A 144,179-nucleotide genomic window follows, 5' to 3' on the forward strand; every position below is an offset into this window, starting at 1 on the left:
TTGATATATCGACATTAAAACTTTGTTTGATTTGAAGGAAAGAAAATTACGGAAATCGATGGATGAATGGATGAATTTGGACTGAAAGAAAATAACGGAAATCGATGGATGAATTTGGACAAACTCTAATCCAAGTTTATCCATCGATTTCCGTAATTTTCTTTCCTTCTACTTTCTTTTCACTCAACCAAACGAACCCTAAAAAAGAAAGTAGCTGTTCAACGAACTTCAACCTTTAGATATAAAATTTAATATCATATTAATTGAGTTAAGTTCCGGAGAAGAAAAAAACTATATTTGCTATAAAGACAAAAAGGATTATGCGATTTTTTGGTACTTCAAAATGGTTATACTTATACATAGTTTAGAAATTGAGACCAGTGATTAGGTCATCGGTTATAAGTTAATTTATTAGTTATATCTTTTTTTTTTTTTTATATTAGTTTATTATGCAAAAAACTCATGATTTAGTTACTACATTAAACAATTTTATCTATTTAATGTGAGACTCATACTCAACTTGGGTGTCAATTTTCAAGCACTTGCACAAACAACATATCGTTAGCCGTTAGATCAAAATCAAACGCCATAAAAAATGATCAATAGTTAATTATTTTTTTAACTCTAAAATACCAAATTTAATTTTTTTTTTTTAATCTAATGGCAAATGTATATAAAAGCGTGACTTTGCAACAGCACCAACAATCCATCGTTTTTTAGTAAAAAAAAAACAACAACAATTCATCGTTTTGAACATCTTAATTCTTTAAGCAGTGTTTTTTTTCTTCCTTAACGGCAATTCTTTAAGCAATGTTATTGTTGATAAATGATAATGACCATTGTATAAACAATGATCTTATATTGGATTATATAAGGATGTTAAATAAGGATGTTTAAAGATATTGAGATTAAGTGATTAATAAGTTTTTCTTAGAACGAATCATTTAGGAGAACCGAATTTAATTCTTAGTGAGAATAATTTTTAGATGATTTTACTTACTTTGCGGTTTAACTATGAATTACTAGGATGATTTTCCTGGAAAACCAAAGAATGTAGTATAAAATAAAAAACAAAGATGTTCTATTATGTCAATGAGAATTGTCTTATTGTCTTTGCTTTACATATTGCTGAGATTTACGGGGTCCAAAAGTTGATCAACTCTTACAATTAAGACATAGATTGGGAGTTAAAGTGACATATTGGTATTGAATTGAATTATTAACTTCATATAATTATATATATATAACTAGGTTAGGTTGATTTGATTTTGCATTATTAAAAGCTAGTTTGAAGTTTGAAAAGTAAACCAATAAGATATCACGATCGAAGTTGTGTGACCATGCCATGAAATGGACATGGGGAACATATTTACTTGTTAAATCTAAAATTGCCATACTTTTGTATTATGTTGGCAGCATGAGTTTTAAGGGTCGCACACGTGTAGGGCAAGAAAATTATAAATCCCTTGATTGACAATTTGACATGAACGGCCAATATGTTAATCTGTGATAAAAGACTAATTTAAATTAATTTATTTTTGAGTTTATACAAAATATTTTATGCAAATAAATAAATTTTTATGTATTATTATAAGTTTGTCAAGATAATTTATAAAAAAAATAGTTTATAAAAACACAATTTCGTTGGAGAAAACTTATAAATTAACATAAAATCTTATTTATTTGCATAAACTCAAAAATAAATTAATTCAAACATGCTCATAATGCCCCTTGCTAGCAACATTTCCTCACTGTCGTAACTTAAGTAAGGTTTTAAGCCTTTAAAAGAGTAAAATAATTTACTAAGGAAAAAAAGTCTTTGACAAATCATAATTAGTCCATTAGTCCACAATAGGGAGAAAAAAAAAGGAGAAAAATATAAAGGTTCTAAGGAAAAAATAATAAAAATGAGATAATAACTTTACAATTTTTAAAAAATTCAAGCAAGTATTACTCTTAAATCTCTATGTATTGAAACTAGAATTAATAAAATTTTATCTTAAGATTAACAATGTCTCATAAAAAATATAATGTATTTGTTTTATTTTTTTTGAAAAAAACGTTAAATAAAATATATTATAAAATATATAAAAGATTTTGTTTCGGAAAATAAATACAAAATAATGTTGATAAATATTATTTTTAAACAAAAGACTCTCATTTTAGTATTGGACCGACCCTCCATTTACTGTGCTTGTAATCTTACTTATCCTGTGGAATTACTCTGTAAAAGTGATTATTCAATGCAAATCTTCTCTTAATGCTTTATAATTTTTGATCAACTTTATAATGATCTTAGGTTTTAATCACGTATGAGAATATTGATTGAAATACTGAACTGAATGCATTGAACACTTGAGTGTTTCCGGTCGAGAGATTGAAACATAGAGTGTAGCGAACGATCAACGCGTTTTCAAATACTTTGTAGTCGATAGCTTTCATCCGAGAGATCGGAGGAGTATCGACAACGGATAGAGTGAATTTGTCAAGAGATTGAGATTCACCATATTGTTGATCTAGTTGTAAACACTTGAGTGATTCCATATGATATGTTTGCTTGCATGTAATGACAATAGACTAGGTGATTCCGATGATTCTACCTCGCTTTTCTACCATTGAACTCGCACGTTTTTCTTACAATACCAAACTACTCAACCAAACTCCCAATATGTTTGTTAATTTCATTATGTTCATAGACACAATTTCCTCGTTATAATCGCACAATCCATGTGAATCGATAATCTTTTATTACTCAATTGACGGATTTGTACACTTGCAAATTACGCCAATCACTAGACTCTAAACACAAAACATGATAAAAACACTAAAATAGCGGGAGAAGTCATAAAATTGCCATAACACAGAGTGATTAAAAAGTGCACTAAAATGCACTGATCAAATTCCCCCACACTTAAGCTTTTGCTCTCCGTGCAAAACTCACAACGAAAAACTTAAAAATAATATTTTTAGAAATCACAAGCAGTCAACATATTCCAGGTTTCAAGCTTCAAACCTTGGGTTAAGATTTAAAGATTGGCACAATTCTTATCTATCAACTTTCAATAATAATCTTGCGTGTGTGTGTACTGTCTCCCACTGTCAACCAAAGTAATGTCAAGATCCCTCTCTGAAACTACCATTCTAAATGCTAAGCTGTCATTCTTTTCCTACAATTTTGGATTTAACCAGAATTTCAGTCTAGGGGGCTATTTCTTTTTAAGAGATCCAAAGCTTTTCATTTTCAATTCAGGGGCAACTACTTTCAAGCTTTATTATTGTTTATTGTTGTTTATTGTTTTTAAGCTTTAGGTACTACTCCACCTTTTCACCTGAAGGGATCTTACTTGTAATAAGTCCAACCTGTTACTCAGAGTAGAGCATCATACATAGCACTTGTTCCTCCAGTTTTGGGAACTTGTTCCTCCAGTTTCGGGCACATGAACTTATTATCATTATTTTTAGCTCTTAAGCAGTTTCCCTTTTTCTCAATTAATAGCAATGATCGATCTATCTTTTACTCTAGCCTTACCCCCACACTTAGTTCTAATCATACCCTCCATTATATTCAAATTTAGAGAACTTAGCCTAAAGAATAAGTATTTCAGAGATTTATCTAGACATTACTAAGTTTGACAGTGTTCAAGCAGTTGTGCATTAAGTTGCAAAGACTATCATGTCAAGTATCAAAACAAAAATTTCCAAAAATTTCACTGACCCTACAACTATTTTCCTTAGCCTTAGAACATGTGACTACTCATGACAATTTTTTTTTTTTTAACACAAAATGTAAATGTAAAATGTCCCTCCCCCACACTTAAACCAGACAGTGTCCGCAATGTAATAATAAAATAATGTGAGAGTAAAGGAAGGAACACACCCCGAGGGATACGATGTATGTAGCTGATGTGGTGTAGGAAGGCTCGTCCAAGGAGAGCTCTTCAACAGGTGCTCCATCAGGCATCGAACACTCATTCACATTCAGCCGCTGTCCATTTACCTTGAAGACTTTTCCAGTACCTATACTTTTTATTTTTATAGCACCAGAATCATATTCCACCTCGCTTAATTAATGAAGATATGGTAAGGAGTATGAACCTAGTGAGGTTAAGAGAAGATGGTAGACATGACTTAATGATTCAAAATCGTGTTTTTAATAATATCACTCTTCCTAACCGATGGCTAACGGATGTACGTGATTAAGCCTCCAAAAATTATCACTCCTCCCCGTCTTGTATTAACTTATGAAAGCATATGTGAAAATAAAAACGGGACGGTGTTAATTTTTATCTTTCTAATTGCGGCAAACATATAAAACATTTCCTTGGAGTTAACCTTGTTTAAATTGGCACGGCCAAAAATAGTACATGCCAATAAGTGGCGAAAATAGCGTAAGGCCGGATTATGGATAAATGAGGTCGTGTTTCCTTCATGACTATTAATTTGCTTATCGGTGATAGCTCTCCAAAAGTGGCTAAAAGTATTTTGCCACTGTTCATCGTCATGGACTTCACATTTTACTTCTTGTCCATGGGGAAAGTGCAAAAGGTCAGCCATATCATTGAAAGAAAATTAATACTCAGTATTAAACATTCGAAAATAAATTAAACAGCGCCATGAGAACTCCTAGTTTCAGGAACGGTGTTAACAATTAAGGAGCTAAGGAATTCTAGCGTTAGTTGAGTATAAACGGGATTTTGTTGAGATAGGAAATGTCGTAGATTTAAATTGTCTAGCAAATAATTTACGCTATCTAACAATTCTAATTTTCTTAAGGTAGAATCGTCGGCATACCTTGTAGCTTGTATTTTCCTTCTTCTCAAATCTTCATAAGTTTGGGATTGATTGGAATTTCTTCTAAAAAGTAACTCATAAGACATTTTGTGATTGGAAAAAGTTAGAGAGTTTATGCTTTTTAAAGAAAGTTGTAAAAATGGTGAGATTAGTTTGTGTTGGAAAGGCATGTATTTATAACCATGAAAAAAAAAGGAATCTCTTTATAAAACATATGGTCCTACCAATTTATTTTCATTGATTGTATTGTAAGGTAAAAAGGAAATTGGTAAGGGAATCAAAATGTGCATGCCATGAATTTCCAAAAACATTTTCCCTATGTAAGAGTGTGGGAAATTGAGTTTTGAAAATTCATGGCATGCACATTTTGATTCCCTTACCAATTTCCTTTTTACCTTACAATACAATCAATGAAAATAAATTGGTAGGACCATATGTTTTATAAAGAGATTCCTTTTTTTTTCTTCATGGTTATAAATACATGTCTTTCCAACACAAACTAATCTCACCATTTTTACAACTTTCTTTAAAAAGCATAAACTCTCTAGCTTTTTCCAATCACAAAATGGCTTATGAGTTAGTTTTTAAAAGAAATTTCAATAAATCCCAAACTTATGAAGATTTGAGAAGAAGGGAAATACAAGCTACAAGGTATGCTGACGATTCTACCTTAAGAAAATTAGGATTGTTAGATAGCATAAATTACTTGCTAGACAATTTAAATCTACGACATTTCCTACTTCAACAAAATCATGTTTATACTCAATTAACGCTAGAATTCCTTAGCTCCTTAATTGTTAACACCGTTCCTGAAACTAGGAGTTCTCATGGCGCTGTTTATTCTCGAATGTTTAATACTGAGTATTAATTTTCTTTCAATGATATGGCTGACCTTTTGCACTTCCCCCATGGACAAGAAGTAAAATGTATCCATGACGATGAACAGTGGCAAAATACTTTTAGCCACTTTTGGAGAGCTATCACCGATAAGCAAATTAATAGTCATGAAGGAAACACGGCCCCATCTATCTATAATCCGGCCTTACGCTATTTTCGCCACTTATTGGCATGTACTATTTTTGGCCGAGCCAATTTAAACAAGGTTAACTCCAAGGAAATGTTTTATAAGTTTGGTACTTCGTTGGGACGTCGATGAAGGATTTCTTGTTGGTCAGGTACATGTACTAATGCATTTGAGGAGGGTAGCGACATTTGAAATGTCGCCATTGCCTTTGGGTAGCGACGGTCAGAATGTCGCCATTGACCAAGGCATATTTTTTTTGTCTTTTTCCTGTCGGGTCTGCATGCGCATGGGAGGGAGAGAAAGAGAGAGTGTTTGATTTTTTTTATTTGATTTTATTTATTTGATGAAAAAAAATAAATTATATTTATTTGATGAACAAATATTTGATGAACAAATAAATTAATTTTTTTTTATTTGATGAAAAAAATTTTATTACAAGACGATGATATAAATAATTCATTACAGTAAAAACACTAAAATTCTCAATGTCTACGTCGTCCTCCGGTGCCACAAGGTGGAGGACCTGCTTTCCTCGGATGTCCTCGTCCATATAATTGCTCTTCCTCGTTGTCCTCGTTTGGATTTATTTCTTCCACGCCAAGCAAATTGCTAAGACGTTGAGACAACGAGGAACCTTCACCAACAACCCACGTTGAATTTAACATTTCGTCCGGTACAGCAGAACCCCAGGATAAATCTAGGGGGATTTGGGTTTGTTGGGGTTGTATAGAATCACCGGGGTAGTAAGCATTTTCTAAATTTTCATTGAAACGTTGAGTTCCCGGTGATTCAAATGGTTGGTCGTCGAAAAAATTCCGCGTAAGTGGCAATGGGGTAAAAAAATTGAATTGGCTAAAAGACATTGGATATTGTTGTTGGGTAAATGATTGTTGTTGTTGTTGGGTAAATGGTTGTTGTTGTGTGGGAGATGTATGTTGTTGTTGAGGGGTATAAGATGGTGGGTCTGGGATCTCGGTATGTTGTTGGCTATATGAGGGTGCGTCTGGTAAAATGGTATGTTGGGTAAATGTATGCTGCTACACATCGGGACGTGGGTGTGAATCAAATAAATAATTATCGGAATAAATGTATGGTATGTTGACCCTTGTATAAGTATTTAAGAACTAAGTTGAGTGCATAGGTACACCATCCACTTGATCTCCAACGAGGACATAATTATGGCGATTATTCCAATGTTGGACTTCGACCATAAATTTGGCTGCCCAATCATGAACTGCTGCTCGCATTGTTATTCTGTGGTAATGAGTCTTGACTTCTGGAACGTCATCAAATCCCGCATGTTGAAATCCAAATTGGAGATGGACTCTGTCGGTTTGATGAAACTCTACAACCTCAAAGTTAATGATAAATGTGGTTGCTGACCAACATACATCCTCTGGATACAAGCACTGACTGATGTTATAAGGAATCCAAGTAAACTGATATTTTTAAAAACAAATTAGAGATTTGTTAGTGTATGAATTTATTTAGTTTAAAAATAACAAAGAAATATTAATAGAATATATATTACCCCGTCTTCCGTTAAACGAACAAGCACGTTTGTAGCGCCCTGTACATCATGGTCCGGACCGCCAAAGTACTTTGTTCCGGAATATACATATTTATATCATAGTAAATATACATATTTATTATTAATAAATAATAGATTGATTCAAAAAAATAGTAGATACTTACTTTAGAGCTAATGGCCTGTTGAACGGTGGATTTCTACGTCCCTCATGATCAAATTCCCTTATTCGACAACGTGTCCATGCCTGCAGAAGTAAGGCACATCCGGAAAGGGTTTTGGTTGTTTGGCTTTGATATCGCACATGCCCCTAAACAACGTTGCCAAACAAGCTGAACCCCAACTATATCCTCTTATTGTGTGTGGATCTTCCAACTATGGGAGGTACATAGTATGCACACGGTCGGCAGTTGTGTTGGACAATAAATATTTTCCCAAAAAATATAGAATATATGCCCTTAGGTGCTGCAGGAGAATTTCGTATGTGGGATTTGCTGGCATTTGGTTAAGATATTCTTCTAGCCATGCTAGCCTAACAAAATATATTGATCGCCCGTTGGATGGAGGAACGACTCCCAATAGTCGTGTGGAAAATCTGTCTCTCATATGTTATTGGATGTTTCGGTAACAGCTCGTCCACAAATTTGTAGATCAAGCAACATTGACACGTCTTGGAGAGTTATTGTGGCCTCTCCAGACGGTAAACTAAATGTATATCTTTCCGGTCTCCATCTTTTTGCCAAAGATGTGACTAAGCCCTAGTCTAACCTACATTTTTGAAGGAGGACGACATTACCAAAACTACAATCTTCTAACAACGGTTGTAACAAAGGGTTTGATGCTTTAAATCGGCCCCCAGCTCGCGGTCTAATAGTTTCGGTTGCCTACACACAACAAATTATAAATTTGTTACCGTAAAAAATAATTATAAAAAATTTATAGTAACTTTTTTTACTTAATAAAGACAATTTCATTAGTAAAAAAATATGAAAAATAGGTTATAAACTAAGTGTTTGGGACATAAAAATAAGAAGTATAAAAAATTACATTACGTATAAAAAATTTACTATAATTTTTTTTTTGACATAAAAATAACTTATACATCTAGTTTTTGGGACAAATGTTTTTCACCAAACCATAAAGGATCCATTTTGTGAATGAGAGTATTAGTTTGTTTAGAAAAGGAGTAGTGAGTGAAAGAAAAAATTTACTATAATTTTTTTTTTGACATAAAAATAACTTATACATCTAGTTTTTGGGACAAATGTTTTTCACCAAACCATAAAGGATCCATTTTGTGAATGAGAGTATTAGTTTGTTTAGAAAAGGAGTAGTGAGTGAAAGAAGTAGTAATTGAGGGTAGTAGTAAGGGTGTGAATGAGTTGTAGTGTGAAGAATAAGTGTAGCGAAGTGATATATTTATAGTGTAGGCGAGTGAGGGTAGTGGTAGTAGTAAGTGTGTGAGTGAATGAGAGTATTAAGTTGTTTAGAAAGTATAGATGAGCGAAAGAAGTAGTAATTGAGGGTAGTAGTAAGGGTGTGAATGAGTTGTAGTGTGAAGAATAAGTATAGTGAAGTGGTATATATATAGTGTAGGTGAGTGAGGGTAGTAGTAAGTGTGTGAGTGAATGAGAGTATTAAGTTGTTTGGAAAGTGTAGGTGAGTGAAATAAGTAGTAATTGAGGGTAGTAGTAAGGGTGTGAATGAGTTGTAGTGTGAAGAATAAGTGTAGTGAAGTGGTATATTTATAGTGTGAGTGAGGGTATTAGTAAGTGTGTGAATGAATGAGTAAGGTGTGTGGTGAGTATTAAGTTTGATGATATGTATATCGCGTGTATGAGCATACCTTCGAAGTGGTTCAAGGCCAAATGTATTGGCCGAAATACGAAGGTCCGGAACTTTTTCCTCATCCCGATATGAAAAGGGTTAAGAAAGGTCGTCCAAAAAAGTCCCGCATTAGAACCGAAATGGACGAATTCGGCAAAAAAGAGCGCCTGTGTGGTTTATGTAGAATCCCGCATTAAAGTTACGACGAGGATCCCGCAACATTAGGACAATTATTCCTGTTATGATCCGACATTCTACATAAACCACATAGGCGCTCTTTTTTGCCGAATTCGTCCATTTCGGTTCTAATGCGGGACTTTTTTGGACGACCTTTCTTGACCCTTTTCATATCGGGATGGGGAAAAAGTTCTGGACCTTTGTATTTCTGCCAATACATTTGGCCTTTAACCACTTCGAAGGTATGCTCATACACGCGACATACATATCATCAAACTTAATACTCACCACACACCTTACTCATTCACTCACACACTTATTAATACCCTCACTCACCTACACTATAAATATACCACTTCACTACACTTATTCTTCACACTACAACTCATTCACACCCTTACTACTACTACCCTCAATTACTACTTATCTCATTCACACTTTCTAAACAACTTAATACTCTCATTCACTCACACACTTACTACTAACCTCACTCACGTACACTATACATATACCACTTCACTACACTTATTCTTCACACTACAACTCATTCACACCCTTACTACTACCCTCAATTACTACTTCTTTCACTCACCTACACTTTCTAAACAACTTAATACTCTCATTCACTCACACACTTACTACTATCTTCACTCGCCTACACTATAAATATACTACTTCACTACACTTATTCTTCACACTACAACTCATTCACACCCTTACTACTACCCTCAATTACTACTTCTTTCACTCACTACTCATTTTCTAAACAACCTAATACTCTCATTCACTCATTCACAAAATGGATCCTTTATGGCTTGGTGAAAATCATTTGTCCAAAAAACTAGATGTATAAGTTATTTTTATGTCAAAAAAAAATTATAGTAAATTTTTTATACGGAATGTAATTTTTTATACTTCTTATTTTTATGTCCCAAACACTTCGTTTATAACCTATTTTTCATATTTTTTTACTAATGAAATTGTCTTTATTAAGTATAAAAAAATTTATAATTTTTTATACTTATACTTAAATAAACTTAAAAAAAAACGGCTTCCATAATTGTTTTTTACGGTAACTAATTATATATTTGTTGTGTGTAGGCAACCGAAACTATTAGACTGCGAGCTGGGGCCCGATTTAAAGCACCAAACCCTTTGTTACAACCGCTGTTAGAAGAATGTGGTTTTGGTAACGTCGTCCTCCTTCAAAAATGTAGGTTGGATCGGGGCTTAGTCACAGCTTTGGCAAAAAGATGGAGACCGGAAAGACATACATTTAGTTTACCGTCTGGAGAGGCCACAATAACTCTCCAAGACGTGTCAATGTTGCTTGATCTACAAATTTGTGGACGAGCTGTTACCGGAACATCCAAAAACATATGGGAGACAGATTTTCCACGACTATTGGGAGTCCTTCCTCCATCCAACGGGCGATCAAGATATTCTGTTAGGTTAGCATGGCTAGAAGAATATCTTAACGAAATGCCAGCAAATTCCACATACGAAATTCTCCTGTAGCACCTAAGGGCATATATTCTATATTTTTTGGGAAATTTTTTATTGCCCAACACAACTGTCGACCGTGTGCATACTATGTACCTCCCACTGTTGGAAGATCCACACATAATAAGATGATATAGTTGGGGTTCAGCTTGTTTGGCAACGTTGTATAGGGGCATGTGCGATCTCGTAGATCAAAGCCAAACAACCAAAACCCTTTCCGGATGTGCCTTACTACTGTAGGCATGGGCACATTGTCGAATAAGGGAATTTGATCATGAGAGACATAGAAATCCACCGTTCAATAGGCCATTGGCTCTAAAGTAAGTATCTATTTTTTTTTTAATCAATTTATTATTTATTAATAATAAATATGTATGTTTACTATGATATTAATCGTATAGTGAAAATATTATTTTAGGTACGTTGCTTCCGAAACAAAGTACTTTGGCGGTCCGGACCACGATGTACAGGGCGCTACAAACGTGCTCGATCGTTTAACGGAAGACGAGGTAATATATATTCTATTAATATTTCTTTGTTATTTTTAAACTAAATAAATGCATACAATAACAAATCTCTAATTTGTATTTAAAAATATCAGTTTACTTGGACTCCTTATGACATCAGTCAGTGGGAATAATACATAAAAATTGTATAAATTCTTTGCATAAACTCAAAAATAAGTCAATCCAAACGGAACCCTAATCTAATACAGGTACAACCTTTATGAACTAATTAACTCATTTATCTATCCAAAATTTAATTTGTACTTATTTACAAAAATAAAAATAAAAATAGTGTATAGTATTAATTACTATCTAGCTAGTTTGCAAAAATATCATTTTTTTTCTTCTATCACCACGAGTTTCATTTGTTTCAGGGGTCAGTTATGACATCAAGTGGTTCCAACATTCTTCTGATCGCAGTTATGGAGATCGAATAGTTATTCTCCCTACCAAGTTCAGCGTCAATCACAACTAAATCAACTAACGATTGGTAAAAAATAATAGTATCATTTTTAAAATACCTCAACTCCATCTTATGTACCTTTATAGACCAAATTCATTAATTATGAACCTCAAAGTAATTTTTGCTTATAATTAAGGATGAAAGAAATATGTGACAATCTACGCTGGATAAGTGCGGGTACCGGTACTTAGTACTGATGTATGTGGTACGACACTTTTAAAAAAGTTAAGGTACGAGAACGTCGATATATATTTTGTATAATAACAATATAATTAAAATAATAAAATTCTATTGTTAAAACAAATAATTAATCATAAAAAATAACAAAGCAGTTATATTGTGGTTTACCGTAAATTAGGAGCAGTAGTAGTACAATCTTGCGGCTCTGCTTTATATAAGAAATAAAAATGGAAGGGAACCGAATTGGTTCTAATTCTAAAATAAAGTGAAGCAGCAGCAGCACTCAACGGCCAGAATCCATCCATCATACCGGCGGCTACGAACTGCATCTCGGAAGATCGCTCCATTGCCTTGCCAGGTTAGTGTCTGTTACTGTTGTAGTGTAGCTATCTCTCTCTCTCTGAGCGTTGTTGTTCCCTGTGCTGTGATTCTGATTCTAAGACATGTATGTTTGGTTATGCTTTTTTTTTTACCCCAAACGTTTAGGGTTTAGGGTTTATGCAATTAAGGTTTATTTATTTCGCTCTACTTTCTCTATTTTGTAAGTTCTTGTTGAAAAATGTATCTAGAACAGTGAGATAAGAATTGGAATGTGTATTCATGTTACTAGCTTAATTAGTAGTTCAATATGTTTTGAATAGAAAACTGAATTTAATTAGTCTAGGACAAATGGGGAAAACAATTACTGCCTCACTTTCAAATGAGGGAAGCAAGACTGGGTCTTGGATTGTGTGTGTATTCATGTGTAGAACAAACAATTGTGATGGATATTTTATGTTGATATTTAATTAATTGAACAAAATGAAAGAAGACTAAAGTGCGATCCAGTTACAAGAGTTACATTAAGAACAGCTCTATGAACTCGTGTCATAGGGTTGAGGGTGATTGGACATATCTTTGGTGTGTTCGTGCTCCACCCAAGACAAAACATTTGCTATGGCGAATTTGCTGCGGTTGTTTGCCTTCCCGGGTTCGATTACGTGAGTGTCATGTTCAATGTCCGGTGTCATGCCCACTGTGTTTAAGACATTGAGGAAGATGATTGGCATGTTTTCTTTGGGTGTGAAGAAAGTAGACAAGTGTGGAATGAAGTTGGCCTTGGGACTGTTATCAACTCATGAATTCAGTTTGCAAACACTGTGCAATTTGTGTTCTTTGGAATTTGCAGAGAAGAAAATGACAATGTTGCAGGAACAGTTGCGTGGATACTGTGGAATAAACGAAACAATTGGGTCTGGAACGGCGTTAAGGAGTTGGCAAAGGTGTTAGCTACGCGTGCCTTGCATATGGTGGGCGAATGGTGTGAGCTGAATGTGCTGCAGCAGCAAAACAGTGCCTCTGGTACTATTGTTACAGCGTCACAGTGGCAGAAACCGCGAGATGGGTGGTCGACATGCAATATAGACGCTAGTTTTTATGAAGATTTAGGCCTTACGGGAGGAGGTTGGTGTGTACGGAATGCACAAGGAAGGTTTGTTGCAGCTGGTACTAATTTGATTCGCCAAAAACTTGCAACAATTGAAGGTGAAGGCATGGCAATCCTAGACGCGTTACATGAAGCTATTGCGAGAGGTTGGACCAACATTGTGTTTGAAAGTGATTCCAAAATAGTGGTGGATGCTATTCATGCAAATCATAATGGAGTCTCTGAATTTAGTTCTATGATTTCCTATATCGAGTTGTTATTACAATGTAATTCGAGTTTTGAGGTAAAGTTCATCAAGCGACAAGCGAATATGGTAGCTCACACTTTAGCTAGGCCGGCCATTTCTTGGTCTAGTCACACTTTGTTTACATTATTCCTCGTTGTATTGAACCTATTGTTATTACTTATTAATGAAATATGTTGAATGTGTTTATACACACACATATATGAACACTTAGTTAGGCCATCTCTCAACCGATGTGAGACTCTTAACACACCCCCTCACGCCCAGCACTATTGGGCTTGGTGCGTGGATTTAAACGGTGGGTGGCCCGATAGCGGAAACCTGATAACAGGTGGCCCAACGGATCGTGGAGAGGCTCTGATACCATCTTAAATAACCAATTATCCCAAAACCTTAAGGTGTTAGGATAGAGCTATATCAATGGTTTTATATTATTTCTAACAAAAAGGAGAATGTTATCCGGGGTAATATTTAGATGTCTAATCTTCTTCTTATGTAGATGAGCGACAACCTCCATATAATCTTTTATTATGTTGATAATGTTTGGATGCAAGTACCGAGAATACCCGACTTCAAACTTTGTGTTGTCTTTTAAGAATTTCTTTGTTTTGGAATTCTCATGGTCGACAGGTTTGTGTCCAAGCGCCCATATAAACTCTTTGAGACTACACCCTGCTCTCTCTAAAACGATGTGGCTGTAACCTTCCTCCTCCATGGCACCAAAACACTGAAGTATTTTGGGCATTTGGCCCAAATCCATATAAGCATGTGTTTCGACAATTGCTTTGTCTTTAGACACATTTGGTATCCTCTTGATGGCGACTTCGCGTTTTCCCCAACCATCCGTTGTAGGATCTTCATAACTGCCTTCATATATTTTTATTGGGTCTTCATCATCACCAGCGATCACTGTATTTGAAACGGTAAACTTATGTTTCAACGCGTTCTTTATTTTATTGCCTTTTGAAAAATTCATTTGTCATGAAGCAAACTCTACTCGATTTGGGAACTAGGGTTTGAATCACGCGAGCTCTTCATTTCCGTTTTCACTTTTCCAGTTCGGTCCGGAAACGAAGAGCTCGCGTGATTCAAACCCTAGTTCCCAAATCGAGTAGAGTTTGCTTCATGACAAATGGATTTTTCAAAAGGCAATAAAATAAAGAAAACGTTGAAACATAAGTTTACCGTTTCAAATACGGTGATCGCTGGTGATGATGAAGACCCAATAAAAATATATGAAGGCAGTTATGAAGATCCTACAACGGATGGTTGGGGAAAACGCGAAGTCGCCATCAAGAGGATACCAAATGTGTCTAAAGACAAAGCAATTGTCGAAACACATGCTTATATGTTGGTCAGCAACCACATTTATTATTAACTTTGAGGTTGTAGAGTTTCATCAGACCGACAGAGTCCGTCTCCAATTTGGATTTCAACATGCGGGATTTGATGGCGTTCCAAAAGTCGTGACTCGTTACCACAAAATAACAATGCGAGCAGCAGTTCATGGTCGAAGTCCAACATTGGAATAATCACCATAATTATGTCCTCGTTGGAGATCAAGTGGATGGTGTACCTATGCACTCAACGGAGTTCTTAGATATTTATACAAGGGTCAACATGCCATATCTCTCTTCCGATCATTATTTATTTGATCCACGCCCACGTCCCGATGTGCAACAGCATACATTTACCCAACATACCATTTTACCAGACGCACCCTCATATAGCCAACAACATCAACATACCGAGATCCCAGACCCACCATCTTATACCCCTCAACAACAACATACATCTCCCACACAACAACAACCATTTACCCAACAACAACAATAATCATTTACCGAACAACAATATTCAATGTCTTTTAGCCAATCCAATTTTTTTACCTCATTGCCCCTTACGCGGAATTTTTTCGACTACCAACCATTTGAATCACCGGGAACTCAACGTTTCAATGAAAATTTAGAAAATGCTTACCGGTGATTCTATACAACCCAACAAACCCAAAAAATTCCCCTAGATTTATCCTGGGTTCTGCTGTACCGGACGAGATGTTAAATTCAACGTGGGTTGCTGGTGAAGGTTCCTCGTGGTCTCAACGTCTTAGCAATTTGCTTGGCGTGGAAGAAACAAATCCAAACGAGGACAACGAGGAAGAGCAATTATATGGACGAGGACATCCGAGGAATGCAGGTCCTCCACCTTGTGGCACCGGAGGACGACATAGACATTTAGAATTTCAGTGTTTTTATTGTGATAAATTATTTATATCATCGTCTTGTAATAATTTTTTTCATCAAATAAAAAAAATCAATTTATTTGTTCATCAAATATTTGTTCATCAAATAAATATCATTTATTTTTTTTCATCAAATAAAAAAAATTCAAACACTATCTCTTTCTCTCCCTCCGATGCCTGCGCATGCAACTGCGACCGCAAAAAACAATAAAAAATATTCCCAGTCAAAAGCGACGGTCAGAATGTCGCTACCCAAGAGGCAATGGCGACATTTGGAATGTCGCTACCCTTTCCCCCTGTTGCGTCGACAGACTTTGTCCCCTGAGAGGTGTATTACGGAAAATAATTTTGAGAAGGAGGTATTACGGGAAATAAGAGGGGGGTAGGGGTATATTTTGGAAAAAAAATCTGAAACTATCATATAAGATCATCTACCTTTGCAATTTTCTTATACTTTCATACAAATATTCATATTAGTCTTTCAAAATTGTTGTTTCATTAATAGTCTTTCGGAAGTATGCTATATACAATTATATTTTGATGCTCTAGAAGTATAGGTGTAACTCCCATATTTTTATACAAGTTTTAATAGAAGCAAAATGTAACCACTATTCTAATAGTTTTGAGTTAAAAATGGAGAGATATTTTCGGATTAAGTTTAATAAATAGACTTCTTGATTCTACCTATTAATTCTAGATGGTTAGGAATTGAATTTGTACACATGATTAAAATTTTGGGTTAAATATATTTTTGGTCCCCGTGATTTATCAAAATTTTCATTTTATTTCTGAAGATTTTTCCCTCAATGTTTTTAGTAGTAAACTTGATAGTAATATTTTTTGGGTTAAATAAGTAAATGATCCCTATAGTTTTTCAGAATTTCATTTTTAGTCCTAAACAAGTTTTTTACACTTTTTGGTGTGAGAATAAATTGAGAGACAAAATGGAGAGGATTTTGACTCGTTCATTCGAGGTGTAAGAGATCCCTCTTTCTTCCTGTTATTTTATTATTATTGTTATTATTATTATTATTTTTAAAGATGCAACCTCAAATTTATACTAGTAATTAGTGGACATGTTAAACAAAACATGGGGGCATTTTGCAGCAGTAGCATCAACAACAAAACATTATTTTTTAAGTTTATTAAAAAATTGATTATCTAATTAGTTTTTCAATAAGCCTAAAAATAGTGTTTATTGATTAAGCTTTGAAAAAATTTCAGCAATAACAACAAAAAAGTCAACAAAGTTGAAAATATAGTTGCTTTTACAATTCATGAAGCGTACCGTGCACTTCTTGATCTAAGCAGCAGCTGAACCCCACCCATATAAAACTGAAAACAGAAAGAAATATTAATTGATTGCATAAAGAATGAAAGGAATCAAAAAATTAGAATCCAATTGATGTGTAAGATGATGATACCTTTGTTTAATTGTTTTGAGGATTTGGTATGATTGAGGAGTGTATAAGGTTTTGAGAATGGCCAAAATTGAAAGTGAAGGATGAGAAGAAAGAAGAGAAGAGAATAGAAGCTGGAAAACAGATGGTGAGAGATTGAATGTGTGTTATGTGTGGTGATTTTGAATTTAAATTTGAACTTTGATTTTGTCTTCTTGTTACAAGTTACAACGGAAAAATTCTGAAAAGGATACATCCTTCGACCGTTTTTTTGCTTCTTCCAATACTAGTATGATCATGTTTTTTTTATTACCGTTACATATATTAACATTTTAATATATTTTTACTATATAAATCATGGGAATTTAAGTTATATGCACCGTTGGTGTAAAGTTATTTTGCACATACGTCTAATAATATACCGGCACATCATGTATAGTAATTAAAAACATGTGATGTGTCACATTCATTAAATGATGTGGCAACGCGTCATTGGATGTATGTGTAAAAAAAATTACACCGACGGTGCACAACAATTAAACTCAAATCATGGTCATTTAAAAATATTAGGCACAATTTTTATCTCGCAATTTCATCTCTTTAATTTTAATTCTTCTTTCATATTAATATTAATATTAATATTAATATTAATTAGAAATATTTAAACCAACAATTTCATCTCACAATTCTTCTTTTACTATATAACCAACCATGAGTTCGTAAGATATTATGCATAACAATATAGTGTCTCATAGGTCTCTAGATTTAGTATTTAAGAGTATTGATTTTGTCATTAAAAAAGGTTAGCATAGTTATTTGTTACTTGTTTGTCTTCCATTCAAGTGTAATTATCCGACGTATATATAATTAAAACTAATTAAAATAACTTATTATAGTAAATGTCTATAAAAGTTGTACAATAAGGTTTGGTCAATAATTTTAGTTTTTCTCGCAGTGTGTTAATTTGTACTCACTTATTTGTTAGAATGAGTGTTTTAGCAACGTGGACTTTAAAGTGTATATAATTACTTTTTAGTTATAATTTGTTAAAATATTCCTTCTAAAAAATAAATGTGTACATTTATTCATGCAATTATTTTTTTTAATTATAATTTATATAGTTAATGTTTTTTTGGGTAATCAGTTATTCATGTGATGAATGAAGTTTTGGACGTTTAGGGACTAAATTTGTAAGAATCATACACATCAAACAAATTTATTTATTCAACAACAATTTTTAATACCCGTAACTTTTGTCAAAGGTTCCTACAATAAGCGACATAGCGAGTATTTTTCTTCTATTTAAACTAAATTACACTAACATTCCTTTGGTTTACGAATGTAAACCATTATACTGCAATTGTAGAGAGTAATTTTTCGAGGTAACTGCATGCTCATCTCAACCATGTGCTCCACCTTCAATTTACTCAGCTCAGCTCGACCATGAGCTCCACCTAGGCATGGCAATAAAACTAATACCTGTGGGTACCCGCCTAAACTATACCCGCTTAGTAGGGGAAAACCCAAGTTGACTGAGTTTGGGTTCGGTTTCGGGTTTTCCCCAATTTCAAAATATGGGTTTTGGGTGGGTAATGAGGACATTGATACCCACCCCGAACCCGCCCCGCTTATACTAAAATTAGATTTTACCTATTTTACATTAGAAACCCTTAAACAATCTCTTAAATTACATTCATATGTTTATTTTTATTTTTAATTTGAGTATTAAACAAACCATTTTCTCTATTTGTTTTCGTTATTTAAAAAATATTGTTGAAACAAAATAATTTTCGACATTTAACTTCTTTTCTTGAAAAAAAAATACTAAAATACAATTCAAATTCACGTGGAGAGAGGCATAACGGGAATACCTGACCCGGTGAGTATGATTTAAGGCATGTTGATCTTGTTATCGCTAACTTCAGTGAACATTCTATAATCAACTTGAGGAGACTATTTGCTAACAAGGGATCAACATTTGAGGATTTATTTTTTCATTTCATTAGGTTTTTTTACATGGCAATTTAATGAAGACTCTTTATTTGTAACTTAATATTACCAAAGTTAATAATTATATTTTGCGATTTATGTTTTTTGACTATTGGCTTTCATGATTTAATGTTAGGATACTCGTTGAGTAAATTTGTAGAGTAATTTAATTTAGGCTTAAATATGAAAACGGTCCCTGCAATTACGGTTCGTTTTGATTTTGACCCTTGCAAAAAAAAAAAAGGTTTGATTTTAGTCATTGCAATATACCAAAACTTTTAAAAAGATCCTTAAGGTGAATTTTTGGCTGACTTGTCAAGTAATTGTTGATTTGGCAGATGTTGACTAGGATTTTTGATGATGTGGAATTAACATGTCATTTTTATTTAAAAATAGAAAAACAGAAAATAACATGTGAGATTTAAAAAAAAATTGAAATAGAAACTTAACATACTTACCAAAAAAATTAATATATTAGATTTTCTGTAAAAAAATAATATTAGATTTAAAAAAATAATAATAAATAAATTATCAAATAGAAGAACAAAATCACGCAAAGAAGAAAGAGACAAAAATTAGGGTTCCTGAATCAAAGCTGCGATTGAAGGACAATCACGCAAAAGAAGAAAGAAGATGTCGAGTAGCCAAAGGTGGTAGCAGAGGTGGTTCGTCGATCTTCTTCAGTTTTTGTTGTAGAAAAGTGTCTGGGTGTCAAATACCCATGGTGATGTACAAAGCCAAGACGAACATGAGTCAAGGAAGACTATTTCGAAACGAGTGATAGCAGTGGAAGAACTCACGAAGAAGAACTTTGTGATTTGAAGAAGATGAACAGAAAATGTGTTTTACTTCTTTTCGTGTTTTATTCTACGGTATTTGATAAAAAAATTTAATCTAATATATTTTTAAATCTAATATATTAATATTTTTTTAAAGTATATTATGTTTCTATTTCTAATTTTCAATTTTTTTTTTATTTTTTTTTTAAATCTGACATGTTATTTTTCATTTTTGTATTTTTAAATAAAAATGACATGTTAATTTCACGTCATAAAAAATTATAGTCAGCATCTGCCAAATCATCAATTACTTGACATGTCAGCCAAAAATTCACCTCAATGACCTTTTTCAAAGTTTTGGTATTTTGCATGAACTAAAATCAAACTTTATTTTTTGCAGGGGCTAAAATCAAAACAAGTCGTAATTGCAGGGACCGTTTTCATATTTAAACCTTTAATTTAATAGTTTTTAAATATTCATTTTGATGTTAAAAATAACATTTACTACAAAAAAAAATCAGGCAAATAATTGTAATTTAAAACAGCAAATTTAATTTAAATATAATTTAATTATTAAAGAATCCACACCATTCAACTCCGGTCTTCATCGTGTTTTTTTTGTTGGACTGGGAGAAAGCTTGTGTGGTGGAAGTGGAAATGTACTTTCATCAAATCTTACATGTAAAAATGCATTTAAGCCAATAAATTATAATAAAAACCATATTTTAACTATAAAAAAAATAAATAAAAAACTTTATAAACACTTTTTATTTGAACAATTATTAAAAATTATTCAACTGAATAATATATGATATAAATAATATATGACAATAATTTAAAGATTTAAACTAATTTTCTCTTGTAATATATTTGACAGACAAAATGTTATTTTTTGATTTTTTACGCAACTTATGCACAAAATAAGATCTTGTCTTGTGGTTTAGTGGAATAAAAAAAATTTTTGTCCAATTTCTATAAAAAAAAAAAATTTATCCAATATTTTAGCCCCAATTTGTTCATATAGGGTACTATTTTTAAATTAAACGAAGCTGGAATTGTATAATTTCTTGTTTTTTAGTCGATCAAAGATAGTCTAAAACACTTTAGCTATGAGACAAGTGAATCCGGTTGTTCAAACTTTAGCTAAGGCAGCCAATTCTTTAACTAGTTTTCATAAATTTAAAATTATTTCTTCGTTTATTGAACTTTTGATAATTAATGAAATAAATTAGGTTTGTTTGGAAAAAAAAAATAGTCTAAAACAATAAACACAATTTATTAAGCTACTAGGTTTGGTCTAGTAATGAGGGATTTGAGTAGTATGTTATAGGTACTGAGTTCGATCCACAACTCATTTTTTTTTTATTTAAAAAAAACAATTTATTTTAAGAATTAAAACCCTAAACACAAGTTGTTCAGGAAAAAATAATACAGAGCAAAAACAAACAAAAAAAAAGGGCAATACTTCACCGCTTCTCTCTCTCTGCACGAGCTACCACACGGTCCACACCACCACTCGCCAGAAAAGCTCACCGCACCACTTCCCACCCACCGGCTGTCCCCCCCTCCCTCTCTTTCTGCCTCAATCTCCCTCAATCTCCCTCACGACGAACTCGCCCCACTTCTAGTAGGTAACATATTTACTTAGTGTTCATCTCTTACCAATTGATGTAGAAAATACATGAATTTAATTTGTTGTTGGTGTTAATTTTGCTGAGACAAATTTCTATAATTTTTTTAGGTTTTGGGAAATTTTGATTTGTTTCATTGATTGAATAAATATAGATAATAGATATACACTCAATCCTTCTTATTGTTGTAAGGGAGCCATAATGCTGATGTTGTCATGTTATGTTAGAAAATTTTGGTGTTTTAACCTTAACTTAGAAAATTTGGTTCTACATTTCAATTCAATTGCCTAGATCTCTAAAGTGAGTTTGTGTGCATCGCCATTTTATAACTTATGTTAAGTTGTGCAAATAGTTATCACTTTATAACCATGTGGATGTATAATTTCCTATTTCTGCGTAATATTTATGAACTCATTTTCAATATTTGTTGAACGAAAATGTGGGTTTTTTTTGTTGCCAATTTTCAGTATTCACTTTGCTTTCTTGTTCCCTCAAAAAAATATGGGTTTTTATGTATTCTTTAACTTAAATGTATCTCTTATATCCCTAAATGTTTATGAAACCTTGTATCGGTGTTGTGAATCGCGAATTTGCGGTTAAAATTGTGCCCAGGCTCTCTTATCATCCTGGCTCCGCCACTGAACACAACAAAACTAAGATAAAGCTGCTAGCTATTGCTGCTGCTGCTTTACTCTTGGTGGTGTATCGTACTCAACTTCCCGGAAAACGCCACCGCATTTTAGTCTCCGGCCACCACAAACACTAACAAACTCTTCCAGGTTTTCCTTCCCTTTTCTATTTATTTTTTGCTTATTCCTTCCTCTTTCCATTACCACGCGCAAGGATTCGATTCCAGCGCGATTCCGCGGTTCCTCAAAATTGCGTCGCATCATAACAGACCACCGCTCCCCACCGCGATTCCACTATTGTGCGATAAATCGCCGTGATTCATAACATTGAATTATTTAATACAAATCAATATTTATTAGGAATTAGGGAAATTGATTGAAAAACTATGCCAAGGTTTTGATCGAATATAATGTAGGTTTTGTCTTTATTATTTTATTTATTTTCTCTCCAGGAATCAAGTTGCAGTGACTTTATTTTATTCACATGTTGTTATTTGAATTCTTCTATGATATTGTTGAATTTAAAATAAGTAGTTTGAGTTTGTTTTACAATACAATGAGTGAATGGAGTTTTATCGTGAGACGCAAGAATCACAAGCGTGAAACATGTTATAATATAGAGTAACTCAATTGGCAAAAATGCCAAAATTGTTAGGTCAGACGCCATGATCGGGGTTTGAACCTCAGTCCCTTCACTTTGTGTGTGTGAGTTTCCAATGACTTACGAAAAAAATAGAAGCTAGAGTAGTTAGGATTAAATAGTGTTGTTGGCTAGTTAAATGTGGTTACCGATATAAATTAGTAAATGTGATTACCGATATAAATTAGGAGAAATAAGAATAGAGAAAGGAGGCCTGTGATTCTAAACTTTGTTCTTGCTTACCCAATTAATTGATTTCTTCTCAACTCCTCCACACCAAAGAAACCTTTGTTGGGTTTGGACAATTTCGTTTAGGACAATCCAAAGGGATTTACAGAAAGAAAGATAGAACAACAGAAGGCTACCTAGTATCGAATTAATGACCACCACCCTTAATTCCTCCTATTGAAAAGGTGTCTTTTCCTCATATAATCCAACACCGGCTTCCACATTGATGATCTTCTTGGGTTTGCACCAACCAGTAAACCCGAGAGTCAAAATGGAACTTTATCAATGGTACAAAACAAGAAATTTGAGGTGGCTTCCACAAAAACCATCATCCAAAGTCACACCATAAAGCTTGCCTTGAAATTTTTTATCTTTAGTCCAGATACAAACTCAAAACTCCTCGATATTGTTTGAATTCTCCATATGTTTTCCTATGTTTCTTCTCCCAACAAAACTATGTCGTCCACAAACTGAACAATATTAAAATGCATATGCTCGATTATTTTGAATTCTTTGATCTCTACCGCCTTGTTTTCTACTTACTAGACCAGCCAAATCTTCTTCCGCAATCAAGAACAAAGAAGCTATCGGCTTGCCTTGACGAAATCCCTCACCCACCTTAAGTCTGCCGTTGACCAATACTAACTAACACAGTGATTGTAAAAACACATACCTTCATCCATCTAATCCAAATATCGGGAACCCCATCTTTCTACATATATCCAAGCTACTACTAGTTAGAATTAGAAAATTTGTGCTCACATTTCTTTTGAATATTTCTACTCATGTATTTCATCATCACCGTTATGCAACACAACTTCTCAACCACTTTAGATTGAGATAAAAACCTACCTCAATTTTTTTGTTATATGATAGTAGGTCCGGTCCAAGCAATTACTCTGTTCCAAAAAAAAGAAATAGAAAGCCCAGTCTCAGACCCCTTGAGCTTAGTATTAGAATAAAATATTTTAAGTTAATATTATTATGTTTTTTGTTATTTGTAGTCAAAAAATCATTCAATTTGTCTAAAACATATTTTCTCACTTTTGACCGCAAATAACACAAAACATATTTAATAGTATAAACTTAAACTATTTTATTGTAATACTTAGCTCAATATTATATATGTAGGAGTCGGGATTTGAACCCTAGACACTCCATTTACTCGCCGCCAGGCTATTTGACAAAAAAAAAAATCCCAGTCCCAATCAACTAGCACGTGGCTCAGAAAATAAAAAAAATAGCCATACCTGCGCATCACTCTTTTCTGTTCCCACTCACCGCCACCGCCACCGCGCCGCACCTCTACATCCCACCACCGGCGACTTTCTCCTCTTCTGTCCCTCTTTGTTTCTGTGCTTTTCCAGGACCAATTTGCCCCTACTTAGAGGTGAAAATTGCTCTTTCATTTTTGTTTCTTGTTGATTCTTCCTAATTGCATGTGAAGCTCTTGATTTTTCTTATTCCCTTAAGGTTTGGGGTTTATTTATGGATCATAAAAACTCTGAGATAAGATACAATTTAGGTTTTGTTTTTAGTTTTTATCTAATTGCAAGTTCATATGATCTGATTTTTTGTTTAAAATCTAGGGCCTGTTTCGATTGACTTATTTGGGCTATATGTTGGTAGAATTTTTCTGAGTATGTTTGGGAGAACTTTTGTAAACAACTTATGACAATTTTCACAAGTATTTTTTGGCTTATTTTCATAAGTTCTTCAATATAGCTTATGAAAACAACTCATGTCATATATAAAAACAATTTATTTTGATTTTATCTTCTACTATAGAAATAGCTTATGTAAGTTTATATACAAGCCCTTATGCTATAAGCTGCAAATAAGCTGTTTATCCAAACAGGCCCCTATTCAATTTTGGCCAGTCTCATGATACTGAATTGTGTTTTTGTTGTTTTCCTTTTTATACAATGAATTTTACGACTCAAGTCACTAAACTGTGTGAAAAAGCATGAAACCATGTCTATTATGCTTGCAATAGAAAAAAAAAAATTGATTGAGGAGTTTTTGAGAATTTAACGTGTTAAATTTGTTGCCTGTTATGTAAATCTGTGTTGAAACATGCTATCATATAGAGTAAACAGAAGCTAGAGTAATTAGCATTAAATAGTGTTGTTGGCAAGTTAGATGTAGTTAGGAGAAAGAAGAATAGAGAAAGGAGGCCTGTGCTTCTGATATTGTGAATGAAAAGAGAGGATTACACTCCATTTTCTTTCAGTTTTTCAATAATTCAATTTTTTTCTTTAAATTCAATTTCTTTGATTCCTTACAAACCATTAAAATTTGTTCCGGCACTGTTGCTTACCTGCTATTTGCCTCACAAGTGCGCTACTGTTTGTAATGTGTTGCTGTCAGTTGCTTTGGTTTTATGTGTATGTATTTTTGCGTATTCTGTTGACAGAGGGGTATGTTATTAGCTTTAGGTTTGTTACCTGTTTCTATGTTCTTTTGTAATCCTGTCTCCACAAACATGTCTTATATTTGTTGGAGTATTTCAATAAAACTTTGGCTGTTCCAAAAATAAAATGATAACTTAGGCAATTAAGGAACTCCAATACTCGGTGAATGGGTCCGAGACCAGCCATTTTCATGTTTTGATGAATCATCAAATGTTGATCATCGAGTTTAGGTGAAAGAAAGCTCCCTGTATGGAGAAAGTCTATAATACACGTTTTTCTTATGACTGACATTTTGTTTTTGTTTATTTTAGTATTTTATTTGTTTGTTTGATGTTGAATATATAACTCGATGTTTGCATGAGCTTCATCTTGTCTTATCACTTATGTATCTAACAATAAGAAGCTGTATTGAGCTCAATCAAAATCACTAGCATAACTTTTAGATGTTGTGTCTCCCCTATATCGAGTTAATTTATTTGTTGATTATACTGATTTGCAGTAACCCCTAAGCTATTGTAAAAAGGAGAGGAAAAAAAACTGAAAGAAGCTATTCACATATAGTCAACATAAAATGTGCAATTATACTAATCAGTTTGTGGATACTTTTCGCATATAGTCACATATTTGTGGATACTATTCACGTATGTTGATGATGATTATGTTTTTGTAGTATTGCTTCTATGAACAGGCTCAAAGCTTTTAAATCTTCAATTTGAGCTATTTGCTCTTCTGATTGTGTTTGTACTTTCAAAAAAAATTTAGTTTTGTGGAATTTTTCCCTTACATTGTCCCTCTTTCAATTTTTCTAGCAGCAATGGGAAAGATGTACAAGAAGAAACAAGATGAGAAACATGGACCGCGAAAAGAGCATACGAATAAACTGGATGACGAAATGGACATAAGGAAGATTATGAAAGATGTTGAAAACTTTAGTATGTTCTTTTCTTTAGAGTTTATTTTCCCTTGAATGTAGTTTATCTTCTAATCGAATCTGCTGTCTGTTTTGGTTGCACTTAGAATATAGGGAAAATTATTTTTAACTTCCTTTAGGTCTCTTTAAATGACACAAACACCCCCTCTAGTTTCAAACTAAACAAACACCTCCCTTGATTGTTAACAAACGACACACACCTCCCTCCTGCGCAAACGTCGTTAATGGAACGTTAACACCCCTCCAAACCCACACACAAGAAAACTGGAAAATAGAATCAGAAAAAGAAAAAAAGGGGAAGAGATATTCTCCAACTGTCAGGCTAAGCAACACCAACCTAAACCGTGCTTTGCTGTGGAGTTACATGTGTGTGGGCTTCTCAATTGGTCTCACCTGCGGTGGATTGCGGTTCTGGAGGAAAACATATCTCTCGCAGTGTGGAAGTTAAAGGTTAACAGTTTGGTGGGGTAAATAGGAACAAAGGAGATAATTCGTTCTGCTGGTGAGACTTTAGAGGGTTGATTATTGATGGTGGTTCTCATGAGTGCTATTGATTCGTACCACTTTTTTTACAGTGTTGCAAGTCTTCTTACTTTTCCTCTTCTTTATTGTTTGTTTCTTTCTATGTGGCTGAGTTTGCTGGTTATCATATAGTATCATTAACACATTTTTGTGAATTTGTGATTTAGCTCAAGTGCAAGGGGATTTGGGTGACGATGAATTTGTTGTTTGGTGAGAATTTACATGGCGATTTTTTGTTGTTGGATAGATGCAATGTTTTTTAACGGCAACTAAACAGAGTTAGTAGGCAGGGGAGGTTAGTGTTTATGTGAAAGTGGAGGGGGTGTTAGTGACATTTAACCAAAACTCGGGGGAGGTCAATGTAATTTACCGTAGAATATATAATCAATGATGTTGTTTTTTAAAATTATGCACTGCATTATGAAAAGGATTTGAATTGGATGTTTGAATGATAAGAAAAATATTTGTTCCTTTCATTATTTTAAATTAAGGGTGTTGGAGGTATATATATTATGGTAAGCATACTTAATTGACCTGGTTTGTTATCTTCATTCTTATAATGGCTACTTATTGCAATATGTCGTAGGCAACTCACATATGTCATGGAAAGAACGCAAAAAGATTGAAGATAGGAAGGTTGTCTCACTTGGTGGGAAGGTGGGATCTATTTGTTGATGGTCTATTTTCTATATCTAGCTCCATTTGCAAATATTATTCGTATTACCAAGATGCTCAGTGCACAGAATTCACCATGTTTCATTTGCTATATGCAGCCCCTCAAGAGTCAGAGATTACCTTTAAGTGTGGCACGGCCAATGATGAAGAAACAAAAGCAAAGAGAGGAAAAACTGCTCCAAGAGGTAACTTATTACTATCAATCCCATCTTTATTTGTTTGTATAACACTTGCCTTATTATTCCTTATATATGTACCGCTTGTGGCTTTTAGCGTATGATTCTAGGACGATTTGGGGGAAAGATTGGCGGTAGCAGTAGTAGCAGTAAAAAACCAGTTGGAAAACACAAACCTGAGGACAGGGGTTTGAAATTAAGTGAAGGCCGATTTAGAAATGGCATACTTGATGTGAAGCATTTGTTGAAGTCAACACCCACAAGAGGTCATGATACTGGAAAAAACATGTCCAATACCGGGAAAAGACAAGGAGGCAACTGGAAACATGATAAAAGGGGTGGTGGTAAGAAGCATGAAATGTTTTAAAAAATGCGACGCGTCATTTTTCTAGTAATTTATTATGTTGTTCAATTGTTGCATATTCCTTAAGGTTGCTTGCAACCTAGAGGTTACTAGTCAAATCTTGGAAACAACCTCTCTGCTTGCGGGGTGGTTGCATACATCGACCCTTCCCAAACCCTACCCTATCAGGTGAAAGCCTCATGCAATGAGCCGCCCTTTATTGTTGCCTTTATTGTTTTGTTTATATATTAGTACTTGAACTCGAAATGCACGGGATAGATGATATCTGTTAATTTCTTTTGAATATTTATTAACCAAATGAAAAGTTTTCATATTTTAAGAATTCAGCAATATTTTACTAACACTTCATATAAAATTCTATTATCATAAATATTATTTTTAACTTATTTTCTTAATATAATATTTTTTTGAGTGTTGAGAATACTCTTTTCAACCCCCATTCTTTCATTAAGCAAAATCAACATGGAAATGGATAACTTGCTAATATATTGTGATTAAATATCACTATATTACTAGCCAAGGAAGAGTAATAGGACAGATGAGTGTCTTAGTTCATTATTTAGGGGTATCATGAATTTGTCAATTTCTAAAACGAGAATTAAAATTCTGCAATTAGAAATAGGGTACCAAATTTTTTCATAATTCTTAATTCAATTGGAAAATGCCAAAATGGTTACATCGGATATGTGATGTCCTGAATTTGAATATGGAATCTCATTGTGTGTATTTTTAATAAAATAGTAGAATTACTTTTTAGTAGTTTTACTTTTAGTGAATATGTAAAGGTATTTAAACTAAGTGGGGGATTATTTAGACAACAACTTTGTTTTTTTAACATATTAGAAATCAAAAACTTCCAAGCAATTGTACAAATCAATTTTATTTTTTTAAAAAAATAATTTTCAATTAGTCTCTATATTGTTCAAAATACTTTTTTTTTTTATTTATCAAACGTTCAAAATATACTACTGAAATAGAACATTCGATAATAAATGAGAAGCATTCCGAACAATTTTTTTCTTCTTTGTTTTGGAAAATTGATCAAATTTGCAAGTTGGTTCCACAATATACATCTCTATGGAAGTCTATGCATACAATTATACGTCCCATTCTTTTCAATCTACTATATATTATCTCGATAACATTCAAAATATGTCAAAATCAATTTTGTATCTTCCAAAACTAAAAATAAAGTATAAGAAATCAGTCTCGTAAATACAATTCAACTGGTAATTGCAAAATGTTAATATCATGTTTTTGAGTTTGAACTCGAGATTTTTCGCTTCTAGTCACTATTAGCTCCTTTACACCCCGAAATTTTATTTTACAAGAAATAAACTATAAGGCATGTGTTGATCATATTTGCAAGGGAATATGAGTACATAATATAATTGATTCACTGCCGTTGAATAAGATCTCAATATTGACCGGTTCTGTCCTCAATCTTTTAGGTTAGAAATAAGTAACTGAGCACACATGTTAAAAGAAAGGACAGAAAAGGTAAAATATAACCAAAATGGAAAAAGTAAAGTCAGTTATTTTCAGTCAGACAAAGTCAAGCATTGGAAACTTTCATTTCCATATGACTAATGTACAACTTTAACAACACAATATATATATTTTCTCTAACCATATATTATATGTATGTGCATATCAATTCTTTCACTTTTTCTTTGTGATTAATATTCTAGCTTCTTCTTTTTCTTTTGGTTTATATAGTATTCATTATTAATTTTGAGTGTGGTTGAGTAAATTATAATTAAGGCCAATATGGGAAGGTCTCCATGTTGTGACAAATCAAAAGTGAAAAGAGGGTCATGGTCTCATGAAGAAGATGTTATCCTCAGAAACTACCTTAACAAACATGGCTTAGCTGGTAATTGGATAACTCTCCCTCAGAAAGCAGGTAATCTCTTAATTCATGAATACCTTTGGTACATATCTGTCATTATTTATGCTATATTGTTGTTATAAAACTTGAAAAATCATCACTTTTACTTCATTTTTTTTAGTTTAATTAAGTCGAAAATCTATGATGGTATTTGTAAAATTCGCGTTCTAGATGTCCAATTCAAATTCTAAGAAAAAAAGTTTCACTAGAGAGGTTAATATGTTTTGTGATGGTATCGTGTTCTGTTTCAGTTGTATTATTTGAACATCAAAATACATGCTATATTAATTTGTCTCATGAAAAAAAGTTAGACATTGTATTTGACATGATGTTCAAAATAGACTTCTCATTTTGTTTAATATATGGTTTTATCTTTTTAGGCCTAAATCGTTGCGGGAAGAGTTGTCGTCTTAGATGGTTAAACTATCTTAGGCCTCATATCAAGCTTGGAGGTTTCACTGAGGAAGAAGACAACATTATCTTCACTCTTTATAGCACCATTGGAAGCAGGCAAGTCTATTAATAACTTTCTATAGTTTCTTTTCTATAGATTATGTGTATGTCTTAGACATTCTACATGCAAAAACAAATAATAAGATATAATATGAAAATAGTACACTAGCTTTAGTATTACTTATTGTCAAAAAAAAAAAAAAAAGCTTTAGTCTTACTATCACATGAATTTGATATGAATATTTGTTAGTTAGTATTTTCTTTATTCGTTGTGTTGAATATGACTCATAGTTCACTGATAAGTAAGAAGATCGCTCAATTTATAGTTTTTAAGGATAATCTTGTAAATTGAACTGTATGACTAATTAAACACAAATTATAATCTGTAACTCTAAACTTCAATAGAAATACACTATAAGCACTCTGAATTTTGCAAAATTAGTTGAGTTTTATGACTAAATTTTGTGTGTTCTCTATTTGCATTTTTCGTATCTGTTTTTTTTTTTTAAAAAAAAAACAAATTAAGGTTCTATTCTAAATTATGTGTATGCATAAATTTCTTGCCATTAGGTGGTCCTTAATAGCAGCTCAGCTACCAGGAAGAACAGATAATGATGTGAAGAATCATTGGAACACTAAACTAAAGAAAAGGTTTTTGGCACAAAACTCATCCACAAGCAACAATATTTACACTTTTAGCAACACTACTAGTACTGCTACTACAAGTTCTGACCACTTTTCAAGTACTTTGACTTTTCAACCTCAAGTTGAACAAACCTTTGTCTTTGATCCAAAACAGAACACAACTTGTTTTGACTCCTACAATGTTCTTGATTTGGATCAAACAACAATTAATAATATTAATTTACCAATGAAAATGGAATCAGAACCTTTTTATACTGGAAACATCTTGAGTAGTAGCTGTAGTACTACACCAACCACCAAGGAAATTTCAAGTGCACCTTTCTTAGAAGAACAAAAGAACAATCATAATCAATGGTTTGGATATGATCATGATGATGCATTTCTACATGAATTTGTTCTTGATGATTATTTGAATCATGGACCCTCATCTGGCTAACTCAGGGAATCCCGCATTCACGAACTCGTGAAATTGGTGGTCATCTGTTATTGATTAGACGGTCCAAAAAAATATATAAATTTTATTTCGATCTTCTAACTAAGTGAATGCGAGGAATCCCTACAAATGAGCCGGACTCTTACCATAAACTCTCAAGCTCATCAACAATTTGAAGAAGAGAAAAATCAGTGGATGAAGGGAAAGGTATAGGAAAAAGGAATTAAAGGGATAGGAGTATTGATTAAGCTATTTACTAGTATTAGTAATTAACTACTTCTGATTAGTGTTTAAATTTGTGTTTTATTGTAGTTGGTTTGCTTTTGGAATTATGTGAGATTCTATATTAATTTCAAAGATAATGATGGTGGTAAATTTAGAAGTATATACATGTTAATCAAGAGTTTTTATTTTTATCGACGCTTAGATGAAATGACATGTCTCTTTTAGTTTAACCAATGACATGTCTTTTTGGGAGAGTTTGTTGTCCATTTGGGTTCTATAAAACTCAAAGATTAGTCTCTACAGTTGTCGTAAATGATACCGATTTATTTTTTTGGGTATTAATCCTTTGGTACTCATGGGAAGGGGGTCCCTTTTCCACCAGGAATCAAATTTAGATTTTTCTAAACGATTCGTCTTAAGGGAGTTCATTAACCACTTAATTCCGATGTATTGGATTTTGTTAATCAAAATTTTTAATTAGTGTCCTTTTTACATGTTAGAGGAATTGCAACTATGTCATGTTATTTATTTATGGATGGTATATAGTTTGTTTTATAAGTGGGCCCACAAATTCAGATAATGTAATGTGAAACGGTTTGCAAAATTTGTTGGTTTCTGTCAGTGGTCATCTAAAATGCAGATGAAATGCATGACTAAATTATAATCACACTATAATAGGGTTAAGTGAATATTTTTTAGATGAAATTCAGCTCTATTTTTCTACCTAAGGCAATCATGTTCAAAGCTAGGATATTGATTTGATTAAAAACATGTGTACCTCAGAATAAATCCTAAAAACAATTAAAGATTTATAATATTGTGAGGCCTATTCGTGAATAATCAAGACATTAGAGTTAAATGGTTAACATCTAATAAAATGTATCCAAAAAAAAAATTAATGTCTAATAAGCTCTCCTTAAAACGAATCATTCGAAAGAACTTAAATTCGACTTTTGATGATTACCGTGATCCCATTCTCCTATAAATCAAAAAGTTAACAAAATAAAAAAACGCATTGTGAATCAAATATTATATTAGACCTTATGTATTTTCAATGCGAAACTTGAATTTTTCTTCAAACCTTATAGATTGACTTATGTATTGACAATGACAGGAACTTCATCAAACACATGATTAAAGGTATGATCCTTTCTTCAATAGAATTACTAAGATGCTGCCAATTTCTAAAGATTCTATTTTTCTCACCAACTTTTGACTTCTTCATTTTATTTTTTTTTGCAATTAATTAAATGTCTTTTAAGGGAAAGAGTACATAAGATGTAAACAATAAGCATAAGACAAACTCATTTGGGTTGGTCAAATGGTATTGGCTCGGGACCTGTGAGTGTGCTCATCCTTAAGGTTTCAGATTCGATTCTCTTTGGTGCCAATTTGGGTGGATTAATTTAGTTTCTTAAAAAAAAAAAAAAAAGACAAAATAATGTATGCTGCTATTATTTGGTCAAGATGTATGCTGCTATTATATCATTCAAAATAATGCAAAATGATGCTATATAGGAACCAATTGTATCTTTATCATAATCTTAAATGGTTTGATTAAAATTTACAAATTGAAATGAATATACTTAATAGTGGCTCAATATACAGTATATTAATTACCTAGGGAAAGAATATGTCATAGATTCACTATCTATGGATTTAAATGCATCAGATGAACTATAAAATTCACTATAGATATGTCTTGGTGGCACAAATATTTCCCTTTCACTTGTAGACTCCAAATTAACACATTGTTTCAACTCAGATAACACAACACTCATTGTTGGTCTTTGAATTGAGGTTGATGCAGTGCATGAAATTGCTAATCCTAAAACTTTCCATCCTGAATTTACATCAAATTTTCCTTTGAGTCTTGGATCAATAATTGTATTCAAGTCACCTTTTTCAAGTAGTGGTCTTACAAACTCAAGTATGTGTATTGATGGCTTTCCTTTAATCACTGCAGAGAGACCTGTGATTAATTCCAATAGGACAACTCCATAGCTATATATGTCACTTTTTTCATTCAAGTTGTTTAATTTGTAGTACCTGTATAAATCACAATGTAGTTAGTTAATTTCACAAATTGACAAATCCATGATAAGATGAAACACTTTTTGTATACAGGTTTCAGATCGGACCATCCACCATTTATATCTACGCCCTAAGCCCAATAGCGCCCAGTTAAGTTGGTATAAAGTTTTGGTGCACCGGTTTTATGTTTTCAAACCAAACTAGAACTACTTTTACAAAAAGTAGAATCATAGCTTTTGAACTGAGTTGACTCTTTGTGAACCGAAATAAACCAACTTGCTATTTTAACTAATATTAAGATTGTTAAAAAAAAACTAAAACCAAAGAGAAGATTAGGGCTGTTTAAAAAAAACCGAACCATAAATAATTGAACTACGATGGGCAGTTCATGAACCGAACCATTAAGTTCAATTCTTTTAGGTTCAGTTTAACCCTTTGTTTTTATTTTAATATTCCTAATGACATGTCTATAGGTTTTTTTTAAGCAATAAGATTTTCAGAGTAACTGATGAATAAGTGCTTTAAAATAGTTTATGCAATAAGCACTTAATTCAAATGCATCCTCTAAATATAAAAACAGATTGTTAAGTAAGCAATTTTTGGTTGTGATTGTGATGCAGACAGTTCATGGCACAAGAATGTAAAAGAATCAAATGAGGACTCACTCTGGATCAAGGTATCCCATTGTTCCCATGATTGCAGATTTTTCATTACCATCATCAACAAGAATCATTGTAGATTCTGCATTTGGTTTATCACTATTCTTAAACACCTTAGAGAGTCCAAAATCTGCTATCTTAGCTTCTAAATCTTCACTTAGAAGAATGTTGGCAGATTTTACATCTCTGTGTATTATAGGTGGCTTGCATCCATGGTGTAGGTAGTCCAACCCTTCAATCCAAATTCATCAAAACATCACTAAAAATTACAAAAGAATATAGTTGCACAAAAAGATTCATGCATATATATAAAACACAAGGCAATTAGTTATTTTTCACATCATAGTAACTTAATCATATATGAAATGTTTTTGGAAAAAGCACTTGGACTAGTGTAAAGCAATTGGAGACGTTAAAAAAGAATCGGAGAAGGGACAAAAGTGTTATTTTAAAAATTAAGGGGCCAAAATTGCAAGTTTGTGAAAGTTAGGGGCCAAAAATTCAATTTAGCCTAAAATTATAGTTGCATTAATGACCATTTTACTAGTGTCTCAGAAGGAATTTTAACTCCGTCCTTTGAGGTTAGAAGGTTAAGCTCTTACCACTGAACTGAGACCTCGTGAACCATTTGGAGAGAATTTATCCAAAATAAGTATGAAAATAAGAAAATATCCAAATTTAAGAGAATTTAAAAGCAAAAGGTAAAAAAATTAATGCACAAGGACTAGTGACTTCTTGAAAAGTGAAGATATACTACTGACCTTCTGCAGCATCAATTGCTATTTGAAGTCTCCTTTCCCAACTCAAGCAATGTGAATGATTTTCTGCAATCATGATAAATATTAGTAAATCACAATGATATTATGTGATGTAAAAAAGGATGCAATAATTTAAGTACAATTTGAATCATGGAATATCTTACCTGAGAGACATTCTTTTAGGTTTCCATTAGCCATGTGCTCATATATGAGTGCCATCTTATCACCTTCATCACAATAGCCAATGAAGGATACCAAATTTTTGTGATGAACTGTCATCAATAGTTCAGCCTGCAATCCATGGATTTTGGTTATTGATGTTTTTGATATTTAATATAATTTTCATTGAATGTATATTTCCTAGCCTAACCAAGACATTGGATTCAAGTATTTAATGAGCTCCCCCTAGGACAAATCGTTCTGGAGAACCCGAGTTTGATTCCTGATGAAAACAATTCTTGGTCAGGCTTTACATACCTCACGGCTAAACTCAGGATTACCGCGGGCCCCTTCCCCTGGGAACCTGAGGGTTAATACCCCGTATATTGCCTAGACGAGTGGTTGAACATGATATAATTATTCTCAAATCGAGATTCAAACCGTGAATGGGAAGACCTTTTTCCCGAATAAAATGACAAAAGAAATCGTTGCTTATAGTAAGTTGACAAAAGAAGTAGTTGGCTACACTAAATTTAGTAGCGATTCATTGGAATGAATCGCGACTTATCATAGTGAATCGGGATTCAAGATGATATTCATGTCCAAATAGATACACACTAGAGACTTGTATCGGTTCAGTTTAATTTTTTATCAATCAAGCTATGACTCGCATGTATCGCAAGATACAGATAAATTTTCATGGTGCTAATTACCTCAGTTCGAAATTCCTTTGGACCCTGAGTTGAAGATGAAGAAAGCATTTTGACTGCAACTTTATTGCCATCTTTCATTTGACCACAATACACATTTCCAAATCCTCCCCTACCAATGACCAATTCAAAGTTGCTAGTGATTTCCATCACCTCAGCATAAGTGTACTGCAACTTCTTTGATACTACAGTACTTGACCCTTTGTTGATCATATTCATCTCCTCCTCTTAATTCAAAAACAAATACAATGAGTTTAAGCGTATCTTCGGATTCAATTGAGTATTGCGCACTAATTTATCTCAAAGAAACTCGATAAATACTTAGTACATGTTTGGAATGACAGTGAGTTTGACAGAATCCTAGTGTGGCAACTTGATTTTGACAAAATCTACACAAAATTGTGGCGTCAGCGTGATTTTGTAAAAATCAGTTGAGTCCTCCGTGATTTCAAACATGCACAAAATCAACTGAGTCCTTTACTTTGAAAAGTTAATCAAATATGGATTATATTTTTCTTCCTTCTCTAGTTACACGAAAATCGTATGGAAGAAGTTACATATTATTAAGACTTACCTGATGTTGCATTTCTTCTTCTAAGCTTCCAATAGAGAATTGCAATGATCAATAGAACTAAAACTGATGCTATTGGTGCAACAATGGGAGCAATCACCTTCTTTTTTTTACTTGAACCAGAGAGATTTTTATCATCCACCCTATAAAAATGTCGAAAACAAGATTATCTAGTTACAACTAAATATGTTTGATGATACTTCTACACATCTTTTTCATATGCTTCTTACTTGCACTTTGGATTTCTTTTCGATGATTCTATATAAATAAACTATACAGCACTGATATACTTCACGTTGAAGGCATGGCTGGTGTTCTACACGTGTTGGTGTCCAACGCGACACTAACACATGTGGTTACATTCAATTATCCAATTTTCTCAAATTATTACTGGTGTCAATGTGTCAATATATTGTCGTGTCCGATGTCTTTGCCTGTGTCATTGCTTCATACTAAATAAAACTAACATGACTTGTACTTAGCATGTGATTATCTACTACTATAGAAAGCCATACCTCAAAGTAAGCAATCCATTCTTTGATCTTTCTAGGAGATTGGTAGAGACAAAACCTGAAAGCTGATTGCCTCTTAAATTCCTACAAATAATTTGAGTTTATTTGCATAAGCCATTAACAATTTAGTAACAATATATAATTTCTATATAGTTTATGACCATCATAGAAAAGACTTACAAATATTTAAGGGACTTCAATTCTTCCAAAAATTGAGGCATTGATCCAGTTAAGCTATTGTTACATAAATCCCTGAATCAAAATATTGCAGTTTATGTCATACCAATATAAGATGAAGAAAACAATCTTATTTAGAATGGAAAAATATTCTACAATGTTTAGAGCATAATGAAAATTTATGTACTCACAAAGATTCCAAGAAAGTCAAATTGGAAATGGCAGGAGTTATTATTCCACTCAGACTGCTTCTGCTCAAATTCCTATAAAAAGAAAATGTTCACTTTTAAAACCGGCTCGCAATTAATGTGGGACTTCCCTTAACACATCCCCCCTCACACTCAACACTATTGGGCTTGGGGTACGGATATAAATGGTGGGTGGCCAGATTAGAAACCTGATAGCAGGTGGCCCAACAGATAATGAAAGAGGCTCTAATACCATCTTAGAATTGAGAATTTGGGTCTAACTCAACCCAACAAAACCGCCTTGTAATATGAGGATTGCCCTCACTTATAAACATATATTCAGACAATCTCACAACCGATGTGAGACTTCTTAACAATAAAGAAGAAAAATGATATATAAATAACTCACAATGATACAATTCTTGGAGGAAGTGAAGTGCTGTAGTTGCATTTTAAGCCCTCCCAAGTGTAGTTTTTTGGTTCACATGGATCACCAACCCAATTTCTTTGTATTCTATAACTTTCTTTTACATCACTTATAGCTTCAACTGTGATTAAATAGAACCAAATTCACTTAAAAGGTATTCAAATTGAAAACATTTCCAAGTAATACAATTGTTTGGTATGAGTGCACCGAACTTAGCACTAACACAGACACGAACACTGCATACGACATTGACACATAGATATCGTGTATTCTTAAAACGGAAGTGATTGAATATAATTACATGTGTTTGTGTCAGTATTAGTAGACACCAAACATGTCTTCGATCTGAAGTGTCAGTGCTACAATTTGTCAGGAAATATAATTTTGCACATGAAATTTTAGCAGAGAAAACAAATCATACCATCTTCTTCAAACGTTGAAACCGCGTCACGTTGTCTTACTACATAAATCTCCACTGCATTAAGAATAGGCGGAAGCGTCGAATCTTTGGTTCTATCTATCGAAATTCGATGTTCGTCTGCGACCAATGACTTAGAATTAATAACAGTAGTTGCATGCAGGTTACTTGGTACAAAAGATTCAATCAAAGGAGATCCATTCCAAGAAACATTAAATTTTCTCAGTTGAGTTTTGTTAAGTTTCTCCACTTCAGCAAAATACAAATAGACATAAAATTTCGAATTCGGTTCATCTGAAATCCAAGAAAATTCTAAACTATCATTCTCATTCTTTGGTGTAGCTGCATTACTAATAACTTCAAATGGTGCTTTATATCCATTACCACCAGTAAAATCAATTAGTGAAAAAGTGCTTATAGATTTCCATGAAGAAGAATTTAAAGGAAACCAAATTCTATCATAAACATCATCTTCATATCTACCACTTCCATTAATTGAACCAATATCAAATCTTTTGAAAAGTAAAAGTGAAGCAAAATCACCAAACTCAGTTTTATAAATAGAATCAATAATTGGTCTAAGTTCTAATAATGAGATAAAAGGAATTCCATTTCCTTTATTCACAAGACAAACATTTGTTTCATCTGATTCTGCCCTGTTGAGTATTTCCAACGTAACTTGTTCCGAAGCATTCTTAAATTTCACTGATGACCAGAAATTTACACCAACATAGAGATCAAATTCAGGTAGTTTGTTTTCGCCGTCATAGTTTCCATATAAGAAAGATGCTCTTATTAAATGTAAACTGTTTTTTCTTCCAGCGATTAATCGGTAACAGTTTCGGTTTCCATCAGGAAAACTTCTGAGATCGGAGAGTGGTAATGGTAGATTTGGATTGTTAGGATATGCATAGACAGAAGAAATGTTTCTGTTAAGTCCTGTTTGTATGTGTGATCCATCTGAGCTGTATTTTATTTTTGTTGAATCATCTGTGTACTCGAAATTCGTTGGACCGCCACAATCAATACTTATGAATCCTAAAACAGAATGACAAAATAGATTCAGAAAAAAATTCAATATTATTTATAGCTTTCTTACACTTCAAATTGCTGCAAGATTTAGTAATCCTACAAGCTTAATTTAGTTTAGCTTATAACAAAAATACTTATATTAATGATTGGATATACTTAGAAAATTAACTTATGACATGTATATTGTAATATCTCAGACTGCTTTATAAGTATCGTTGACTGTCCCCACAAACCAACTAACATGAGTCATTTCATCGTGTTGTGTAGGTTTGTGGGGACAGGAGGAAATCTTAAAAGTAGTCAAGGATGTTCATGTAGCATACGCAGTATAGAGACACAAACATGAATACCCTATATGAGATTTGCACCGATAGGTCAACACTAGCAATAATTTGATAAAATCAAAGTGATTAAATGTAACTATATTCGTTGGTGTCGTGTCAAACACTAGACACACCTTCAATTTTAAGTGTTTGTGCTACATGGGTTCATCAAAGTTGTTTTCATCTAATGTTTGATGAAAAAAAATTCAAAATAATAGGTATAAGCATTCTCTAGAGTAGTTTAGTAGATTAGTGACTGATCAATCTATTTACCAAAATGAGTGTTCTAAATAAAACTGAAATAGTTGCTTGAAACCATGATATGTTTACAAAGTTACTCTTTACAAGATTCCATGATATTCAAGGATGCATCTGTCTATGTTTGAAATCACGCTGACACTATGATTTTGTTAAAGCTCTAAAAGTCTAATTTTTGTCAAAATCAGGTGACTCAGCGTGATTTCATCGGACTCACTGCGAAATCAAATATATGAACTAAGATTATTGACTACCTTTTAAGGGAAGCTGCTAAAGTAGACCTTACAAAAAAAAATATTGTTGTAGAAAAATAAAAACTCTCTTATAAAAGCTGATGAAAAATGCTAACCTGTTTGTTGTTGTGCATGAACAAAAACTTTAACACCAAAATAGAAAACAAGAAAGAGAATGAATCCAATTGAATATGCCATGTTTTGACCAAAGAATAGGATCTTTTGTGAAATGAAATTTTAGAATGTTACAAATTTGATATGCATGTTGGAAACATTTTTCATTGGAAGAAGAAATTAGCTATAGTATATTTCATGAATGCAAAGATTTGAAAGCATGATAATAATGAGTCAAATGTCAACTATGACCCGGGTTGATGTTTTTGACAAAACCAGCTACCAAACACATCAATTTCTCGCATAGAAAAATAGCAACATGGAAAGCAATTTGTCATGTCTATATTATTTAATATTTACTCCCTAGTGCTATTGATAATTGATATTAGTAAATTTTTAGTAGTGCTTCCCTACCAAACAAAATTCAGTTTTCATTTCATCTGCATATATAGAGGATATACAAGAAGCTATTCAAGAGTACTTTTTGATCTAAACCAAGTCTGGAAGCTGCTTTATTTATGATGGTGAAGGAGGAGATGACATTGTTATATGTATGTTAAACATATCGTATTTTATATTTTCAATGACTGACATATCGTCGTATTAGATACGTATCATATACGATACATGTATCTGTGTCTATGCTTCATTGGCACGACCGTCATTTGGTGATGATTAATTTAGTTAGAGAATCCGTGAAATATATAAGGTGAGTTCTCCTATTTCAACCGTTTTTTTTTTTTTTTTATATAATAATCTATGATTATTGGTTCACAATGTTGTCAATGAGGATCAAACCTAGACTTAATGCATACTACTCAAACACATCACCATTAGACCAAACCTAATGGCTTTATAACAATCTATGATTGAAATTTCTATAACTCAAATATTTTTGCCATTGAACCAATTCATTGTTGATAAATATTTAATTTAATATTTATCATTATCATAAATGTAATGAAAAGATGATGAATTAAAGTGGTGCATATAGTATTAATTTTACAATTAGAAAAATATATTACGTATAAATTTGAAAGTGTCAAATAGATTAATTATTATAGAATAATATCATTTGTGATCACTCACCAACTCAGAAAATTAAATATGCATATACAATAATACAAGTGATTCAAAGTTTGAAACGAAGACTTAATTTCATTGGATTAAATTAAATGTGAAGAAAAAGTAATTAAGAAGGAAAATGTTAAAAAGTGCCCCGGGGCACTAGTTAAGGATATAAATATGGAAATTTCATCTCGTAAATTGTGCATTCAATGTTTTAACATGTAAAAAGTTATTCTCTCTCATCATTAATTTTTTCATTTGTTTCTTTTTTTAGTATGCTTAACTAGTGCCCCGGAGGCACTGTTTAGCATGACCCAATTAAGAAACCAAACAATTAGGAAAAAAGCCTTCAATAAGACCATGAATAAAATGATAAAATACTCCCAACTCATTCCGAACAAAAACTCATTTCTTAACTCATTTTTTACAAAGAATTGTCTCTTATATATAAACACATATTCAGATCATCTCGCAATTGATGTGTGATTTCTTATAAATACACCTCATTAGGCTCAACAATATTGGGATTGGTGCGTTGATATAATGGCGCCCGATAGCGAAAACCGAATAACAGGTAGCATAAACGAATCGTGCAGAGACTCTGATACTATCTTAAAATTGAGAGTTGTACTCAACCATATAAAATCGGTTTATAAGGTGAGATCCCCTCTTACCACTTGAGTTTGATATTTTAGTTTATATATAATTCTAAATCTTAATTAGCGACCATTAACGATGATAAAATTGAAAAGCTAGAAGTTAACTAGTTACGTAAAGCAATTATTTTATGAATTATTGAAAACGAATTATTGAAGAGCTAGAAGTTAACTAGAAATTTGGGACCTGATATTACGTATAGAATTCATTTGTTTATGATCAAGTGGGTTTAGAATATGGCACCTAGATCTATTATTTAAATTTTTATCACAAATATATGGATAAGTTGAAGCCATTAATAATTCCAAATTTTTAATTTTGACATTATTACACACATCTTAATTATATTTTATATGATGTTACATATATATGATATCACTTTTATTTATGTATCTAATCTAAGGATTGATAAGTAAAAGTTTGGTGATGACTTATCTCACCATTGACTCCGTACGATATTCATATGTTAAATTAGTCATGTATGATGAATGTGCATTTGGCAGTTAGCTCTTGTTTTTGCTCCAAAATATAAGAAATAATAAGATACATGTTCTTTAATTAGTACATTAGCACATTAGCATTAGCCTCTTAACAAAGAGTTGTCATCTCAATGTGTTCCGGTACACACACAAAATCTCTCATTGCTTGGGAATCGAGGAACTACGTAAGCTACGTGCCCCATAGCTAGCCTCTTAACTTTAACCGGAAAATATTGTTCACATTATTTAAAAATCGAATAGATGGTTTGTATAAAGAATAAAACTATAAGAGTTAACACAAATACCTAAAAACAGACAATAACTCAAAAATATAAAAAAAATTCTTTAGTGATTAAAGGGTGCACCTCTTATAAAGTTAGTACCATTTAATAATTCAACGACTATATTGATTAATTGTTTTTATTTTGTACCACATCACCTCACCTATGACCTATTACTAAATATGACCGATTAATATAAATAATCTTTATCTTATATGACCAGCTAATGCTATTTGATCTCATCTTTCTAGCTGTTTTACTGTTTCTAATATCACCTCAAGAAAATGGCTTAAAATTTAAAGAGGAATAATTGAGCACAAAAGTTGACATGGCACATCATACTTTTTATACCGTTGGAATACATTTTACATTTTTTTTTAGTATATTTTTAGCTCGTTCACATTTTTTGTGCATAGGATTTGAAAAACAAATGTTATGTTGGAGGAAGATATGGATGCAAATAGAATGAAAAATATAGCACGAATGGATGGAAGAGTCCAGCTGTATCTTGTGCATCCAATGACTGAGCCTGAGTTAATTGAAGCGATTGAATATGGGCCTATTGAGGGAGTAAATAAAAATGGGTCTGCTGAGAGAGTAAATGAAAATGGGTCTGTTGAGGGAGTAAATGAATATGGTCCAACTGATGACTTAAATGATAATGGGCCAAGTGAGGGAGTCAATGAAACTGGCCCAACTGGCCCTACTGAGGGAGATAAGGTTGGCCCAACTGCTGAAGTGATTAATCAGAAAGAGGGAGAACAAGTGACTGATAAAGGGAAAGGTATGAGAATTGATGATGATGTTATTGATGATTTATTAAATGAAGTTGAGTATGAGGAAGACAGTGAAGATAATGCCCTGGGAATACACTTTGATGATTCAGAAGAAGATTGTTTGCTTGAAGATAACTTTGAGACTGTTGTGGATGAGACTGTTGTGGATGAAAATGTTGTTGATGAACCTGTGACCAATGGAAAGGAAAAGAAAGGTAAGAAAGTGAGGCAAGAGTGTAATGTTAGCAAACCAACAAGCAAGAAGGGAAGACCAAAAAAGAAGAATAATAACTCCAATATATATAATACGTTTGTTATTAATACGTCTGTTCAAGGTGCACAACAAACTGCAAAAGGTGATGAGTTATTTGAACAACAAGATGTTGGGAATATTGACAAAAGTAAATATAAAGCCTTTGTTGGAGGATTGAGTGATATTGAGGATTATAATAGTGATGTGCTAGATAGTGGAACTGACAATGACAGTGAGAATGAAGTTGAGGATAGTGAGGATGAAGATGAGCATGACACAGAAAGGCCTAGTAATTACAAATTGCCAACCTTTAAGATGCCATCATCAATGAGAGATTATAAGTGGGAGTCTGGAATGTACTTTGCTTGTAAAGAAGAGTTTCAAGAAGTAATAAGATGTTATGCAATCTAGTCTCAAAGAGCTATTAAATATAAGAAGAATGACAAGAAGAGGATGAGGCTGATTTGTAAAAGTGGTTGTGTATGGTCTGCTTACTGTTCATATATTCCAGGGCAAGAAACTTGGCAATTGATGACTGTTAAAGATGAGCATAAGTGCAATAGGGAACCTAAGGTGCATTTACTTAGTGCCAAATGGTTGGGAAAAGATTACATAAGAAGGTTAAAGAGAATCCCAATTTGAAATTGATTGATATTAGGGAGAAAACACAACAAAAATGGAATTTAAAGATATCTAAGAGCAAAGCATCTAAAGCCAGGGTATTGCTTTTGATTTAGTAGATGGGTCATTTAGAGAACAATACACTAGATTTTATGACTACTCCCATGAATTACTAAGATCAAACTGTGGTTCAACAGTTATAGTCACTACTACACCATTTCAAGGTGATGAGGCTGACTTGGAACATCCTGAAAGGCCTTTGTGCCCACATTTCCAAAGGGCTTACATTTGTTTCAAGGGATGTAAGGAAAGTTTTTTAATCTATAGGCCAATAATTGGTTTAGATGGGGCATTTCTTAAAGGATATTATGGTGGCCAGATACTAGCTGCAATTGGAAGAGACCCTAATGACCAAATGCTACCCATTGCAATTGTTGTGGTTGAGGGTGAAACAAAAGAGACATGGAAATGGTTTTTGGAGCTGTTAACCAATGACTTAGGAGGCACAAGAGCTTGTTCTTTAATCACTTTCATAAGTGACCAACAAAAGGTAATTACATAAACTTTACTGTATTGATGTTATTTACTATAATGTTCCTATTTAAAACAATTGAACTGCTTTCTTGTTGTAGGGACTACTTCCAACAATGGATGAGTTACTTCCAGGTGTTGCTCACAGATTTTGTGTCAGACACTTGTACAACAATTTCAAAAAGAAATTTCCTGGAAAGAAATTAAAGGAATTGATGTGGAAGGCTGCAAATGCAACTTATGTTAATGCATGGCATATGGAGATGCAAGAGATCAAAACTATAAATGGTGAGGCATTCAAGCATTTAATCAAAATACCACCAAGACATTGGAGCAAATCATATTTCACACCTAAGGCAAAATGTGACACATTGGTCAACATGTCTGAAGCTTTCAACTCAGTGATTGTTGGTGCAAGAGCCAAGCCTATAGTGACAATGCTTGAAGAAATTAGAGTGTATATGATGGAGAGATGGGAAACCAATAGACAAAAAATTGGGAGATATGTTGAAAGCATTCTATCAAACATAAAAAAGAAGCTTGAAAGAGAGACATCATTCAACAACAATTGGATGGTCAGGTATAATTGTTGATGACTTATTTTCTCATCTAATGAATATTACCTAGGTCTATATATTGATGACTTATAGTTTACTAGGTCTAATTGATGATTACTTATAGTTTACTAGGTATAATTGTTGAGGACTTATATTTTACTTATCATTTTTTGGTTAGGCCTGCTGGTTATGAATTGTTTGAAGTTAGACACATTTCAGCTAGTGGTGACCAATTTTCTGTTAGTCTTGGAACAAGAGAATGCTCTTGCAGAAAATGGATGTTGACAGGCTTACCTTGTAGACATGCAATAGCTTGTATGAGAGAAATGGAAATTGATCCAGGTCAATATGTACCTGACTACTTCAGAAAAGAAACATATGAAGCTTGCTATCAACCAATGATCTACCCAACAAATGGTCAAAATGTATAGGTAAGAACTCGATTTACTGACCTTCAACCACCACCAATAACTACAAGAAAAACCTTTATTTTTGGCGGAATTATTCCCTCACTATGTGCATTATTCCCTCACTAACTGAGAATTTAGTGGCGGAACAGATCTGCCACTAAAACGCACGTCACTAAATTTTGTGGCGAACAAATCCGCCACTAAATGCGTTACAATGGTTGTGTCAATAAAGTGGCAATTTCCTTAAATTTAGTGGCCGAATAATCCGCCAGTAAGTGGGTGTCAGGAAAGTAGATTTAGTGGCGGAAATGTCTGCCACAAAATCTGCCAGTTGCTTTTTAATATTTTGTGGCGGAATAATCCGCCAGTACACTATCACGGTTGAAAAAATAAAAAACAAATAAAATATATGTTGTGGCTGAATATTCCGCCACTAAATGAGTGATTTTTTTTTTTTTTTACAGAAAATGAGTGGTTAATAATTACATTTTGTTTCTTTATAATAATTATATTTTTTTATCTCAATTTTTATAAATATATTAATTAAAAACAAAAAATTAAATTCAACATAAAAATAATTAAGAATTATTACCACATCAAATATAAATCAGATCCGACAAAATATAAAATTAAAATCTAATTTGTTTCACTACTCAAAACCAAGTATGTTACATAGTAGGTTACATAGCAGGAGCCAAGAAGTCAGGAACTAATACCAAACAATATAGTTCTCCAATTCAACATAAAACTACACCAACTTATAGGAAATACTAAGCTATGCTACCAGGATCCAAGCACAAAAGTTACAAGTTAGAAAATGCAATACTCAAAACAATAAGAGCTAGTGTATATATATATCAGACCAAGCTAATGACATCATGTGACCTTTCAAATTGAAGCACTCCCAAATTGAAGCACCAAGCCAACTCCACCCAATAATTAAGCTAAAAATCATCTCTGCAGAAACATTGAATATATCATCAAAACTAACACAGACATTGAATGGAAAGCTAGCAAAAACTATAACAACATCTCTAAAAAGATATACATTTTCCTTTTGCTCAATGAGATTAATTAGTATTGAAATTCTGGTACACAGTAGACAAGTGTTGTCCACGATGTGCCGACACTTGTCGCAACACTTGTCTTAGCAGTAAGAACAATAACACAGAGCATTAAAAACATATACTGAAAAGCATAAACGACACACATAATTGTTAACCCAGTTCAGCCTAACAGCCTAATCTGGGGGATACCAATCCAGGAGGAAATTCACTATCAGCAGTATTAATTCGGAGCTAAACTCCCCCGTTTACAACTCCTCACTTAATCCCTACCCAATGACACTTCTACCTAGGAACTCCTAGATATGAGACCCCGTCTCACTCCCCTCAACCTTACAACCAGTAAGGATTTCAATAACAACATAATGGAGACACTCTCCTTGACAAAGATGAAGACACACTTCAATAACATCACCACCTAGCCAACGACTAAGTTCACAATTTGGAGTTGCTTAAAAGCTTCCTCCAAATACAATACTCAACTCATTACCTACAGGTTTCTGAGTGAGGACATAGTGACCATCTCACAACCCGAGTGGTTCACTTTACACCAACTCTCCTAGAGAGTGGCTTAAAGACACGAAACCCTTAAAAGACTACATCTTTGATATTCTATTTTAGCTTCAAGTTTCGGTTAATAATAAGGGTTAGCAGCACCCTTTATATAGCACAGCCTCGTGGGCTTTTCACAATGCTTCAGCTCCAAGAAATCTTCTAGATGCAAAATATATATTTTTACCAAATCTTTCTTTGCATCAAATATTCCTCCCATAAATATATTTGTTGTAAATATATTTTAAAATTAAATCTTCTAATCTTCTTGAAGCACAAAGATTTATTTGAAATAAATCTTTTATATTTTCTGCAGCAATCTTCACAAGATATATTTTTGAAAATAATAGTTCTATTTTTTGAAACACAAAAATATATTTTCCAAAAATATAATTCCTTTGGAAAATAGAACTAGGGTTCAGCTGCCTTCTGAAACACATTGATCACGTGCGCCTTGTTGTATAAGAAACCACGAAATAATTCTTCAAACAGATCTTCAAAAGATTGAGTAGAAAATAATAACATCTAGCTGGCGCGCGCAGAACAGAGTCAGGTGTTGTTCCAAAGTGTAACAACATTTGTCACAACACTTGGGGTCAGCACATTTGTCTCAACACTTGGCTAAAATATGTTTTCGCAAAATGTAGCCAATATACAAAAACCCAACAATCTCCCCCTTTGGCAAATTTTGGCTAAAACAATATTAGACCAGTATATAGAGAGATACAGTATTACCTTTCCTTCAAGTCAACATGATCACACAACTAGGAAAGAAAGTAACACATAGTAAGACTACTTCCAAGAGAGGTAAGTAGCATCAGAGGCATGCAATAGCAGGAATAAACACATATAGCCTCACAGAGCAGATAGAGAGAAATAAACTCTCATAGTGGATTCAAAGATAGGAGAAATAAACTCCTATAATCAGAGTACATCCATTCAACAAAAGATCACCAGGGAAAAATAAATTCCCACAAACATAGAACTAGGAAAAATAAATTCCCAGCCACCAGAGAATAAAGCCAAGATGTCTCAGCATCTGACATCACACTTGTCACTTATTCATACTACCACTCCCCCTGAATTTGTGCATGATAGAGCACAAGCATACAATGTAGTCAACCATAGGAACTACAACATCCTTGTAATAGCAGAAGCATTCAATCAGAGTGATTAACGCTTAATGGTTGTTGTAGACACACATGTGTGCATTCATAAATAAGCATGTACAAGTTACCCATATTTCTATGAATGTAACTAACTAACCTAAATCACCCATATTTCTATGACTGTGATCCTAAGCATAAAAGTCATCCATATTTCTATGATTATGACTAAGCACGATGAATCATCCATATTTCTATGACTATGATTATGATCATGCCCTATGCTACAAATTTAAATGCTTTTTGGAATTCTTGCAACACATCACACAGAGCTGAAGGTAACATTTACTCCACTCAGACATAGGCCTAGAAGATTAACACATCGCAGAAAGAACCGCAACAACATACACACCAGATGTCAGCACATCTGTCCACACATCACGCAGATACCAGATGTCAGCACATCTGTCCACACAGATAGATCTTACATATCACAGATCACTACTCCCCCTTTTTAGCCACAAATTCTGACAAATAAAGTCAGTGTGCATTAAACAAAAGAATAGAGGCAAAGAGGTACCATAGTAGTATCAGAAGTGCAAGTTACATAACAGAGAGAACTAAACTCTCACAAAAGAACCACATAGGGAGAAATAAACTCCCACATACTGAGAAAAATAAATTCTCACACATCAGATCAGGATGTCTAGACATCAGACATGACATCACACATCAGGAACATAACACTCCCACAACCATTAAACACACTATCAGAGCATAAGCTAGCAGAACACATTATCAAGCTAGCTACACACTACTACTCCTCCTGAATAGCATTTCTCCCCCTCAACACATGCATATATATATATATAACTCACACTCCCCCTCAATACGAGCATAGAAGCATAAGAACATCAATACGAGCATAGAAGCATAAGAACATCAATACGAGCATAGAAGCATAAGAACAGCAACTTTACCAAATGTAAGAACATCAGTCCACACATTTGTCCACACACACACTACTCCTCCTTTTTAGTCATAATTTTGACAAACATCATACATATCAGAACACAGAGTAGCAAAAACAGAAATATCCAGAGAGCAGATATTCCAGACCATAGGCACATACAGGTGCTAGAAATCCATGGCCTAGCCCACAAAAGATACGGAGAACAAAAGTAGTGGAAAGAGAACATGCGCGCTTTCATCCACAATACCATGACCAAACTCCAACAGTATAGCATGAAGATCATAAGTAACAAGGCATAAACCTATAATATCTTCATCACATCAACCACATAGTGCACAGAGCTACTACAACCAAATATAACACCATGGGATACATAGTTCATCAGATATATATCAGAAGTGGAGGAACCATATCATATCCACCACATCAAACTCCATAGTCAACACTCATAAAATAGACATTTTCCCCTTGTTTCCACAACATGACAAGAGCATGAGAAAACATTGTTCTTGGAAACAACATGTACCAACCGGCAGAGAAAACAATGTTAGGAACATGTGGTCCGACAAAAGAAATCTATAGTCAGAAGTCAAAGACACTCCCTTTTTTTTTTTTTTTTTTTTTTGGCTTTGGAGTGCTTCTGATCTTTCAATCTCAAAGAGTTGTCTCATAATACTCTTAGAGATTACACCCATAAAGGTTATTGGTAGCTTCACCATAAACGTTGTAGCTTGCTTCATAGTTAAAAACATACTCACAAAAAAATCCAGCTTCTCATAACATTATCTTCCTGTCAAGTGACAATGATGCCCAGAACATCATCCTCAATATTTGGCTCATAGTCAACCACATTCTAGCATTTTGGTGGCAGATGTTGTACACAATGTTGGAACACTTGAGATAACACGATGTTGAGACAGATGTTACAACATCTCGTACCAGAACAGACAAGTTATTCAACACAGATGAGTATTATTCAGTGTCAATCTCAAGAGACATATACCAAAAGCATCTTCAACAATAGATATATTGTCATCACATAAGAACATCAAACTAGAGGTTTCAGAAACAGGTCTGAAACAATCACTTACCATAGTAGTAATCACCTTTGATCATCACATATCTGAGCATTATCGCATCTGATCATAACACATTTGAACACATATAATACTTCTCAGCAGAATGCACATCCAAACAATCGTACCATACTAGTTCTCTTTTAGTCACACTTTGAGCAACAACTTTGGTCAAGTGGAAGATCATCAAGATTAGTTTCTTCTACCACATTCAAAACCTTAATACTCCAAACCACCATTAGTTGATCTTCTACCTCATTAGATTGAGGACTCTCAGAACCATATCAGCATAAGTTTGGGGGATTGCAGAACAGGTTTCAACAACACTAACGGGTTGGTCCAGGATGTTTCAACATCCGATATGACATTAGACTTATGTGAGGTTCCTTTGGGGGACTCAACCACAACTTTAGTGAGGGATGACAAAGTGTCAGAACCAACAACCTTGGAAGATGACACATGCACATTTTCAACAACAGTGTCATCAACAACAGCAACATTCATACTAGATTGAAAGTTTCAGAGGTACATCTGACAGATGTTCCAACACTACCCACAACATTTGAACTGACAAAACCTTTAACATGAGTAACAACATTTGATTCGACATTAGGGGTTTTGATAGGTTCAAGATACAAACATGTCATAGTATGAGATTTATTGACAACAACAAAAGGATCACCATTCCTACCATCACTTTTGAGATTCATCTTTTCGTCTTTGTTCTCTATTAGCCAAGATGTAGCATTTACTCCCAAAGACATAGAAATAATTAACATTTGGTTTTCTCCCCTTCCAAAGCTCAGAGAGGGTAGATGAGAACTCATGACTAATTCCTTCAGAGGAGCAGAAGTTAGAGAATTTAGCATTTTCAAATTCCTTCCGATGGTCACTTCTGATCCTGACAATTACACCCTCATTCTCTCTTTGGAGGCGTTGACAAAGGTCTTCGAAGACATTAAAATAAAATTTACCCAAGTAAATCTGGAGGAATCATCAACAACTACAAAGACATACTTCTTTTGACCAAGGTTGTCAACTTGCATAGGTTCATCAAATCAGCAATCATCTCTTTTCTTGTCATGAAGCTAGAAGTTTTCGTGCCAGATGTTGCAACATTATGTGAGACATTTGTCCCTTCAACTAGTCTATAGTGCAATGTCAGAGGAGATTCCCTCTTACAGATAACATCAGAGCTGATCAAAATACTAGGATGCTGATCAAGAATAGTACTACAAAGCACATTGGAAATGTTGTTGGCATCTTCACATCCAAAGGCTTAGCATGCTTAGTAGTTTGAAAAATATAAGAGTCAAAATCCCATTTGGTCTTGGTACCAACAGTGTAGATAAAGTTACTCAAGCCTATAGCACTGTCAGAAAACTCTACCTCAGCTTCAGGTTCTTCACTCCTGCCCAAAAACTTATTAATCACATCAGGTGAAAATTCAACACATCTACCCATGTCAAAAACCTTCATGAATTCTTTGCTCAAAGGATCATCACAGTCTTCAGTTTCCTGAGAGCTCTACTAGACTCAATCAAGTCAGTTATCATTTGCTGCCTAGTGAGAGCACCAACTTTTGCTGGACAGATGTACCAACACCTGCTGCAACATTTGTCCCTGCAAGCAGCCTTTGCTCAATATTCAGCTTTCCTTTTCTTTTACAAGGGACATCAGTGTCCACAAGAATATTTGGATGTTGGTCAAGAACAATACCACACAGTAAAGTAGGAAATGCTATGGGTAGAGCAAAAGATTTAGCATGTTCCAAAGTGGCATAAAAGACATAAGCACCATAATCAAACCTGGCCTTAGTTCCAACAACATAAATGAACCTAGCCAATTCTTTGGCTACATTACTGGAATGAGTGGAAGGAACCCGATTAACAACAACAATCTTATTCAGAACTACATATAAAGGAGATAGTTGAGATGCAGAAAGTTTCATTTGACAAGGCCATTGCTTCAGCTTATTCCCAGTGATTGTTCTACAAATATTATCTGTGACTTCCAGCTCAGCTACTTCCTCATTACTTCTTCCCAAAAATTTGTTGATTATAGAGGGTGAGAAGTGAACACACCTTCCTCTCACAAAAACCTGCCTATACTCAGGGTTTTTAGGATCATCACAATTGTCACCAACATTCACTACAAACCCCCTTACCAGCTTATCAAAACAGTCACCTAGATCAGACACTGTTCTCATCAGACCTTCATTCCTTTCACACTTCTTCTGAATGTGTCACCAAATGTAGCTACACTTGTCTCCCTTTCAAAGTCTGATTTACTAGAAGGGGGTTCTTTCTTTTCAGACTCTTTTTCTTCTCCCAGTAACAGATAAATTATTACTCTTTGTCCTTGGTGGACAGTAAAAAGGTTTCTTCCCAACAAATCTTATCACCTTTCATGATTTAGATTTCTGGACAAGTGTATTGACAGTTGTCACATTTTTACCAGCCCTACTTCTGATTCTTCCTACAACATTAGCACTAGGTGTCTTATCTAGTGACTTGTTACCAGCCACTATATCATTCACAATGACAACATCAGGATCATCACCCACACTTTTGTCAACAGAAGGTTCTTTATCAGCAAACAAAGACCTAATACTCTCATCAGATTTATAGTTCACAACACAGTGATCAGCAGACTTATTACCAGTCATAATTACTTTTGTAGTATTCTCTTTCTCAGTAGTATTCATCTGGTAAGAAATATCTGAAACATTATGATCTATTATAGTTTCAGGTGCTGCAGATGTATCAAAATATGTGGCAGTTGCAGGTGCCACAAATGTACCTACACTTGGTACAACATTTGTCTCAGGGATAGTTTCCTTGAGAGTTTCACCAACACAATCACTTGTGGCCTTAGTGGAAACACCAAAGTCACAATTAACAACAGCAGGGGGACACAAGAGGATCAACCATCAGTAGTTGATTAACCTTCAATACCAGATCATCCACACATGTTTGAACAACACTCTAACCCTTTTACTTAACAAGGACACATCTTGGTCACTGTCCTTGCAGAACCACACTCTGTATCATGACCTTTTGAATAGGCAAGATGTCATGCTTAATAAGTGTGAAGTCACTCACAAACTCCAAAACTTCTTAGTTTGCTTAAAAGCTTGACTAAGATTCTGATTATCAGCCCTTTTCTCGAGTGATTTGCAGTAGATAACCAAAGACAATTATCAGACCTCAGTATCTGACAATATTTTACTAGTGGAATCAATAGTCATGCATTGCTAGAGCATACTATTAAAGAAAGATCAGAACCTCCACATTCTGATTCACATAGGCAGATAAGCTTCTTCTGACCATACAACTTGAGCACTCCTATGCATAATTCCAAGCACCTTTCATGCCCAACTGTCATCCAACACGATTCTGCATAATCTGCAGGTCAGATGTACCAACATCTGGGAGCACATCAATCCCCTTCTCAGGTACCATAATAATAGATCCTTTATCAAGCTTACACAGGAAAAACAAAACACACATCTGCACTACCACTTACTTGGATCAGAAATAAACTCACCCAAGAAGTCAACCATAAGTTTCTAGTGTCAAAATAAATCCAACAAGATTCTGCATACTGCTGGTCAGATGTAGCAACATCTGGGACGACATCAGTCCCCTTCTCAAGGAACACACCAAGAGATCCTTTATCAAAGCCACTGGAAGTTGGCTTTTAGGGTTAGAAGCAAAAATAAATTGCTCACAACTTCGTTCAGATCTCTCTTCAACAAACTCATATATGAGTGCCTTTATGAGTGGACTTGAGATCACCCTCAAGTATCGTTGGCATCTCCAACAAGTTAGTTGAACCTCACCAGAGGAGAACAGAGTGTAGCACACTCAAAACCACCAAGAGTTTTCCCATCATATATGTATGCAGCGGAATTCAAACCAGAAAACTCCTCAACAAACTTCAGGCACACCATAATGACCTTTGCACAGACTCCACACTTCAGGTGCAACAGGTTAACAAAGGTTTGAAAATAAATCAAACCATACAGAAGCTCAAACATCAAAGCTATACATCGTGCCATGAATAGTCCATCCTCCACTTCTAGGGACCATTCAAACAAATATGAACTTCTTCAAGTCCAAACAACTTTTCAGTATTCCTTACTTGTTCATAACCAGAAAGTATCTTCCCTAGGATCTCACCCAGATACAGAACAGGATGCCTGCTCTGATACCAATTGAAATTCTGGTACACAGTAGACAAGTGTTGTCCACGATGTGCCGACACTTGTCGCAACACTTGTCTTAGCAGTAAGAACAATAACACAGAGCATTAAAAACATATACTGAAAAGCATAAACGACACACATAATTGTTAACCCAGTTCAGCCTAACAGCCTAATCTGGGGGATACCAATCCAGGAGGAAATTCACTATCAGCAGTATTAATTCGGAGCTAAACTCCCCCGTTTACAACTCCTCACTTAATCCCTACCCAATGACACTTCTACCTAGGAACTCCTAGATATGAGACCCCGTCTCACTCCCCTCAACCTTACAACCAGTAAGGATTTCAATAACAACATAATGGAGACACTCTCCTTGACAAAGATGAAGACACACTTCAATAACATCACCACCTAGCCAACGACTAAGTTCACAATTTGGAGTTACTTAAAAGCTTCCTCCAAATACAATACTCAACTCATTACCTACAGGTTTCTGAGTGAGGACATAGTGACCATCTCACAACCCGAGTGGTTCACTTTACACCAACTCTCCTAGAGAGTGGCTTAAAGACACGAAACCCTTAAAAGACTACATCTTTGATATTCTATTTTAGCTTCAAGTTTCGGTTAATAATAAGGGTTAGCAGCACCCTTTATATAGCACAGCCTCGTGGGCTTTTCACAATGCTTCAGCTCCAAGAAATCTTCTAGATGCAAAATATATATTTTTACCAAATCTTTCTTTGCATCAAATATTCCTCCCATAAATATATTTGTTGTAAATATATTTTAAAATTAAATCTTCTAATCTTCTTGAAGCACAAAGATTTATTTGAAAATAAATCTTTTATATTTTCTGCAGCAATCTTCACAAGATATATTTTTGAAAATAATAGTTCTATTTTTTGAAACACAAAAATATATTTTCCAAAAATATAATTCCTTTGGAAAATAGAACTAGGGTTCAGCTGCCTTCTGAAACACATTGATCACGTGCGCCTTGTTGTATAAGAAACCACGAAATAATTCTTCAAACAGATCTTCAAAAGATTGAGTAGAAAATAATAACATCTAGCTGGCGCGCGCAGAACAGAGTCAGGTGTTGTTCCAAAGTGTAACAACATTTGTCACAACACTTGGGGTCAGCACATTTGTCTCAACACTTGGCTAAAATATGTTTTCGCAAAATGTAGCCAATATACAAAAACCCAACAAGTATCATTGGCAGAAGGAAGAATTAAATCACAGAAAGTGAAAGAAAGAAAAATGAGCAACGAAGCAAAATCGGAGGTGGTGGATTCCGATCAAAGATTGATCATGTTCTTTATAGCAGCGATAAGAAGCATGTTTTCGCTGGCTTAGTTCTCATCACTGCCATTTTTTCTGTTCCTTGGTTTCTTATGAATAAAGGATCAAAACACCAATCTCATCAAGATTGAAGGTGTGAAAACACAAGAAGGGGGGGTTGAATTGTGTTTTAGCTAAGTTAAAACTTTTTCAAGTTCTTAACTCTGAAGGTGTGAAAACACAAGAAGGGGGGGTTGAATTGTGTTTTAGTCAAGTTTAAAACTTTTTCAAGTTCTTAACTTAACTACAACGGCAGCGGATAAATAACACAATAAACACGATAAGAGAGAGAGAGAGATCACACAAGCAATTTATACTGGTTCCTCTCACAAAACGAGAGTAGTCCAGTCCCCTTGCACTTCCAAGGGAGTTCACTATAATCACACAAGATTACACCTGCTCAAGCACACAAGCAAGAGACTTCTCAACAATGCTCAAGCACACAAGCTTAAGACTTCACACTTAAGCACACAAGCTTAAGTTTCTCAAGTAATAGTAAAGTATATAACAATATACAAATGCTCTTAACAGAACCTAATGAGAGCCAATACAAAGAGTACAGAGTATTAGACTAAAGTGCAAAAACACTTAACAGAGGTTCAGAGCTTGTATATCTCAGAGTTCAGAGTTTGTTCAGCGCACGTTCAATTCTTGATAATTCTTAATATATGTATGTAGTTGTAGCTGAATCTTCTAGTATATATACCACTAGAAAAGAGTCGTTGCAAAAAGAACCGTTGGGGTTGATAATCTTTTGTCTTCAAGCAGTCTGTCTTGATGCAGTTTGGTTGTATCCAAAACTAAGAAAGAGTTTCAGTTACTTTGACTACTGCAGAGTGGACTTTCCTTATTCAGCTAACAAAACTGAAGACCCACGTTCTCAAAAGAGGACAGACAAAACAAGAGTAGATGGACTGATCAGGCTTGAAAGGTCCTTTTCTTCATTGGTAGAAGAGTTGACTTGCAAAGGGAATCTTCACAGATATCCAAAAGATCTTCAGAGGTTGATGAAGCTTGTAATCAGTCAAGAAGTTCTGAAGACTTCATCCTCTGAATGTTGTAACTTCTGAAGTCTAACATCTTCTGAGCGCTTATGAACTTCTGAATTCACATCCTCTGAACTTCACTCAGAGCTTATATGATGCTTATATCTGCGCACTTAAAATAAATTTTTAGTCCTTCCAATTGTTTATTAATACTTTGTTATCATCAAAACCTTTATAGATTTAGGGGCAAACATTTTTAAATCAATTTTGTTCCAACAATCTCCCCCTTTTTGATGATGACAAACATCAGTATTAATTGACAATTGTTGTTAAATTAACTTATCATGTTTCTCTTAGGTTTATGAGGTTTGCAAGCTCCCCCTAAGATTGATACTCCATAAAGTCTGAACTTTATGTTTTATCCATGATATTTTAATTTAGTATAAGATTAAGATGGTTTGAAATAAAACAAGTTTCATATCTTTCTTCAGAGTGAGAGGTTTGCAAGCTCTCCCCCTAAGTCTCATAAGGCTAAGTTAAAATTGCACTCTTAACTTATCCTTACTTATGAAATTTATTTTAGTTTCAACTAACTTAGTCTCCGCATTGAAATACGTAAAACAACTTAAAAGTAACAACTTTTAATTTAACGGATAAAAGCGAGATAAAAGGCGTGGTTTCAGTTTTGAAACTTATCACTTATCAATTAATGCGTAACTACTCCCCCTTTTGTCATTATCAAAAAGTAAAAAAAATATTTATAAAACCAAGACAGTCAAAGAAGAAGAGTGGTTGTTACAAAGGTGAATTTATTTCAAAGACAGAAAACAACGCGCTTAAAAGGTTATAAAAAGGTGAACGAGTTAACATGCCTTCTTCAAGTAAAAACAAGAATAAACAAGTGAAACAAGAGAGATTAGGAATAATGAAAAGATTTAGTTTACGCATCGCAGAGTTTAAGAGAAAGAAAGAAGACGAACAACGCGAAAAAGATGAGAAAGATAAAGAAGACAACAAGAAACCACAAGATGCTGAGATAATAATCATCTCATCAGATTCTGAAGCTGAAGAGAATGAAGATGATGCTGACTATGTTGAGTTCTTGGCTAGCTATGTTCCAGAAGAGGAACAAGAAGGAGAAGAAGAAGAGCAAAACCCAGATCCCATAGAAATATCATCAGATGATGCTGAGGAGAAATCAGAGATTTCTTCTGAGTTTTATCCATCTGATTAGGATTAGGTTGTCTTTTTCTTTTTCTGTTTACCAATGTACTCAACATTGTTAGAGCATTAATAAAAATTTTCGTTTAAAAGCATCTGGTGTTCTTATGTTCTTATTTATCAAAGAAAATTATCATACGCAAACACAAGAAATATAACAAAAATATCACAGACCACATAATCAAGAAAAACAAACATAGCATAAAAGAAAATTGTTCAGAAGATAATAAGAAAATAAAAAAAACTTAAAACAAAACATCTTAAAATAAGTGCATAGAATCCTAGGGTTTCTTAAGGAAGGCTAAGAGTTGGTCAAATTTGTCGTTCAAGGATCCCACATTGGAAACTAAACCATCCACCTTGGTTTCCAATGTTTGGTGAGCAGCTCTTTGCCTTTCCAGACCTTCTTGTTGCTCCCTCAGAGCTTCTTGAAAGATCTGCAACTGATCAATAACCATAGGAGCTTGATCTTGAACCAAAGGCACTTGTTCTTCAACCAAAGGTGCCTTGCCTTTATCAGAGGGTTCACCTTCCTCTGGATAGTCAATCATCAGCACATCCTCTTGATTCTGAGAAGCCAGCACATCATCCTCTGAAATATCCTCTGGTTGCAACTCATTTGCCAACTGGGCAACTCTTGCAGCAGCTTCTTCTAACCTTTCAGACTCACACCTCTGAGTTTCAAGACTCTGAAACAGCTTGGAGTCTATCCAGATGACTTTGAAAGCGTTCAGACGTTGTTCAGCAGCAGCAAGTGCATCCAGCTTAGCACGTTCAGACTCAGCATGATTAAAAGTTGTAATCCTCTTCAACTCAGCCCTAGCCAGACTTTTCCTCATGAAGTTTATAACATCCAGATCTCTCTTACCAACTACAGCCTTAATCTCTTCAGCAGCACCATCCAAAGCATTGCAAATCCTTGCCTTAATGCTTGAAATTTCCAAATCCACATCAGAAGGACAAACTAGAAACCTGTCCTTTAACAGAGATAATCTAACCAAGTCATCATGAAACTGAGTGGATAGATTACTAAAAGGGTTAGATGATGAGGGTGAAGGATTGGGAATGGTAGAGATATTGGTTGATTCATTAGCAGGATTGTCAATAATGACAACTTCTGCCTCTGAAGGCTTGGGGGCACAAGTATGAATACGCTCAGGAGAAGCATATTCAGCACTTGGTTGAGGTTCAGGAATTGTTTCAGGAATGGGATTATCTGTTGGTTCAGGGTTAAATGATTCAGGAGTTTGATGTTGTGGGGATGCAGATGCAGGTGACAGAATTGGAGATGGTTGTTTAGTGGGAAAAGCTTGTTCAGGGTTAGGAATAAGTGATTCAGGTTCAGATGGTGATATGAGAGGTGTTTCTTTTTGGGGTGGAGGTTGAGGTGATTTAGGTTTAGGAGGTGATGAAGGTTTCTGGGTGAAGGTTTGGTTATTCAGAGGGTCTGGACTAAGATGTTTCTCGAGTTCAGACAAAGGGTTATCAGAGGTTGGAATATCAGAGGTTGGTAAAACAGTTCTGAGAGGTTTGGTGTAACCTATTCCAATCTCATTTTCATTAAAGATGAACTTAGTAGACTTACATTTACCTTGAGGAGTAGGAGCAGGTCTTTTCCTCAAACGTGCAGCCAGAGTCTCTTCATCAGATTCAGTCTCATCTTCTGACTCAGATTCTGCAGATGAACTGTCTACTTCAACAACAACAGGCTCTTTTGAAGCTTCTTCAGTAGCCTTGGTAGCAGATTCTTCATGCTTTCTCTTAGTCCTTTGCTCAGCCATAGATTGTTCAACTTTAACTTTCTTTTGAGCCAAAAGATCTGGCTTAGGTAGATCATCTTGAGTTTCAGCCTTTCTCTTTTGCTTCCTAGAAGGGTTATACTGGTTTGCAGGAGCCTTTGGAACCATACTCCTATCAACAACAAAACCTTCTTTTCTGAGCACTTCTAAGTAGTCCTGAATTACATGCTCAGCATCAGCTTCAGATATAACTGGATAGCCTTCTATGTACAGACGATCTTCAAGCCTAACAGAGAACTCTTGAGGAGGAGCAACAGGCTTAGATGCAATCAAACGCATCTTGGATAGAAAACTAGCATTCAGAATCTCTGGATAAAACTTCTTCTGAACCAATTCTGGGTGGAACTTCTGCAAGTTCTGAACCACGTGACCTTGATATAGAAGATCTGACAACAACCTGGGATAAACTATAGTAGTTTTCCTCTGAGACTTACTTGCAAAAATTGCTTCACAAATCCGTTCAAAAAAGTAATCTCCAAGATTAACTCTCTTCCTTGTCAGAAGGAAATATAACAAATGACGATGCGTCCAGGAGATTGTATCAGTCCCTCCAACTCTTGGACTGATAGAAGCAAGGATTATCTTGAACAAAACTCTGCACTCGTCAGTCAATCCTTTGACTTTCCCTTTCAGCTTGAAGTTAGTGCAGATGAGATGCAGAAGATCATCTCTATATCTGGTATCCTTTTCAAAAGCATCTAACTCTATCCCAGAGTTAGGTAGACCAAGGAGAGCATTGAAATGAATTGGTGAGAAAGCCATATTCATCCCACAGATGTTAGACCTAATCTGAACACCTGTAATGTATTCTGCTTCTGCTGTAGACAAAGCTATAGTAGTTTGTCTCTTACTAGCCCAGGAGATAAGGTTTTCACCAACAAATTGACAATTGCCACTTGTGGATTTTCTTTCAATTTTATCTCCAGCATAGTCAGCATCACAGAATCCATTTAGCACATAATCATTGGATTTCTTATAGAGAAGTCCAAGATTAGTTGTTCCTTTCAGATACCTAAAGATTCTCTTTACAGCAGTAAGATGAGATTCTCTTGGATCTGACTGGAATCTTGCACATAAGCATACACTGAATAAAATATCTGGTCTAGAGGCTGTCAGATAGAGTAAGGAACCAATCATACCTCTGTAGACCTTTTGATCTACTTTTCCTTCATCATCTGACTTGCTCATGTTGGTAGTTGAGTGCATGGGAGTGTTCATTATCTTGCAGTCATCTAGATTGAATTTCTTCAGAAGTTCCTTGGTGTACTTTGATTGATGAACATAAGTTCCTTCCTTCTTCTGATTGATTTGAATTCCAAGAAAGAATTTCAATTCTCCCATCATGCTCATTTCAAATTCATCCTGCATTATCTTAGAAAAATTCTTGCACAAGGAAGCATTAGTTGAACCAAAAATAATATCATCAACATAAATTTGAATGATTAAAATGTCTTCTTTAGTTGTTTTTCTAAAGAGTGTGCAGTCAACCTTCCCTTTTTCAAAACCCTTTTCAAGAAGGAAATTACTGAGTCTATCATACCAAGCTCTTGGAGCTTGTTTCAGACCATACAGTGATTTCTTCAATTTAAAAACATGTTCTGGGTTTGAGACATCTTCAAAACCAGGAGGTTGCTTAACATAAACTTCTTCAGAAATAAAACCATTTAAGAAGGCACTTTTAACATCCATCTGATACAAGGTTATTCCATGATTAACTGCATAAGATAGAAGTAACCTGATTGCTTCAAGTCTAGCAACTGGTGCAAAGGTTTCAGTATAGTCAATCCCCTCTTGTTGACTATAACCTTGTGCAACCAATCTAGCCTTGTTTCTTACCACTTCACCTTGTTCATTCAGCTTGTTTCTGAATACCCATTTTGTTCCAATAATGTTCTTGTGTGAAGGTTTAGGCACTAGAGTCCACACATCATTCCTTTGAAATTGATTCAGCTCTTCTTGCATTGCTACAATCCAAGCATCATCTTTCAGAGCTTCATCAATCTTTGAAGGTTCCATCATTGAGATAAGACCAACTAAAGATTCCTCATTTCTCAGTTGAGATCTTGTCTTCCTTGGACTATCCTTGTTGCCTAATATCAGTTCCTCTGGATGTGATGATTTGTATTTGAAGGTATTTCTTGGGGGCTCATCATCTTCAGACTCATCAGGTTCAGCAGTTGCTTCAGTTCTTTGTTGTTCAGAGTCTGTAGGAACTGTTGTATTCAGAGGTTCTTCAGAAAATGGATGTTCTGAGTAGTTTGGAATATCTGAATATTGATCCTCTGATACCTGAAATCTAGATAAACCTTCCACAAGCTCTGACACTTGGTCAGGCTCTTTGTCATCAAATTTGACATGCATACTTTCTTCCACAGTGTGTGTTTCAGAAATATACAGTCTGTATGCTTTTGAGTGTTCAGAGTATCCTATAAAAATACCCTTATAACCTCTAGCATCAAATTTCTTTAGATGGACTTTGTTATTTAAGATGTAACACGTACATCCAAACTGATGAAAATAAGAAATATCAGGTTTTCTTCCTTTGAACAATTCATAAGCAGTTTTGTTCAACTTAGATCTGATATAGATTCTATTTTGAACATAACATGCTGTGTTTACAGCTTCTGCCCATAAAAACTTTGCTACATTTGTTTCATGCATCATGGTTCTGGCCATTTCTTGCAGAGTTCTATTCTTCCTTTCTACAACCCCATTTTGTTGAGGTGTTCTAGGAGAAGAGAATTCATGCAAAATGCCATATTTTTCACAAAAGTTTTCAAAAGGTTCATTTTCAAATTCTCCACCATGATCACTTCTAACTTTTAAAATAGTGTAGCCTTTTTCATTTTGAATTTGTTTGCAGAAGATGCTAAACTCATCATAAGCTTCATCTTTTGTTCTTAGGAATTTTACCCAAGTCCATCTACTGTAATCATCAACAATTACTAATCCATACTTCTTTCCATTGATAGAGGCAGTGTGAACTGGCCCAAAAAGATCAATGTGAAGAAGTTCCAATGGTCTTGAGGTAGAGACAATGTTCTTAGGTTTAAAAGATGATTTTGTAATCTTTCCTTTTTGACATGAACCACAAAGTGTGTTTGAGTGATATTTGATTTTAGGTAAACCTCTGACAAGGTCAAGCTTACTAAGCTTAGAGATTAACCTCCAGTTAGCATGGCCTAACCTCTTATGCCAGATCCATTTTTCTTCACTCAAGGTCAAAAGACACATCACTTTTTGTTCATTCAAATCAGAAAGATTAATTTTATAAACATTGTTCTTTCTCAGACCTTTGAATATCATGGAGTTATCAGATTGTTTAGACACAGTACATGATTCCTTATTAAAGACAACTACATAACCATTGTCGCAAAATTGACTTATGCTCAATAGGTTATGTTTGAGTCCATCAACTAACCAAACATCATTAATAGATAGGGAAGAATTACCTACTGTACCTGTACCTATTATCTTTCCTTTTTGATTTCCTCCAAAGCCAACAGATCCTCCTTCTTTCATAATCAGCTTAGAAAATAGTTGTTTGTCACCAGTCATATGCCTTGAACATCCACTATCCAGATACCATGAGTGTTTCATGATATTTCTTTGAGTGGCAGGCTGTATGAGAAACAACTTTAATCATTGCGATAGAACTCTTCATCAAGGTTAATGATAAAGTCATCCCAGTATTCTTCCTCTTCATTTATCAAGTTCTGATTGTTAACTTGAGAATTTGTCAGCCATTGGTCTAGGACATACACTACAAGAAAACTGCTTTGGAGCGTCCGCCTAAAATAGACGCTAAATACCAAAAAACGGACGCTACAAGGGTTTAGCGTCTACCTAGAGTCTGTGTCGTGGCGGACACTTAATTGCCTGAAGCTAGCAGTTGCGTCCAGCAGACGCTACTTTAGCGTCTGTCTTTTTAAACGCAAAGCTGAAGCTAGTGACTTGAATATACGGCGGACGCTATTGGCTAATATTAGCGTCTGCTTTTGTTAGATGCTATGAATTAGTTTTTGAATAATATAGTGTCAACTAAAAGCAGACGCTAGCAGACGCTAATCTTAGCGTCTGCTTGTTTTAGATGCTATAAATTAATTTTTGAATAATATAGTGTCAACTCAAAGCAGACGCAAACATTTTTATTTTTTTTTTCAAATATAGCATTGTAGCTGATGGAAAATCAACAAACAATTAATATTAATGCAACTAAATTATAAATTAAATAGTTTTTTACTGGACCTTCTATTTATACCATATAACCATATATAATGTCAACAAAAAAGGTCTACATCCATGAAAATATAATCCACTAATAAATAATCCACCAAAATATCCCACAAACACTAGTGCAGAAAGGAGATACAACTACTGGCCAAACAGACTTTTCACTACTGGCCGCGGCCAGTAGTAAACGCGGTCGACGTTGTAAGTACACACTTTCCACGTCGGGTCTTTTTATACCCGTCGTGGTATCCTAATTTCTTCTGTAATTATTATTTAAAATTATGGGGATTCCACGTCGGTTTTTATAAATACCTGTCCATAATCAGCAACTATAAGAGAATTTCCAGGAGCAGCAATGAATGCTTGACGGATTTTGTATCGGTCTTTTTCCAAAGCTGGTTGATTCTAATGTATGAATTATACAAGTTAGATTAAATCTGAATTCATTTTAAATCCAATGATTAATCACATAAATTTATAATGCAGTAGAACTAACTGTAAGCTCAAATAATTGTAAAATATTGAGATAATCAAATATACATTTGAAAAGAAAATAGATACTTCTATTTGAAAGTTCAAAGTATAAATTTATGCATATCCCTCATCCAAATCCAAAATTAAAATAGTATGTGTTGAAAGTTCAAAGTATAAATTTATGTATATCCCTCATCCTCATCCAAAAGAAAATAGATACTTCTATTTGAAAGTTCAAAGTATAAAATCAAGCTGGAAGAACCTGCAAACTTGGTCTTCTTGCTGACAAGCGTCCAGTCTCTGTGTTGATATTTATGGAGCAATGAACACGCTGATCCTTTCCAGATATATTATGTCCCTGTCATTGAGACATATTAAGCTACCATAGTGCAGACATAAACAACATCACTATTCCAAACTTAAAATATACAAACAAACTTGTACCTGCACAGTGCCAACAACCTGCACAACAGACTTGTACCGAGCAACCTTACAAGAAAACATCGCAAAAATCAACTCGATGCAATGATAACAAAAACATAAAAATATACAAAAAAGAGAATAAAACATAAAGGTTGGAACAATTATGTTCCTATAATTAACAAAATTTTAAAACGATATCTGAAATTGAATATACTCAATCACATTAGCCCTTACAGAACAATTTTAGGGACTAAATTGATCGACCCAAAAGACTAACGTGGTCAAGAATTTCAATTTCAGTGATCATTTTGAAATTCCATTCTTAAACATGACTGTACCTCTCTGTGTTTAAGGTCCAAAGTACACCAACCTTGGTAGCTTCTTTGATCATAAGGTACTGAATTAATTACCTAGAGAAAGCCAGCACACAAGATGAGTGAGTAGTAATCAATTATTAGGCATAGCATACTCCAAAATAAGCAAGAATAAACATATGGTGATAATGATGATGATGATGATGAGAAGACAAATTTTTAAGTTAGCACACAAGACACTCTCTTCAAAACGACAGGAGACAAAGGGATCAGTGTAGACAAATAGTGAGTAAGAGATTTAGTGAGAAGATAGCTAGAAATTGTAAGCCTTATTTTGTATTGTAGTAACAATCTGCAAACACATTACCAAAATATTTCAAAAAAATTGATAAAACCAAACCTTAACCAAATATGCCAGCTACAGTCTCAGAACTCATTTTCTCATGCTCAAACTGCAATAATAGACAAAGGTCACATACTAGGCCTCATCCAGAAGAGAAATAACACAACCAGGTTTCTAAAGCTTACTTGAGAAGGTCATTACCAACCATGCCAGTTGCTACAATTTACTTGTAGTGTGCTGAGTAGCCAATGCAACTGATTGTTTCTGTCACCACTTAATGATCTCCTCAAGATAAAGTCCTTCAAAATAAAAAAAGAAACATTAAAGTGAATCAAGTTATTGATCAATTGTTTCCGGAATTCCGGTATATATTCAGTCCACATGATGACAGCCAATTCTAATCAAATTCAGAATATGGTTATTCTAATTATAATCAGCCAATTCACATAAAACACACAAAAGTACATTTACAAAAACCTAAAAGCATAGAAATCAAGCAAAACAAACATTAGTTTTCATTCTTCCCCATCCAGTCCTGATATTTTACTTATACTAAAAAGATTCCTTTTCAGAAAGAAGACAAAAAACTAAAATAAAAAATGCAATTGAAGTCAAGAACTTGTTTTGTGTTCCATGTGAACAGAGACTGTAAACTAATTTTGAAGTAATTTGATGACTTCTAATAGATAACTACATTAGATGGCTAAGAACCATTGTCATTCCCAATATGAACTTGTCCATTTCTTTCGTGAATATCAATGAGGGTTGGTGATGACAAAATTAGCAAGTGTACTAACTTATCGTTAAGTAATAATATTTATAAAGTTCGTATCCGCAGGGATTGTTCAATCTCGACAAAACAATTGAATCGTATTTAGGACGTAAATATAAGGGGGTATGCTTGGCATATATTTGGTTTATAAGACAATTATAATAAAGATTGCAATAAATTGACAAAGACTTTTTAATGGAGCGGAGCGATTAGGGATTGTTTCGAATCCTCTCTGTATCCCTATTTGGTACTCTAGGTTCTAATTCTCAACAACCAAACTCTAATAGTTACGATAATTTAACAAAATAGATTAAGTCCAATTCCTTGGCTCATGATCCCTTTTATCTAATAAAGTACCCTAATTCCTTAGGCGAAACTAATATTATCAAAAGCGTTATTGAACGTTAAATTCTCAATCATACCAACTAATTCTTTATTCCTAAAGCAATTACGATTGGCAAACAATTAATTTAGTTCTAGTAATAAAACCTAGGGTCAGTAATGAATTATTTCTTGAAATCAATTCGATATTGGCCAAATAAAGAAAAGCATTAAACACGAAATTAACTGAATAACTATTAGTTTTGATTGCATAAATAAGAACACGTAGTTACATGGTTCAAATAGTTCTATAGAGAATCATCTAAAATCCCTAATCTGATAAGATTAGTTACTCATAATAATAATTGACATAACAATTAAATAATAATAAATCAATGATAAAGCACCTTGAAATAAGACTAAGAATTCTTCTCTCCTTTTGGTCAAAGCCGTAATCCTTTTTTTCTTCCCGTGATGCCTCTGCGTGAATCTCCTCTTTAGGTTGGGAAAAGCTGCTATTTATATCCTTTGAGAGGAGTACAAATCACGTGCTATAATTCTGCCAAGTCGCGTCCGTATACTATACTTTCAAGGCATTTATTTTCTTTTTTTATGACGTGTCAACGCAAGATATGCATGTGCAGCATAATTCTCGTGGACAGGCAAGTGACAAATCGCGCCACTACATAGTTCTCATGGGGACGCGAAGAAAACAGAGAGTGTTTTAACTCCAAAACATTGAAATTTTTCTCCTTTTGATCTTTTGGTTTTTAGTCTTCAAATTCTTTTATATGTCAATTTCTTCAAATATTCTTCTCTTTGACCATGAATTACTACTAAAAACTAATTAAAAAAAACTAAAATTGGAATTAAAATTAGCAAATAAGTGACTGTCATCACAACCCCAAACTTGAACTGTTACTTGTCCTCAAGTGACATGTCTGTCAAAACAAAACTATCAGGGAATTAACAAATTAATTTGAATGATAAAAATCTCACAAACTTTTTTCTCTTCATCCGGCAATAGAACCACCGGTGTTAACTTCAGTGATCCTGCTCAATCAACATTTTGGCTTCCAAGACTTGAATCAAATTTGGTCCAATGACCGTTCCACACAATGTACAAAGTTCAACCTTATCTCTCACTGACTAATTCACTCAATTTTTGACAGGGTATTCACTCCATCAACATGCAAATGCTATTTTACCATAAGCTTGAAAAAATTCTGAACGTCAATCAAAGTAAATACATCGCACACATTTTTGAGGTCTTGAGGGTTATAACTTGGCTTAGGTAAATGATGAGATAATTTTGGGAAAAGTAGGCTAATTTGGAGTTAGGTATCCACTACTATTTCTTGTTGAAAAATTACCATTATTGGGACTCAAATCATTGTTAATTAGGTACTTAGAGAACTTATCCTTCAATTTTTTTTTTTCTTTTTGAAGATGCCAATATTTTTCATGTTTAATGGCTCTTTATTTTTTTTTTCTAAGAAACTCCATTATTTTTGTGTCTTTATTATTCTCTTTTTTTTTTTTTTTTTTTCAAGTTCTCTAGTACATCTACCCCAAACTTAAGATGTTGCTAATTCCAGAAGCAACCCCAAACTTAAAATGATGCCATGACAAGAAAATTTAAAGCTTCTACCTAACTCCAAGGAGGGCAAACAGATAAAAAATTTCAGGTCTAAAAGGCTTATAATTTGGTATGTCACCGAAAGAAAAGGGATTTTTTTTTTTAGGCTCAAAATGGTTTAGCAACGGATAAATAATAAACAGGGTAGCTTGAAAAAGGCTCAGAGTACCAAACAAATGTGCCTCTATGTGTGTAAATGCAAAACCAAACAACAGTAGAGAATAGTTGCAAGTTCTAGAAAATATACAAAGCATGGATACACTCATAAGATGTGAAAGAAAAAGTATACCGTGGAATTTATTTGGCTCAATATGCTCACCAGCTGAGGTATCTGAAGGTTGAACTAGTACACCATGCAAAACTCCATCTTTCATATTCATCTTTTTGTCTCTTTAACCATCGCACTTTCATGAGCAGTCACACATAAGTTATTCTTTTATCTGCAAGTCTGAGAGATTCACATCATGCAAATTCAGGTATTAACACACTGACAATTCTGAAAAGACATAAAAACATTCAACTTGATAATAAACAAAGTAACATAAGGCTGAAACACAAGGGATTGTTAGCAGACGACATCATTGATAGTCTCTCTTTTTTGTTTTTTTTTTTGTTTTACCTTTTTTTTTTCCTTTTTTTTTTGACTAAAAATAAAGACTAAAATAAAACATACCAGATGGGTTGCCTCCCATCAAGCGCTTCTTTACCGTCATTAGCTTGACACATCAACCACTGTCAGGGTGGCCTGAATGATAGCAGGAACACATCATCCTTCCTCTTCCTCTTGTTTGGTAAGAATTCCTTGAATTTCACATAGAGAATTAAGTGTTTCCATCTTCCAGCAACTAAGCTTTCAGAACAAGCACTCTCCCATCTTGGAGAAGAATGAGACTTCTTTTGCAAGGGGTTTTTCTCTTCAAACTCCATTGGTTGAAACTCAAATGTAACATAGAGATCAAAATGATTCACTCTTCTCATGACATTCTTATTGGTTTTCAATTTTTCTTCTTCTCCAATAGCATGATGTTTCATCTCCATCTCAACCAACTTCTCACACTTATTTGCCTTTTCAACAAGATTACCACATTCAACTTCAAATCCATCAAATGAACCTTGATTTGACCTCAAAAATTCAACCAAAATATTTTCGAGTTGAGAGTTGAAATCAATCTTAATCCCTTGATGTTCTTCTTCCTTTAAGCAAGACTCCTCACAATAGTCATTGTGATGATTCACCCCGCAAAAATCACTTCTCACCTTCAATCTTGAAATCTTTGCATCCAACCTCTCTTGCTCATAAGATAGTAAACATAGTTGATAACAAATGATAGCTATTTCTTCGGAATCAACCAATCTATTATCAGTCAATTTCATTGCTACAAAACTTGGAGAAATTTTTTAGTAGCAAAGCAAACTAAAGAAGACATAAAGAGAAAATTTTATATATACAAGAATAAAATGAAAATAACAAGAAAAATAAAATAAAAATCCTAAGTAAAATAAATTGTCTTGTCAAAATTAATCAACAATCCCCGGCAACGGCGCCAAAAACTTGATGACAAAATTAGCAAGTGTACTAACTTATCGTTAAGTAATAATATTTATAAAGTTCGTATCCGCAGGGATTGTTCAATCTCGACAAAACAATTGAATCGTATTTAGGACGTAAATATAAGGGGGTATGCTTGGCATATATTTGGTTTATAAGACAATTATAATAAAGATTGCAATAAATTGACAAAGACTTTTTAATGGAGCGGAGCGATTAGGGATTGTTTCGAATCCTCTCTGTATCCCTATTTGGTACTCTAGGTTCTAATTCTCAACAACCAAACTCTAATAGTTACGATAATTTAACAAAATAGATTAAGTCCAATTCCTTGGCTCATGATCCCTTTTATCTAATAAAGTACCCTAATTCCTTAGGCGAAACTAATATTATCAAAAGCGTTATTGAACGTTAAATTCTCAATCATACCAACTAATTCTTTATTCCTAAAGCAATTACGATTGGCAAACAATTAATTTAGTTCTAGTAATAAAACCTAGGGTCAGTAATGAATTATTTCTTGAAATCAATTCGATATTGGCCAAATAAAGAAAAGCATTAAACACGAAATTAACTGAATAACTATTAGTTTTGATTGCATAAATAAGAACACGTAGTTACATGGTTCAAATAGTTCTATAGAGAATCATCTAAAATCCCTAATCTGATAAGATTAGTTACTCATAATAATAATTGACATAACAATTAAATAATAATAAATCAATGATAAAGCACCTTGAAATAAGACTAAGAATTCTTCTCTCCTTTTGGTCAAAGCCGTAATCCTTTTTTTCTTCCCGTGATGCCTCTGCGTGAATCTCCTCTTTAGGTTGGGAAAAGCTGCTATTTATATCCTTTGAGAGGAGTACAAATCACGTGCTATAATTCTGCCAAGTCGCGTCCGTATACTATACTTTCAAGGCATTTATTTTCTTTTTTTATGACGTGTCAACGCAAGATATGCATGTGCAGCATAATTCTCGTGGACAGGCAAGTGACAAATCGCGCCACTACATAGTTCTCATGGGGACGCGAAGAAAACAGAGAGTGTTTTAACTCCAAAACATTGAAATTTTTCTCCTTTTGATCTTTTGGTTTTTAGTCTTCAAATTCTTTTATATGTCAATTTCTTCAAATATTCTTCTCTTTGACCATGAATTACTACTAAAAACTAATTAAAAAAAACTAAAATTGGAATTAAAATTAGCAAATAAGTGACTGTCATCAGTTGGCTTAACTCTATGATGTTATTGTTAATAGCGGCGCTATAGGCGCTATGCAGACCCCCTCCCCTCATCCTAAAAAATCAACCAGGTTAAAATATAGTACTTAAATTACCCTAACACAAAGTAATCAATTAAAATGAAAAAGAAACATTGAATATTACATGAATCGAAAAAGCATTAAACAGATAAAATTCAGTTTGATTTGGTTTCTGATACAAAAATTGAAACAACAAATAGGTACCTTAAGGCCAAGTAATTTAATAAATTCGCTGGCCAAGTATGATGAATTCAGTATCAGCTGCTTCCACTATAGCCTATAATCACCCAAACATCAAAGAAGACCTAATTCATTATGATTCAGTGAAATCCAAATGCTAAAACAATTCAATTACACTTTAGAACACTAACATAAGTAAAATTAGGAAGGGATCAATTCGAATACACAGAGATGGAAACATATTTCACTTTACCTTTTAACATATGCAAAGGAATCAAACTGAAACCTAACAAAAGAAGTAAAATTAGAGCAAAAGAAGTCAAAATAGGAAAAATCAGAAAGGAACAAATCGAAACTGAAAGAGGTGAAATCCGAACAAATCGAACCTGAAAGTGTGCAATACGGAACAAATCGAAACTGAAAGCGTGAAATCCGAACAAATAAGAAAGTCAAATTAGGTCACGCAATAGCAATAGCTAGAACCCTATTAAGATACATTCACATGAAAGTGAATAAATTTAAGTGTAAAAATCACATTTAGAGACAAAATCACATGTAGAATCAATTCTAATCACTATTAGAAACACTAAACACATCAAAATCAATTTTAAGTCTTAAAGAATCATCTTTTGGCTCTCCTAACAAATTGAATGGACTTAAGTATGGTTGCTAAGATAGAGGTATATGAAATAGAGTAAATTAAGCATGTGATCACCGGCACAAAGATAGACAATTGACAAATCAAAATCAAAAGAAGAAACATAGGAGTATATGATAAACGACCGATGCAAATATGTATTCATATTTTCCCAGCTTGACAAGAGATCTATGAAAGAAATTTACAACTTTTGCCAAGGTCTTGGAACAAATGCAATTCAAACAAAAAGTGAACAGATAGAACTTAAACAAGAGGGATTACAATACAACCAATTTTACCATTAAGCTAACAACTTAACAAGCTTGTTATATGTTGACTTTTTTGTGTCCATGATTTCAAAATTATATGCTAATATGTTATGTTAAGTAAGATTATACTGAGATAAAGAGGTTTAAAGGATTCAATGAATAATCAATTAGTATAGTATTGCTAAGATAAAGAGGTCCAAAACTAAGATTATGATTCTTCTTATCAAAATCTCATGTGAAAAAACCTAGAACCTCCTATCAAAATCTCATATCTCAAACCAACAGCGACATGATTCTTTCAACAGTAGTAAGTAGCAAATTTTACTTCTTAATAGAATTTATCATACCCTGGTTAGGAATAGATATCATAGCATCGGTAAAGAAAAATGCAAAGATAATTACCACCATCATCCGATCCATCCCTGTGTTGAACAAGAGACGTTAACCATATGATGCAAAATTAAGATAAGAGATAAATATTGTATTAGTGCAGGGTAAACTTTCATCTAGAGTCAGTATAAATTAAATGGACTTAATTATGGTTGCTCAAATTGAACATGAGCAGAAAGTTTGATTTTCATCTAGAGTCTTACTGTTGATGCTTATCTTATTATTATCATCATTGTTATGGTGAACCCAGTATTCAATAAACCCACACAGACACACAATAACACACTTATCACACAATAATACAACACCAAAATACTTAACATTAGAAAGGCACCACAAACACAAAAGAACAGCAATAGTACGCAAAAACTGCAAAAAAAATGAAGAGATGAAGTTACTTAACAGACAGTAATACAACACCAACACACTTAACATTAGAAAGGCACTTAATCGTTGGTAGTGTCACTTTGAGAGCTGAAGAGATGAAGTTACTAACCTTGTAACCACGAGAACGATGGATAATAACGGCGGAGTGATTGAGGTTGTTCTTCACAGATTAGGGTTGATGGAAGGGTTTTCTTCTTCCACAGCGGATTGTTCTTCGACGGGGACGAATTCGGAGGATTACGGTTGTTGAGACGAATTTGGTTCACCCATTCTGACGAATTCAATTCCGTTTACCCATTGTTGGAGGATTAGGGTTGTTTTCTTCTTTTTCTGTATTTTTTTGTCACTTCTTTTTGTGTATTTGAGAAAGAAAAGCAAAAATATATCAAATGATATATTATTGTTCATTGCTGAAATAGGGAATGAAAAGAAAAAAGTGGGAAAATGAAAAATTGGGAAAAAAAATTGGCTCTTAACAAAAAGTTTTTTTATATTTAATTTATGGGTCATGTTAACTTGTGCCCTAAGGGCACATGTTAAGCTACCTAAAAATAGAAATATAGCATTTAATGATACAAAGAATTTAATGTTTAGATAATTGAATACACCACAAATTTAATAAATTTTTTCCATATTTATCTTCTTAACATGTGCCCTTAAGGGCACAAGTTAACATTCTCCTTAATTTATTATTTATTAGAGTCCGCTCCAGTAGACTCTAAGATGAATTTTATTTTATTTTTTATTAGTGTCTCAATCGTGTCTATCAAAGCGGACGCTATCTATAATTATTTAATTAAAATAAAGATTTACAATAAAAAGACAGTAGCGTCAGTCATACAGACTCTAAATAGACGCTAATAGCGTCCGCGTCGGGGCAGACGCTAATATTTTTGAAGCTAAAATGCAATTTTGTTGTAGTGATAAGCCCTTCTTCCTTTGCATAAGACTTGTTTCCACACTCTAGGTAGGACATATCCTTTCCTAGTTGGTAAATCTGAATGGTACATAATTTCAGCTTTTGGTACCCATCTTCTGGGTCCACGCTTGTTAGTCCACAAATGCTTATTATGTTGTCTAGTGTTGGAGAAAGATCTTGGTTTGAAATAATAACCTTTTTGAAACCTTTTCTTTTGAAATCTGTTATTATTCCAGGATTTGGATTGTTTATGATTCCAGGGTTTGTATTTATCACCAATCCCATGTCTTGATTGATTATATCTACTGACTCTAGAATCATAAATAATCTGAGTCCTGTACTCCATCTGAGATTTAGAATTTTTTCTTTTAAGAACTTCTGATCCTTTAGATTGACTAGCTTCAGATACTGAAGTTCCTTTGGATCCAGAATTTGAAGTTTCAGATGTTGAAGCTTTCAGAACTTCTGAACTAATGTTCTCAGGTTCTGAACAACTTCTATCTTCTGAACTTTTCTTTCCAGATCCTGAGGGACTTGGTTCCTCTGAGCTGTCAGCTTCTAAATCACTCAGATCATCATTTTCATTTTCAACCATACCAGGATTCTTTCCCTCTTCACTTTGTGGAACAACATAATAAACCCAAGATTTTCCAACCTTTTTGGCAGAGGTCTTCAGCTTTGAATATGTTCTACCATATTCATAGCCAAGTCCCTCTCCTCTATGTCTCATGACATTATAAACAAGATTAGCAGCTTTGCTCTTACCAAGGTTGAGATGCACAAACTGTTGAAGAGCTATTTCCTGCTCATCAATAGGTTTGTGACAAACAGCACAACCCTTTTCAAAGTCATTTACTCTATTCAGAGTTTCTTGATACAGACCTTGAAAATGTTCTGCTTGTTCAGTCAGAGTGTTAAGCTTTTCTTGTAAAACTTTTTGTTTACTTAACACTCTGAGATGTTTCTCAATGACCTTGTTAAGTGCAGTTATAAGTTGAGATTTAGAGCAGTCAGAAAATACCTCATCAGTTACTTCAGAATCTGATTCTGATTCTGATTCATCGTCTGAGTCTGCATCTGAGTCAGCTGAAGCCATCAGGGCTAGATTTGCCTCTTCTTCTTCCTCAACTTCTTCCTCAGATGATAGCTCTTCAAAAGTAGCCATCAGACTCTTTTTCAATTTGCTCTTGAATTGTTGCTTCTTTGAGCTGTATCTTTTGCTTTTGTCTTTAGCAGACATTTCTGGACAATCAGTAATAAAGTGTCCTGGCTTCTTACAGTTGAAGCAGTTCTTCTGATCATCCTTTTTGCTGACAAAATTTCTGGAGCTGTTACCTCTGAAATTTCTTTTGTTAAATCTGTTCCATTGCTGAAACTTGGTGAATAAAGCAAACTCATCCTCATTCATCTCATCCTCTTGACCATCAGCAGAAGATTCTTCTTCAATATCAAGAAGCTGAGTCTTAAGAGCCTTAGAAGTAGTCCTAGTTGACTGTAAAGCCACTGACTTGGACTTCTTCTTAGTTTCTGAGTCAGCATCCAGAACCATCTCATGGCTTCTGAGATTGCTTATCAGAGCTTCAAGACTCAGAGTCTTGAGATTTTGAGCTTCCTCTATTGCAGTGACCTTGGGTCTCCAAGCAATAGGAAGACTTCTCAGAATCTTCTGAACATGGTCATAGGTGGAATAACTTCTCTTAAGAGCTTTAAGACCAGATACAAGGATCTGAAACCTTGTAAACATAGTCTCAACGTTTTCATCTTGTTGCATAGTGAATAGTTCATATTGCCTTATCAAAAGACTAGCTTTAGCCTCTTGAACCTTTTCATTACCATCATAGGTAGCACACATAGAATCAAAGATAGATTTAGCAGTAGACTTGTTCTCTATTCTGACATAATCCTCATGTCTAATAGCACCAACAACAATGTCCTTTACTCTATGATGCTTAGTGTAGATTTTTAAGTTAGCTGGTGTGAGTAACTTTCTATGCTCAATGGACAATCTTCCATGTTCATTTAAGTTTTCAAAAGTTACTCCCAACTCAACCAAATCCCACAACTCATGATCAATAGCAGTAATATTGCTATACAATCTCTCTTTCCACCACTCAAATAATGAAGCATCACCATTGAATATAGGGGCTTTTCTGTTGCCACTATGTTCATGTGATTCATTACTTAAGTAGTCAAAACCAAAAGCATTTCTAGGACCACCACCAGCACCACTGGCCTCACCGGCTTCACCGGTTGTTCTAGTACTACTATCATCTCCTCCAGACATAGTGTTCTCACAAGATCTTTACTGTCTCACTGTTAAGTGAAAGTAACAGACCAGGTGCTCTGATGCCAATTGAAGGTGTGAAAACACAAGAAGGGGGGGTTGAATTGTGTTTTAGTCAAGTTTAAAACTTTTTCAAGTTCTTAACTTAACTACAACGGCAGCGGATAAATAACACAATAAACACGATAAGAGAGAGAGAGAGAGATCACACAAGCAATTTATACTGGTTCCTCTCACAAAACGAGAGTAGTCCAGTCCCCTTGCACTTCCAAGGGAGTTCACTATAATCACACAAGATTACACCTGCTCAAGCACACAAGCAAGAGACTTCTCAACAATGCTCAAGCACACAAGCTTAAGACTTCACACTTAAGCACACAAGCTTAAGTTTCTCAAGTAATAGTAAAGTATATAACAATATACAAATGCTCTTAACAGAACCTAATGAGAGCCAATACAAAGAGTACAGAGTATTAGACTAAAGTGCAAAAACACTTAACAGAGGTTCAGAGCTTGTATATCTCAGAGTTCAGAGTTTGTTCAGCGCACGTTCAATTCTTGATAATTCTTAATATATGTATGTAGTTGTAGCTGAATCTTCTAGTATATATACCACTAGAAAAGAGTCGTTGCAAAAAGAACCGTTGGGGTTGATAATCTTTTGTCTTCAAGCAGTCTGTCTTGATGCAGTTTGGTTGTATCCAAAACTAAGAAAGAGTTTCAGTTACTTTGACTACTGCAGAGTGGACTTTCCTTATTCAGCTAACAAAACTGAAGACCCACGTTCTCAAAAGAGGACAGACAAAACAAGAGTAGCTGGACTGATCAGGCTTGAAAGGTCCTTTTCTTCATTGGTAGAAGAGTTGACTTGCAAAGGGAATCTTCACAGATATCCAAAAGATCTTCAGAGGTTGATGAAGCTTGTAATCAGTCAAGAAGTTCTGAAGACTTCATCCTCTGAATGTTGTAACTTCTGAAGTCTAACATCTTCTGAGCGCTTATGAACTTCTGAATTCACATCCTCTGAACTTCACTCAGAGCTTATATGATGCTTATATCTGCGCACTTAAAATAAATTTTTAGTCCTTCCAATTGTTTATTAATACTTTGTTATCATCAAAACCTTTATAGATTTAGGGGCAAACATTTTTAAATCAATTTTGTTCCAACAAACTCAACTACGTTAGCAGCGGATAAATAACACAAATAATAACAAGAGAGAGAGAGAGAGAGAAATCACACAAGCAATTTATACTGGTTCCTCTCACGAAACGAGAGTAGTCCAGTCCCCTTGCACTTCCAAGGGATTTCACTATAATCACACAAGATTACACCTGCTCAAGCACACAAGCAAGAGACTTCTCAACAATGCTCAAGCACACAAGCTTAAGACTTCACACTTAAGCACACAAGCTTAAGTTTCCTCAAGTAATAGAAAAGTATATAACAATATACAAATGCTCTTAGATGAACCTAAAGAGAGCAAATACAAAGAGTACAGAGTATTTGGCTAATAGTGCAAAAACACTTGATAAGAGGTTCAGAGCTTGTATACACAGAATTCAGAGTTTGTTCAGCCCACGTTCAATTCTTGATTAATGTTTTTTTTGTAGCTGAATCTTCTAGTATATATACCACTAGAAAAGAGTCGTTGCAAAAGGAGCCGTTGGAGTTGATAATCTTTTGTCTTCAAGCAGTCTGTCTTGATGCAGTTTGGTTGTATCCAAAACTAAGAAAGAGTTTCAGTTACTTTGACTACTGCAGAGTGGACTTTCCTTATTCAGCTAACAAAACTGAAGACCCACGTTCTCAAAAGAGGACAGACAAAACGAGAGTAGCTGAACTGATCAGGCTTGAAAGGTCCTTTTCTTCATTGGTAGAAGAGTTGACTAGCAAAGGGAATCTTCACAGCTTTCAAAGAGATCTTCAGACTTTGATGAAGCTAGTAGTCAGTCAAGAAGTTCTGAAGACTTCATCCTCTGAACGTTGTAACTTCTGAAGTCTAACATCTTCTGAGCGCTTATGAACTTCTGAATTCACATCCTCTGAACTTCACTTCAGAGCTTATCTGGTGCTTATATCTGCGCACTTAAAATAAATTTTTAGTCCTTCCAATTGTTTATTAATACTTTGTTATCATCAAAACCTTTATAGATTTAGGGGCAAACATTTTTAAATCAATTTTGTTCCAACAATCTCCCCCTTTTTGATGATGACAAACATAAGTATTAATTGACAATTGTTGTTAAATTAACTTATCATGTTTCTCTTAGGTTTATGAGGTTTGCAAGCTCCCCTAAGATTGATATTCCTTAAAGCCAAAACTTTAGGTTATATCCATGATATTTTAATTTAGTATAAGATTAAGATAATTTGAAATAAAACAAGTTTCATATCTTTCTTCAGAGTGAGAGGTTTGCAAGCTCTCCCCCTAAGTCTCATAAGGCTAAGTTAAAATTGCACTCTTAACTTATCCTTACTTATGAAATTTATTTTAGTTTCAACTAACTTAGTCTCCGCATTAAAATTCGTAAAACAACTTAAAAGTAACAACTTTTAATTTAACGGATAAAAGCGAGATAAAAGGCGTGGTTTCAGTTTTGAAGCTTATCACATATCAATTAATGCGTAACTACTCCCCCTTTTGTCATTATCAAAAAGTAAGAAAAAATTTATATAACCAAGACAGTCAAAGAAAGAAGAGTGGTTGTTACAAAGGTGAATTAATTTCAAAGACAGAAAACAACGCGCTTAAAAGGTTATAAAAGGTAAACGAGTGAACATGCCTTCTTCAAGTAAAAACAAGAGAAAACGAGTAAATCAAGAGAGACTAGGAAGAATGAAAAGATTTAGTTTACGCATCGCAGAGTTTAAGAGAAAGAAGGACGAAGAGAAACGCGAAAACGATGAGAAAGATAAAGAAGACAACAAGAAACCACAAGATGCTGAGATTATAATCATCTCATCAGATTCTGAAGCTGAAGAGAATGAAGATGATGCTGACTATGTTGAGTTTTTGGCTAGCTATGTTCCAGAAGAGGAACAAGAAGAAGAAGAAGAAGAGCAAAACCCGGATCCCATAGAAATTTCATCAGAGGATGCTGAGGAGAAATCTGAGATTTCTTCTGAGTATTATCCATCTGATTAGGATTAGGTTGTCTTTTTCTTTTTCTTTTTACCAATGTACTCAACATGGTTAAAGCATTAATAAAAATTTTCGTTTTAAAAGCATCTTGTGTTCTTATGGTCTTATTTAACAGAGAAAGTTGGCACAAAAAATAATACCAAAACACATACCTAACAAAAGAAATTGTTTAGACAAGATATGAATAACAAGTTCAGAAAACAAACATCACAAAAAAAATAAGCAAAACATAAAAACATAAAGAAAATGTGCATAGAATCCTAGGGTTTCTTAAGGAAGGCTAAGAGTTGGTCAAATTTGTCGTTCAAAGATCCCACATTGGAAACTAAACCATCCACTTTGGTTTCCAATGTTTGGTGAGCAGCTCTTTGCCTTTCCAAACCTTCTTGTTGCTCCCTCAGAGCTTCTTGAAAGATCTGCAACTGATCAATAACCATAGGAGCTTGATCTTGAACCAAAGGCACTTGTTCTTCAACCAAAGGTGCCTTGCCTTTATCAGAGGGTTCACCTTCCTCTGGATAGTCAATCATCAGCACATCCTCTTGATTCTGAGAAGCCAGCACATCATCCTCTGAAAAGTCCTCGGGATGCAACTCATTTGCCAACTGGGCAACTCTTGCAGCAGCTTCTTCTAACCTTTCAGACTCAGACCTCTGATCTTCAAGACTCTGAAACAGCTTGGAGTCTATCCAGATGACTTTGAAAGCGTTCAGACGTTGTTCAGCAGCAGCAAGTGCTTCCAGCTTAGCACGTTCAGATTCAGCATGATTAAAAGTGGTTAACCTTTTCAATTCAGCCCTAGCCAGACTTTCCCTCATGAAGCTTATCACATCCAAGTCTCTTCTTCCAATCACAGCCTTAATTCCCTCAGCAGCACCATCCAAAGCATTGCAAATCCTTGCCTTAATGCTTGAAACTTCCAAATCCACATCAGAAGGACAAACTAGAAACCTGTCCTTTAGCAGAGATAATCTAACCAAGTCATCATGAAACTGAGTGGATAGATTACTAAAAGGGTTAGATGATGAGGGTGAAGGATTGGGAATGGTAGAGAAGTTTGGTGTTTCAGTAGCAGGGTTGTCAATAATAACAACTTCTGCCTCTGAATGCTTGGGGGCACAAGTATATTCAGCACTTGGTTGAGGTTGAGGTTCAGGGGTTGATTCAGATGATGAGATGTCAGAGGTTGATTCAGGATAAATGTGTTCAGGGGATGGTTCAGGAGATTTGTGGTCAGCTGTTGGTTCAGGGTTAGATTGTTCAGGAGATTTAAGTTGGGATGATGGTTCAGCAAGTTTAATTGGAGATGGTTGTTTTGTGGTTGAAGCTTGTTCAGGGTTAGGAATAAGTGATTTAGGTTCAGATGGTGATATGATAGGTGTTTCTTTTTGTGGTTGAGGTTGAGGTGATTTAGGTTTAGGAGGTGATGAAGGTTTCTGGGTGAAGGTTTGGTTATTCAGAGGATCTGGACTAAGATGTTTCTCTAGTTCAGACAAAGGGTTGTCAGAGGTTGGAATATCAGAGGTTGGTAAAACAGTTCTGAGAGGTTTGGTGTAACCTATTCCAATCTCATTTTCATTAAAGATGTACTTAGTAGACTTACCTTTACCTTTAGGAGTAGAAGCAGGTCTTTTCCTCAACCTTGCAGCCAGAGTCTCTTCATCAGATTCAGTCTCATCTTCTGACTCAGTCTCTTCAGATGAACTGTCTACCTCAACAACAGTAGGCTTTTTGGAAGCTCCTTCAGCAGCCTTGTTTGCAGTTTCTTCATGCTTCTTCTTTGTTCTCTGTTCAGCATCAGCTTGCTCCACCTTAATCCTTTTCTGAGCCAAAAGGTCTGGCTTAGGTAGATCATCTTGAGCTTCAGCCTTTCTCTTTTGCTTCCTAGAAGGGTTATACTGGTTTGCAGGAGCCTTTGGAACCATACTCCTATCAACAACAAAACCTTCTTTTCTGAGCACTTCTAAGTAGTCCTGAATCACATGCTCAGCATCAGCTTCAGATATAACTGGGTAGCCTTCTATGTACAGACGATCTTCAAGCCTAACAGAGAACTCTTGTGGAGGAGCAACAGGCTTAGATGCAATCAAACGCATCTTGGACAGAAAACTAGCATTCAGAATCTCTGGATAAAACTTCTTCTGAACCAGTTCTGGGTGGAATTTCTGCAAGTTCTGAACCACGTGACCTTGATATAGAAGATCTGACAGCAACCTGGGATAAACTATAGTAGTTTTCCTCTGAGACTTACTTGCAAAAATTGCTTCACAAATCCGTTCAAAAAAGTAATCTCCAAGATTAACTCTCTTCCTTGTCAGAAGGAAATATAACAAATGACGATGCGTCCAGGAGATTGTATCAGTCCCTCCAACTCTTGGACTGATGGAAGCAAGGATTATCTTGAACAAAACTCTGCACTCGTCAGTCAATCCTTTGACTTTCCCTTTCAGCTTGAAGTCAGTGCAGATGAGATGCAGAAGATCATCTCTATATCTGGTATCCTTTTCAAAAGCATCTAACTCTATCCCAGAGTTAGGTAGACCAAGAAGGGCATTGAAATGAATTGGTGAGAAAGCCATATTCATCCCACAGATGTTAGACCTAATCTGAACACCTGTAAATTCCAGCAAGCCCATTTCCTTCCTAGTTTTACCCTTCAGACTAGGATTCCTCTCAATAGCAGCAATCTCTTCCTTCTTTGCTTCATGTTTATCAAACACTCTTGCTTTCATCCAAAATTTCTTAAGCAAGTCTGGGTAGATAGGACCGTTAAGCATGTCGAAGTACTTATCCCATCTTTGTGATGTAAAGTACTGCTTAACTTCAAAGCCGTTTGCAGAAAGACTATCAAAGTCCACAATCTTCTCAGACAGAAAGCAGAGTTCAGATTCAGGAAATTCCATCTCGTTCCCAACAATCTGAAGGTTCTTGAACATAAACGGTGGAATCTTTGTTGAAGAAGATGACGAAGGTCCGGCCATTGTTGGAGATTAGGGTAGGGTTTGGAAACTAACGAGAGAGAGAGAAAGTGTGTTGGAGGTTTAGAGAGAATATGAAAGTGTAGGTTGTGAAAGTGAATAGTGTGCAAGTGTATTGTGTAAGTTTATTTAAATGAGTACAGTTAACACAGAAATGGCAAATTTAGGAAGTTACGCTAATTGACAGAAAGTTGAATACCAAAAATCATCATTAACCACCCACTACCTGACACACGTAGACCACGTGCAAAAATTTACTCGGTAACTGCTATTTTAATGGACAACTGTTCAGCAGTGAATACTAAACGTTTCCCACTTAAATAGTTCAGAGCCTCTGAGATATTTAAAATTCTCTATCAGAGTTAAGTACTTCAGAGCTTGTGTTTCAGATGTTCTGAATCATAAGTTCTGATATACATAACCTCTTACACTTTAATCGCCAAAAACAATTTTTCATTCAGAGATTGAAAACATGTTCAGATGTTTCTTTATAAAATCAAATCTTTCAACAGATAAAGCTTTAGTAAATATATCAGCCCATTGATTTTCAGTATCAACAAACTTAATATCTATAATGCCTCTCTGAACATAATCTCTGATAAAATGGTGTTTAATTTCAATATGTTTGGCTCTAGAGTGTAGAATAGGATTTTTAGATAAATGAATGGCTGCAGTATTATCACAATATAAAGGAATATTGTTACTGCTTACCTGATAATCTTCTAACTGATATTTTAACCAGAGTAGTTGTGTGCAACACTTAGCTGCTGAAATGTATTCTGCTTCTGCTGTAGACAAAGCTATAGTAGTTTGTCTTTTACTAGCCCAGGAGATAAGGTTTTCACCAACAAATTGACAATTGCCACTTGTGGATTTTCTTTCAATTTTATCTCCAGCATAGTCAGCATCACAGAATCCATTTAGCACATAATCATTGGATTTCTTATAGAGAAGTCCAAGATTAGTTGTTCCTTTCAGATACCTAAAGATTCTCTTTACAGCAGTAAGATGAGATTCTCTGGGATCTGACTGAAATCTTGCACATAAGCAAACACTGAATAAAATATCTGGTCTAGAGGCTGTCAGATAGAGTAAGGAACCAATCATACCTCTGTAGACCTTTTGATCTACCTTTCCTTCATCATCTGACTTGCTCATGTTGGTAGTTGGATGCATAGGAGTGTTCATTATCTTGCAGTCATCTAGATTGAATTTCTTCAGAAGTTCTTTAGTGTATTTTGATTGATGAACATAAGTTCCTTCCTTCTTCTGATTGATTTGAATTCCAAGAAAGAACTTCAACTCTCCCATCATGCTCATTTCAAATTCATCCTGCATTATCTTAGAGAAATTCTTGCACAAAGCAGCATTAGTTGAACCAAAAATAATATCATCAACATAAATTTGAATGATTAAAATGTCTTCTTTGGTTGTTTTTCTAAAGAGTGTGCAATCAACCTTTCCTTTCTCAAAACCCTTTTCCAGAAGAAAATTACTGAGTCTATCATACCAAGCTCTTGGAGCTTGTTTCAGACCATACAGTGATTTCTTTAGTTTAAAAACATGTTATGGGTTTGAGACATCTTCAAAACCAGGAGGTTGCTTAACATATACCTCTTCAGAAATGAAACCATTTAAGAAGGCACTCTTAACATCCATCTGATATAAGGTTATTCCATGATTAACAGCATAAGATAGAAGTAACCTTATTGCTTCAAGTCTAGCAACTGGTGCAAAGGTTTCAGTATAGTCAATCCCCTCTTGTTGACTATAACCTTGTGCAACCAATCTAGCCTTGTTTCTTACCACTTCACCTTGTTCATTCAGCTTGTTTCTGAATACCCATTTTGTTCCAATAATGTTCTTGTGTGAAGGTTTAGGCACTAGAGTCCATACATCATTCCTTTGAAATTGATTCAGCTCTTCTTGCATTGCTACAATCCAAGCATCATCTTTCAGAGCTTCATCAATCTTTGAAGGTTCCATCATTGAGATAAGACCAACTAAAGATTCCTCATTTCTCAGTTGAGATCTTGTCTTCCTTGGACTGTCCTTGTTGCCTAATATCAGTTCCTCTGGATGTGATGATTTGTATTTGAAAGTATTTCTTGGGGGCTCATCATCTTCAGACTCATCAACATCAGGTTCAGCAGTTGCTTCAGTTATTTGTTGTTCAGAGTCTGTAGGAACTGTTGTGTTCAGAGGTTCTTCAGAGAATGGATGTTCTGAGTAGTTTGGAATATCTGAATATTGATCCTCTGATACCTGAAATCTAGACAAACCTTCCACAAGCTCTGACACTTGGTCAGGCTCTTTGTCATCAAATTTGACATGCATACTTTCTTCCACAGTGTGTGTTTCAGAAATATACAGTCTGTATGCTTTTGAGCGTTCAGAGTATCCTATAAAGATACCCTTGTAACCTCTAGCATCAAATTTCTTTAGATGGACTTTGTTATTTAAGATGTAACACGTACATCCAAACTGATGAAAATAAGAAATATCAGGTTTTCTTCCTTTGAACAATTCATAAGCAGTTTTGTTCAACTTAGATCTGATATAGATTCTATTTTGAACATAACATGCTGTGTTTACAGCTTCTGCCCATAAAAACTTTGCTACATTAGTTTCATGCATCATGGTTCTGGCCATTTCTTGCAGAGTTCTATTCTTCCTTTCAACAACCCCATTTTGTTGAGGTGTTCTAGGAGAAGAGAATTCATGCAGAATACCATATTTTTCACAAAAGTTTTCAAAAGGTTCATTTTCAAATTCTCCACCATGATCACTTCTAACTTTTAAAATAGTGTAGCCTTTTTCATTTTGAATTTGTTTGCAGAAGATGCTAAACTCATCATAAGCTTCATCTTTTGTTCTTAGGAATTTTACCCAAGTCCATCTACTGTAATCATCAACAATTACCAACCCATACTTCTTTCCATTGATAGAGGCAGTGTGAACTGGCCCAAAAAGATCAATGTGAAGAAGTTCCAATGGTCTTGAGGTAGAGACAATGTTTTTAGGTTTAAAAGATGATTTTGTAATCTTTCCTTTTTGACATGAACCACAAAGTGTGTTTGAGTGATATTTGATTTTAGGTAATCCTCTGACAAGGTCAAGCTTACTAAGCTTAGAGATTAACCTCCAGTTAGCATGGCCTAACCTCTTGTGCCAGATCCATTTTTCTTCACTCAAGGTCAAAAGACACATCACTTTTTGTTCATTCAAATCAGAAAGATTAATTTTATAAACATTGTTCTTTCTCAGACCTTTGAATATCATGGAGTTATCAGATTGTTTAGACACAGTACATGATTCCTTATTAAAGACAACTACATAACCATTGTCGCAAAATTGACTTATGCTCAATAGGTTATGTTTGAGTCCATCTACTAACCAAACATCATTAATAGATAGGGAAGAATTACCTACTGTACCTGTACCTATTATCTTTCCTTTTTGATTGCCTCCAAAGCCAACAGATCCTCCTTCTTTCATAGTCAGCTTAGAAAATAGTTGTTTGTCACCAGTCATATGCCTTGAACATCCACTATCCAGATACCATGAGTGTTTCATGATATTTCTTTGAGTGGCAGGCTGTATGAGAAACAACTTTAATCATTGCGATAGAACTCTTCATCAAGGTTAATGATAAAGTCATCCCAGTATTCTTCCTCTTCATTTTTCAAGTTCTGATTGTTAACTTGAGAACTTGTCAGCCATTGGTCTAGGACATAAGCCCTTCTTCCTTTGCATAGGACTTGTTTCCACACTCTAGGTAGGACATATCCTTTCCTAGTTGGTAAATCTGAATGATACATTATTTCAGCTTTTGGTACCCATCTTCTGGGTCCACGCTTGTTAGTCCACAAATGCTTATTATGTTGTCTAGTGTTGGAGAAAGATCTTGGTTTGGAATAATAACCTTTTTGAAACCTTTTCTTTTGAAATCTGTTATTATTCCAGGATTTGGATTGTTTATGATTCCAGGGTTTGTATCTATCACCAATCCCATGTTCTGATTGATTATATCTACTGACTCTAGAATCATAAATAATCTGAGTCATGTACTCCATCTGAGATTTAGAATTTTTTCTTTTAAAAACTTCTGATCTTTTAGATTGACTAGCTTCAGGTACTGAAGCTCCTTTGGATCCAGAATTTGAAGTTTCAGATGTTGAAGCTTTCAGAACTACTGAACTGATGTTCTCAGGTTCTGAACAACTTCTATCTTCTGAACATCTTTCTCCAGATCCTGAGGAACTGGGTTCCTCTGAGCTGTCAGCTTCTAAATCACTCAGATCATCTTTGTCATTTTCAACACTACCAGGATTCTTTCCCTCTTCACTTTGTGGAACAACATAATAAACCCAAGATTTTCCAACCTTTTTGGCAGAGGTCTTCAGCTTTGAATATGTTCTACCATATTCATAGCCAAGTCCCTCTCCTCTATGTCTCATGACATTATAAACAAGATTAGCAGTTTTGCTCTTACCAAGATTGAGATGCACAAACTGTTGAAGAGTTATTTCCTGCTCATCAATAGGTTTGTGACAAACAGCACAACCCTTTTCAAAGTCATTTACTCTATTCAGAGTTTCTTGATACAGACCTTGAAAATGTTCTGCTTGTTCAGTCAGAGTGTTAAGCTTTTCTTGTAAAACTTTTTGTTTACTTAACACTCTGAGATGTTTCTCAATGACCTTGTTAAGTGCAGTTATAAGTTGAGATTTAGAGCAGTCAGAAAATACCTCATCAGTTACTTCAGAATCTGATTCTGATTCTGATTCTGATTCATCGTCTGAGTCTGCATCTGAGTCAGCTGAAGCCATCAGGGCTAGATTTGCCTCTTCTTCTTCCTCAACTTCTTCCTCAGATGATAGCTCTTCAAAAGTAGCCATCAGACTCTTTTTCAATTTGCTCTTGAATTGTTGCTTCTTTGAGCTGTATCTTTTGCTTTTGTCTTTAGCAGACATTTCTGGACAATCAGCAATAAAGTGTCCTGGCTTCTTACAGTTGAAGCAGTTCTTCTGATCATCCTTTTTGCTGACAAAATTTCTGGAGCTGTTACCTCTGAAATTTCTTTTGTTAAATCTGTTCCATTGCTGAAACTTGGTGAATAAAGCAAACTCATCCTCATTCATCTCATCCTCTTGACCATCAGCAGAAGATTCTTCTTCAATGTCAAGAAGCTGAGTCTTAAGAGCCTTAGAAGTAGTCCTAGTTGACTGTAAAGCCACTGACTTGGACTTCTTCTTAGTTTCTGAGTCAGCATCCAGAACCATCTCATGGCTTCTGAGATTGCTTATCAGAGCTTCAAGACTCAGAGTCTTGAGATTTTGAGCTTCCTCTATTGCAGTGACCTTGGGTCTCCAAGCAATAGGAAGACTTCTCAGAATCTTCTGAACATGGTCATAGGTGGAATAACTTCTCTTAAGAGCTTTAAGACCAGATACAAGGATTTGAAACCTTGTAAACATAGTCTCAATGTTTTCATCTTGTTGCATAGTGAATAGTTCATATTGCCTTATCAAAAGACTAGCTTTAGCCTCTTGAACCTTTTCATTACCATCATAGGTAGCACACATAGAATCAAAGATAGATTTAGCAGTAGACTTGTTCTCTATTCTGACATAATCCTCATGTCTAATAGCACCAACAACAATGTCCTTTACTCTATGATGCTTGGTGTAGGTTTTTAAGTTAGCTGGTGTGAGTAACTTTCTATGCTCAATGGACAACCTTCCATGTTCATTTAAGTTTTCAAAAGTTACTCCCAGCTCAACCAAATCCCACAACTCATGATCAATAGCAGTAATATTGCTATACAGTCTTTCCTTCCACCACTCAAATAATGATGCATCACCATTGAATATAGGGGCTTTTCTGTTGCCACTATGTTCATGTGATTCATTACTCAAGTAGTCAAAACCAAAGGCATTTCTAGGACCACCACCAGCTCCACTGGCCTCACCGGCTTCACCGGTTGTTCTAGTACTACTATCGTCTCCTCCAGACATAGTGTTCTCACAAGATCTTTACTGTCTCACTGTTAAGTGAAAGTAACAGACCAGAGCTCTAGATACCAATTGAAGGTGTGAAAACACAAGAAGGGGGGGTTGAATTGTGTTTTAGCTAAGTTAAAACTTTTTCAAGTTCTTAACTCAACTACGTTAGCAGCGGATAAATAACACAAATAATAACAAGAGAGAGAGAGAGAGAAATCACACAAGCAATTTATACTGGTTCCTCTCACAAAACGAGAGTAGTCCAGTCCCCTTGCACTTCCAAGGGATTTCACTATAATCACACAAGATTACACCTGCTCAAGCACACAAGCAAGAGACTTCTCAACAATGCTCAAGCACACAAGCTTAAGACTTCACACTTAAGCACACAAGCTTAAGTTTCCTCAAGTAATAGAAAAGTATATAACAATATACAAATGCTCTTAGATGAACCTAAAGAGAGCAAATACAAAGAGTACAGAGTATTTGGCTAATAGTGCAAAAACACTTGATAAGAGGTTCAGAGCTTGTATACACAGAATTCAGAGTTTGTTCAGCCCACGTTCAATTCTTGATTAATGTTTTTTTTGTAGCTGAATCTTCTAGTATATATACCACTAGAAAAGAGTCGTTGCAAAAGGAGCCGTTGGAGTTGATAATCTTTTGTCTTCAAGCAGTCTGTCTTGATGCAGTTTGGTTGTATCCAAAACTAAGAAAGAGTTTCAGTTACTTTGACTACTGCAGAGTGGACTTTCCTTATTCAGCTAACAAAACTGAAGACCCACGTTCTCAAAAGAGGACAGACAAAACGAGAGTAGCTGAACTGATCAGGCTTGAAAGGTCCTTTTCTTCATTGGTAGAAGAGTTGACTAGCAAAGGGAATCTTCACAGCTTTCAAAGAGATCTTCAGACTTTGATGAAGCTAGTAGTCAGTCAAGAAGTTCTGAAGACTTCATCCTCTGAACGTTGTAACTTCTGAAGTCTAACATCTTCTGAGCGCTTATGAACTTCTGAATTCACATCCTCTGAACTTCACTTCAGAGCTTATCTGGTGCTTATATCTGCGCACTTAAAATAAATTTTTAGTCCTTCCAATTGTTTATTAATACTTTGTTATCATCAAAACCTTTATAGATTTAGGGGCAAACATTTTTAAATCAATTTTGTTCCAACAAAGATTACTTGGAAAAAGCTGAAAAAACTGATAAAGCAAGGAGCCAAAGACTCTCAGCCAGTCCTGCTTCTACCAAATCTTGAAAAGCATTCTATTAAAGATCACACAGTTTTAAGTAACTCTAGATTTAAAAGCCATTAGATATGTTTATAAGATGTCCTTTTCTCTCTCGTTTTGTCATTGGGATGGAGGTCCATTTTCATATTGCCATTGTACTTTTCTGCTAAGTCAATCTTTTAATAAAAAAACTAAGGATGTTAGATAATTTTGATGTAGTAAATTTCTCCTATATATAATTAAATTTGTTGCATAAAAAAAATAAAAATTAGTATCATATATAATAGAGGTCAAAAGCACCCAAATCACAAACATACATGGAGTTTCTTACTAAACTGTCAAAAGAATCTATATCTCAAATTTTGGAGAATTGGCACTTGTGTCTAAGGTGAAGCAGTTTGAAAAAAAAAAACTCAATATTATCTCTCAAAACAATCAGAACCACTACTATATGTCACACTAACATGAAAACGAAACACTGCTACTACTCTTAAGTCCAATTAGTCAAACAACAAACTCCACTTGTTAATCTTAAATTCATCATATTTAGCTTCCCAAATTCCAATTAACCAAACCAAATAAGGCAACAAAAACACAATGAGCTAACAAAACCAAATGGGATTCACTATATTGATTATTGAAACTGGTTAACCCATCACAAGGAATGCAAGGGAAAACCAAAAGTAATTACAAACTGGAGACATTATGATGAATTTAAGCACCTAATTTATTTTTTTTAAAAAAGCCAAAGATGTGTTATAAATAACCCATAAGCACAATGAGTACTTAGAGGTTTTAGAGAATAGATACAGAGGGCAATACAAAGTCCACGCAACCATGAAGGCCACCTAAAACAATAACAAATTAAAGTCCACACAAACAAGCATTCCACACTAAAATAATTTGAACCCAACCCAACAAAACAAATCACTTTAACTCGACAAAATCAAAACAAAATCACTTCAACTCAGGAAAATCAGACCAATACAAGAACTATGTTGAAACAAGAACACAACAAAGGTCTAGTGGAAAGTGATAACTACCAACAAAATAGATCAAATTAAACTTCCTAAAAACTACGCATATCCCATAAGACTAGGATTTATTATAACAGAAACATTATATCAAACTAAAAACGAGTTACCTGAGTTAGGAATTTTGAGAAGCTAAACTGCAGAAGCCAAACTGAAATGAAGTTGTGGTGGGCGATTAAGGGTTTTAGAGATGGTGGTGGTGCGATTTAGGGATGCTCATCGTGGTGTGGTGAGATTTGTGGTGGTGATTTGCGGTCGTGGTGAGATTTGTGGTCGTGGTGAGAAGAGAGAAGAGAAGTGCAAGAGATTTGTTGAGAGAATACGTGATTTAGGGAAGAGAGAATACGTGATTTAGGGATTGAAAATTTTTTTTTTTTAAGGATTTTTTAAATTTTGGTAAATAAAGATATATTTTCATATTGCCGCTTAAATATTTTTCAACTAGCGCTCAATTTTTCATTTGGAGCTTAATGGTACATTCAAAATACATTCATAATGGGACTAAGCAAAAAAATGACTTTTTTTTGACAAAAAAAAACATTTAAAATTAATATTAATTAATTGCCAGATAGACAACATAGTGGCGGAAATATCTGCCACAAAGTAGTAACCGTTTGATTTCGAATTAGTGGCGGAATATTCTGCCACAATGTTTGTCCCGAGATTCCGTCCATAAACTTAGTGACGGAATATTCTGCCTCTAAGTTTTATTTTCTTTTTTTAAAATCTTGGTAAATGTACTGGCGGAATTTATGTTTTACTGGCGGAATTTTCTGCCACTAACTTATTGAGGGAAATATTCCGTCACTAACGGATTTTAAATTCTGTTTGTAAAACATGGTTTTCTTGTAATGTAAAAAGGCAACCTGGCAGACCTAAAAAAAAGAGGAACAAGGAAGCTGATGAATTGAAAAAGGATGATGGAGATATGAAGAGAGCTTTTCATGGAATTGTTTGTGGTAATTGTAAAAGACCTGGTCACAACAAACAAACTTGCCAACAACCACCACCACCACCTGATGCATCACAACCTAGTACATCACAAGCACCACCTGCTACAACACAACCTAGTACATCACAAGCACCTTCTGCTACAGCACAACTTGCTGCTTCTGCTTCTGCACAACCTCCTGATTCTGCAAGACAACCTACTGCTTCTGCTTCTGCAAGACAACTTGCTGCTTCTGCTTCTGCTTTTGCTAGACAACCTGCTGCTTCTGCTTCTGCTTCTGCAAGACAACCTGCTGCTTCTGCTTTCTGCAAGACAACCCGCCTCAACACAAGCTTCTACATCAGCCCATGGCAAGACTGCTTCAAAAAAAAGGAAGAACCAACAAGACAAGCCTGCAGCTCCTTCTTCAACAAAAAGGAAGAAGAAAGAACAATCCAGGCCTGCAACAACCCAGCCACAAGTCACAACCAACAACAGACAGAAATTGCCTTTTAAGAGACGAGACCAAACTTCAACACAACCAACATGGAGAATTTGAAGTTTATGATGTTTTGTATCTGTTATATTTTGTTAGCTGATATGATGTAATTGAGAACCTAGTATATATGGTCTCGATCTTTTGTTTATATGCCCTCAATCTTAGTATATATTTAGTCAGCTGATATGATGTAATTGAGAACCTAGTATATATGGTCTCGATCTTTTGTTTAATGGCTATCATGTATCTAAGAACCTTATTATATATGGTCTCAATCTTTTGATTAATTGTTATGATGTATTTGAGAAACCAAATTAATGTAATTGAAAGTCTTTGGTCTCAATATTTTGCTCTCAATCTTTGGTCTCAATATTTTATGTACATTTGGTTACAGGCCAACAATGTTCATTTAAAGCAAAAGTAGTAACCATGCCAAATTAAATTGTGCATAAAGCAAAACAAATCCATATATAACATCAATTAACTAAACACAACAATTTTTCATCGAATCAATAACATTGAAAGATTAGGAGGCATATAACTACATTAATTGTTATGACATAAACTACCTCAAATACATAAACCCCATTACATTATGCATAAATTACTTCATAAATTACACAAACTCCATTCATTACATAATGACATAAGCTACCTCAAATACATAGATGGGTTGAAAATGAATCTACCACTATACAAGATAATGGTCACTAAGACCAAGATAATTCCAAAACATAAACACCCAAAACCAGTTGAAATCTTTAGCCATTTTTGAGTTATGACCAATTCATTTTTGAGCACATAAACTTCATTCTTCAACTTTCCATTTTTCTTCTTTTGCCTTGCAATCTTCAAATCACGTTCATCAACAATATCATCATCAAACCACTTAAAGAAGCTGCAACCTGCATTTCCATCATGTCTCCAATTTCTACATCCCCAAAACTTTTTCCCAAAATTACGACTTGAAATGTCTTTAACAGTTCGTAATATAGCAACTTCATCACATTTAAATTTGCAGTGTTGTGGTTGTCTCCTAATGACCGAACTTATAGATCCAGTGTTCCCAATTGAACTTCTTCCACTTGTTTCAACCTTCCTGCGCTGTGCAAACGAGCTATCACCGGTGCTTGCCATTTTTTGTGGGTAACAAGACAAGTGTTTCGATGAGAGAAGAAGAAGAGGATTGGAATGTAGAAGATGATTGAATAATAATGAGAGAATGGATGAAGATGAAGATGAAGAACCATAATTTTTTTTTTTTATTAAAATCAACAAGGCAAGTTAAATACACAATCACCTATTTTTTTGCCTAGTCATTGTATGCCACGTAAGCACTCAGTTTGTCACCTATAAAAATTAACAGTTTTCTGACGGAAAGGACCAAAATGTTTAACGGCAAAGTCTTTAAGGGACCAATTTGGGCCTTTTTTTCTTTAAGGGACCAATTTAAAACCAAAAATGTCTTTAAGGGACCAATTTAATAATTAAGCCCTTTAATAATTAATATTTTAATTGTATAATAGTAAAAATTATAAAAATGTGATATTTCGAAAATATTCATCGAAATGAATCCAACAACATCTTATATGCTAATATTTATTTTTATTTATTATTAAAAAAATAAGATCAAAACAAGAAATTTGAATAGTGCATACAGTCATAATGACTCAATGGTACCGAGGGAGTACTAGCTAGGTAGTTTCTTCTTCCAATGAAAAATATTTCCAACAACCATATCAAGTTTGTTACATTATTATAGAATTTCATTTCACAAAGCTCCTCTTCTTTGGTCAAAAGATGGCCAATTCAATTGGATTCATTCTGTTTCTGGTTTTCTGTTTTGGTGTTAAAGTTTTAGTTCATGCACATCGACAAACAGGTTAGCATTTTCCATCAGCTTCTATAAGAGAGTTTTTATTTTTCTACAACAATTATTCATTCGTGATTATGATGATATACAATTTTTTTTATAAGTTCATATTTGATTTGACAGCGAGTTTGATAAAATCAAGGCGAGGCTTCTTAATTTTGACAAAACCAGACTTTGGAGCTTCAATAAAATGATAGTGCTGCCCTGATTTCGTCGACCTCACCGTGATTCCATAGACACCTTTTAATATCATGGAATCCAGTAAAAAGTAACTTTGAAAGCATCATGGTTTCAAGCAACTCATATCTTAGTTTTATTTAGAATTAGAATACTCATTTGGGTAAATAGCTTGATTAATCTATAATATAATCAACTACTCTAGGGAATGCTTATTCATAAATTATTATGATTTTTATGTGTGTAAAAAAGATGAAAAGTGGTAGGATGTAGTACCAAAGCTTTAGGTCAACATATGATTGGTTTCTAACACGGATATACATGGTTACACTGATACATATGTTTGGTGTCGACTTGTGAGTGTCTTCTTGTCTCGGGATTTGGATTTGCTACAGGAATTCACACATTCAGACATTCACACATTCAAGGACGTCCGTGGTTGTTGGATCTAGATCGAAAAATTCAGATTTCACACACGGTACTTGAATTTATTTATTTTCAAATATAAAAATATGTATTGAAATTTGGACCATCCAATCTCAATCCATCAGTCACTGACGTTCCTAACTACATGAATGCGTGATTCCTGACTGCAGTAAATCCAAATCACATGTCTGGTATCCATGTCTGCCTATGTGCTTCATAGACGTATGCATCAAAAGTTATTTTAGGGAATCCAAACATTAATATAAGTATTTTTGTTATGAGCTATGTTGTGAATTGGAACCGAAACCACACCAATAATACTTTAGTGTGTGAGACAAATGAATTGAAGCAACCAAATCAAAACGAAATGAGCAATTTAAACACAAAAGCTAAAACCATGTAAAAGCGATAAAGAACGTGATGAAATTGTTTACCCAGTTCGGTTGAAACCAACCTACTCTGGGGGAGAGAGACTCTCCAATCCACTATCAATGAAAAACTTGATTACAAAGATTCAAATACAAAGAGTTACCAAATTTAGAGTTTTCCTAAATATACCCTTTTCCCAAAGAGATTCAATCAATAAATGTTTCTAAGGTGTTACAATCACTTTCCCAACCCTACAGATTACCCAAGAGAAACCCTCTAACACTCTAGCCTTCATGTTGGAAGCAAAACCCTAAAATCTCACATTTTATCTTCTTGCGGCTGCACAACAACACAACAGCACATATATACAGCAACCTGTGCATGGGGCGCAGGAACTGGCGCATCATGCGCAAGTTCCAGCAACCTGCCCCCATTCTGCGCCTCATGCCCCAATAGCTGCGCATGGTGCGCAAATTCCAGCAGCACCAACAATTTTGATCATTGTTTCTTGGAATGGATCTCCTTTGATTGAATCTGTTGTACCAATATACTTGGAAGCGACCACTGTTTTTAGTTTTAAGTTGTTGGTCATAGACGAACATCGAATTTCAATACATAGAACCGAAGATTCGACGCTTCCGCCTATTCTTAATGCGGTGGAGATTTATGTAGTAAGACAACGTGATGCGCTCCCAACATTTGAAGAAGATGGTATGATCTCTTTTCTCTGCTAAAATATCATGTGCAAAATTACATTTTCTGACAAATTGTGTCACTGACACTTCAGATTGAAGACGTTTTGGTGTCTAATACAGACACAACAATGTTCGGGTCTGTGTTTACCAAACAATTGTATTACATGGAAATGCTTTCAGTTTGAATGATTATTTATACCTTGTAATCACAGTTGAAGCTATAAGTGATGTAAAAGAAAGTTATAGAGTACAAAGAAATTGGGTTGGTGATCCATGTGAACCTAAAAACTACAGTTGGGTGGGCTTAAAATGCAACTACAGCACTTCACTTCCTCCAAGAATTGTATCATTGTGAGTGATTTTTATATACTTATTCTTCTTTATAAAATGAAAAGTGTATCACTTTGGACTATATATGATTTCATACTACGATATTCAATTTTAAAAGTGAACATTTTCTTTTCATAGGAATCTGAGCAGAAGCAATCTGAGTGGAATAATAACTCCTGCCATTTCCAATTTGGCTTTCTTGGAATCTTTGTGAGTACATATATTGTCATTATGCTCTAAACATTTTAGAATATTTTTCCATTCTAAATAAGATTGTTTTCTTCATCTTATATTGATTCAGGGATTTATCTAACAATAACTTAACTGGATCAATGCCTCAGTTTTTGGAAGAATTGAAGTCCCTTAAATATTTGTAAGTCTTTTTTATGATGGTCACAAACTATATAGAAATTATATATTGGTACTAAATTGGTAATGGCTTATGCAAATAAACTCAAATTATTTGTAGGAATTTAAGAGGCAATCAGCTTTCAGGTTTTGTCTCTACCAATCTACAAGAAAGATCGAAGAATGGATTACTTTCTTTGAGGTATGGCTTTCTACTAATAGAAGTCTTAGAAGATAAGTATTGTCACAGACACAACATCAAACATGACATTGACATTGACACATTGAAACCAATAATAATTTGAGAAAATTGATTAATTGAATGTAACCACATGTATCAGTGTCAAGTCGGACACCAACACGTGTCAAACACCAGACATGCCTTCAACGTGAAGGTTTGAAACATATCAAGATGTGTAGAAGTGTCACCAAACATCTTTATGAGTAATTATGACCAGAAAGTATTGTTTTCAACATTTTTTATAGGGTGGATGATAAAAATCTCTCTGGTTCAAGTAACAAAAAGAAAGTGATTGCTCCCATTATTGCATCACTAACATCGGTTTTAGTTCTATTAGTCATTGCCATTCTCTATTGGAAGCATAGAAGAAGAAATGAAACATCAAGTAAGTCTTAATAATATGTAACTTCTTCCATACGATTTTCGCGTAACTAGAAAAAGGAAGAAAAATATAATCCATATTTGATTAACTTTTCAAAGTAAAGGACTCAGTTGATTTTGTGCATGTTTGAAATCATGGAGGACTCTACTGATTTTTACAAAATCAGGCTGACACCATGATTTTGTTGAAACACTAAAGTGTAGATTTTGTCAAAATCAAGTTGGCACACTATGATTCTGTCAAACTCACCGTCATTCCAACCATGTACTAAGTATTTATCGAGTTTCTTTGAGATAAATTAGTGTGCAGTACTCAATTGAAATCCGAAGATACGCTTAAACTCGTTGTATTTGTTTTTGAATTAAGAGGAGGAGATGAATATGATCAACATAGGATCAGGTACTGTAGTATCAAAGAAGTTGCAATACACTTATGCTGAGGTGATGGACATCACTAGCAACTTTGAACTGGTCATTGGGAGGGGAGGATTTGGAAGTGTGTATTGTGGTCAAATGAAAGATGGCAATAAAGTTGCAGTCAAGATGCTTTCTTCATCTTCAACTCAGGGTCCAAAGGAATTTCGAACTGAGGTAATTAGCACCATATACACGTGAGTAGTATAATTAAACTGAACTGATACAAATCTCCAGTGTTTATCTATTTGGACATGAACCTCATCTTGAATCCCGGTTCACTATGATAAGTCTCGATTCATTGGTTCATTCCAATGAATCGCTAGTAAACTTAGTGTAGCCAACTTCTTTTGTCAACTTTGTAAAACCAATGACTTCTTTTGTCATTTGATTCGGAGAAATTGTCTTCTCATTCACGCTTTGAATCTCGATTTGAGAGGAATGATACCGTGTTCAACCACTCGGCTAAACAATATGCATTCAATGAAAGTTCTATTCAATAATCAATAAACATGGATTGCAGGCTGAACTATTGATGACAGTTCATCACAAAAATTTGGTATCCTTCATTGGCTATTGTGATGAAGGTGATAAGATGGCACTCATATATGAGCACATGGCTAATGGAAACCTAAAAGAATGTCTCTCAGGTAGGATCTTCCATGATTCAGATTGTACTTAAATTATTGCATCCTTTTTTACATCACATAATATCATTGTGATTTACTAATATTTATCATGATTGCAGAAAATCATTCACATTGCTTGAGTTGGGAAAGGAGACTTCTAATAGCAATTGATGCTGCAGAAGGTCAGTAGTATATCTTCACTTTTCAAGAAGTCACTAGTCCTTGTGTATTAATTTTTTTACCTTTTGCTTTTAAATTCTCTTAAATTTGGGTATTTTCTTATTTTCATACTTATTTTGGATAAAATCTCTCCAAATGGTTCACGAGGTCTCAGTTCAGTGGTAAGAGCTTAACCTTCTAACCTCAAAGGACGGAGTTAAAATTCCTTTTGAGACACTAGTAAAATGGTCATTAATGCAACTATAATTTTAGGCTAAATTGAATTTTTGGCCCCCTAACTTTCACAAACTTGCGATTTTGGCCCCTTAATTTTTAAAATAGCACTTTTGTCCCTTCTCCGATTCTTTTTTAACGTCTCCAATTGCTTTAAACTAGTCCAAGTGCTTTTTCCAAAAATATTTCATATATGATTAAGTTACTATGATGTGAAAAATAACTAATTGCCTTGTATTTTATATGCATGAATCTTTTTGTGCAACTATATTCTTTTGTAATTTTTAGTGATGTTTTGATGAATTTGGATTGAAGGATTGGATTACCTACACCATGGATGCAAGCCACCTATAATACACAGAGATGTAAAATCAGCCAACATTCTTCTAAGTGAAGATTTAGAAGCTAAGATAGCAGATTTTGGACTCTCTAAGGTTTTTAAGAATAGTGATAATCAAAATGCAGATTCACAACAAAAAATTTCTTACTTAACAATCTATTTTATATTAGAATATGCATTTAAATTAAGAGCTTAAAGCATAAACATAAACTGTTTAAATTTTAAAAGCACTTATTTGTAAGTTATTCTGAAAAGTATTTGCTTAAAATAACCTATTGACATGTCATTAGGACTATAAAGACAACCGAACCGTTAAACTGAACCTAAAAGAATCGAATTGATTAGTTCATTTCGTGAACTGCCCATCATAGTTCAATTATTTATGGTTTGGTATTTTTGGTTTTTCTAAACAGCCCTAATCTTCTATTCGGATTTTTTTTTAACAATCTTAATATATGTTAATAATAGCCATTTGGTTTGGTTCGAAAACACAGAACCGGTGCAGATAAATTTTATACCAGTTAAGTTCGTTCAGGATGAAATATTAATAGTTTCGTTCAATTTTACCATAAACTTGTTGTAGCAGTTCGGTTTGATTCAGTTCAATTTTCTTCCTGAACTGAACTATAAATAGTCCAACATGTCATAAGTTATTTTTATAAGTGCATATATCATGAGTAAACTCCAAATAAATTATTTAAGACATCCCCTACACATTTTTCTAGTACATGAAAACCATATACAAAGAGTTTCATATTATCATGGATTTGCCAATTAACTACATTGTGATTTATACAGGTACTACAAATTAAATAAGTTGAATGAAAAAAGTGACATATATAGCTATGGAGTTGTACTATTGGAATTAATCACAGGTCTCCCTGCTGTGATTAAAGGCAACCCATCAACAATTATTGAGTTAGTGAGACCACTACTTGAAAAAGGTGACTTGAATACAATTATTGATCCAAGACTCAAAGGAAAATTTGATGTAAATTTAGGATGGAAAGTTTTAGGATTAGCAATTTCATGCACTGCATCAACCTCAATTCAAAGACCAACAATGAGTGTTGTGTTAACTGAGTTGAAACAATGTGTTAATTTGGAGTCTACTAGTACTAGTGAAAGGGACATATTTGTGCCACCAAGACATATCTATAGTGCTCTCATTGATCCTGACACAAAACAGTGGAACCGACAGTTAGTGGTTCAAACTTTCTACCCTGATGAAGCCAAGCAAATTCTTAGTATCCCAATTTCACAAAGGCTTCCGGCTGATAAAATAATTTGGCATTATGAAAGAGATGGTGAATTCTTTGTGAGATCGGCACACCACTTGTTGAAACAACATAATTCTAGAGATGTTGCAGCATCTTCTGGCCAACAAATGAACAATCTCTGGAGAGAAATATGGAAAGCCCCTGTTCCTAATAGAGTGAGAAACTTTCTGTGGAGGCTTGGAAAGAACATTCTCCCCACCCGTGCAAATTTAGTAAGAAAAGGTGTTCAAATTGAAAACCTTTGTCCTCAATGTCACAGCGCACCCGAAACAATTGATCACCTCTTCCTTCACTGTCATTTGACACAACTCACATGGTTTGCCTCTCAATTGGGTGCTCGTGTCCCTCAATCTATGCCCGTCCATATATGGTTACTGCAGGGTCTGACCTGTGATGATACAAGGGGTGCACAATTATTCTGTGTGTTAATGTGGAAAATTTGGAATGCAAGAAACAATTTGGTTTTTAATAATAAACTTGTGGATCCAATTGCTATAGCACATGAGGCTATGTATTTTATGCAGGAATTGTCTCCCTCTCCCCATGAAAACAATGCTACTCTTATGCAAGATGCTGTTTTGGCTGCACAGCCAATGCCTTCTGCCCCACATGTATTTTATGTTGATGGTGGCTGTTTTTCAGGTAATGCAACTGGATGGGGAATGGTTATTTATAACCAATCAGGCCATGTTGTTCTCTCAGCCTGCAGGAAAGAATTAATTGATGTTGAGCCTGTCTTGGCCGAGGCAATTGGTGTGAGATGGTGTCTTCAAAAAGCTATTGAATTAAATATGACAGACATTGTTATTGTATCTGATGCTGCCACTGTAGTAAGTTGTATTAACTCAAACAAGCCTGTTGCTGTGATAGATTTAGTGATTCAAGATTGTAATTTACTTATTGAACAATTAGATAGTGTAGTTGTGACACATGTTAGGCGTCACCTAAATGTTGTTGCTCATTGATTAGCAGGTTTTTCAAATGTTGTTGGTACTAAATTGTGGATGGGAGTAGTTCCAAACTCCATATCTGCAGCACTTTGTAACACAGCTGATGTATCAGCAGTTTTTAGTTAATTGGAAGTTTGTTTAACCTCAAAAAAAAAATAGTGAATTTTATAGTTCATCTGATGCATTTAAAATCCGTAGATAGGGAATCTATGACATATTCTTTCCCAAGGTAATATAGTGTATATTTGAGCCACTATTAAGTATTGAAATATGATTGGTTAGTTATTATAGTTAGTGGTAGTTACTAGGTAGTTAATCTATAAATAGGTTTTAGGCAATAATTGTACCTAACTTTTCTCATCTTGTAATATCTTAGTTTGATCGATAAAAGAGTTTGAAACTTTTCTCTTCTTTTTTTCTTCTATGAATGCCATGTTTCATAAATATTCGTTTCAATTCGTAAATTTTAATGAAACCATATAAGATAGGCTAAATTGTAGTTTTGGTCCCTCACGTTTCCTAATTATGCGATTTTGGTCCCCGTAGTTTGAAACGAGTGATTTTGGTCCCCCACGTTTCATAATTGTGCAATTTTTGTCCCCCTAGTTTCAAACGAGCGATTTTAGTCCCTCACATTTGCCCTTTTTTGCATTGATTGGGTCTGCAATTCTCAACTCCGATACCCAAAACCATGATTACCTTCATCCAACATGTTGGTGAGTCTTGCCTGTAACTGCTATGGATTCTCACACTCGTGGAATCTCAATGATTGGTATTTGGTGATACAATTGGTTCCAACATTTAGCATCATTCTACATTATTTTGAGCGGTATAATAATAGCATACATTATTTTGTCTTATATATATATATATATATATATATATATATATATATATATATATATATTCTCTAGTTCCTAGAGAAAGACTCTGGTAATCCGGGGTTCGGCTACGAGATTAGGAAAGTTTGGCCAAAAAATTATTCCACCCAAAATCGAACTCGGATTCTCTCGAAGTATCAATCCTTTGATGAAACTTGTTAACCACTTGAGGCTTGATTTTTTGTCTTATACTCATTAATTGCAAATTTAGCATTTCAAGATTAAGTAGTATTATTCTTTTGCCAAATCACTCAAAAATAAAGAATAAAGAAACAATAAACACAGTCCCCGTAAACATAATTCAGTTGGCAGGTTTGAGTTTTAACAAGAAGAAAATTAGCATAACAATTAACGGCTAACAATTTGTCGTTTAGAAGAAATTTGAAAGTAATAACTTAAGTTGAAAAAGAGAAGAAAAAGAGAAGAATTAATACATCAATTGTGTTATAAGAAATTAGAAAACACTAAATTATTCTGGAATGATATGAAACACATATCTATCTAAATCATCAATTGTGTAATAGTAATAATTTTAGCTATTACACTATATTTGGCTAGTATGTTATGCACCGTCAACATTGTAAAAAGAAAAAAAAACTTAAACTATATTTTCATTTGTTTAAATGTATGAAATCTTTGAAAGTTTTTATATAATTTTTGTGTCTTAATATTAAAATCTCTATTGCTTTTTAAAATTAAATTAAAAAGAGGGAAAGGGAAGATAATAGTAGCAAGTGCGGAATTGATGAAAGCATTTTCCCGCTAAAAGCAGAGAATCGCGATTCTAGAATCTTCCACCACACTCCTCCCGCTGCCGTAGCAATGGTAATCAGCTTCCTCTCTTTCGATTATTTCGCAACGCGCGTTTAGATTAAAGTTGAATCGCTTTAGTTTAATCAATTTCTTCATTTGCATCTGATTAGTCCCATTAATTAGGAATTATTTGGATTCGCTGCAAAAATTAACCTAATTAGTCCAATGCTTCTGTAAGTTGCGTCTCCATGAATTGCAATTTGGTTAATTGCCGTTTTCGTCACAAATTTTAACTCTATTGTTTGAAATTTGATTTATGTGTTTTTGCCTTTTTGTTGCTGTTTTCATCACAAATTCGAACTCTATCGTTTGAATCCTAAACTTCAATAGTTGACACTTTAATTTTATTCAATTTGTTCATTTTCAGATGATTAAATAGCATTAATTAGGAATTATTTGGATTGACTACAGAAATTAACCTAATTGAGATCCAAATAGGTCTATGGCTTCTGCAAATTGTGTCTCCATGTATTTCAATTTGATCTATGTGTTTTTGTTTTGATACAGTCAAAGAAAAGAGGTCTTCATGAATTGAAATTTGAACTATATCGTTTAAATTGCTGGATTCATTTTTTTTAATTTGTTCAGTTTCATCTGATTAAATTGCATAAACTATGCATTATTAGGATTGATTACGACTAATGGAGTTCCAAATCGGTCCATGGCTTTTGTAAATTGTGTATCCATGAAGTGAAATTCGATTAATGTGTTTTTGTTTTGGTGCAGTCGAAGAAAAGAGGTCTTTCGTTGGAAGAGAAGAGAGAGAAGATGCTGCAAATCTTTTACGAATCTCAAGACTTCTATCTGGTTGGTTACCACCTTCAACATTTACCATTTTGTTATTAATTTTTAGATGAACGTTGTCTGTATTTATTTAAATCTTCATATAATTTATTAGCTGATTTATATGATTTTTTATTTTTTTTGCTATTGTTGTTTTTGTTGTTTCCAGCTTAAGGAGCTTGAGAAGATGGGTCCCAAAAAAGGTGTTATAACCCAGTCTGTGAAAGATGTTGTTCAAAGCTTGGTGGATGATGACCTTGTTTCCAAAGATAAGATAGGAACTTCTGTAAGTTAGCATCTCAACCAGTGATGCTTGTTTGTTGTTTTATTATTATCGTCTCTGCCTGGAATGTATGAGTTTACTATGAGTTACTAGTAGAGTGCATGTTTTGTTTTTCCTTGTCACATGTTATGAATTTTGGCCCTGTTTTGATAAATAACTTCGTTAACCGCTTTATAGCATAAGTGTTTATTGTGTATTAGTTATTTCTATAATAAAAGATCAAATAAAGTCAAACTGTTTTTGTATAACCTTATTGTTTTCATAACCTATCATAGAGATCCTATTGATATAAGTTGCAAACAACTTATGGACATGTTATAAGCCATTTCCACAAGCTCTCTCATATAGTCTCACATGTGTTTATGTGAGTAGATAAGTTCAAATAAACTAATTCAAACAGACCTTTGTCAAAGTCATAGTTTTGAAAAAATGCTAAGGTTTTTCTGGTTGAGTTGAGTTTCTTCCTCTAGTTGATTAATTGATTAATGCTCCTAGATTTGGTTCTCAGGTATACTTCTGGAGCCTTCCTAGCTGTGCTGGAAATCAGGTGAAGATCTATTGTAAAAGTTACTAAAGTTTGCTATTGTATCATCTTTATGTTGATATGTTGGTCACCGACTCACTTGTCCAGTACAATTTCCCTCTATTGTATCTCAATGTAGCCTAATTACAACATTGTAAACACGATGTGCAGCTTAGGAACGTGCATCAAAAACTTGATTCTGAACTGCAAAGCAGTGGGAAACGGCACGCCCAACTCGTTGAACAATGTGAGGAACTAAAGAAGGGGCGTGAAGAATCTGTGAGTTAAATTCCTCCCTTACCATATGCCATTTTTCTTGATTTTGTAGGAATCGAATGGCTAGTCATCATATATCCTAACATTGCATTTTTTTTTCTTCTAGGATGAACGAGAAGCAGCCCTAGAAGATTTAAAAGCCATTCAGTCGAAGCATAAAGAACTGAAGGTTGGCTTACTGATGAATTGTTAGTAATGTATTATGTATGATCTTCATTGCGCGAGTTTTTTAACAGTCAAATAATATTTGATATTTGCAGAGTGAGTTGGAAAAATATAGAGATAATGATCCTGCTGCCTTTGAAGCAATGAGTTAAGACATGTTTCTTTTACCCATTTTATCTATATGCTTATTTGATGATTTAGAAAGTTAAGCTGAATACCTTGTCATTGGGAATCATGACACTGATGTACTGGCATTATTATTGGCAGAGGAAGCAATTGAAGTTGCTCATACATCAGCTAACAGATGGACAGGTTCTACTTTCTATGTTTTCATGTTCATTTGTATCTAGGAGGGGAGAATGGAGTATCTGGTATTTTGAATTTTCTCATTTTCATACAATGATAGCGATGCTTAATATTATCTTTTTGCTGTGGCTAAAAAATGGTGCAGACAATATTTTCACTCTGAAGCAATGGTGTTCAAACAACTTCCCTCAGGCTAAGGAACAACTTCAAAACATGTACCAGGAGGTCAGTCATTTTAGTTTAATACCTCAATCTGCAACCCCTGTGTTTAATTTGTAGCTAATTATTAGGCTTCTTTTGGTTCTGAAATAGTTTCATTACATAATGGAATGAATTTTTTGTTATTGGCCTTCAATGGAATCATATAACTTCGTAATCTTATCAATCTTACCACATTACATGTCCTTTTATTAATTTTACCAGCTAAAACATATCTATCTGTGATATCAGTCTAGTTGTCTACTATCGTATGTCTTGGTTTCTGATGTCGGTCATGTGTCTTTCGCTTTGTGTCTCCATGCAGATTGGTATAACAGATGATTTTGACTATTTGGAGATGGCACCTCTTCCATCCAAAGCGTTAGCTGATTAAAATTACTTTGCCTGTCTGGAGGCCCAATCCTCTGGTTGCCGTGATTCTCGCAAACACTGACAGCTAAAAGGCAAACTTAATGATATCCTGTTTTGTAGGGAAATGACTTGTATTTGTCACTTCCTTTTTCTCTCTTGTTGTCGTAATCTGGATTAGGTTTTGAGAATATGTATATATTACAAGATTATCTTTTCTGCCTCTTTATTTGCCAATGACATCCTATTTTGTAGAGAAATGACTTGTATTTTTCTCTTCCTTTTTCTTTGTTGCTGTCTTAATCAGGATTAGGTTTTGAAAATATGTATATATTAAGATTATCTTTTTCTGCCTCTTTATTTGCATACTATTTTGACCAAGGTAGGTATTACTTGCTGTGCTGCATGATTCATTGATGCTTTTTATATGCTAAGAGAAACAAAAGTTTTTGTGGTTTATTACCTTGGAACTGCTAATTTAATTTATATTTTTTTTATGAGTAGTTACGAAGTAGGTAGTCAATAGCGGAACATGATATTATGTAGGTAATTTAAAGTGAAATATGCCGATCGGTAGCTAAATAATCTGTAGCTGTTAAAACAGAAACTTTGGTTCAAACGAAAATACAGAACACACGATATTTGATCGTTAATTGTATCCAAGTGTATTTGTGTTTTCAATTTCAGCACGTAGAACGAAAATATCTTTCAAACTTGGTTCTTGTCTTGCTCGAAAATAAGCACACATTTTCAAAATGTGCTTTCTTCATCTTTTATAATTATTCTCATAAATCTAACACCCTTTTCGTTTCATTGTCTATCTTTAGCTCTTCGGATTCTCACAAAATTACGATAACACTTTGATATTATGAAGCTACAAAATGTAGTTTTTGTCAAATATAAGCAGTATGCCATGATTTTGTTAATCTTGCTGTTAATTCAAGGTGTCCCTCATTGTTTGGAGACTATTGTTTAAGAAGTTACCTATAAAAGATAATTTGTTTAGAGATGGTGTTTTGCATTCAGAGTCAAATTGTTGTGTCGATGGTTGCAGTTTTGCAGAATCAGTTCAACACTTTTTTATATCGTCCCTATTTTGATAGATTATGGTTGTCTATTTTAAATTAGTTGGGGAATTAAGTGTGCATTTTTAAATTTCACCGAGACCCATATCCAACATATACATTGTTTACTTCAAAACAAAGAGACTGATCATCAAAATTTGAATGTTTGTTAAGAGTCCCATACTAGATAGAGATGGTTTGGAGACATGTTTATGAGTGGGAGCTATCTTCACCTTATAAACCAGTTTCTTAAGGTTGAGTTTGACACAACCCAAAATTTTAAGATGGGATCAGATTTGCTTCAAGATCAATTAGGTCACATGTTATTAGGTTTATGTTATTGGGCAACTCTATTGCTTTTTTTTTTTAACATAAAAAGCATTTGTGTATCATGAGCAAAAAAATACAAATTATACTATATCCACAAGTTGGAAGTAAGTACAAGGAGTACTTGAACCAAAATAAAATCTAGCAAAAATCTCATCCTCTAAAAGAGACAACGTCCAACCTAAGGATGCAATCAATTGGATTAGTTATAAAAGAGATTGTCACAAGATATGTTTATAAATTAGGGTAACCTTCATTTAACAAGCTGATTTTGTAAGGTTGAGTTAGACATCTAATTCAAAGTTTTAATGATCTTGTTTGGTCTATTAAAAAAGAAAGGAACATTATAGTTTTTCAACAAAAGAAGTTGATGATCGAATGGGTTCAACTTTTATCTTGGTGTGTCAAAAAGTAAAGCCAATCCACAAAAAAAAAAAAAAAAAAAAAAAAAAAAAAAAAACTCATAGACCTAATAGACACAACATTGTTATGCTTAAATTTTTAAACTCTTTTTAGAAGATCTACAACTCTGGAGCAATGTCAAAAGTGTCAAATACAAATGGTATAATGCATTTGTATTTTGTATTAATACATACTCCCTCTGTCCCATATTATAAGCAAAAAAAAAAAATTCACACTTATTAACAAAAGTTGAATATGATAATTTGATGTATGACTTTTTGTGTATTTTTTTTTAAATAAGTTTCATTGAAAGATGTAAAAAGAATTTTTATTGATTATTGATTATGGGAAAAAGAAGAGAGAAAGTAAATTAAATGCAATTTGCATTAAATTTCATGAGAATAAGTAAAAATAAGTCTTGAAAATGATAAAAGTGAATTGCTTTTACTTATAATTTAGGACAAGAAAAAATAATTTTTTTTCTTATAATATGGGACGGAAGGATAATGTATTTTGTATTAATATATGATGCGATGAAGATGAATGTTTAGGCAGAAAAAATCCAAATTTACACGTGCACTTAAGTATATGATGAAGATGAATAAGGAGGTCACTCTCACTCACTCTCTCAAAGAAAAAATATTTAGTGCAATTTTTTTCACTAAATGGAGATCAATAAACGATAATAAATTTGTTACTTAGAGTCTTTCCATCAAGGTTTGAAAAACATTATCCTTATTAATACCTTAAGATGAGTCACCCTAAAATAAAATTTCTTCTTTTACTATTTTTTTTTCTCTTTGACAATGTAAGAAAAATGTGCATTTAAGTGCTATGTGTGGCGGTCTCAATGAGCATAGGAGAAACAATGAGTCAATACTTTCCGCCATCCTGATACCACTTGTTGGAAAGTTCATAGGAGCTCAGGAGAAATAATAGGCTAATGCTCCGGACCACAAGAGAATGAGACGCCACATGTTCATCCAAAATATCAAGACATTAAGTTAATTGGACACCTCTGTTATAAATTTAACATTATTCTCATTCATAGGTGGGTGTTAGACTTAGGCTCTGTTTTGTAAAAAAATAGTGAATAACATTGATAAACTAGCTTATATCGGATGAGCTTATAGCGGATAACTTATAAGCTAACTTATAACGAATAAACTAATTGATTGAATTTGTAGTATTTGATAAAATTAGATGTTGAACTAGCTTATGAGTATGAAATGACATAAAAAATATATGTTTAATTCATATTTAATTTTTTTTTTAAGTAAGATGATACAGGTAATTGGAAGAAAAAATGATACTCCCTCCGACCTCTTTTATAAGCAAATATTCCAATTTACACATTTATTAAGAAGTTTCTTTTTTGTCTTGATTTTATGTGAAAGTTCTAATACAATTATTAAAATGACTTGCATTGGGACTCTACAATATTATCTTAAAAAGTACTCCCTCTGATCCTTATTATAAGAAAATGTTTACTTTTTAGATTCATATAATGTTTATATGAATCTAAAAACTAAACATTTTCTTATAATAAGGACCAGAGAGAGTAATTTTGGAAAAATAACATTAAATAAAGTTGGTTTGATGAATTTTGCTTATATTTAAGGTCAAAAACATTTGTTGACTTTTGCTTATAAGTAAGACCGGAAGGAATAAGTTATAAGCTATAAACTCATAAGCTGTTTGAAATAGCGTTTGAAAAATAAGCTATAAGCTACTCCTGATCCTATATAGAAGAAAATGTTGACTTTTTAAATATATTGTAGAATTAATATATCTAGACTATAATATTATCTAGATACGTTAATTTTACCATGAATCTAAAAAGCGAACATTTTTTTATATATAATACCGAAAGGAGTAGTAAAATAAGTTATAAATTTTTTTAGAAAAATTATACCAAATAAAACTTTTACCTTTTAAATTTATTGACCTTCCCAAATAGAACACGTAACCTTTGAAACTCAAAGACTATGTTGTGATTTGGTTCTCAACTTTTTTTTTCTTCTGGTTCTGTTCTCAACTTTGTATTCCAATTTCCAACAGATAAACTGCCAAGTACAGTCCTTATCATTGATAATATCAACAAATGATGTAACGAAACGTATTATTGTGTGTGCATAGTTGTCATGAATTAGTTGTACTTGTGTCCCACCATATGTAGACCAAGCCAACGGTAGCCGTCTAAGGCAACGGTTCAAATATTTGTCTTTGGACCTTTAAAAAAACAGCTAGGATTTTAAATTTAAAAATTGCAATTCAAATTCAACTTAATCAAGAGCTAAGGAGTGACTTTCCAAAAAAAAAGAGCTAAGGAGTGATAGGGATTTCTTTGAGTTTAGTGTATTTGTTAAGAAGTTTCACATCAGATGTGAGTTAATCTGGATAAGAGTTTATAAGTAAGAGACAATCTTCATCTTGTAAATTGATTTTGTAGAGTTGTATTAGGTCTAATACCCAATTTTATAAATAACATCTTTCATTTCGTATTCAATTTCAATATTAAGAATGAAATAATATTCAAACTCTTGAAAAAATCATTTTTATTATAATGAAGAGGGTTGGACAGTAGTACTAATCCCTCTATAGCATCAGCATCTAACAAGTGCTTAATTTAACTAAGAATTGAGTAAAAGAATACAATATTATGATCTAAAGAGCAGTAAATATTTATTAACGTATTAACATAGCCTCCCTATATGAATGCCACTATGACATCCCATCGCAAATTAAGAGACATTTTATCTTTAAATGTGTTGTAAATTAACTACTACATGATTGAATTAAACCTCTAACTATATACTTAAAAGTCTAAATATTTTTTATTTATTTTCTCATCAAGTAATCTAGTGAATAATTGAAGTTTTCAAAATTTATGGTCCGTTTGGTTGAGTTGAAAGAAGTGAGAGGAAAGAAAATTATGGAAATCAATGAATAAATTTAGACTAATTTTAGTTCAAATTCATTCATTGATTTTCGTAATTTTTTTTCCTTCCTCTTTCTTTCCACTCGAACAAAGGGACCCTCATAAAAAATGTAATGTTCTTATCAAATAAGTTAAGCTCGCGAGAACTATATAATACCCCCTCCGTCCCTTAATATAAACCTCATTTGCAAATTTTCACGCTTATTAAGAAAAGTTGGTGGTATAATAAATGTGTATTTTCTGGATATTAGAATTATTATATTGTCCTTTGTGAAAAGATGTATTTGTAGTTAACTTCACGTATTTTAATGCAAAATAGGGTTATGTTTAAAAAAATAATAATAAATATTTATATGAAATTGAAAAGAGACTTATATTTAGAGACAATTTTTTTTTTTGAAATGATACTTATAATTATAATTAGAGAATGAGAAACTACTTTAAAAAAAATATATTCAAACTCAACCTAACATTTCTTTTTTTCAACGTTACAAACCAGACTGATTTTGAAAATACAACACAGGTTGTACACATATTCGACCAAAATCAAATCAATGATGAATCATGTGGCAGACTGTCAAGTAAGTTAAGTTGGACCATGTCTCTTTCTCTATTCACTATTGTTCTTTATAACGTGCATTCAATATCAACCCTACACGTGTCATTCATCAACGGCTAATAACACCCTTTTTCTCTAGCCAGAGTGTCTTGTTGTTTTTTTTTTTTTTGCGAGATTCTCTCTCTCACCAAAAATCAATCTTTTTTCTTTCACTATAAAACAAAACCCTAACATTGTTTCCTCTTCACCATTTTCAAATTGAGTGTGTGTGTGTTTCATTGCAATCATCAATGGAGATTCTTAGAGTTCAGCTTTTCTTCATGTCTCTTCTCTCTATTGCTTTGGCTTTTGTTGTTCCTTCCATCAATGCTCAGATCCCTGCACCTGCTCCTGCTCCAACAAGTGATGGTATCAATTCATTTTTTCACTTTTTTTTCTTTAACTTTGATTATGATTAATAAATGGGTCTGGTTAAATTTCAATTGGGTTATTTTGGAACTAGTAAATTTTCAATTTTTTTCATGCTTTGATGATGATTAAGTCATCTGGATTTGTTGTGAACAAGTTAATTTTCAATTTTTTATGATAATTAATTAATGAGTGTGCCTAAATTTCAATTGGGTTTGTTAGGAACTAGTAAATTTTCAAATTTTTTTATGCTTTGGTGATGATTAAATCATGGATGGGTTTTTAGGGAACGAGTAAATTTTCAATTTTTTCTTGATTTGGTGATGATTAAATCATGGGTGTGTTTAGATTTCAATTGGGTTTGCTGGAAACAAGTTAATTCTCAATTTTTTATGATAATTAGTTAATGGGTGTGTTTATATTTCAATTGAGTTTGTTGGGTACAGGTAAATTTTCATTTTTTTTCCTGCTTTGGTGATGATCAAATCATGTGAATTTGTTGGGAAGAAGTTGATTTTCTATTTTTTATGATAATTAATTAATGGGTGTGTTTAAATTTCAATTGAGTTTGTTTTGAACAAGTAAAATTTCAATTTTTCCTGCTTTGGTGATGATTAAATCATGGTCTTGTTTAGATTTCAATTGGGTTTGTTTGGTACAAGTTAATTTTCATTTTTTTATTATGATAATAAGTAGAATTGGTTTGTTGGGAATAAGTTGATTTTCAATTTTTTGATGATAATTAGTTAATTAGTTTGTTAAAACTAGTAATTTTGTAGGTGATGATGATTTATGATGTTGTTATTTGGTTTGCAGGGACAGCATTGGACCAAGGAATTGCATGTGGATTGATGTTGTTGGCTTTGGTCCTTACTTACATTATTCATTAGTTAATCTTTGGAAACCAGTGGAGCATGCATACCTCAATTGCTGGATTGATTCATCTATTGATCATGCTTTCCTTTTAGTTTCTCTTTTTTTGTACTTATTTGTTTCAATTCTATTCTTTAATGAAATTCTTTTCATAATCCTTTTAGTCTCTTTCTCTATGTTTATTATTGATTGATTGTGCTGGTACCAACATGGTGTGGAAGTAGTGTTAGTACACATGTGTACTTAACGTTTTGTTCGATTTGATCTCTGATAGGTGCGTATGAAAAAAAAATACATTAGAAGCAGTTAACCCTTAAATGTATCTTACTCAACTTGAAAAATTAATCTCTAGTTGTGCACGGAGATATTTAATGTTTGAAAATATAGCACTGATCAATAATCAACCTTGATTTTCTAGTAGTCGGACACTACACTATATGTGATGGTGAGTTTTAGAAACATTGTCAACAAATTTTGGCAGAATGCCTTGGTTACTTTAGGGTTAAGGCTTATCATAGTCAACCCTATTTTACTCTTTGCATTTGCGAATTCGAATTCGTGTATGTTTGATTCCACTTTTATAGAATACCAAATTAGTTTTAGATTTGTAGAATTAGTTTCGACATATTTTCATGTGATCACACACCGCCTCTTGCATTAGAATGGAAGCTAGCTTCTTGCTTGTGCCTCAGGACCTGAAAAAACCGCTGAACCAAACAAACTGAATATTTAGAATAGAATTGATATTGTTTCCAGATTGATTTTAACTTGAAGTATGAATTTAGAGATTTTGCCTCTAATTGATTCTAATTTATAAGAATGTATTAAAAATAACTTTACATAATTTATCTCAACAAAAAAACTACATAATTAATTCATTTAAAAAAATATTAATGAGTGTCTTTAGATGATTTGTTAAGAAAATAAATATAGAAATGTTGTGATTTGTTAAGAAAATAAATATAGAAATGTTGTGATGGAAAGTGATGTATAAAAGTTAGCTGTCAAAGATTCAATGAACTCCTTGTACTCTTTACAAGTTCAGAAGTTGGTATTATTAGCTCCTTGTACTTTTTGTTGTTATTAAGGGTACGTTTGATCTGCTAAAAAATAAGGGATTGGACATGATAATTTTTGTTATACTGTGTGTTGATTTTAAAACTGTTCCCGGTACTAGACAAACTGGGAGCCAATGGGACAGGACAAAACTTGAAATTTTTGTCCCTCACAGAACCATGAGACAACTTTTTATCCTCAGCACAAGTTGTCTAAAATACCAAAATAACATTTTATCCACCAAACATCGTACAACACAAAGTTTATTCAATACCTTAAACGTTTGTCCTGTGTTGTTCTGTCTTGTACTGTACTGTTCTGTCCGGTATGCGTAAGTCACATGTTAACACCATCTTCAGGAAAATCTTTCTATTTTTACAGCATAACCAAACACAAAGAGACTTGAATTCCTCTATTCAAAAGTGACTGTAGGAAAGAAATCTTAGCAAAAAAAGGAATTGTTAAAATTGCTTTGTTGAATTTACAATGTATCTGTGGTCACGTGATTGTGAGGATTATCGACAGCAAGTAATCTTGGCAAAAATTTCATGTTCTGTTTTCTTCAGAGATAAAAAAATAATGTTACAATACAATGTGGTCTCCACTAAACAACTTGCAATGGTAAATAGTTCAAGCATTGGTTGCTTAGGTTAACAACAAACGCAACTCTCTATACAATGAAATATAAAATAAAGGGTATGACTAAAGCAAAGTTGTTTATCTCGTACACAAATCCTAGCTGACTAGTAAAAAAATGTCAAAATTATTAGGTCAGACATCCACTTATATGTGAATTTATAATGACTTTACCATTTGTCGTCTTATGAACAAAAAAATTATGTGTTTATACTACAAACATTTGGCACACAATTAATCACATTTTTTTTACAAAGCCTTTTTTTATTAGTTATGTTAAGCACTACTCCCTCCGGCCTTATTTATAAGCAAATATACCAATTTGCACACTTATTAAGAAGTTATTTTTTTGTCTTGATTTTATGTAAAACTTTTATTACAATGACTAAAATGACCTTATAATATACTCCATCCGTCCCATAATACAGGCAAAAAAAAATATTTTCACACTTATTAAGAAAAATAAAATATGATAATTTCAAGGTTGACTTTTTGTGTATTTGTAGAAATAAGTTTCATGGGAAGATGTAAAAACAGTTTTTATTGGTTATTGATTATGGGGAAAAGAAGAGAGAGAGTAAATTAAGTAAAAGTTTATCTTGAAAATGATAAAAGTTAGTTTTTTTTGCTTATAATTTGGGACATGAAAAAGTAATTTTTTTTGCTTATAATATGGGACGGAGGGAGTATTAAATTTGCATTGGGACTCTACAATCATGTTAAAAAGTAGAATAATTAATAAGGGTATTTTTGGAAGAATAACATTAAATAAAGTTGATTTAGGTAACTTTTACTTATATTTAAGGCCAAAAGTTTTTGTTGACTTTTGCTTATAAATAAGATCGGAGGGAGTATTATTTTGTACCTTTGGTCTCTTAAATTGAGTGTCATCATACAAACATTTCTGTGAGTAATTGCCTTCTCTCCTCAATAATAAATTCAACCTCATCTGGTTAGCAAAAACATAGAACTTGTTTTACTCCGTCCGATCTTTATTATAAAATACATTTGACTGTTCAAGTTTGAAATGCACAAATACATAACTATTGCAAGAGATTTTGTTGTCATTGCAATCTTCCTCTGTCACTGTTGTGGCACAATAGAACTGTAGTACTAAAGAGTTGTTTTCAACCTCATCACATTTCTCCTTATTTTATGATGCATCAAAATTTCCAATGACATCTATTTTGTCTTTTTGCAAAGTTTTTTTTTTTCATAATGTATGTGCAATCATCTTTGATATAGTAGCATGGAGACTGGATTCTCTCCTGACAAATGAAGAGTCCAGTTCAATAATGACATTAAAATTAAAAGAATAAACATTTTAAAAACGTGTAGTCCGGTTCAAACGCGTTACTCGTGATTTCGTTGACAATGGACAAAGATGTAACATTACTCAACCTAGCTGTATCCTAGCTCATAGGCCAACCAATTTTTCTCCACTACTTCATGAAAAGTAACCAACATGATGAAATTCGCAAAATGCGCGTCCTGTGCATAAGCACGGGTATGTTACTAGTTTTTATGTATAGATATGTCCAACTTTGATTTGTCAGGTCATCTCTCAATATAAATTAATAATATTAATGAAAGATATATTTTGAAAATAATAATAAATATATCAAGTAATTTAAAACGGCAATAATCTACAATATATAAGGATTTGAATTTGTTTAAGAAAACACTTGCTGGTTTGAAGAAATATCCAGTAGAATGTGATGAATTTCCCTTGGAGTTGGAGATTAATCTACAATCACCCTTTTTACTTGATTCAAGTTGTGTGAGAGAGGTTCAAAATTTGCAACCACAAACTTATCAATAATGGAGACCATGTATTATTGAGGCCACACATGGTTTGGTCTCAGTTGAAATTCCTTACCACATATGGTACTTATTTCTTATGCTACTTAAGCTACATGACAAAAATGTCAACAAAAAGAAAAAAAAAAAAAAGAACAAATTCACATCAATTACTGTTAAACTGTCATTAGCACATTAGAACCTAGTGGCTTCAGGTAAAAAACTTTCAAGTTATTGCTGGTTCAAACCACTGGTAAGGCAGCAATGGTGATTTTTTTTGTAACAAGCTATTTCTGTCTAATAGTTATCAATCATCATTGTACCAAATTCTATATTTCACTCACATCACATGTCTTTCTCTCCTACTTAGCATCAAAACATGTAAAATGAAGTTTTCTGATTGCATTAGTGCAATATGAAGTGACGCTTATATTTTTTTATGAATCTATAGTCGATATATATTTGGCATTGCTACGAGTATAGAGAATATACTTTTCATTTTACATACTTGGTATCGAAAGATAACTTTTAAAGGTGCAGTGCATGAGATATCCACACAAAGTATCAGATAGCCAAATAAATCACCATTTGAATTCGATATGCACACCTGGAAAAAAGGGTTCAAACACATCAATGAGAAAAGCAGCAAGTGTTGAATTGAAGGGGGGACTTCTATGTTCAATGTCTTTTTCGGTTTTTATATACATCATCTTCTGGTCTGTTCAATAATTTCGCACATACAAAGCCAGAAGGAGAGACGCAGAATTCTCCACATCACGGTCATTTAGTTACAAATTACAATATGTCATGGAAGACACTTATCATCATGGATAACAAAGCCAGCGAAATTCTGGCTTAAGATAAGCCAGCCGCGGCAAAACCAGATAGAACAGCTACCTAAAATAATTCTGGCTTAGGAAAAACATGAAAATTTGACATAAACATATCATTTAACTGACATAGTAAATGCAACATCAATTCAGATGAAAGAAACTAATGCATAGATAACAGCACAGATTGATTGGTTATGTCACAGGCGAGAAAAGGTACCCGCTCAAAGTGCCATCTCAGCCTGCAAAGCTGCCAATTCATCTTCCTCAGGAGTCGGCTTTGCAGGAACAGGGCGTGTAGGTTGGCGACCAGGTGGGGCGTGCACTGCGGCAGCAGGAGCTGTAGTTGCTGGCTGAAGAAGCTGTTCTTCCAACTCAGCACTCTCCAATTCTTCAAGTTCTGCTTCCAGTTCATCCTGAAAACAAAAATAAATTCAGAATGCCTCATAGACATGTATTAGCACCTACGTAGCACCGACACGCAACAGGATGCAAACAAAAGTGGTTATATTCAATCACTTCCATTTTCTTAAACTATTATCGGTGTTTACGTGTTAGTAAGTGTCAATGCTTCATAGATTAGTACTCTACAACACTACACTACACAATCAAAAGGTACAAATAATCAAGTATCCTATTTGCAACAGACATAACAAACAAGTAAAGATTTGAGAGAATGACCTCGTCAAAATCAGCAGCTGCACCAATTGGAGCTGACAGTGCTTCTTGAATCATCTTCATGTTCTCAGTCTGTTCATTTATCTCGTCCATGGTCTTGTCAACATCATCAATATTCCTGAAAAAAGAAACAGAAGCAAACTTACGCTTTGTTTGGACTTTGGATAAACAACTTAATTAAGCACTAATAGCATAGGTGCTCATCATATAAGTGTTTATGTGTAAGCCTGTGAGGTATTTCTATAATAAAAGATAAAATACAGTCAAATTGTTTTTATATAAACTATAAGCTATCTTCATAAGTTATGTCGGAGAGCTTATGGAAATAAGCTAAAAACAACTTATAGACAAGTGTTTATGTCAGTAGATTAGCTCAAATAAGCAAATGCATATAGGCCCTTAATAATGTCATAAATCATAATCAACGGCCCATTAAAGACATAGAATCATCTAATAGCAGTACATACGTTGCTTTCTGCATAGCTTTCATAGTAGCTGCTCCTGTTCTTAACGCATCTACTGTTTCTGTGGTGGCTTTAGCACCTTCTAACATTATCATCTATAACACAGATCACCACCATAAGACACAAAAGAAGATTAATAATCTAAACCATTGTCTAAACTAATACTAAATATAATTGCATCCGCACCTGGTCATGAATACGCAACTGGAAATTTCCAAGCTGCTCAATTTGTTGTTCATATAACCTCTTCCTCTTCAAACATTGAATTGCCGCTGCACAAAACAAAAACTCAAGTCACATGCCATTAAAAATAAGGGAAAGTGGGATTAAAGAAAACTCTGAAGAACAAGTACAAAAATTCAGTTTAAGAACCTACCTTTTTTGTTCTTTCCTTTGGTGAATTCTTTGGCTTTTTCAACTTCTGCTCCGGCCTTTTTAAGGAGTACTTTTTCCTTTTTCTCTAACATTTCTAGTGTCTGTATAATTTCAAAGGACAAAAATTCAAATTCTGAAATCAACTCTCTCAATCTCAAACAGTAAATTAATTCTCAAAACAAATGGATAACAATAAACAAAGCACATATCTATTGTCACATGATGCATGCACTAATATACATATATGATATACATTTCAAAATAGAAAGCAGACATATCTAACAATAGAACATAGATAAAAAGAACATAGATAAAACAGTCCAAGGCTATGACTGTGAGAAGAGTTGCAAGAATATTTTCTGCCAATGATGTGCTCATAAATAGAAAATATTGAAATAGATACTAAGGAGTGAGTATTTTACTGTAATTCTGTGCCAATTAACAAAGGGCCTATTTGGATTGTCTTATTCGAGCTTATCTACTAGCTTATTCATAAGCTGTTTTCAGCTAATTCCTATATACTCAACTTATAGTTTATATGAAAACAATTTGACTTTGTTTTACCTTTTGTTATAAAAATAGCTTATAAATTAACACTTATATCATAAGAACTTAATTAAGCTATTTATCCAAACATGGTCTTAAATAGGATATATGGCAATTGATGTATTTATTTGTTATTCAGCACTCACAGTCACAGCTCATAGGTGTAGTGTAATAATAGGAATTAAAGTTGGCATGATATTATTCACCATTAAATCATGCAGCAATATAACAATAACGGGTCTTTTGGATTGACTTACTTGAGTTTATCTACTGCAATAAACACTTATGATAGTCTTTGTTTGAATAAATAGCTTATTTGCAGCAATAGAATTTATGAAAATAAGTTGAAAACAATTACGAACATGTCATAATCCACTTTCATAAGTTCTCCCAAATTATGTTAGTTGATAAACTTTAAGTAAATCCAAATAGACCCTACTTGGAAGAGCTTATGGAAACAACTTATGACATGTTTATTACTTGTTTTTTAACATTTTTTCCGCTCTCCAGTATAGCTTATGATAACTGACTTTATTTTATCTTTTGTTATAAAATTAGCTTATACATAAAAACTTATATAATAAGGACTTAATTATAGGCTTTGTTTGGCAATATCAAATTTTGAGCTTATAAACTCGCATGAAAAAAAGACCTATTTGGTAACATTTTTATCTCACGGGCTTCTAACTTATTTTTACTAGCTTATATCTTATTTCGATAAGCTAATTCAATTAGCTTATAACTTATCATTTTTCTCCCAATTTTACCCTTGTCAATGTCATCTTACTTGATAAAAATGAAATATTAGTTAAACATATCTTTGTATGTCATTTCATATTTTTCATGTTTATAAACTAGTTCAACTGCTAATTTTACAAAACACTACAAATTCAATAGGCTAGCTTATCTGCGACAAATCTATAAGCTAGTTTATAAGCTATTCACTATAAGTTCATCAGTTATAAGCTGCTAACCCCTATTTTTTTGCCAAACAGTCCTATAAGTACTTAATTAAGTTATCCAAACATGATCTAAGTGCAAAATAGAAAAGTATAATTAAGTCAAGGCAAAAAGTTGAATTCACACAAATCATAGCAAAAGATGAAAGTAATAAAAGGGGCAATAATGGAAAAATAGAAATAGAAGTAGGTACTACCTCGTTTAACTTGTCTAAAGTGGCAACAGCATTACTGCTAGTTTCCTGTTTAGGTTTACCAAAAACTCTGCTAAACATAATTATTAAGTATTTGTGATTGATTGATTGATTGAAACAATTTATGAAAATTGAATCGTAAGAGGGATGAAAGATTCAAACTTGGGATCTGGGTAGATAGTAGAAAAAGCGATGAAGAAGAAGATGATGTTGTTGTTGTTGTTATTGGGTTTTGTTTTGGTCATAGATAGATCGAATCGAAGGAAAGAACCTGCAAGTGCAAAACCTTTATTTCCACGTGGCACGCATTAATTAATTAATTAATTTATTTTTATTTAGAAAAATCAATCAAAACAAACCGTCAATAAAACTTTATTTTTATTACAATAAATAAAAATAATACTCCCCGCGAGCTTAGCTGAGTTAGCTAAATTGGTAAGAATATAGCGTTATAAATATATGATTTGTTTTGTTGTTATTGGGAGGAGGAAATGTTGGGGGAGTCCCAGTCTTTACTTCTTAACATTTTCTTGCAGGCTCATTCTATTGATAGGTGGCATTGGCATTGGCACAGGTTACTCTGTTAGAGGAGCATACCAGCTTCTTACTTCTCATGTATCGATTACTATGGATGGCGCGGATAATCTCATTTGGCACCCTCAGGTTCCTTTGAAGGTTTCTATTTTCGTGTGGCGTTTATTGCGTGACAGGTTGTCCACAAAGGACAATCTGATCATTCGAGGCGTTCTATCTTCTACACCTCAGTCTTGCGTTTTTGGATATGGAGAGGCCGAGTCAGTCTATCACTTGTTTATCTCTTGCAGTACTGCGGTTTCTCTTTGGGATTTAGTGCGTTCGTGGATTGGTATTCCTTTGGTGGATTTCACTACTCCGCGTGACTATTTTGTTCAGTTTGCATCTTCAGCAGGTGGCTCTCGTGCGCGTCGATCTTTTTTACAGCTCATTTGGCTTGCTTGCGTATGGGTTGTATGGACGGAGCGAAACCATCGATTGTTCACAGGATCAGCAGATACGCCCTATATGTTGTTGGACAAGATCAAGCTATTTTCTTTTAGGTGGTTGAAGTCGACGAGTGTTACGTTAGCTTATAACTACCATAGTTGGTGGTCTAGTCCTTTGATTTGTTTGGGCTTTGTATGATTTGTATCTGTGTTTGCTTATTTGACTCTTTGTAAACTCTTGTAGTCTATCCTGACACGTCTTGTGCTGGGAAGGTTGTTGTGGTAATATATCTCATTTTAGCTTTTTCAAAACAAAACAAAAAATATAGGAGCTGTGTTTTAACCAGTGTTTTGAAAATCGGATCGGTCATCGAACCGGTGAGGGCACTGGGTCACTGTCGAACCGCATGACAAATCGGATTAAATCGGTGGAATGAACCGATCTCTATAATAAAACTATATATTTATTAAACCTATATAAAAAAATCATATAATTAATAAACCTATATAAAAAATCTTCACAACTAAAAAATTTAAAAATCTCGTAAGAATCTTCAAAGAAAAAACAATAGCTAACAATTTTTGTAAGAATCTACGATATAATGAATGTGTAGCTATTATTTTTCTTAAATATTCTCTGTATTATAATATTTTTTGATTGATCTACATTATAATATGTGATGTAAACAGAAATTAATATCTATTTAAAAAAATAAAAAGTAAGGTAGCACTACTAACATTCACAATTTTTTTCTCTCTGTCACCCCACTTTTTTCTTTTATTTCCGTAATACCCCTGTTTTTAAAAAATTATCGTAATACTCCTGTTCTGGACAAAAAGTGATGTTGTTCAGGTGCCTGTACATGAAGGAACTAAGCATCACGCCATGCACATCAGGATGGCGGATATGTCAGTCACGCCGTGTGCAGGAGATGGCGGAAATTGTAGTCACGCCATTGACTGCCTTGTTTTCCGTGCATTATGGTCTATTGGGGACAGCAGCAACATTAATTTTTTTTTTGTTTTTTTTTTTACGTTTTTTGGCCAAAAATGGCCTTTTTTATTTATTTGTTTAAAATAATAATAATTAATAACACTAAACATTATTATGAAAAAAAATTAAAATAAATATATACATTGCGAAATCAGAAAATAAAATTGGTAAATTTAGGATTGCATCATTAATAAAATTACACAAACATAAAACATAAAAAAAATGACATAATATATAAAATAAACCACATATAACAACTTAACCTTTTTTTTTATGTCGCGTACAACGATGTGGTTCTTTTTCATTTTCAACAAATGAAAACATCAATTGCACTTCCAAATCACCCTTCAATTTGTACCAATATTTTGTCATTGTAGCTTCGAGGGAGTCACCTGTGATGTCCGTGCATGAATTTAAATAGGTCATATGCTCGATTTCTATATATTCATTGTTTTTGAACAAGAACATTTCTTGAATCTTACTCTTTAAAGCAGAAAGAAAACTCCATTTGTCAATCGCTAATTTAAAATGTTCTTGGCGGCCTTCAAATTTCATAGAAAACAGAGATGTTGATGATAAATAGTTGTCACCAACATTGGAAGAATATGTCATCTCTTATAAAATAAACAGTGTAAAAAGTGAATGAGCACAATTAAAATGAAGAAGATGAAGTTAGTATGTGAAAAATGAAAGTATAGAGTGTAATATTTATAGAATGATATGAGAGTTGAATAAAAAAAAAAAACCAAAACTAGTTCCCCATGCAAAAGCAACGTGTGACAGTCAATGGGGCATGACTGCCAGTTCCGCCATCTCCCTAGCATGACATGATTGGCAGTTCCGCCATCCACATGCACATGGCGTAAGTCTGGTTTCCGCCATCTCCTGACATGGTGTGACTAGCATTTCTGTCATCCTGCTGTGCATAGCGTGATGCTCAGTTCCGCCATGTACAGGCACCTGAGCAGCATCACTTTTTGTCCAGAACAGGAGTATTACGATAATTTTTAAAAAAACAGGGATATTACGGAAATAAAAGGAAAAAATGGTGGTACATGGAGAAAAAAATCACATTCACAAGATGTAAGTGGGTGGGTGCCGGCCAGAAAGGGAAACTTTTTATTTTCTTTTGTTTTGAGAACTTAGCACTACTAACAACAACAACAACAACAAAGCCTTTCTTTTCTCCCTCTCTCTGGTTTGCTTTGTTTTACTTTCTATCTATATACTTCCTTCTACCTCGTTTTCCAATTGATTTCTTCCACCTCCAATTTTATACTTATCATTTCATTTCGCTATCTATATACTTCATAGGCCGCACTTTTCATTGCTTACATATAGATCCAATCATTGATTCCGAACTGAGCTCCACACTGCCAATTTCACAATCTTCAAACCCGATCTGAAGATCTAATCTTCATCTCCTTTGTTCTTATTAATTTCTTCTAATAAAACAAAAAAAACTCGTGCAAACAGTCAATGATTGGCGAAAAAACGACGTCGTTTTTGGCGAGAGAAAAAAAAACGTGCAATCAAACCGGCGGTTCGAGGAAACCGCCGGTTCACCGGTTTTTCGAGTTTTTTCCGGTTCTCGCCGGTCCAACAACATGGACGATCCAACGTATGAACCAGACCGGATAGGCTTCGGTTCCTGGTTTGACCGGTTCGATCGGCCGGTCCGATTTTTAAAACACTGGTTTAAACCTTAGACAATACATTTATCTGTTTTAAGGTGGAATTTCTAGTCTCTAAACTATCTGACAAGATTATTTAAAAAGATTATTTAAATACTACTAGTACACTTCAAAAAGATTATTTAATTTAGGCGGAGTAATGAGGTAAGATCATCTCCATTTACTATTTTTATTTATTTTTTTTCTTTCTATTTCCTTTATTATTATATAGTTTTAATTACTATATAATTTTAATAATATAAATATAAAAGTGTGACATTAAGTGACTTCATCACCAATAATCTCACGAATCAACTACTACATGCATAACATTATCAATATTTTTTAAAAGAAAATGCATTCTCCTTAAATGTAATAAACGATTTTTTGAGTTATGTGACAGTAAATGTTATATATTAAAAATAAAAAATAATTGTAAATTTTAACATATTACATTTATGTACTCCATCATTCCTTAGTTATAAGACGTTTTTTCATTTTTATTGTCCCTTAATATAAGATACTTTATAAAAGTTCATATGTATTATGTTATGGTGAAATGGATGAAAAGGAAAACACAGATCATAGTTCAAGTTCAAATTTCATGTTAATATGTAAAAGAGAGATAATAAATCAGTTAATAGTAAAAATAAAACTTGACTTTGGAAAGGTATAAAATGTGTGAAAAATGAAGGGACACACTAATTGTGTTGTGTTCAAATGATTAATGATGAAAACGAAGCGGTGCAGTAGAAGAGGCATGAGGCTAGAGCGAAAAGTGATTAGTAGGCAAAATTACAACATTGTCCTTAGTTTAGGCGGACTAATTTGGCGGAAAAACATGATTAGCATGTTTTGTGTTTTAACAAGTTATCTGAAAACTGTCAAAAAAAAAAAAAAAGAGCTCCTACTGGACGATCTACATAAACTGTTGGAGATAATAAGGACCAAAAAAATATTAAAACAATAAAATGAATGGATGTATTTATAGAGATTGTTTTTGTTTATATTGTCCATGTAATTTTCATATTTCTTTTATTATATTATAGGTATCAAGTTTTTATTGACATTTAACAGTTATTGATTAATTGCTTTCGGAGAACATGTTGGGAACAAAAGATTCAAGCGGCCGTGTATATTCCTCTTGGAAGAACATTTTTCGAAATATACTTGTATGTTGCAAAAATAGAACCACACATTAAATAAAATAAAATAAAAATGAACCACATGTTTCCAATTATGTTTTTGTGCAAAATACAAGAGGTTTTTCAATCTAAATACATTAAAGTGACTTAATATTCAACCCACAAATAAGTGTTCATCATTTTGATTTTAGTGAAATTTTTTAGTATTTTGAGTTTAGGTTAGATTTTAAGTTTCATAATCGATTAAAGTTGTTTGTATAAATTGATTAGTTTTTTAATAGAGAATTGTACTAATGATAAGTTTATTTTATTAAAGCCATAGGCAGAGTTCTACTCATTATGTTGTTTAATATGAAGCCTCACGTCACGAGTATCTATCACTTTGTGAATCCGATCTTTTGGTACTCTCATTTCATGGTTGTAAGTCGCCGTAACCTTTGGATAAATTTATTGTCTTTATCATAAAACAACGTGATAGAAAAACCCTTGTGACCAATTGGTAAAATTTGTGAGATGTTTTGAAGTTACAAAAATTAGAGTTGGAAAGCTTTAGATGTAGAAAAAGAAATTGGAACATCCAGGAAAAAAAAACTTTATCTTTAATTTGTACAGTTCAATATCTTTAACTTCGTTTTTTAATATTTTTAACAAGTGTGCCAGAGGCACCGTTTAGCATCACCCTTTTATTACTTTCTAATGAAGAGAGAAAGATAGACATGGAGTTAAGAGAAGGATGAAGAGTAAAGGATAAGTAGAGAATCCAAATCTACAGAAAAATTGTGTTGTAGACAAGTTCAAGCACAACAAATAAACCACCACACAAAGGAGAAATTACAAAACCATGATAAGATGAAAAGAATCGACAATATTTTAGGTTACTAAAAAAAATAAAATATGCAGCCATTTGTTTCACTTTGTGTCTGTATTCCATGATCAATGTGGTATACAAATCCACAAATGTTTTAGGTTGTTTCACTTCCTGAATAAAAAAAAATTATGCTGCCACTTTACTACAAGTGATTTACTTTAGTTTAATATAAAACTGTATTCAAATCTCACAAACAAAAGAAATAAACAAAATGGGGCTAAAATGAATAATTCTTTTACCAACCATCTTAATGGAAACACAAAAACAGGTGATATATAACTCAATGTCTCAACAAAATTAGTTTCACAATCTAAAGATAGACTCAATTGAAGAAAGCAAAATACTAGATATGTTTCTCAAGGCTTCAAAACAGAGATAGATATATGATAAATAAATCAATCTTCATCATCTATGACCTTGGTGCCCAAACCTTTTAGCTCTTCCTTTGGAATTTCAACAACGGTGACAAGGGAGTACAATTCTTCCTTGGCGTCTTCGTCATCATTCCTCTTGCGAGCAATGCGTACCCTGATCCTCCTGGGTACACTTCTAATTCCCTGACTCCAGATAGCCTTGTTCAGCTTGACATCGACCCTGACATCGTTAGTGCCCATGGCTTTTTGAGTAAATTTCCTTATCTCCTTTATAGCATTTGGTGCCTTCTTTTTGAAGGTGCTGTTTTACAGTGCATACAAAATTAAAAACAATCAGAAACTACTACCAGACACGATTTATGCAACTATGCATACAACAGCATGAATCATCTACCAAAAAAATGATTTCCAAACCACCAAACAGTAATCTAAATGATGGTTAAATCAAGATTCAAAATGTGAATTCTAAGACCTATTATGAATAATACAATATAAACAATAGAAATGACAATTTTAACTAAAAAAAACATAATAAAATAATTGTAGATTCAAGTTAAAAATCAACAACGCTACAAAAGTGGTTTACTAGACACACAAAACGATGCAATTCAGATTCATTCAGCCTCAAAACTGCTATTTGTATTGCAAGTTGCAACCACAAAGTATTACTAATTTCATCACCACCATCAAATGAGCAGCATACGTAATTAGACTAATATCATAAACCGGGTCTGTTTGAATTGACTAATAGAAGCTTATTAACTACCATAAGCACTTGTGAAACAGTTTGGGAGAATTTATAACACAACTTATGACATGTGCATGATTGTTTTCAGCATAATCTCATAAACTTAGAAAATAGCTTAGTAACAGTAACAGGTTGTTGCTTATCAAAAATAACTTCATTTTATCTTTTGTTATACAAATAAGTGCTAATCATTAGAAGTGATAAAAAAAATTAACATGGTTCTGTTTTCTCATAAAAAAAATTAACATAAGCTGTTAAAATTTTGGCAATTTGCTGTTTCATCGATCATAATAAACACTCATACATAAGCTTTTTCTATAACAAAGATACAATAAGTTAAGTTGCTATCCTATGAGCTACAAGTTATTTTCATTATCAATCCTGAAGAACTTATTAAAATAAGCTGAAAGCAGCTTATGAACATTTCACAAACTATTTTCACAAATTCTCTCAAACTCAAATAAACAAATCCAAACATATTATTAGACTAGTTCCTAATAGATCTACAAAATTGAAATGCTAACTAAAATAACAATTACGAGAAAGTAAGAAAATTACTGATTTTCAAATCATGAATAATCAAAAGCTACTACTATATGATACATGAACTTGAAAATAATCAAAAGCGATTAAATTACCAGCCATGAAGACGCTTGTGGAGGTTGATTGTGTACTCACGAGTAACAACTTCCTCTTTTCTACCTGCGGCGCCCTTCTCCACCATTTTCAAATTCTTCTATACCCTATAGAAACACAGAAAAATCGATCAGAAACCCTAATTTTGAGTTCGGAAACGTTAATTTTGAGAGAAAGGAGAATATACCTTGAGACTGAGTTAGGTTTTCGATATTTGAGCAGCAGCAGCACGAAATGAAAGAGGAGAGTGTGAAATATAAACAAACCCAAGAAACCCTAATTTTTATGGGTTTGGGTTACGGCCCAATGAATTTCGAATGGGTCAAATATAAGCCCACTTCACATTAATTGAGAGCGTTTTACTTTTCACGCCACCTAAAAATCCTTACGTACCCCCTAAAATTACCAAGTTTCGTAGGATGCGAGCACTTTTCGCACTCTAAGTAGCGAGTGAAAATATTTTTAACTCGAACTCAGCGTCTGCTTGCGCCTCCCTTGATGGAAAAAATCATGAAAAAAATGAGTTGGACATTCTAGAAAGCAAACTAGTTTGCATCCTAAAATGGACTGCTTAAGTAGGTGATCAGATGTTCGATTTATTTTTGCGTATGGACAAAACTGAAGACTTGTACTAGTATCATTGTTAGTGGAAGCATTTTACTAGTATCATTAGTCTGTGGTAAAATAAATCGAGACAATTTAGTATCTACTTTCTTTACATGTTGTTTGGCTTATCAAAGATAAATTCATCGATGAAAGTTTCATGATAAATCAAAGGTTAAAAGTGTAGATTTACTAGGTGGAATCTCTTCAATCTACATGCAATCCCGATTATAAATAGAATATTTAACTAAAAATGATTAACTTAGTTGGTCTCACACCCAATAATATGGACCCGGATTTGCTATAGTTCAAAAAGCATGCAGTTTAACACAGTTTTAATCTCGTCCATTAAATTCAGATCGAGCGGCTTAGATTAAAAACTGGGTTTTTCTAATCAAATCGATCTCAGCCATTAAAATCAAATCAAACGGTTTAAAATGAAAACAGCGTGTTACTGTGTGCTAATTTGACAGCACCGAATCTGATTCCCAATAATATAACCAATATAGGTAGGAGATTTATTTATTTATTTTTTTGGTTTTTCACCACCAGTTTAATCTGGTTCGGGGGTCAGCATGGGCGATGATGCCATCGGGCATGCCTGGGCTGCCTTTTTTTTTTTTTGTAATAATAAGAAACAGAAAAAAAATAAAACGCATCTCATAAAGGTACTGTACGAGACATATTTAGTCTCTTATGTTTATTTTAGGTTTCAATTTGGTCTCTTATCTTTTAAGAGTTTCAAGTTGGTCCCTTATGTTATTGATCTCAACATAAGTTGGTCGTTTTCGTTAAATTTTGAGTTAATTTTCTCTAACTTTTTGTTAAATTTTGAGTTAATTTTTCTAAAACCTTCACATAGTACTCTCCTAAATGGTCTACGTACGCAAATTCATTAGAAAAGTCGACGATTTAAACTAAAATTTGAGGAAAAGGACCAACTTGGAACTTTTAAAAGATAAGAGACCAAATTGAAACTTAAAATAAACATAAGAGACCAAATATGCAATTAATTCTAATTTTTAACAACCTAAAACTTTCTCAATCTAGAATCTTTGTTTGATGACTTTATGTTGTTTTGAATTTTAAATTTGTTAAGCTGTTTTGATTGTTAAGTGATTATATAAATAAGTTGTTTTGATTGTATAAATAAGTAGTTTAATATAATTATATACATCGATGTGAATTCAGTTTTGATTGTAGCCTCTTATTTAGTTGAGCCTTAATTATATTGGAAACATGGCTATACTCTTGCTTGTTGTTTCTTGTTTAAAAATTCCTTCCAAAATTAAATATTGAAAAAACAGGGTTTAAATATTTCTATATTCGAAATTTGGGTTGATAAAATTCCCTCCAAAAATTTGCCCAGGCTCTCTAACAATCCTGGAGTCGCCACTGGGGTCAGTTTTGGCATCAAGTGGTTCCAGCCCCCTCTCGATCGCAGTTGCGGGGGATCGAATCGTGATCCTCCCTACTAAATTCAGCGCCAATCACCACTGACCAACTAACGATTAGTTGGAGATTTATTTATTCCCATCAAAACAAGTTATACAGAATTTCTTGGTCGTACTTCAAAAGAAATGTAAACAGAATCATCTTAGTCAAACATCTAGCATCTTAAGTAAGTAGACAATTTGATTGTTCATGAATCTATTCGTTGTTCAATTATGAACAACAATTTTAATTTGTTTTCTGCGTGAAACACTTAAAGTGGTCCACCATGAATCGGTGTTTAAAATTATCTGAAATTTTAATGACTGACAATAATATTCTTTAAAAGTAAATAAAAAAACATGACTCTCCTAATTTTTATGGCAAAAAAATGATATGATCGGTGTCAATTTCATACGAGTCACATTTTTATTTATCGTTGTTTTAATCTAACTAGTATCAATTAAATCGTTATTTCAACCTTAAAAATAAAAATGATCATCAACTTATACTACCAAACAACAATATATATCATCATTAAAAATTTAAATATTTTTTAACTATCAATCCACCATGGGAATATACAAATCTTTACTATATGACATATTTGGTTAAAATGTCACCTCATACCTCCAAAGTTCCAATCATATAAGTTAAATGAACAACTTTTTGAAAGCCATTTTACAATATTGGTAATTCATTCACCGATTTTCAGAAAAAATCAAACACTATTTTCATGTTTACGATTTTAAGTATCAATTTGTCTATTCACTCAAAATATTACTTCCATACCATCGAAGCACTAAAATGAAGTTAACTTCTCCAGGAAACAAGTAACATACATAAAACTAAATTTTTATAACAAGTACAAAATGCAACTTTATTCATGTAGATAATATCTATCGATAATCAAATAACTTTAGAAATTTCAAATGACATAGTTCAACCGAGAATACTGAAATTATTAGACTGAACATTTTTCGTAGTTGTTCAGTTTGAACCCAGATCTTCCTTTTACTGTGTGAGTTTTCAAGTAATGCTTGCCACTCGCTCAGACAACGCGCCTACAGATACTGAGTCCATCCCCAATGGAAGTAAGAGAAAATTCTACACGAGAATCATCTCTAATTTTTTTGTTGAATTCAATGGCTGCTGTTGTTCCTGATTTGGAATGTGGTGGAATTTTGTCTTCAGGCCAAACAACACGTCCACCCCATAGTGTGTTGTCATATATAAGTAATCCACCAACCTTGACCAATTTTATGAGTCTATCATGGTAGTTCACATAATTCTCTTTGTCAGCATCAATGAAAGCAAAGTCAAATGTTCCTTCATTTGATGGCTGCGTCAATAACATTCAACAAAAAATTATCACAAAATAGCTCTTTAGAAACAATGTAGAAATGAAACGAATCGTCAATTTAGTCCATGAAATTAACGGAATTTAAAATGATTATTGAAAAAAAATATTCTCAATCACATTAGTCTCTAGTACTGGAAAATATGCGGAGAAACATCTGCCTATGATTGTGTTTTTAATAATTAGAAATTTCACTAAAGAAAATGGATGCCTGTGATTGCACATGATATAAAATGTCACCGGAGACAACCCTCACCCCGTTTTAAAGGTTTGTTAATTTCAGAGACTAGATTGTATCTTCTCAACAACTTTAGGGACTAAAACTACAGATTTACAAAAAGAAATGTGAACTTAGAAGCCGAAATAGATTTATGTTTGTTTGTATAAACATCATAATTAAGTGTTTATCATATAAGTGCTTACGTATAAACTATTTATATAGTAAAAGATAAAATGAAGTGAAATTGGATTCATATAAGTTATACTAGACAGCTTATGAAAATAAACTATATATGGACATAAAAGTTATCTGAAGATAAAATCGAATAAACCAATTCATAGAACAAAAAATGCTTACATCTTCTAATAGTTTATCCAAAATTGGCAGAGCTGGAGACTCAATGAAATCAATCTTGTGCTCCACTCCAGCCTTTTTTATGACTGGTAATCCAATTTCATAAGTTTTCCTATCAATATCTATAGCTGTGATCTGCAACATCAATCAACTTTTCATGTAAGAAATTGCCCCTAGTATTGAGGGCATCATTGAAAATAGATCAAATGGGATATTATATTATGGAAAATGAAAGTGTTGAGAAGAAAAAGCTTGATTACAATGTGAATATGTATATATGTATATGATACACTTTATATAATGATCCTAACTAGGCTAACTACTAATCATAACTAATTTCCAATTAATTACTAACATGTAAGTAAGTTATAACTACCTTAAACAATATTCAACTGATTCTAACAGAAATACGAAAAAAGTATGCGCGAACCTTTCCATCATCAGGAATGTTGAGTGCAGTGAGGAGAAGAGAGTATCCAGTAAAAACTCCAATTTCAATTGTCTTTTTGGGATTCAACAGCTTCAAAAGTATACTGATTAGTTGACCAGCCTCAGGTAAAGCAGCTATGAAACCCCTGAATTAATATAGAAAACCAAGTTCAAACCTATATAATTTTGTTTTTCAATCTCAAATCAAATGTAAAATTAAGTAACCATCACAATAATCAATGTTTTAATAACCGAACCAGTCAGTAACTCAGTATAACTAGTTGAACTGGGTACCAACCAGTTCGCAGTTGGTTTTATGTGTAAATCAGGTATCTTCTACCTGCATCTGCAGAGACTAGTCCCTCGAGCCCTTTAAGACTCAAATAGGTGGCAAACACTCCCTAAAAGTTTTAATTTTTAACGTTGCTGCATGTCCAAACTTGTTTTTTATACTTTTATTTATCTATGATCTGAAGGTCTCACCGATTTGATATCTGGTACGAATTTCAAAACATTGTAGTAGATAGAATAATTACCAAGGATGATTCTCAGTTGCTTTCCTCAGCTCTTTGAGAGGCTCTGCCTCTCTAGGGTAAACAGCAGTCTCCAATATATACTGCAATATAACATCAATGTTCATAAATCATGAGTGATGAATGAAAAAAAATTGGAAAATTTTCAAGATAAGTTTGTATACTAACATTTGTTAAGTCTTCACTCTGCAATATGACAGGATTGCGGTAGATTGATGGATCTTTAATATTTTCCATTTCTCTGCAATCAGCCAACAATAACACTACAATTTGTAAGTTCTTTCAAAAGCTAGATTCAGATATAAAAGATGGGAAAGTGAGAGAGATTTTAGAATTTAGATGCTTTCAAAGTCCATTTAGATGCTACCTACCTTGCTACAAGTTAAAATAACAAAAATAATAATTTTTAGTATGATGCAGTATTAGATTATTATATAGTATGGCTCTCTAGTGTAGTTGAGTTCAAAATGTATACTAAGTCAAGAATATTTTTCAATGTCAATGTTGGCAGCTTATAAGATTCCTCCCCCTATGTTAAAAAAGATTAGAACTTATGTGTGGTTATGTGTTGTTGTGCTATTATCACATTACTTTTTATGTAAATTAGATCAGATGGGGTTTACTCTACCTACCCTTTCATAAATTGATGGTACATGTCCATATATCGATAAGAGCAAGTCACATTAATGAATTTATATGTGGTATTCACAAGAAACTTGTAACAAACTTTTGAATTTGTACATTGGACTTGCATACAGCTTGTTCTCATTGGTTTGATGAGTAAATATCCTCAATTTATGAAAGGGTAGATTAGAAAAAACCTATAAATTATTTGTTTTTTCTTTATAATATTTTTAACTATTTATTACTTCCTCTATTTTTTTTAAGTGTTCATTTAGAATAGTAACACCAAATTAAAAAAATATATTTTTACACCTTATTTTCCAGCTATACCTTAATTTTAATCCACCAATAAATTCCTATTTTTTTGCACACATTTTCTCTTTCCAAAAAAAAAATATTTTTTTTTAGTTTTCCAAATATATAACATTAATTAGTTTTGTTGAAAAAGAAAAGAGTAATTGACGTACCCTTCTTAAAACACCAAACGGACAGTTAATTAGAAACGGATGGAGTATCACATTCGATTTATTTCTAGTGAGATCTCAACCATCCATTATGTGTCCCTAGTGAGCTGGAAGTAATAATTGTTATCATGTTATTTTGGTTGTTTGCGGTTGGTTCATTTTTCTATAGTTTTTTTTTTTTTTTTTTTTTGTCAGTTAAGTTAATAGTTAGAAATTTTCACTTTAAGATGAATAAGTGAGATGTCTGAGATTCGAACCCCAGCTCCTACATATATAATGCAATATATCCCAACTAATGTGAGAAAATCCAATGTCAATGCAAGGTAGTATATCCAAACATTGGCTTTATACTATCTCATACTCCTATTTAGTGAAGAGGGTTCCTTTCCTTTGATTTTTCTCATTGCATTTTTATGTATATTTATGGGAGCTAGTATGTTCATGTTTATATTGTTACAGTAGATAATAGTATTATCAATGCTTTTTAAGTATTGGGCTTTATATGTTAGCACTCTAGTAGTCTATTAGAGATTATTATAAAGAGGAGTGCTAGCAACACACTCTTTAACAAACACACTCTAACACACTCTTTTCTATTGATTAAAATTTATATGGATTCCATAAAAGTTATATGGGTCCACATTTTTTTATGAGACCCATGTGAATTTCAACCAATAAAAAAGAGTGTATTTGTTAAAGAGTGTATTAAAACCCTAGGCGTTTTCTATGAACTTTAACATATATAACTCAAATTATGAATGATGTCCGCATTACGTTCATGTTTGTTATGAGTTATGACACCTTTAATAAATTCAGGCATCATGTAACTAGCTTCATTTTCACCGGTTATTAAAAGAGAAAATATTGTAAACAACATGTATTAGGTTGTAGAATGGTTCCTTATCAAATATTTTCTCCGAACATAAATATAAGCAAAAATGCACTAGTCCAGATACACATGCAATGTTAGGCAGGCAATAGGCATTAATTGCCTTTGCTAATTAAACTGGAGGAAGCAAATGATACATGAATTTAAAATTTTCTATTTGCGGACTTGTGAGTTGAGAGTGTTGGGAAAAACCGGCATAGAGAAAATAAAAGAATGCAAGCACAACACAAGAATATAACGTGGAAACTCCAAAACCGGAGAAAAAACCACAGCCGTTGTCTAAACCGACAACCAGAGAATAAACACTATGTAAAAATTGTTACAACACATAGACTTCACTCTCAACCACCCCATGTACACCAACACTCTCCAAAGTAAATATTTGAACTACATCTCAAATACTCTTAAACAAGAACATAAGAGAAAAGAAAAACAACACAAATATAAACTTAAAGTGTTTACAAGTGCTATTACTTGGTGTGTTGAAACAAGTAACTTGAGGTCTCTATATACTAGACGCTTACCCGTGCGATGCACGGGTCTTATGCTCTATTTTATATTATAATGTCAAAAAATTATTTGTATAAGTAGTAATTTCAAATTGAAATATCCTTCAAAAAAAAAAATTCAAATTGAAATAATTGGTATTATCAAAATAATAGTAACAATAAAAGTTATCTAAATGTGATATAGATGTTAAATATGTGTTTATACATTTAAAAAACTTATTTATTTATACATCACATTTGAAGTTACTTTGGTATTTTCTTCGTTAACATTGGTTAGCAATATCTTTAACTCATTTTTTAAAATAACTTTGGAAATGACAACATATAATTGACCATGAAAAACAATTGACGTTGAATAAGGCATGATTATGAGTTGGATAAACTACTTTATTATTGAATTTGTCATTTATATTAATTTGAAACTCATTGGAGTAACGATAAACCAACTTAACTCATACTCAAAATCGAATATGATAAAAATCATGCGGTGCATACCAACCATTAGTATTTTTTTTTTTTACTAACATTAGGAAGTAGTCCTAACAATCGACCAACTCCTTATATACACAAAGAATAGACAAATTTTGAACATTAACTATTTTGAAAAAAAAAAACAATAAAATACACAAAATAATAAAATTTAAAAAAATTAAAATGGATAAAAACCCAAAACAATAATAATAATAATAATAATAATAATAATAATAATTATTATTATTACCACACATTAAATGGATGTAAGTGATGTGGCTAAATAAAAGGTTTTGATTGGTTTGTGGATTAGGGTTTAGATAGATAATTGGACAACTATCTAGGATTTATATATATAGATAGCCTTGAGTTCCTCCACTCTTCACTTTTCTAAGCAATGTGAGACTTCTCAAATATAACTTCCTTGACTTTTTTTCCTTCATTAGCAATGTGGAACTTTCATTGCAATCAACAGAGAGGCCAAGAAACTAATGAACTTGTCTCATGTGATGAGTTTTTCAAACCAAAATTACCATAAACTTTGTTTTGCTAATCTGCTGTATATATATATATCAAATGTTCCTATAAAATGAGGTGAGAGAAATGTTATTGGTTCTCTTACTTTAGATTGAAATTGAAATATAAGACAAATATTTGTCACTTGCATAAATTGAGAAGTTACATACAAAATAGTGATTATCACATGAAATGTACATGAATATATATATATATATATATATATATATATATATATATATATATATATATATATATATATATATATTTATGGCAATAGTTTCACTTAGGCTATGTTTGGATTGGTGGTAAAGGATGGAATGGAATGAGGTGGTAACTAACTAAGTTCCATTGTTTGGATTTGCAAAAAATGAATGGAGTGGAATGGAACACAATGGAACTCATTCCATCCCATACCATCCAATCTTCTAATTTTCTTTCCCCTCCAAATTGGGGTGTATGCAATGGAATGAATATTTATAAAATATATCCAAACAATGGAATGGTATCTTTACTCCATTCCACTTCATTCCATTATGTTCCATTCCGCTCAATTCCATTTTATACCACCAATCCAAACATAGCCTTAATGTCAAGTTCTGCGTTAATAATAGGCCACATCGTGGGGCATGCCCTGTTATAGATTTGTTTAGTTCACTGCTCTTTTCTTTTTTCTTTGGGGTAAAGTATACTTCCCGCTTTACATATTATTTTTCTTTCTATTTTAGAAATATATGTGAGATATAAACATAGGATGAAGGTTTCTAGAGATGTCAAAATAGTTTGGATGTCTGTTTTCCTTTTGAATCTTGATGATATATTGATGCTGACCAGGACATTAGATGACTTTTTATTGAATGTTGGTTAAAACTAATTGGCATTGATATGGCAGGGGGACCTAGACACAAATAACTGGTGGGGCTAAAAAATTTAGGCACTACTCGAAAAAAAATTCATTGATAATTCAGTTGAACAACAAACAATATATGAGATTTACTAATACAACATGTATCTCCAAAAAAAAGAACAACAAATCAACGAACTATAAAATTTCTTTAAAAAAAAAAAAACAAACATAAAAAAAACCACAAAATTTCTATTCGAATAAGAAAAAAACTATAATTGTTAAATCATGCATATCACTATTGTTAGAGTCTTCACAAGATCCTACCTTGGACCAAAATATATAGAACACAAAATTATACTAGCATATTGTTTATTTTGATAAACTAATTCAATTAGTTTATAACTTATTAATTTTTATTTCAATTTTACTCGTATTATCTTACTTCAAAAAATTAAATATTAATTATGTCATTTCATATTTATATTCCAGTTGAATTGATAATTTTACCCAATACTACAAACTCAATTAGTTATTCACATTTTTTTGTCAAACAAAGTTAAAGTTAATTGTTATAAAATTAAACTATATATAGCTTAAAATAATACTTTACATATAATGAAAGACTTGAAATCATCAATAATAGACTAGAAACTAATATTTGCACTAATACTTAAACTAATATATGTACCAGGGACTGACAGTCATCAATAATAAACTTTAAACTAATATTTACATTAATATTTGTACGAATATATATAAAAAATGACCTAAAATTATTTATAAAATATTTATTTATTTTTTTTAGAAAAAAATTGGGCTGGGCTGCCACACCAAGCCTTGAAGAGGTCCGCCCATGATTGATGGTATATAACCATTTTTTTTATAATCAAATGATATTATATTATAATATAATGGGGTATTCAAACCCTTACAACAAAGAACAAGTAACTCAAGAGTTATGGATACACGACAACACATCTAAACACCAACTAGAAAAAGGAATACAAGTTTTACGACCAAACCGACGGGAGAACCATAACCAAGAAGTAAGCTTAATCTCTTCCAAAAGCGCCGACGCATCCATAATGCCCCAGTTGAAAATAACGGTTGTTTCGGACTTTCCATAAATTCCAAGTGGTGGCCAACCAAACCAAATGACGAATACGCCTCTTATCTTTAACATTGAACAACTCGCCAAAGGCCATAAAATGGTCGATTCCTGCCGCTCCCAAAGGAAGAGAGTTTTGAAACCAAGATAAAACTTTGTTCCATACTCCATTACTAAAATGGCACGAGAAGAAAAGGTGTGCACTATCCTCAATATGTTGGAAACAAAAAACACATGACAGATCATGGGGATTAAATAATATACCTCTGCAATGAAGAGCGGCCCTTGTTGGTAATTTGTTTAAAATTAGCCTCCACCCAAAAAAACTAATTTTAGATGGTACATCCGTTCTCCATAACCGTTGTATAGCATCTAACACCTTGTTATCCAAAGTTTCGGCCTGCCTTGAAGATAATAAACTAGCATAGCTGGATTTCACCAAAAAAAGTACCGTTAACGTCTGATATCCAATGCCAATGGTCTAGAGCGGTCGACTGGAAAGAAAAACCAGAAAATAGCCCTTCAAGTTCCAAAAGCCGCTGCTCATCATTCTCATCCAACGGAGCAAGCCAACTCCATCTTCATCGTGGTACCGTAACAGAGCTATCCAAACGCTCAGCCACCTTTGCATATTTGTCCGCCTCATGAACATACAAATCAGGAAACAAGTCACACAATGCTCGAGACCCAAACCATTTGAAATTCCAGAATTCTATATCATTACCATTATCAACACAACAACCGATGTTGGACTTAAACCAACTAGAACTACAACTTTTCCCCGAACCGATGATATCACGCCACCATATGGATGAATTACGACCTGCTATAATATCATGACAGCCCAATAGCTGAGAAGGTAAGTGACCATACCTGTGACGCAGCAACTCGGTCCAAATGACATTATCATGATTTGTCAAATAACCGATTATCCCAAAACCTTAAGGTGTTAGGATAGAGTCATATCAATGGTTTTATATTATTTCTAACACGTCCCCTCACGCAAGAGCCCACTTGGGCTTGAAGCGTGGATAATGCATAGGCCCACCTACCATATGCTTAAATTCCACTTTTTAATTAGAAAGTGAGGGGAGCGGGGATCGAACTCTAGACCACTTAGTCATAGAGGCTCTGATACCATGTCAAGTTAGCTAGAGCTCTATATTCGGCCTCTGTTGAAGATCGGGAGACAGTGCTTTGTTTCTTGGACTTCCAAGAAATAAGAGAGGATCCCAAAAGTACACAATAACCTGTTACTGACCTTCTAGTATCAGGGCAGCAGGCCCAATCAGAATCTGCAAAGCCATGCAACTTGAGTTCACTAGAGGCAGAGAAGAACAAGCCTTTTGCAGGAGCAGATTTGAGATATTTGAGAATTCTTTGAGCTGCTTGATAGTGAGGGACTGTGGGTCTTGAGACAAATTGACTTAAATGCTGAACTGAATAAGAGATATCAGGCCTAGTATTAGTTAGATATAAAAGTCTTCCTATTAACCTCCTATAAGAGGAAGCATCAGTGAGAGGCGCCCCTTCAATGGCTGCAAGTTTTGTAGAAGGATCAAATGGAGTTGCAGCCGGCTTAGAACCAAGTGTTCCGGCATCTTCTAAAAGTTCCAAAGTATATTTCCTTTGATTGAGTAAAATTCCAGATTTTGATCTAGCTATTTCAAAGCCTAAAAAGAATCGCAACTGACCAAGGTCTTTGATGCAGAATTTTTGATCCAAGAAGGTCTTAACAAATTGGATTTCAGAAATGCAATTCCCTGCCAACACTATGTCATCAACATATACAAGTAATGCAGTAAACGAAGCACCAGAAGTTTTCACAAATAAAGAATAATCTGCCAAAGATTGAGTATAACCGAAAGAGATCAAGGCTGCAGACAGTTTGGAGTACCATTGTCTGCTGGCTTGTTTTAAGCCGTAAAGAGACTTGTTTAACTTGCAAACTTGAGAGGAATGAGTGGTGGGATAACCGGGAGGCAAAACCATGTATACATCTTCATGAAGGTCACCATGCAAAAATGCATTGTTGACATCTAATTGTTCAAGATGCCAACCCTTGATAGCAGCTAAGGAAAGAAGAACCCGAACTGTTGTTAGCTTTGCAACAGGGGAAAATGTATCAAAATAGTCTACACCTTCCATTTGAGTGTAGCCTTGAGCAACTAGCCTAGCCTTATACCTCTCAATTGATCCATTAGCATGATACTTTACCTTGTAAACCCACTTGCAACCAATGGGTACTTTACCAGGAGGAAGAGAAACCACACTCCAAGTATTATTCTTTGCTAGAGCATGTAATTCAGTAGCCATGGCTTCCCTCCAACATTCTAATTTGTTTGCTTGAGTAAATGTTTTGGGTTCAGCTATGGAAGAAATTGTGCAACAAAAATGTGTGTAATGGGGTGAACAATTATCATATGAAAGAAAAGAAGAAAGGGGGTATGAAGAAATACCTGAAGACACATTGGAGCAGCTCTTGGATGGAAGATTGTAATGATAATTAGCAACAAGATAACCAGGAGGATGACTTATTCTAGTAGATTTCCTAACCGCAGGTTCAGGAGCAGAGTTAGAAACAGGAATTTCATGCTGAATTTCAGGGGCAGAAACAGAAGGCGAAAGAGGTGCAGAAGCATGCTGAATTTCAGGTACAGAATTAGATTGAGGGGACGTGTTAGAAATAATATAAAACCATTGATATGACTCTATCCTAACACCTTAAGGTTTTGTGATAGTTTCTTGAATCCTAACATGGTATCAGTCGCAAATTTTCTTTGCTTCCGCCATTGATTTATTCTGCCATCGGTTATATCTCAATTCTTGTCCCTTTTCCCTTTCTTCTATTAATTTCCCTCATAGTTATGGCTTTCCCAAATTACACAGATTACCTCACCAATCCTTCAAACCCTTTTTACCTACATCCTAATGAAAATCCCTCTGTGGTTCTTGTAACTCCATTATTGGACAACAAGAATTATCACAATTGGGCCCGGTTAATGCACATCGCATTAATTTCCAAAAACAAAGAAAAGTTTATCGACGGGACATTTTCGAAGCCGCCAACAAATGATCCAATGTTTGCACAATGGATACGATGCAACAATATGGTTCTCGCGTGGCTTCACCGTTCTGTTTGCGAGTCTATTGCTAAATCGATTCTCTCGATTTCCACATATTATTTCTAACATGATTCAAGAACCGCCACTTCCATTTGCTCAATAAGGCAAAGTTAAAGAGTTCGAGATTTTTTACCCCTAAACCTCTTTTCTCCTTGGGTAAACAAATCTGCTCCCATTTAACCCAACAAAGTTTCTTATCTTCTACACCACCACCCCACAAAAAATTCCTCTGAATTTTCTCTATACCTTTTAGTACACATCGAGGAGCCTTGAAGAATGAGAAAAAATATAATGGCATACTTGTCAATTTGAGATTTTTTTTCTTTTCATTTTTATTGGTTTTTATTTGAGCACTATCTATCTATATATATAAATCCTAGATAGTTCTCCTACCACTAATCATAATCCTAATTGTATCAATCAATCATAGCCTTTAGATCATTTCTTTTTGTGGATAAATCAAGAGTTAGATAATAAGTGAAACAATCACCTCTTTTAATGTTTTTTTAGTGCCAAACCTTTTGATTGACATTCCCACTATAATAAAAACGGTTTTGTGAATTAATTATTTTATAATATATATGTCTTATATCCCTCCTCATACATATATGGGCATGTGAAATTTCTATTTAGAAGGGTTATTAGTGTTGTAGAAGAATGATATATTTATGAAATTTTATGATTTTATTGTATCTTTCTTTTTCTTTGTATTTAACGAGTGAGACTATATTGTTGATTTTGCAAGTATATATAGATTTTGATGCTCTTTATTCTATTTTAACACTTTATCATAGTCATTGTATAACCGTTCTACCCAACCCTCTTTCTCATCCTTATTTCTTCATTTCTTTCCCTTTTAATATTCAATATTTATTTTTTTTTTCTTAGCATTCTTATTGTCTAATTTGTGATATTTCTGTAGTGGGACTTTGCATGATATTTACGAAACACTACAAATAAATTGTTTGAAATGCAATTACAAATATAATTCATATTATTAATAGTTTTAATTAAGTTTTGTTGCTAATATTATTTTGATAATATCTATTGTTTCAATTATTAATTTATTATTGATACAAATAATTTTTTGACGCTTCATTATAAAATAACGCATAATGTCCGTGCATCGCACACTACTACATTTACCAAGATCGATGCTCCACACATTCCTGATGAACCATTTTGATTTTATGTCATTCCAAGATATTTTGAATTCAACTGAAGAAGAAAAAATAGTTGGTAATGATTATTAGCTTTTGTTTTAATTTAAATCTCATATATTGATTGATATTTTAATCTGGATAATATATCTCTATTTTAATTGTTATAGATGGTATTGCGCATGTGATTGAAAGAAGTGAATTCAACATTATTATAATATAAAATACCGCATAACATCCGTGCGATGCACCGGGTGTGGGACTAGTAGTTAAGAATTACTTCAAAATCAAACATAAGACTTTAGTATTTTTATATTGTCAATCTTATTGACATTTTTTTTTACTTGGCATTATTCATCAAGTTCAAATCTGGTATTTCGATGGTTCTACTACAAATTTGGTAACAATTTATATGGTTGATACCATTAAAAAATATGTGGATAATGACTTTTTTTGGTACAATGTGGTTATGACTTTAATGATAGTTAGTAATAAATATTACAAGTTATGGAGTAGAAATGGGATATGGTAAACAATTTGACCTGGTTAACTAAGATATTAAGTTATGGAGAACTCTGGTTCAATTTCTGGTAGGAATAATTTTTGGTCAGATTTTTCAATTCCTTTGGGAACCAAAAGGGCTAATGCCAAAAAAAAAATATCACCTGGTGGTGCTCTAGGGTGAACATGAGCTACAATGAGCTTCAAACGATGACACGAAACAATTGCCAAATGAGAATGCACCTGCATCTTATTGTTTATTGTCATATAAATACCCATTGTATAACATGTGAAATTCCAATTTCAAAGATTCTAATATGAAGGATGGTAAATAAATATTCTAACATGAAGGTAGATCAAAGATCTATTGATTGATTAGTTTAGAAAATAGTTCTACATGTTAAAAGAATAAAAATTAAGCTCAGGTGATTAATAATGAGCCCATTAGAATGAAATCGTTCACAATGTAATTAAGACATCAAGTTTAAGTGGTGTTCAAGTGGTTAATAAGTTTTTTCTAAAACGAATCGCTTGAGAGAACCCGATTCAATTTCTGATAAAAATAATTTTTAATTAGACTTTACTTATCTTACGACCGAACTCTGGATTATCGAGACTCTTATTGATTAGTTCAAAAAATAGTTATACATGTAAAACAATAATAATTGTTTTATAATTGATGGGCTAACTTAATACATGTTACCCTCTTTTTTTACAAAAAAAAAAAACAAAGAAAGAAAAACTTAAGGCATGTTTAAGCCATAACAAAATCTACTAAAACTTTATAGTTTTCTTGGGCTTCTCATCGTGTTGCATCGACTTGGGCTAAAAACATCATATAAATTTATGTCACCGGTATTTGTTATAATGTTATTCGAGATTTATGCACCATGCACCACATGAATCACTTGTGCAGGTTAGACAAAGCCATATATAGTTTTTGAAATTAATTTGAAAAGCTAATAAACAGAATGTGAAATGCAGGGAAATAGAGTCCATGGAGTTATTGCGTCAATGCAATAATTGTACAATGAACATAGAAAAATGATTTTTGCTTATATTTCGTTACAGAGAGTATGATACTGTTATCATATTTTGTCTCTTATCTTACGTACCAAACAGATTTTAAAGTTTGGATAAAGAAAAATAAAATCCACAGAAAATTTGAATCTTTTAATGACAAATTAGATAAATCGTATACAAATAAATTTTCCTCTTTCTCGTGTATTAAATATGATATTTTGGCTTTACCAACCCACTTGGGTTGGTGCATTGGTATTGACTTGGGACCTGGGAGTGTGCTCCTCTTGAGATCTGAGGTTCGATTCTCTTTGGCGCCAATTTGGGTGGGCTAATTTAGCTTCTTCAAAAAAAAAAAATT

General features: G+C 33.6%; 10 protein-coding genes and 2 long non-coding RNA genes across 19 annotated transcripts; 6 read left to right on the top strand and 6 right to left on the bottom strand.

The window, feature by feature from the left end:
- The first annotated feature begins 13,121 nt into the window (after positions 1-13,121).
- On the top strand, positions 13,122-13,870 carry LOC123883994. Its single transcript, XM_045932962.1, has one exon. The coding sequence runs from the start codon at positions 13,286-13,288 to the stop codon at positions 13,847-13,849; it is 564 nt and encodes a 187-aa protein (XP_045788918.1). The 5' UTR covers positions 13,122-13,285; the 3' UTR covers positions 13,850-13,870.
- A 7,611-nt stretch (positions 13,871-21,481) lies between these two features.
- On the top strand, positions 21,482-28,615 carry LOC123883996. Of its 6 annotated transcripts, none has more exons than XM_045932968.1 (6): positions 21,482-21,710; positions 22,323-22,489; positions 26,434-26,553; positions 27,661-27,731; positions 27,848-27,934; positions 28,023-28,615. In XM_045932968.1, exons 3-6 carry the CDS (start codon positions 26,436-26,438, stop codon positions 28,290-28,292), a joined length of 546 nt encoding a protein of 181 aa, XP_045788924.1. In that variant the 5' UTR covers positions 21,482-21,710; positions 22,323-22,489; positions 26,434-26,435; the 3' UTR covers positions 28,293-28,615. The 6 variants fall into 6 exon arrangements, with proteins under 6 accessions (XP_045788924.1, XP_045788920.1, XP_045788922.1 ...); XM_045932964.1 differs by having other exon boundaries at positions 21,497-21,710; positions 22,323-24,597; XM_045932966.1 differs by lacking the exon at positions 22,323-22,489 and having other exon boundaries at positions 21,497-21,710; positions 26,431-26,553.
- Positions 28,616-28,731: 116 nt separating this feature from the next.
- LOC123883995 (transcription factor RAX2-like) lies at positions 28,732-32,435 on the top strand. The gene is made up of 3 exons (XM_045932963.1): positions 28,732-30,195; positions 30,561-30,690; positions 31,204-32,435. The coding sequence occupies exons 1-3, from the start codon at positions 30,060-30,062 to the stop codon at positions 31,712-31,714; spliced, it is 777 nt and encodes a 258-aa protein (XP_045788919.1). The 5' UTR covers positions 28,732-30,059; the 3' UTR covers positions 31,715-32,435.
- Positions 32,436-33,160: 725 nt separating this feature from the next.
- On the bottom strand, positions 33,161-41,045 carry LOC123883997 (probable LRR receptor-like serine/threonine-protein kinase At4g29180). Its single transcript, XM_045932971.1, has 12 exons — positions 40,512-41,045; positions 38,553-39,587; positions 38,114-38,252; positions 37,708-37,779; positions 37,520-37,591; positions 37,343-37,423; positions 36,831-36,970; positions 36,260-36,483; positions 35,552-35,678; positions 35,391-35,453; positions 34,636-34,861; positions 33,161-33,985 (listed from the first exon to the last, which is right to left on the bottom strand). Exons 1-12 carry the CDS (start codon positions 40,591-40,593, stop codon positions 33,553-33,555), a joined length of 2,694 nt encoding a protein of 897 aa, XP_045788927.1. The 5' UTR covers positions 40,594-41,045; the 3' UTR covers positions 33,161-33,552.
- A 23,653-nt stretch (positions 41,046-64,698) lies between these two features.
- LOC123883998 lies at positions 64,699-66,531 on the bottom strand. The gene is made up of 5 exons (XR_006800613.1): positions 66,449-66,531; positions 65,945-66,372; positions 65,628-65,672; positions 65,446-65,541; positions 64,699-65,114 (listed from the first exon to the last, which is right to left on the bottom strand). It is a non-coding gene; the product is annotated as an uncharacterized LOC123883998 (long non-coding RNA).
- LOC123883999 lies at positions 66,527-74,092 on the bottom strand. Of its 2 annotated transcripts, XR_006800615.1 has the most exons (6): positions 73,780-74,080; positions 73,241-73,315; positions 72,374-72,471; positions 72,241-72,273; positions 72,012-72,084; positions 66,533-66,562 (listed from the first exon to the last, which is right to left on the bottom strand). It is a non-coding gene; the product is annotated as an uncharacterized LOC123883999 (long non-coding RNA). The 2 variants fall into 2 exon arrangements; XR_006800614.1 differs by having other exon boundaries at positions 66,527-66,562; positions 72,374-73,315; positions 73,780-74,092.
- A 21,778-nt stretch (positions 74,093-95,870) lies between these two features.
- Positions 95,871-99,650, top strand: LOC123884385 (probable LRR receptor-like serine/threonine-protein kinase At4g29180; the record flags this gene model as incomplete). The annotated part of the gene is made up of 10 exons (XM_045933469.1): positions 95,871-96,255; positions 96,452-96,590; positions 96,708-96,779; positions 96,871-96,942; positions 97,039-97,119; positions 97,404-97,543; positions 97,907-98,130; positions 98,477-98,603; positions 98,702-98,764; positions 99,291-99,650. Coding segments are annotated over 10 exons (1,524 nt in total), but the record flags the coding sequence as incomplete, so codon positions are not given.
- A 426-nt stretch (positions 99,651-100,076) lies between these two features.
- LOC123884387 lies at positions 100,077-101,560 on the top strand. Its single transcript, XM_045933473.1, has 2 exons — positions 100,077-100,113; positions 100,191-101,560. Exons 1-2 carry the CDS (start codon positions 100,077-100,079, stop codon positions 101,558-101,560), a joined length of 1,407 nt encoding a protein of 468 aa, XP_045789429.1.
- Positions 101,561-103,066: 1,506 nt separating this feature from the next.
- On the top strand, positions 103,067-106,422 carry LOC123884000 (meiotic nuclear division protein 1 homolog). Its single transcript, XM_045932972.1, has 10 exons — positions 103,067-103,251; positions 103,966-104,046; positions 104,192-104,308; positions 104,814-104,852; positions 105,000-105,107; positions 105,211-105,273; positions 105,365-105,416; positions 105,537-105,581; positions 105,721-105,800; positions 106,099-106,422. The coding sequence occupies exons 1-10, from the start codon at positions 103,249-103,251 to the stop codon at positions 106,165-106,167; spliced, it is 657 nt and encodes a 218-aa protein (XP_045788928.1). The 5' UTR covers positions 103,067-103,248; the 3' UTR covers positions 106,168-106,422.
- A 9,937-nt stretch (positions 106,423-116,359) lies between these two features.
- On the bottom strand, positions 116,360-120,530 carry LOC123884001 (vacuolar protein sorting-associated protein 32 homolog 2-like). Its single transcript, XM_045932973.1, has 7 exons — positions 120,258-120,530; positions 118,557-118,656; positions 118,367-118,452; positions 118,184-118,275; positions 117,720-117,834; positions 117,259-117,454; positions 116,360-116,815 (listed from the first exon to the last, which is right to left on the bottom strand). Exons 1-6 carry the CDS (start codon positions 120,333-120,335, stop codon positions 117,263-117,265), a joined length of 663 nt encoding a protein of 220 aa, XP_045788929.1. The 5' UTR covers positions 120,336-120,530; the 3' UTR covers positions 116,360-116,815; positions 117,259-117,262.
- Positions 120,531-126,099: 5,569 nt separating this feature from the next.
- LOC123884002 (60S ribosomal protein L31-like) lies at positions 126,100-127,940 on the bottom strand. The gene is made up of 3 exons (XM_045932974.1): positions 127,842-127,940; positions 127,657-127,761; positions 126,100-126,571 (listed from the first exon to the last, which is right to left on the bottom strand). Exons 2-3 carry the CDS (start codon positions 127,740-127,742, stop codon positions 126,292-126,294), a joined length of 366 nt encoding a protein of 121 aa, XP_045788930.1. The 5' UTR covers positions 127,743-127,761; positions 127,842-127,940; the 3' UTR covers positions 126,100-126,291.
- Positions 127,941-130,484: 2,544 nt separating this feature from the next.
- On the bottom strand, positions 130,485-133,157 carry LOC123884003 (probable caffeoyl-CoA O-methyltransferase At4g26220). 2 transcript variants are annotated; one of them, XM_045932977.1, is made up of 6 exons: positions 132,956-133,157; positions 132,753-132,825; positions 132,588-132,667; positions 132,053-132,197; positions 131,626-131,757; positions 130,485-131,030 (listed from the first exon to the last, which is right to left on the bottom strand). In XM_045932977.1, exons 2-6 carry the CDS (start codon positions 132,819-132,821, stop codon positions 130,740-130,742), a joined length of 717 nt encoding a protein of 238 aa, XP_045788933.1. In that variant the 5' UTR covers positions 132,822-132,825; positions 132,956-133,157; the 3' UTR covers positions 130,485-130,739. The 2 variants fall into 2 exon arrangements, with proteins under 2 accessions (XP_045788933.1, XP_045788932.1); XM_045932976.1 differs by having other exon boundaries at positions 132,753-133,066.
- Positions 133,158-144,179: the final 11,022 nt, after the last annotated feature.

The sequence above is a fragment of the Trifolium pratense genome, linkage group LG5 (genome assembly GCF_020283565.1).
Source record: "Trifolium pratense cultivar HEN17-A07 linkage group LG5, ARS_RC_1.1, whole genome shotgun sequence".
In the NCBI taxonomy this organism is placed as follows: domain Eukaryota; kingdom Viridiplantae; phylum Streptophyta; class Magnoliopsida; order Fabales; family Fabaceae; genus Trifolium; species Trifolium pratense.

Excerpts from the sequence above, each read along its gene's own strand:
- LOC123883994 (XM_045932962.1), top strand. The coding sequence starts at position 13,286 with ATGGTGGGCGAATGGTGTGAGCTGAATGTGCTGCAGCAGCAAAACAGT.
- LOC123883996 (XM_045932968.1), top strand. The coding sequence starts at position 26,436 with ATGGGAAAGATGTACAAGAAGAAACAAGATGAGAAACATGGACCGCGA. Across the intron at positions 27,732-27,847 it reads TTGTCTCACTTGGTGGGAAG|CCCCTCAAGAGTCAGAGATT; the intron begins GTGGGATCTATT and ends TGCTATATGCAG. Across the intron at positions 27,935-28,022 it reads AGGAAAAACTGCTCCAAGAG|CGTATGATTCTAGGACGATT; the intron begins GTAACTTATTAC and ends TGTGGCTTTTAG.
- LOC123883995 (XM_045932963.1), top strand. The coding sequence starts at position 30,060 with ATGGGAAGGTCTCCATGTTGTGACAAATCAAAAGTGAAAAGAGGGTCA. Across the intron at positions 30,196-30,560 it reads AACTCTCCCTCAGAAAGCAG|GCCTAAATCGTTGCGGGAAG; the intron begins GTAATCTCTTAA and ends TTATCTTTTTAG. Across the intron at positions 30,691-31,203 it reads TATAGCACCATTGGAAGCAG|GTGGTCCTTAATAGCAGCTC; the intron begins GCAAGTCTATTA and ends TCTTGCCATTAG.
- LOC123883997 (XM_045932971.1), bottom strand. The coding sequence starts at position 40,593 with ATGGCATATTCAATTGGATTCATTCTCTTTCTTGTTTTCTATTTTGGT. Across the intron at positions 39,588-40,511 it reads TCATGCACAACAACAAACAG|GATTCATAAGTATTGATTGT; the intron begins GTTAGCATTTTT and ends ATTCTGTTTTAG. Across the intron at positions 33,986-34,635 it reads ATGGGATACCTTGATCCAGA|GTACTACAAATTAAACAACT; the intron begins GTGAGTCCTCAT and ends TGATTTATACAG.
- LOC123884387 (XM_045933473.1), top strand. The coding sequence starts at position 100,077 with ATGGATTTGCCAATTAACTACATTGTGATTTATACAG. Across the intron at positions 100,114-100,190 it reads CTACATTGTGATTTATACAG|GTCTCCCTGCTGTGATTAAA; the intron begins GTACTACAAATT and ends AATTAATCACAG.
- LOC123884000 (XM_045932972.1), top strand. Across the intron at positions 105,582-105,720 it reads ATCAGCTAACAGATGGACAG|ACAATATTTTCACTCTGAAG; the intron begins GTTCTACTTTCT and ends AAAATGGTGCAG. Across the intron at positions 105,801-106,098 it reads TTCAAAACATGTACCAGGAG|ATTGGTATAACAGATGATTT; the intron begins GTCAGTCATTTT and ends GTCTCCATGCAG.
- LOC123884001 (XM_045932973.1), bottom strand. The coding sequence starts at position 120,335 with ATGTTTAGCAGAGTTTTTGGTAAACCTAAACAGGAAACTAGCAGTAAT. Across the intron at positions 118,657-120,257 it reads CTTTAGACAAGTTAAACGAG|ACACTAGAAATGTTAGAGAA; the intron begins GTAGTACCTACT and ends GAAATTATACAG. Across the intron at positions 118,453-118,556 it reads CAAAGGAAAGAACAAAAAAG|CGGCAATTCAATGTTTGAAG; the intron begins GTAGGTTCTTAA and ends TGTTTTGTGCAG.
- LOC123884002 (XM_045932974.1), bottom strand. The coding sequence starts at position 127,742 with ATGGTGGAGAAGGGCGCCGCAGGTAGAAAAGAGGAAGTTGTTACTCGT. Across the intron at positions 126,572-127,656 it reads CACAAGCGTCTTCATGGCTG|CACCTTCAAAAAGAAGGCAC; the intron begins GTAATTTAATCG and ends ACTGTAAAACAG.
- LOC123884003 (XM_045932977.1), bottom strand. The coding sequence starts at position 132,821 with ATGGAAAATATTAAAGATCCATCAATCTACCGCAATCCTGTCATATTG. Across the intron at positions 132,668-132,752 it reads AGAGTGAAGACTTAACAAAT|TATATATTGGAGACTGCTGT; the intron begins GTTAGTATACAA and ends GTTATATTGCAG. Across the intron at positions 131,031-131,625 it reads TGGATAAACTATTAGAAGAT|CCATCAAATGAAGGAACATT; the intron begins GTAAGCATTTTT and ends TTATTGACGCAG.